This window comes from Numenius arquata, chromosome 5 (assembly GCF_964106895.1).
Source record: "Numenius arquata chromosome 5, bNumArq3.hap1.1, whole genome shotgun sequence".
Taxonomy (NCBI): Eukaryota; Metazoa; Chordata; class Aves; order Charadriiformes; family Scolopacidae; genus Numenius; species Numenius arquata.
The window spans coordinates 4753960-4897449 of NC_133580.1; the positions used below are offsets into that span (position 1 = coordinate 4753960).

General features: G+C 46.5%; 3 protein-coding genes across 3 annotated transcripts; 1 reads left to right on the forward strand and 2 right to left on the reverse strand.

Annotated features, from left to right (window-relative positions):
• The first annotated feature begins 34163 nt into the window (after positions 1 to 34163).
• On the forward strand, positions 34164 to 69828 carry LOC141464275 (rho GTPase-activating protein 20-like). The gene is made up of 15 exons (XM_074147064.1): positions 34164 to 34303; positions 51699 to 51781; positions 55131 to 55301; positions 55906 to 56055; positions 57636 to 57677; positions 58422 to 58506; positions 59575 to 59652; positions 60366 to 60432; positions 60717 to 60905; positions 61372 to 61547; positions 62077 to 62238; positions 63581 to 63690; positions 64625 to 64814; positions 65317 to 65434; positions 66022 to 69828. The coding sequence occupies exons 2-15, from the start codon at positions 51702 to 51704 to the stop codon at positions 67761 to 67763; spliced, it is 3360 nt and encodes a 1119-aa protein (XP_074003165.1). The 5' UTR covers positions 34164 to 34303; positions 51699 to 51701; the 3' UTR covers positions 67764 to 69828.
• Positions 69829 to 72234: 2406 nt separating this feature from the next.
• Positions 72235 to 79439, reverse strand: LOC141464276 (adrenodoxin-like). The gene is made up of 4 exons (XM_074147065.1): positions 79181 to 79439; positions 74054 to 74178; positions 73442 to 73571; positions 72235 to 73166 (listed from the first exon to the last, which is right to left on the reverse strand). Exons 1-4 carry the CDS (start codon positions 79357 to 79359, stop codon positions 73046 to 73048), a joined length of 555 nt encoding a protein of 184 aa, XP_074003166.1. The 5' UTR covers positions 79360 to 79439; the 3' UTR covers positions 72235 to 73045.
• Positions 79440 to 86925: 7486 nt separating this feature from the next.
• On the reverse strand, positions 86926 to 106664 carry MSN (moesin). The gene is given in 14 exon segments (XM_074148191.1): positions 86926 to 90183; positions 91228 to 91461; positions 91834 to 91926; positions 92135 to 92295; positions 92969 to 93058; positions 93061 to 93098; positions 93539 to 93702; positions 94791 to 94844; positions 94847 to 94889; positions 95356 to 95510; positions 95865 to 95940; positions 96404 to 96681; positions 97228 to 97323; positions 106587 to 106664. Coding segments are annotated over 14 exon segments (1710 nt in total). The 5' UTR covers positions 106650 to 106664; the 3' UTR covers positions 86926 to 90018.
• Between the last annotated feature and the right edge of the window lie 36826 nt (positions 106665 to 143490).

A 143490-nucleotide genomic window follows, 5' to 3' on the forward strand; every position in this document is an offset into this window, starting at 1 on the left:
TCTCAGCAAGCTTTGACATTAGTTCATGTTTTCTTATATATTTCTACCAGTCAGTTCTTCCAGGGGGGACTGTTCATGGAAAGCGAGGGCAGAAGAAAATCAAACTCCATTTTATTTTCAAAAAGGGAGACTACAAAGAGATGTCTGCCCTCTGTGGCATCTGTTTCAAGCCTCACATCTGGGGTGGGAAGATCCATGTGAGTAGAAAGGCACTTTTGCCCAGCATAAGTTGGTTCCCTGCAGCACATTCCCGAGCTGCTTACCGAGCCCAAATGAACGTGATTTAAGTGGCAGGGCTTCCATCCCCTCACCTTGGGAAATGCTGCCAAGGTTTTACAGTTCTTGCTGCTAGGATACTTTTCTAACTGGGTTTCAATCTTTAATGTCCTTTTGCACAGTTTCATCCCACTGGTTTCAGATACAGGCTAAAATTAAAAAGAACGACGTGAAATGAAGCCAAGGGAAATGCATTAAGTCATGTTTGCAGAGCACATTGAGAGAACAGGACAAAATGTCCTTGGGAGGACAAAGGAATCGATCGTTAATAATGTATCTCATGGTGCAGACACCACAGAAGTTTTACAACTGCTGTGAAAGCAGTGTGTGCTAGCCTTACAGTGCAGATCTGCAGAGTGAGCCTAGGGATAAAAGCAGCTCAAGGTACGAGATGACAAGGTGTGTGTCTAGATCTTGCGAAGCACCGAGCAGCCCTGAGTCCTGCCACTGCACAGCCAGAAGGTCTTCTCCAGCTCTGGGCACCCACCCGGGAATCTTCTGGACCTGCTGTCTTGCTGGATGCACACAGCGAATCGGTAACTTTTCGGAGCAGAGCTCAAACTTAACCAAAGAGCATTAATCTGACTCTAAGTATCTGACAAACCTTGTTTAATTGTATGAGAGTTAAACAGCATAGAGGGAATTGTAGTGATCACTTCACTGAAAATGGATTAATATTCTAAACCCTGGGTAGAAGACCTGAGTCCAGCAACCTCTGACAGTAGCTGTGATCATCCCACATACACTTGGCAAACAAAAGGGAGTTTTAAACTGATTTAATCTTTCCTGCTTTTTGTAATAATCAAGTTCAGATGAGAGTGATGCCGTGGATGGAAGGAACAGTCCTGGTCAGCAGACCCCAGCATCTGTCAGGAGAAAGAGATAAGAAGAAGGATAAAGAGGAGAGATTTGACCAGGGCGATGAAAGACGACAAAAAAAGTGAATGCCAAAACTCAACAAAGACCAATTAAACAAAGTGGGGATTTCTCAGTGAGCAGAGAAGCAGCAAAGCAAAGTCGAAACATGCTGGGACGTTGGGCCAGTCCCGAACCCCAAACCATCTGAATCACTGCCAGTGGTTTTCCTTTGACAACTTCAGCTGCCAAGAGGGGAAGAATTGGGCAGCAATTGCGGATGAGGAGATCCAGATACCCTCACAGCAGGTACCGCACAGATGGCTACGAGCTCAGTATCTTTTAGGTAACACATTGGAGTCCTAATGGCAGCAACATGTATAACGAATGAGGTCACCAGGACTAATATTATTACAGCAAATTCCACAGCAATTAATCACGTTTGAGCCATAATGATAACAGAGCGTTGGTTAGCGAATTATCTTTCAAGCCTCCCATCCCTCCGGCACTTGCTTGTAGGCCAGTTTCTTGGGATGGGGCATGGACTGTTTTCTTTCAAAAGAAAGACAACTTTCTTTCAAAAAAAAAAAAGCAGATTTAGTCATTTAGAACCTCATTTAGTCTGATTGAGGTTTATTCTCAGGTAGGTCAGGTTTTTGTACTGTAAGCCATTCCAAAACTGCAGCATGATGTATTTTTGTAAGGCTTTGTGTTGGGTTTTTTTTTTCCTTCTTTCTATGCAAAATCCTGTCAGGACCCTGGGAAAGTTCCCCCACCAGCCTTCTGGCTTTGAGATAAATGTAATCTCTTTATAAAAACACACACTTACTTAGCTTACACCAGCCTAGTGCAGGATGTAGTGTTCGCCATAAATCATACCGCTTCACTGCCAGACCAAGTCTAAAACACAATGAAAGAAACATCTTGGTGAATGTCCACCTTAATTTTTGTTCTTCAACAGCAGGATACTGAAGCGAAAGGTTTTTATTAGTCCTCGCACCAAAAAAAGCTTGTGAGATCTCCATATAAATATTTTCCCGAATTAATACACCACATAGAACAACATCTATCAATAAAAGGAGACTCTTATGACCACGAGAGGGAAAATCCATGCAGGCAGAGCTGCTCATGTGCATGTGTGAGATTGGTAGGTCCGGCAACGGCACTGATTTCCAACATGTCCATCCTCCCTGGCAGGAGGTTTCTACCAAAGGAATGAGAGAAATAAAATAAAAAGAAAGAGAACTTTGACCAAACTCCTGGAAATCAGAGCAGTTGTTAGCCGAATCATACATCACAACGAAGGTTAAAGTCAGGTTAGTGGCAGTGGGTTATCCATGGGCTATTTTTCTCAATCTGGTCATCCCAGAATAGCTGCTGTCTTTCAGTTTCCAATACAAAAGCTGTCTCTGTTGCTCACATGGAGTAAGCAGGAAACCAGCAGGAAAGAGTGAAGATTCCACAAAAATTCCGCCTTTTCCTGTATTACTGGCTGTGCTGATGCTTTCTCTGCTCAGCTCTTGTTTGACTCCTGGGCACCCATCCAGATTCACCCTCTGGCAGGAGACAAAAAGTGCCGTTCATATACTAAAAATTGGAGCTTCGGTCTTGAGAGGCCATTTGGCTGACAGATGTTTCTGCTCATCTGTCTCCATCATTATTTTTTTCGCCTACTAATTTCTATCCTAGGAAGTGTGTGGCACTAGTGCAAAGAAGGGAGGGGGGGAAACCCACAAAAAAAAAAAAAAAAAAAACACACAACCAAAAAACAACATTTTAAAAGCCTTGGGACATGACTTCTTAATCAGACATTGTAGGTCCGGTTATGCCTGAAGGGCTGTGTCTGTACCTCTGGGTCTGGGTGGGAGTCTGCCTGTGATGAGTATTTCATGCAAATCAAAGGGCAGATGTTACACAACGTCTCTCCACTTCCATTTCACAGAACAGGGAGCATCCGCAGTCCAACAGTTTGCAGAAATGTCATCTTAAAAAAACTTGCAAAGCTGAGCCCCAGTCCTGCAATGAGTAGGGACACCTCTGTCTGTGCAGAGCTTGTCGTCGGTGTCAAGGCCTACGATTTAAGACCAGCGGTCTTCACGAGGGATGCGTCAGAGCAGAAGGTCAGTAAAGTATTGGGTAAAGCTCAGGAGGAATTCTGCTTTCTTAATTCCTTGAGATGATCAGATCTCATCTTATTTTTACCCCCTTCAGTGAGTCCCCGATGGATTACACTAGCCCAAAAAAAGGGAGCACAAAGCTCAGTACATTTTGTCTTTTGAAACCAGCTTCACACACACCCTCACAAAACCACCTTACACCCTGACAGGTCTTTGTCTGCTTTTCTACACCCAGTGATGGATGCTGGCACCCATCCTCTTGCTGGCTGTGTCCCCTGTCCTCCATTCCTTCTCTTCACCCGTCCTCTAACCAAGTAGACCCTGGAGGAGGACAGGCCATATCACTGCTGTGATAAAGGGAGCTACACGAGGGATGTGAAGTAACTCCCGAAGCTGTGCTTATAAAGAAGCTAAGGAATGAAGGTGGTGTGTCGATAACAAAGGTGTAGCCCTTGCAATCCTGTGCTGGGACAAGCATATCAGTAAGTGATATTTCACTTTCCCCATAAGACTTTTGACTGCCGGTACGGCTTTGATGCAGTCCATCACCTGCTCAACTCAAGCTGAAGTCAACATAATCAGCCAATATCCACTTGACCGATTGTATAAAATAGATGAGTGTTTGTCAAGTCCTCCTCTGCTGCACAGGTATAACCGGGTGTCTGTACTACAGCTAGGCAGAAACCACTGCCTTCCAGTTTGTGGAGACACTCTTTATCGGTACTAAATACATCCACCGAAGCTAGATGTATTCTTCTTCCCTGTCAACATGAAAGAATGACTTCAGCACAGAGCCATACTTCAAAACTTGCTGCTAGAATTTACTGGGATGGGTAGTAAAGCAAGAGAGAGTGGCTTAGGATTCAGAGTCACCTTCATCAAGGGATACTGAAAGCTTGGAAGATAAGCAGGTCCTCTGAGCCTTTGATATTGAGTGAGTTCAGGAGCAGGTTAGGTTAGTGCAATTGCTCATCACAGCAAAGAGTGGAAACTATTTAATTGTTTAGAATAAAAGATAATTCAGGAAGAGCTGTACTATAGCTCTGCCTTCTGTGAGAGATGTCCTGTTTTACTTTTCTGTATATGGCTGGCTTCTCTACGTGAGACATGAGGCTAGAGTTTGACCAGGGCAGGACAAGGTGTTGAATGCATTTGAATGGAGCAGAGCATGAAAATGAAGGATTGTAGTTTGCCAAGTCATGTTACCAGGCCCTGAGGACCTCCTTCAGACCTCATGGTCGCCCCCATAGCTCTGACACACACCAAAGGGCACTGCGATGTGTGGGGCTTCTCAAGAGAAAGTGGATACTTTGACCTGTTATTTTCCTTCTTTCCGCTCCAAACAGCCAGTGGCACAGGAAGGGGGTCCTCCAACTTCTGCAAGAATGATTTTCAATGGCAATTCAAAACAATACCTTTTAAGGAGAAGAAACCCACGCCAGCAAGTGGTGTACATGCATCAGCCACCCAAGAGCCTGAAATGGTTTCCACTGGGCAGATCTACAAAGCCACTGAGGAGTTGTCACAGAAGGTGATGATGGCAAGCCCCGGGCAACGAGAGCCAAAACCCAGCAGAGCTCACCGGCACCTAAGTTTTACCTTCACCTTACACAAATCTGTGTCGTTGGGTGTGTGAGTGGTGTCACCACTCAGCTCCATGAAATGCCCCCACTGCAAAAAACAGACAAGATGTGAGAGGGGAATCTTTTACTCTTTTGCAAAGATTTAATGAGATAAATAAAATGTGAGGAAAGAAGGAAAAGAGATGTCTGTACCTGCAGTGTGATGTCAGTGCTGCGCTATGCTTGTCACCCAGCAAGGTCCCCTCTCCCCTCCGGGTCCCCAGTGAGCCTGGGTGACAGACAAACAGCACATTTTCTTTGAGATGTGCTCACGCAAATGGCCAGAAATGTTGGATTTTGCTACAGTTCCCAAGGTGAGCGTGGCGATTCAAACGAACAGAGAGGGTGACAGAGACAGAGGTCACCTCTTCCTCCTGCCAGGGTGCCGGGTGTCCGGCTTCCCCCAGCTCCCCTCTGCCCTCACAGGAAACCCCAGGAGGGACAGACCAGCAAGGCGATGGGGACCCGGAGCAGGGTATAAGCAAAGCGAGGAGAGTTTTGTCTCTTGGAGGCCCCCTGAGCACATGTTTCTGCCTGGATGAAGAGGGGAAAGGGAAGAGGAAGGAGGGGGAGGCGTGGATGGTGTATGGTCCCCAGCAGCCCCACGAGGTTCCAGACCACTCTGCTACTGGGATGCGCGCAGGCTCCGTGCCGGAATCCTGAGAGGAGGAAGGAGATGAGCAGTGGAAATGGGAAAAAAAAATCACAGCCATGAATTACCCTGCTCTGGGACAGGGAAATCGCTCAATTTAGGACCTGTCATTTATTTTTAACACAGGCTCTTGGACTCACGCGCCGTTGTTACTGATCTTACAAAAGGAGGGTGGAGGGGTTTCCTTGCAGCACGGCGCCTGTGTCGCACTGGGCACAGGATGGGCTTGGGAGGTTTCTCATTCCAGGAATGTGACTTTTTATAGATCATGATCCAGGAAATAAAATGACGTGGCTGACTTCTACGCCGAGATACACAGCGTGCAACCCTTGCACACTAGGCAGAGCACCAGAGGAGCACAGCGACGGCACAGGCACACACCTGGAGACACGACGACTGGGGAGAAACGACATATTTTGGTTGGAAGTCTACAGCTGAGAGGAATGTGAAAATTATGCAAAGGGGACACTAAGCTAACTAGTGACCTAAGAAGGATCTTATAGTGAGATATAAGCTCCCAAGAGAAATAGCAAAAGCCTTTCTATTTTACTAGTGCATTTTTTACACAATTGTAACTCCTAATCAATTTTAAATCCATCTCTCAGGCCTATCAACACTATGCTACATTAGTCCCTGGAGCATATTCTTAAAGGATACTGTACTTATACTAAAACTGATTAAAACACCAACAGAGGCTGAAAAGACAACTGTAGTGTGCAATTTTTTTCAGGATTGGCAATAGTGGCCTTAGAGAGTGATATATGCTTGTGCACAGACATGCCCAGCATGAAGGGAAAACACATAAAAAAACCCCAAAAAATAGTGCGAAAGGCTTTAGATTGGTCTGGGATGGCCACACGGCTCCACTCCACCCTGACTTTATACGCAAATTGTTGAAGCAGCTTATCAACTTTAATATGCTCAGGGAGTTTGACAAAATCAGACTGCTCTAATCATCGCCCTCTTTCCGCCTACTTTAATGATGAGCTAATTGCCCATGATGAGACTTTGATTTTCTTGGAATGCCTTATCCCTTTGTAATTTTCAGGTTCTGGCTTATTCACAGGCATTTTCATGAATAACTGCAGTCCTTCTCAAGTAATAAAGGAAGACAGTCCCACACGGGAAAGTGAGCTACGTATTTTCTATGTGTGCATGAGGTACCTGGCAACTTGCTTCTTTCAGCCTTTAACCAGGTTTCATCTGCCCCGGTGGAAGTCAATCCAACAAGGCCAATACCCATTTTCTCTCCAAACTGTACCTCTACGTGGGATCTCTTACTCAAGCAATGATGCAGCTGAATGGAAAATAATCATGGAGCCAACAGTTTTCAACACTGAGCGAAGCCTATGCTGCTGCTGGAATCTAAATTGGACAGCTCGAGGCTTTGGGACTTTGCAGCAAGGGCTCTTTAAATTAGGAATGTGTAAAGACTTTCCTGCGGTTTGGCACATGGGCAGCATTCCATAAATGCATCACAGAAATTAAATATAGAAAAGACCTGCTGATAGGTCTAATCCTTTTCGCTTGGATAGCACAGAATTGGTTCCTATGGGACAGTTTGCATTGTTTGCTTGAGAAGAGTTTAAAATTTCCTAGGTGATGAAGCTTCCACCAATTCTTTTCAGGAAACAATAAACAGCCTAACACATCTCAGTGTCAAGGAATTTTTCTGAGATTATTCCTACCTTTTTGTTTTGTTGTTTTTTTGAAACATACAGCTCTTAGATAAGTCCTGCTGGACTGTTATAAATAATTTCCTTCCCGCTTGAATGCTTACAGTTTCAAATTTGTCTGGTGTGCTGCACGAACTAGGCAGAGGACAGGATTACACGTATTGTGATCTCCCAGTTCATTCCTTTTTGATTCCTTCACACAAGCTTTTCCCTTAAAATCCCCAGTCAGCAAATTGTTCTTTTCTAGATCCTTCCTGGTTAGATCACTGCTTTTTCAGCAAAATGGTGAAATGGATGGCTGAAAGTCCCACAAGCACAGGACACAGCATACACTATCCAGCATTTTGCCTTCCTTAGAATGAGCGTGCTGTAGTTTTTCATGGGCTGTAATACCCTCTATGTTCCCGAGCTGTCAGTCATTCTGGCATTTGTTTTACCTTCGACCACAAGCACAGTTTTTAGTATTGGAAAGTATGCCGAGGCTTCAGCAACCAGAGCACAAGCTCCTCTTCAGTACTTGTTCTGTTCAAGTTCAATGCATAATGTAGGTCTCATCTTGGTGTTTGTGGAAAGCTTACTCAGGGCATTTAGCCACTCTTTAATTTGGCATGGTGGATAAAAGTTAGCACTGTAACTCTGGAACGAGGCGTGTTGGCAGAAGTGCTGGGTCTGGATCTAGAAATGGAGCAGCAGTTAAATGCCGCAGTTGAAGAGAGCAGGTGAGCCAGGACCCAGGACCGTGTTCATCGGTGGGACTTCCAGCTGAGATAATAATTTAAACACGGCTCTACCTGAGATAACAATACTGATGACCAGGACCACGTTCATCGGTGGGGCTTACAGCTGAGATCATCATTTAAACATGGCTCCGCGAGCAGTCAGGACTGCAGTCAGAGCACAAATGAGTTAAGAATGGTTCTGGTGGAGAAAGGCTTTGGTGGACAGCACTTGGAAAGTTTTACCTTTCAGAGGAAAGCTTTCAGACCTCAAAGACACTCTCATTCATCTTTTTTCTGAAGACAGGGCAGTTGTCCAGCTCCTCACCTGTTCAATGCAAACGGAGATGTCCTCCATTCTTTGTTAAGTGCAAATGAAAAATGCTATTTCATTTGGAAAATCAAACACTATTTGCATGTATGTAAATAAAATGCAAAAATGCTATTTCTGAGAAAATCATTTTAAGATTAAAAACACCACAAAAGGAAGTCTGTTGCCTTTTGTTCCCTCACCAAACACGAGTGGAACAGTGAAGGTGATTATTCAGTTCTGCTCAGATCTGCTGCTGCTGCGTCCAATGATGGGTGCTAGAATACTGTACGGTGAAGTTAGATGAATTTGCCTGATGGTGGCAGTTTTTATGTCTTCTGAGAATAAATTTTGTCCTCTCCCAAGTTCTTCATGTCTGGCACCCCCTTCCATGGATAGTTTGCAGGAAAGAACAAAGGGGAATAAAGCAGGACTCATGGGGCTGCAGTTCAGTGCAGCCCTGACACCCAGATATTCAGATGCCCGAGACGTGATAAACAAGCCCAAGACTGACTGCAGCCAAGGACATATATATGGAGTCTGTTTAACATTTTCTGTGCCCTCTTTACTGATTTGTTTAGCCTAACGTATCTTTATTATGGGTACAGAAGAATCTGATGCTTCTCCGGTAGGATTCATGTCACTTCACTGGAAGTTTATAAACATTTTGACAGTTCTCATACAATTAAGATTGTTTTCATATTCATACACTGAACCACACTTGTATGTACTTTCAAGTGCTGAAGATTTATTCATTCTCCTTTGCACTTCCTAGAAATGCAGTAGCAATTCCTAATCTGGCCAGCTTGCCTTGGGCTCTGGAACAAAGTTTTTCTCTTTCACAGACATATTAAAGCTGGACCAACCCTAAGCTGGAAACCCATATGCTCAACTTCTACCTTGATCTGTTAGCATAAGCCTTTCCGTGAGGAACACAGTCCAAAATCATGGTGGCTATTCCATTCCCTCATTTCTGAGGGTTTTTTATTATCCTTTTCTGTTTATTTATGTTTTTGATTAATGGAATCATAGTGGAAAAAGATTGATTCAACTGGAGAAGAAACTCTGCAGACAGCATCTTTTCCTGTCACTCCTAGAGATGCTCCCACCATGCTCCAAGCTCAGGAAACCTTGATGGAGCTTTCATAGAAAACATCAGCACTGGGCACTTCCCAGTAGCAAAGTGTGCAGGGCAAAAGGTAGGGAATAGATGTGCTGGCTGCCCATAAGCTGATGGCCATAGCTCCTTCTTCCAGAGGAAACAGTGAATAACATCCTATCTAATTTTTTGAGACTGATAGTGATGTGAATCATCCTTCGAGCAGACGGGTGAGTGCCATTTCCTCCAAGTGGCAGATGAGGAAATAGGCAGACGAGTGCATTCCACAAGGTCAAGTGCAAACCACAGGCAGGAGCTGGAGAAGAACCCAGGATGACCAACTTTCTCAGGCAACCAGTGAGGACAAGGCAGTGCAATGAGCACCTCATGCCTTTGCTGCCCGAAGCCTTGCCCTCTCAGTCCGTGTGCTATCGTTAACATCATCAGCAGGCCCAGGCAACCTGGAAATGGATGGTTTCTTCAGGAGTAGAACTGGATCCAGTAAAACACATTTCTCACGCTTATTTTGGAGCATGTGAGAAACTGCTCTCTGTTGCAGAGAGTGGGTACCTTGACCCCAGAGGCACATCAATGTTGGCAGCGTAACTGGAGGACGGGTCAGCAGGGATAGGATCCCACTGCCCACCTTGTGAATAAGCTGCTCTGGGAGCTCTCTGCTGGGAGAGGGTCTGGGTATGGCCCTCACGATCTATCTGGAGGTTGTTGAGACAGCAGAACCGTGAGGCACAAAGCTGGGTCCAGCAGCGGTGTGCGGTTTCTCACATCCGCTCCCCCAACACCGTCCTGCTCACATCCTCCCGCCACAACCCCCCCATCCGTGTCATTCTCCGAGTCCGTATTTCCTTCCATTGTTCCCCAGCAACTCCTTGGGCAATACTGTCTCCCTTCCCAGCCTTGTAGGCAGCCTTGGCTGTCCAGTGTGAACCGATGGATGGGCTTTAAACAACAGAACAGAATAAACATTTGCTTCTCCTCAGAAGCCTCCCCCTCCCCAGTGCCCCCACACCCATGCATACACTGCAGTCAGATGTCTGAATTCTCACACCCATCGACTCAGGGATGGCGGGTGGGAGGGTTTCAGAGAGATTCTCACGTCGTCTCGTCCCTTGAACAAACTGTGCTCCTGTTAGTTCTGCCCTCTCAGTGCTGAGCCCCTGAGCTCTGCTTTTCCCCTCCTCACCATTCCTTTCCAAGCACTAGATGGGAGCTACATTTGCCAAGGTGCTGAGCATCTCCAGCCAAAGTCCTAAAGGCCAAATGGAAGCCAGAGTCCTTGGAGTTTATTTCTTTTTTTTTCTCCTCTCTTTTCCTCCTTTATCAGCAAATATTGGTTTGCCAGGGAAGACGGGCAGAAGGAATCAGCAATCCTGAGCAAACTAGAAACGCTTGTTCTAACCAAATGCCCCAATATTCCCAGCAATTCAAGCCATCTGTATCCAATTTATTTATCCAGAAAACCTGAAAAACTGTGAGGAGTCAAAACTTTTTGAATTTTGAATGGTTTAATTTCAAGCTACCTAATGTTACTTTGAAAAAAATAGAAACATACCATAGGAGGTTTTTTTGTTTGCTTTTAACTGTAAACAAATCAGACTAAAAATAAATTTGGGTTGGTTTCACTTCGTTTCAGTTCTGAAATGATTTGGCCTTGGTGCAAAAAAGTAAGAAAACAGAAACAAATATGTTATCGTTTTTGTTAATTTGTCACGGGAGCCACAAAAATCCATTGCTGAGATTGTTTTATTCCTAACTAATGTCTATTAACTCTACAGTGTCCCGCAATGATCCTATAAAATCCTTGGGAATATGGAAGAGCTGCTCCTTCTATCCAAATGCTGATGTGATGAGGAAGGGTGTCAACACGATGATCTTGCCACAAACTCAGTTACGTTGCTCATTAGCCCTGATGCTGTTACCTGTCTGATAAGCAGATTCTGTGCCTCAGGGTGCCCCGAGATTTGCACAGGGATGGACTTTTATTTCCCAATAGTGCAACGGGCCTCACCGTTGGAGGAGGGATGATGGCAATCATTTATACGTGGGCATTTCTGCATCTTTGCAGAAATCGTCTGGGGATTTCTGGCTTCCCGGAGAGCTCTCAAAGCCACTCCACCTTTGGAAGGCTGCAGGACAATGGTGTTAGAGGGTGAGATTAAATTCTTGGAACTCTTCCATGCTCTTTTACAGGGAGTGAGGTCACAGGCAAATTAGCAGGTTTTTGGAAGGAGATAGGACTGTTTCTAAACATCTATCATTTTGCTATGAGAGGTTTTTCCCACCCCAACAAGTGACTGTCCAAGGCAGGAGCCGGTTGAGGGAAACACTTTGATCACACTTTGGCCAATCCGATCCCCAGCGATGCTTCTAAGCTTTGCAAAACTCCTCCACCCTATTTAAAGCACCGTGACTAACGCTCCTGCATACAGCCCATTTCCTCAAAACAGCAATCACAGGCTGCAGACAACAGACAAAACCTTCCGACAGGAGACTGGTCATGCCTGAGTGATGTCCTCAACACAACCAGTTCAGCGCAGCATGGTGGAAGGAGCGTTAACATGGGCGTGATACCCTGCCGAGGAATTCCAGTGTCGCTAAGTAATTATTTGTAATAACTCAGAGTAACAATTTCCATATGTAGGACCCAAAAACAAGAACTACAAGTTGGGAGATGCCTTCTCCAGCTTGTTAGATGAGTGCAGGATTTCCACCTCCTCTAAAATAAGATCAATCCTCTTTTGTATTCTCGTCTCCATCACCCCACCGAAATAAAATCGGCCGAAGACAGATATGTCAGTGAGCAGAGCTGGAATTTCTGCTGGAGGTTCGGGATGGAGAGGGGTTGGCATAGACTGAACTCTCAGCGCCATGATCATATGTTACTGATTAAGGAGCCTGGACAGACGCACCTTTCACTTCCAGTTTAGATGAAGACCTTGACTGTCTCCTCCAGGATGGCGAGCTTCACTCGGTGAGACTGGGAAGCCCCTGAGACGAGCCTCCCATGTGGTGTTCAGGATTTTTCAGGACTGTCCAGAGTGTGGAAATTCAGAAACGGAGTGAAACTGGGGAGCGGACACAAACTAAGAAAGGGCTTACTAAGACCTTCCATCCAAAGACGTCTGTGTGCTTCCCCGCGTGGAGGAATGGGATTTTCCCTTACCCATCCCTCAGAGAGCTCCTTTGTCCAGCTGGGCAGAAAAAGCCAGGAAGGTAAAGGTCAATGCCAACGAGGCTATTTAACTGAATGGTGTCTTTTTTTTCTCCTCCGCTCCCCATTCCCCCCCTACACACACACACAGAGTCTCGCACACACACACATCCTGAAGCAAGAGGAAAGGAATTCCCTGTGCAGCCGGGTGGCAGGACATGGGCCAGTGACACCACAAGCTGGTACGTCCTTCTCCTGCGATGCCCCCGCACCAGCACCACCTTCAACCCTCCCCAGCCACACCGAGAGCCCGGTCACCGGGACCAGAGACACACGCACAAGTGTTTTTCTGTTCCTTCAGTCCACAGCGTCATCCTGGCTGTAGCCGGCACAAATCCTCTGGCTCCCAGCCAGGCCACAGAGGGGTTTTTTTCCCCTTCCCTCTGCCAAAGCAAATTGACTTCTGACACCTTCCCTTATGTTTTCATCCTTTAAAGGGTGGAAAGCTGAAAGCCTGGCTTCGCTGTATTCATTTCCACGCCTTCCCTGTGCTCTCCCGCCTGGATGTTAAATAAGCTTTTTCAGGGAGGACTGGGCACCTGGGTCACTTGCAGGTAGCTGCTTGCAGGCAGGGCAGCGTACACGTGCACACGTGTGTGCCTGTCTGCTGTGGACCACAAATGAGCCCGTGACGGGGATGCCTCCCTATCTGCCCAAGGAAAGCATCGCTGCCCTGGGAACCTGCCCCTGGCTTTCTTTGTGACCACCCCCAGGCATTTCAGCTCCTTGGGCCTTGGCCATCCTGCTTGATGAAGTGCTGCCTCCTTGCCTCCTTCTTGAAGGTTTGATGGAAAGTGCTGTTTGGGACCTAGGTGCTACAAGTAGCGCCTAAAACCGACAGTAAGCAATATCTTTATAACTACTTCACATTTATTCCTGCAAGAATTTGTCCCCACCTCTCCTGTAGCAAAACAGATCTTGGAAAGCCATTCCAGGAGAATCCATTAATCATATTGAATCGGCACAGGACCAAAATATTTTCCTTCTCTGCCTTCAAACCTTCCTGATGCATTTTTCATGTGGCTTCCTTGTTGTCTCAAAAAAACCTTGGAATTTCTTAGAAATACTCATCTATCTCAAGACTTAAAGCATCCAAAAATGCACAGTGCGGGAGTCCTCAGGCTTCACGGTTTGATCCTGGCAAAGCTTTGCAGTGCCAACTCAAGCAATTCTTTCAGCAGATGGGGAATAAACCTGTTCAAGACTCCTTTTACCCACCAGTAAAAGGGCAAAGCTGGGAGGGACAGATTGGTTAAGTGTGCAGTGACTGCACATCCCCGCTCAGCTCTGGGAGGAAGAGCCGTTCTGTACTGGGGTGAATTGCCAGGCAAGGACCATGGGGCCAAAGTCTCCACCAACAAGCTGTCACCACAGGGGCCGATGTTGCTGCCTTAGGACTTGCAAAGGTATTGTGTGATGGGGATGAACCAAAGGTCTGTGTCACAAATGTCATTCAAATGATTGACTTCAGTCTGACTTGCTGTGCTTATGTTTTTTGCTTCAACAGTGCTATTTTCCACTAGAATATTGTCACATTCCAGCCATTTGACATGCCCATGCAAACATCACTTTAGCCTTCTCAATTCATTAACCCTCTAGAACATAAGCTGGCTGAATTCACAGAGTTAAGGGATCTAAAGGATGTTTTTTATCCCAGCCATCACTTACCTCTCTCTCCTGGAAGAGACTGCTGGACAGCTGTGAAATTACTTTTTCATGGGCTGCCATGCCAGCAGGTTTCCAGCTGGAATCAATGACAACGCTTGGAAATAAATTGCTGACTGCTTAAAGCAAGAGGCTCAGGAAACCCAGCCCATTTCTGAGCTAGAAAAACAGCAGAAATGACCACCACCAGCCACCACGCCACATAGCTCTTGCATCCGTGCACATCCTGCAGCCTCCCTGACTGTTCACAGGGTTGCACATTTTATTCTGCAGGTGCGGAACGGCAATTGTCCATCTCGGTGCCGTCTCAGACATTATCCAAAAGAGGCTGAGTTTGTTGGCTGTTGAGCAAGGAATCATCAGGGCTTTTAGCATGTGGAAGTTTTGGGAGGTAGAGGAGAGTCTTTGTACTAATGAATCACCTGAGTCACTTAGTGACCCAAAGGGACATGTGTGTCTCTTGCTGTCTTGTAGGCTACACTTGATTAGAAAATTTGTTGTAGGCTTGTACATAGCTTGGAAACCAGCAACCCTATTGCCCCATCCCTGGTGTTCCACAACGGTGGTTGTTACTAATTAAAAATCAGGCTTGACAAATTTGTAATGGGTATGCTGGGTAGTGGTGGCTCAGTCAGTAGAGCCACGTGATGAATCTGCACGTGCAAGGGTGAAATACAGCTGTCCAGTTGACACTGGAAAGCATTTGGTGGTGGAGTTGGGCTTCAGAGACCATCCTTAGGTTATGATATACGTGAGGTGTCACAGGCATTGCAGCACATGTTGCGAGTTATTAGGTACTAGCTCTTAAAATGCTTCCTGGAAAAACTCCTGCAGTCCCCCAATCATTGCTAGCAGCATCCTGATGTTGCAAAACATCTGGACCACATGAAAGGCGGAGAGCATCAATGGTGTCACTCCAACAGTACACCAGACCATTGCAGCTGTATTCTGAGAACCATTCGCCAGCAGTGTGACCTTTCCAAATCGGAAAAAAAACCCCACTGGCTATTGGGAGATATGAAGGATGCCCATTAAGCAGTTATTGCTGCTAATCCTAAACACATTCATTTCCAGGACAACTTTTTCAACAGCTTGAATGGCCAATGAGTAGTAAGAGAGGCTTTTGCCAAAACGTTTAGACTTTGAACATTTTTAACAATTAATTTCTAGCAGCAATGTTTTGTTTTATCTTTGTTTCTTTAGCTTCTAAACCAGTAGCATTGAATAACACTGTGCCCTCTCATGGGCGACAGAAGAACTCAAAAGGAAAAAAATTTATCCCAAGATCTTAGTCCTGTGGAAGATACGGGCATGATCATTAATCTTAGACAGATTTGTTCCATAGTCCACATTTCCAGTCTTCAACACATGGGAAGACATGTCCTGACATATCCTTCCACTGTAATCGCTGCATGCGTGCCAGGAAGAGCCTTAGCATCTTCAGAGCTTATGCAGTAATACATTACAAGTAGCAAAATTCCCTTTGTAAAATTGGAATGATAATTCAGATCCTTTCAAATAAACATCGCACTACCTGTTTTATGGGCACCGGCCAAGTAGGACTCTCTAGAAATAGCCGCCTTTATATCTACTTGGTGAACAGAGCTTCATGATCTTTATCTGTCCCTGAATTTCAATATGGAAAAGTGCCATTCACTGTGTAAATAAGCTCACTGGCTGTCTGCCATTGCAAAGTAGTTTCTTATCTATGGTGACATATCCACACCTGGTCCAGGTTTGAGGACCCTATAGCTTTTCCTTAGGTAACGGATCACCTGTGTCAGCACTGGCCTTCCCACCCACCTCCTGTACCACATCAGTTTAGGTAGACCTGTATCTCATGGAAGCAGCGAGAACTAGATGCTAGGAGGAAGGTGACTGAAGTCTGCATGTGCTGTATTTCCACCAGGGTTTGAGTGGTTTCCAGTTCTTGTGCTTGCGTTTTTTTGTGGCAACCCAGCTACGATGGGCATGAATACAGACGCTGACTGGCAAAGCGACATGAGCAATAACCGTAGAACCAATTGCACTTGCCAAGATGCATCCGTTTCGCCACGCCAGCAATAGTCTGTAGTATAGCCTGTAGAGTACCTACTCTTGGAGCACTTAGGCAGTAAAGCAGAACAGGCTTCTTTATGGAAATTAAATGCTCTGAAATTGTTGTACATCAGAAAACATGGCCAAAACCGATAAACTGAATATTCTCTCTCCATGGGTCTTACTCCTCGGGAAACTTCAGTGAGCCTCAGATGAAAGAAACCATCAGAGAACCGTTTCATGCAGGGACACCTAACAGATATCCCACAGAGCTTGTCTTTTTTGAGTGGTAAAGAGGATCTAGTCTATTGTTCCTTAGAGACCACAAGTGTATTCCTAGCTTTGTTTTGTAGTAAAACAAAGCTTTTACTTAAACACAAATATGTTACATTTTTCTTAATCTTTGGAAAAGATTCAGCCAGTCTTTTCTGGACTTTTGTCATTTTAAGGTAATGAAGTTTCTACAGGTTTTAAAAACATGAAGACCTGGGTTGAACAGGGAGATCTTAATGCTGTTTTAATTTCAGAAAAGGGTATAATCTAGTTCATCTCTTATTTGACATAATAACTAACATAGCAGATTGTGACTGAAAGGGAAACAAGAATTCTCTTGCCCTGTGGATCATGGATCTCACTGTCCTCTGGAAAAAAAGAAAAAAGGTATTTATAACAATACTTCACAGTCTCAGACAAGACCTTCTGCTGAAAAGTGGAGACCTTCTCCTACTTCCTTTGTATTGGCAGAAACCTAATCCGCTTCATATATTCCAGCCAAACTCATGTTCTTGATTGTACACAGTTTGCAGCATTTTTTCCAAAAAGAATAAGAAAAGAAACGGATTGTCCATGAACTGAATGAACTCTGTTTCTTCTACTCCTCCTCTTTGTCTTGTGTGAGATTAAGAGGGACCATCTCTTGCTTTGTTCTTATGTAAAATTTGACAGTGTGGTATTACAACAATCCAATTAGTAATAAACTGATTGATAATAAAGGTGATGTCGAAACCAGATGGGATCATATGACAATTTCTTTAGCTAATGGGGGCACAAAAGACCAAGTCCAATGAACATGACCTTAACCAACTAATCCATTAGTTTTGCCATAATTGTAACCGAGATGCATATTACAAGATCTAATGCACAGATGACTAGAAAAACACTCTGTGACAGACCAGCGCAGGAGAAGTGTCTTGCCAGAATCTGTTCTCCCTTTGTTTCTGGTGCCACTCCATAGGTGCACACTGCTATGGTGAGGACATCTCATCCCAGTTTGTAACAAATTCAGGGCCCAGAGGTAAAAGTGTCACAAAACATCAGAACGTGCCATCTGTCCTTGGAAACTGGGAAATGAAGAGCTTACAAATATGCAGGGACCTCCATGTGTTCCTGAGACCACATAGCAAGAAGACAGAGGAACTCAAACATGTATGGGGAGGAATGTCTCCCCTCCTCCCTTTGCATGTGCTCCAGTCAGGATGTTTGTACAAGAAGAAAGTCAGTTGAACAATAAAACCCATATGTCAGATGTTGAAGGGAAGTCTGGAGTCGAACACGCCAAAAGAAAAGATTGGGACCAGTTCATCCTCATGATAAAATTACCCACTCAAATATGCACATCACAACATCCTGGTTAGGGGACCAAACCAATAATAGTAGCAGTGTGATACTTGGTACTGTGAACTTTTCACCCAAGAATTGCAAAGCACTTTAAAATAAAGCCTAAATATATCTTTATGTGAGATGAGAGGGACTGTAAAGAGATAGCTTTGCTTATTTTGAGCATGAAAAACACACAATTCCATTACAGCAAAAACCAGAAACCTCAAATTCACCTGGAAAGGGTGCTTTTAACGAATTTTAATGGAATTATACCCAGTCAGACTCCAAGGCCAGTGGACTTGCATGTCTCCACACTTAAAAAGACAGTTCCTGTGACCTTTTGTAGTTACATTTTTAATACTAAAGGTGATATAAAAAACGGACACCCAGTTTAATAAGCATTTCATTATTTATGCAAAGTGGAGCAGCTCTCAGCAAAGCTGAGATGTCCTCCTAGACAAAAGACAAACCAATAGCCTTGGAGAGGGCTTTTGAAGACTGAGTTGAATCCCAGGAGGGAGCCAGAGGGAGCTTTATCTGAAGATGAAGCTACTCCACGGCCAACTCCAGACCTTCACAAAGATGTGTGAAGAACTGGACAAAAAAGCTCACGAGAGTCGAAAGCTGGGCCATGAGTTTTTGAAGGCTTCCTGCTGTTACTATGGCCGGAAATGCTGCAAGAGCAACTTTTCTTAACACTTTCTTTGTTCAGAGCTACGTTTATTAACCCCTTAAATAATGGAGCAGCAAGGAAAGTCTGGCAAGTTGAAATGAGCTCTAGGCACTGGGAGGTTTTACATCTGAGTACTTGAAACTTTTCATGAGATTCATCATTTTTGGCTGTACAAATGTTGGCCTCTCATCTATCTGTATGGGAAAAGTCCTTGCTAACAGGGTTTCATTTAACATGCAATCCAAAGGTAATTAAGCTCCTAATTAATTAAATTTTGAACGAACTTCTAGCAATGACAGTCCCTGGCAAAGACAGTCAGCAGTTCTAACTGGACTGGGGTTGTCAGGCGTTTTCAGAAAACGACATCAAGCATCTCTCAAAGTTCATGACCACTCCTCCTGCTCCTTCTGCCCTCCCCATCACCCACCAGCCCCTTTTCATCTTTCATTGCCACAGGCAGCTCAAAGAGATGTTAATGTCCCAGAAGTGATTCTGACGCCAAGTTTCTCTATTAAAACCATCTCCAGGCAACAATCAGGTTTGCCACATGCCTATTGTCCTCATCACTCTCAGGCAGTCACAGCACATCAAGAATTGGGGCTGGTTTCATTCCATGCTTTTTGCTCCTGCTGATGCTGTCCCCAAATTCAGGAAGGGCTGTAAACAATGAAAGAAGATGAAGCGGTGGGGGGGGGTGCGTCAGCTTTTTTTCATCTCATCTGGCAGTTAATCTCTTACGAAATGTATCAAACCAAATGAGGAGGGGAAGAGGCTGGTGAGACAGACATGTGTTGTCTTTAGATTCTGCGGCTTCCCTGCTGCACTTATTTTTCTTCTGTATTTCTAAGCGCAGGATTTGCATGGAGCTCCCAGTGGGGGATCTTATCCCAACTCAACTTAATCCAGCAAAAAAGCATTTATATGTTGCTCTGAGATCAGGCCTGTAAGTGGCTGTGCAAGCCAGCTCACAGTGACTGTGCCACCAGGGCATCTCTTGGTCTTGCCACGCTGGAGTCTGAAGTCTTTGGGATGGGGTCTATGTTTCACTACCGGTGTATACAGCCCCCAACATGATGAAGCACATATTTCAGTGGGTCCTTGGACCCTGTACAGCATCACTTATCCTTCAATGGCAAGATGCACCTTGGTTATAAAATACACAAACACTAAAGCAAGGAGCACTAAGTCTTAAGTGCTTTGTGACACATTCACTTGGGCTCTGTATGGAGTTGGCACTGCAATGGTGAGATTTGGGGACCTTGGGGATGAAAAGGAGTAAGGGAAAACATGGATCTGCTGTGAGAGGGTTGAGGAGCTCTGTTATAAAGACTGGTCCCCAATTTGTGTTTGGCTGCTCATGGGTGGACAGTGCTGGAAAGCCAGTAGTGTTCACAGGTGATGACTGGCACAAGAGCTTTTCATGGGTGAGTCCTGAGGAAAGAGCTCAGATACACTGCTGGAAATCTCTTCTAGTCCAGTATGATCCTGTAGGCTGCACCTTATCATGATATAGGAAGGCTCTGTGCCTCCAAATTTGCTTTTCTAAGAAAGAGATGGTTTATATGGGCAGTGTCCTGCTTACGGTCTTATTTCTGTGGTTTTCTTTTGTCATCTAGGCCCCCCAAAGATTTGCTTTTGGAGGTAAGTTCCTTGACTTGTACATGCTGGTGCTATGTTTTGATTGCACTGAAGCTGTTCTGCCTGTGACCTGTGTAACAGAAGCTGGGGTGTCTCAGATGGTCTCCCCCACCACTGGTCCTCTAGCCCTTTTACCATCACCCTCAACGTGGAGATCAAGTGCTTTACCAGCCACGAAGACACTCCCGTGCTGTCCTGTTCCCCTCCACACTCATGTCTTTTTGCAGGTAAGGTAGATGTCACAGGAAAGCGTGTGCTGGAAAACCCACTGTTGAAGCTGCCCGTGCCAGTTTTGTCCTGGCAAAGAAGAGAGGAGCTTTGCGAACATTTTCCCAGTCCTTGGGCAGCAAAGGACATCTCGCAACCGCATCTCCCGAGCCTGAGCACGCCTCTTCCTCTGGGCGCACAGGCAGGAAGCAGTAGTCTACAAGTAGGAGCAATTTTGGGCGAAGCCTTGGCTCTTCTGCCTTGCCTGTGTGGCTGCTCTCAGCAGGACTACTTCCACTCCGAATGTGTTATTGCAGTGAATAAACGGGAGATGGGTGGGGTTGCAGGGGCGGTATAGGACAATGAAAGGAAATGCCTCTGCTCCGCATATGCTCTGGAGAGGGAGGGTGTCTGTGTGTCGGGCAAGAGGGGATGTTGTGCGAGACAGGGTACAGAGGGGAGGCGTCTGCATGAAAACCAGAGGGGAAGAAAGTATTTGAGAGAGAGTGGGTGGGTGGGTGGTGGCCAGGGAGTGGGAGCAGGGTGAAAGAGGCTGGGTATGGCTGTAAAGAGAGAGTCTGCTTGAAAAGGACCACGAGCAGAGGGTGTGTGCGAGAGGATCGCAAAGGGGAGATGTGAGGCAGAATGTCTGTGGGTGGCACAGAGATGGACGCAGCGCCTGCTGCCAAACAGAATACCCCATCCCGGATACTCTGACCGCCTTTTCCAATCCCATGGACTGTGCCGTTATTTTACCCTGTTAACACTCTATATCCAGTGTCCTTTTCTGAAGCAGAAAAATTGTGGTATTAAAGCCTGGGGAGGGTGCCAAGGTTCAGCAAGAGCTGTTCATCCCTTCAAATAAATAAACATTGCATCTTTTCAAAGCTCTCTTGAGCAAACAGAGAGACTTCAGAGTCGCTGTAGTGCTGGTGGTTTGAGGATCATTACAGAACAACCTCTCCAGAAACGTTTCTCCTGATTTTTGAGTCAATGAGCCATTTTCTTCTTACCAAATATATTCACATGTATCAGTGTTTCCACAGGGAAAACAAAAGCTTCCTCCTTCATTGCAGTAACCTTCCAACCACACTCTTCCCTATGACTTCGACACTTTGGAGTTCAAGCCTTTGTTTCTTCTGGTTTCAAAAAAAACCAAGCTTGGTTTGGAGACTGCCCCAGCTCACATGGCTTGGACCAGGATGCAGCTGAGCCCCAGCACCCTGGGGTGCTAACATCTGATGTTTGAGATTGGACCCCTCTCTAAGCCAGGTTCTTGAACAACAGTTGGCATGAGTCAAGTAGATTGATAATTAACTTATTTGAAGCCAAAATAGAGGAAACAAACAATCAAGGTTGTTCATAAATATTCTGCAGAGAGTGAAAACATAGAAACAGCGACCTAGTAGGAGACTGTACTCAAAATTCCAGAGGATCACAGTAATCTGATATTTACACTGACTTCATGGGTTTGGAGTCTTTCTGAAAAATCAGACCACAGCAACACACACTTTGTCTTAGCCCCTATGTGATCTCCACGCCTCACTGTTACGGTTTGCAGAGGGTTTCTCTTTGTTCCCTTGGTGGATTGTAATTGCCCTGGATCAGCTTCAAATTGGAGGGAAAATGTTAAAAAAACACAAAAGGAGTCTTCAAAGGTCCTGAACATTTTGCCTAGGTGGTGATCTCATGGCAGCAATGACCTCAGAGGTGTGTTTGGCTTGGTTCAAATTCACAGGACTGCCTCTTGCCAAAGATATTTTAAGTGGGCCAAAACCACCTGTAAACAAACGTGTCCGAACTCACAAGCTGCATACAGTCGCAAACACACATCACGCGTCTCACGTTAATGCACATATGCTCCTCATAGAAAATACGGGGTCTGCAGTCATAGTCAACCTGTCGTTGCTATTTATCATACAGCTCAGGTGCCCCAACACACAGCTTAAATGCGAACGAGCTCAGAGTGTACATCAGCTTGTAACCTGTGCTGTTCAGTACAGCTCTCTGAACCTCTACAGTTCATGGTCCTGGACCCAGATGGGAGACTATTCTCAGTTTTTATATCTCTTATTTCAGGTTAAAATCAGTTCTGGGTAAGCCATCTGAACGTCGCTGGGCTCCTCAAAATTAATCCACTTCCAACAAGAAGGAAGGTGTTCCTGGGGCCTCAGTTTTCCAGGCTGACCGTAGATCCTGAGGTCCACAGGCCTTGCCCAGCTCATCTGCTCCCACCCATCCGCAGACAGTAGAGGAAAGAGAAACACATGAGGAAAGCTACAGGTCTGTAATTACAGGTGGCATCTGTTACTTGATCCGAAGGCAAATCAAACTTGAAATTACAATCCTAGTCCTCTTCAGGCAAAATGGTACTCTAATGGCCAGCTTTAGTATTTAATATTCATGCTGCAGTACAGATTGCTGACTTCATTCACTCTTTTGTCCCTCTTGTACCAAGCATGGCAGACACAGGGACCAGTAACAGCTATGTTTGCATATTTCCAAGGTCACATTTACATACTCCTAAGCATGCACATGAACCGAAATGCTTGCTTTGTGCATCCCCAAATTGTGAGGACTGCAGACATCCAGATCTGTATTCCCCGTCTGATTTCTGTGTTTGTAGCTCAGCAAGTTTGAAATAGCTGCACACTTAAGAGCAAACAACCCTACAGAAGCCCAAACTTTCAACTAGTATCAATGGGAGAAATAGAACAAACGGTGAGGCTCAGAAAACGCAGTACTCAACGGAAGCTAAATCTCTGAATGAACACTAGGACTTGATCCTGGAGTTGATCCAGTGTGAAATATTGGCACGATATCACAGAACCATAGAGTAATTTAGCTTGTTAGGGACCTCTGGAGGTCATCTAGTCCAGTCTGCCACTCAAAGTAGATAGAGCTAGATCAGGTTGCTGAGGGCCTTGTTCAGTAAAGCTTTGAATATCTCCAAGGATGGACACTCCACAACCTCTTTGGGTCACCTTGTCTGTGTTTTACATACCCTTACAGTGAAAAAAGTATTCTTTATATCTAACCAGAGTTTCATGTTTGGCAATTTGAATCTGTTGCCTGGCATCCTACCACTCTGCATATCTGAGAACAGCCTGGCTGCCTTCTCTATACACTTTCCTAAGATATAATATTGAGGCAGTTCCACCCTACAGGTGACAAAATATGGAACTGAAACTGCAGCAGTGTGAAAACAGCAAAGAGAGGAGCTGGAAGGAAGGTAATCAGAGCCTCAAAGGAATCTGGTCCTAGAAGCTGACAAAGAGTGGAAGGAAAAGAATGGAAATCCTAAGGTTTTTCTGAACATTGTGCTCCTCTCAGCTATGACTGTTTGATGCTATTGGCAACTATTTGGTTGCTCAGAACTGCTTCCAGCAATGACTACAAGGAAAGCACAGGTTGATCCCACAGGGTGCCCTCAGTGCTGTGCCTGCCTGACATTCTTGGTACTCGACACGTGCAATAAATCGTTTTCACAAGCTGCTGTGCATTCCTCTCCAAACACACACAGGATGCACCAATCGCCTCTTTCTTTTCCAAAGGCTTAATCATGTACACAGGGCCAAGGCTGGAAGCTGGCAAGAAGAACAGCCCTGTCTGCGTGGGCAGAGCACTACCATGGCAAAAGCTCATACTCTTAAAAGCACATATTTTCCCATAAATGGCCAGTCACTAGGAACCAGTCACCATGAACTGATACGAGCATAGGGAGGAGCTCTAATGCCCATTAATGATGAGAGAGCAGCTCTGTGACATGTTTAGACCACGGGATAAAATTGTAGGTGGCTTCACAGCCACTGAAAAGCACACAGACAGTGCTTGGGACACTGCAGCCAGCACGCGGGGCTTGAGGCTTCCACCTGCCCCATGTCCCCCAGAGGACACAGAGCAACCAAACCACAGCCATTGCTGCCACTGGGACTGTTCTCTCTGTGTGCCGGTCCTGCTCACTGAGCCGATGTGCGCTGAGGCAGGGCAAGTGAGTTTGGGTCTCACCAGCTTCTGTGGCAACAGGAGGCCACGGGTGCCACCATGTTACTCCCCCCAGGCAGAGACCACAGAGGAGTCAAGACAGCTTGGCCCTGGAGGTTTTAGATCTCTGGAGGTTTCAGGATCACCAAGTACTGGGCCAGGAGCTAAGCGGTGCCGTGCCCGGCAGGGCAAGTCCTGTCCCGCCGCCCCAGCAGGCTGGGAGGGCAGCCAGGCCCAGCTGAGAGGCCCAGCTGAGAGGCCCAGCCATGGTGGGCAGTGAGGAGCTGGGCTCCAGGCCACAGCAGGGGTCAGCCCACAGGTCGGGCCAGACTCACACCCAGGGACGTAGCCAGGGTCAGATGCAGCCCAGGGACCTCCAGGCAGGTCTGAGGCCACAGGTCAGGGTTGGCGTCAGGACTGGCAGAGTCCCTGGCCGAGCTAAGGCCCAGTGCTCCTGTGGCAGGCTGGGGGCTGGGCTGAGGTGGGGGCCCTGGGCCCGTGGTCCTGGGGAGGAAGCAGTGAAGGCCTCAGACAGGGCTGCTGGGGGCAATTATGGCCAGTTAGTGCCTTGTGGGCCCTGGCAGCCTGCTCTTACCCAGGGAGATTGGAGGTGGGTTAACCACCCTCATCAGGGACAGGTGACATCACGATCACCGTGAGGTGAGAACAGTCTGGAAGGTGTCGGGGGTAATTCACAGATGGTCAACTTAGAGACCCTTTTTAGCACGTGTAGGTTTGCAGCAATTCCCTGAAAGTCCAGACCAAGCAGTGCACATCTGTGACCCCAGCCTCTCATGGGCACTGACAGAGTGTGACGATATCGCCTGAATTAAACAAACCACCTTTAAGTAGATGGAACGTACCAGCATACTCTAACAATCATAGCAACTCATTTCTAACCTATTTTAGAAAAAGCATAGCTTTAACCACCTGTTTAAACTATTTTTCAAAAGCTCTGGCGCATAGCAAACATTGAAAAGGCTCCCTTAACCTTCCTAACATTCAGTGTATTTTCTCTCAAAAAGTGACACATATTTCTGTGTGCTATTATGGCAGATACCAGCCACCACCAAGGTAAGGTTGCACAACATGTACTGTCATCCTAAGTTTGCTTAGGATGCTCCCATTGAGTATTTGACCTCACATTTCCCATGCTTGGTCTCTCTTGAGAGAGGTTGTTTTGTTTTGAAACTGGGAACAGAATCTCAGTAGGTATTTTCAAGTTCAAGGAAAGTGAAAAGAAACAAACACGGAGCCCCAGTGTGCAGTCCTCCCCCCTGTAAAAATATTGAGGCTGTACTTTTTTCAACAGGCCTCCAGTGAGGAGAGATGAAAGGCGGTGCTCAGGACCAAGTCTGGAAACAGGACTTAATCCAAGGCCACTAAATCTCTGGCTGTGATGCATGTTACATTACACTGAGACAGGAGGAGGGTGGAACCTGAAGTGAAATTATTACCAGTGCTTGAAAATTCCCCCCGAGTGCGCTTTAGGGCATCTGTTAGAGTTTTGTAATGGACCTTAACAAAGCTTGCTCTGCTCCGTCTTATGGGCCAAGTCGTTGCTGCTTCAGGGTTTCTGCTGGGATACTTTGCATGAAGAAGACTTCAATGTCAGCTTCACAAACTGGAATCCTCAGAAGACCTGTTCTTTATTCAGGAATCAAAGAAAGTCACAGGTCTCCCAGCATCTAGGGAACTCCTGCATTTCAGCTGCACTCAAAAAGAAACAGTGTGTGAGAACAGAGTGCTGGAGAGATGCTCGTTTCAGTCAGGAATCAAGCCCTGAATTTTCATCTTTTATTTTACCTGAGATAAAGCAGTCACAATGTAAAATAGATTTATTCCTGCACTTTCAAACCAGCTTTGTGCCAAGCTAGTTCCAGACAGGCAATAAGAAGAACAGGCATGGGAAGAGAGCTTTCCTCATGCTATCACTTTTAAAGATCTTAAGACCTGTTCTCCAGTTCTTTCCCTTTCCGGTCTCTTCTACATCTCTGCAAAACTGTTCAGAAAATACAGCTTTTCTAATCTTGTGGTTTTCTCCTCTGAGTCTGCAGGACTCTATGAAATAGAACCAAGGCAAAACCTAATTAATCACATTGCTTAAAATCATGGCCCAAATCTCACTGGGTTTACTTGCGTGATTAACATTTCATTGAAACAAAAGAACAGGGAACAACCAATGACCTATCCTACTGATTTCAGCAGGTCATGGATTTTTGCGTGGGTATTTTCACCTACTCTTACAGCTAAATGAATGTTTAACCACACTGGAATTGGCTAGTCTCATGCACATGGAAATGCATTATGAGATTCCAAAACCAATAACATCCTGGCCAAATAGCACGAGTGAGGTGTTTTCTAATCCTGTTTGTTTGATTAATGGCATGGCAAGACATATTGTGTGTTTATATTGCAAACAGGAGCACAAATCCAAGTTAGAGGTGGTTTTAGAAGATCGTTATATTGTCTGGTTGTGTTCACGCGAGGAAGGGGTAGGGGTAGGGGTAGGGTACCTATGGGAGGCCATTATATATGTTGTAGATACATTTTTCTCCTGGCCTAGCAGCAAAACTATGCGACACCCCACTCTAACAAATACTAGCCAAGCCGTGAAGGAACCTGTCACTAATTGGGCAAAAGACCTTTCACAAAGCAGCAAGTCAGTCATGAGAGGTAAGGCTCATCAGGCTGAGGGTAAGAAAGGGCAATGGCTGGAAACTGCATGGGAAATGCATACCTGAAGTGTTGGTTAAGAGGACTGTGACAAGAAGGGCTGTTATAAAACTGACTTTCTGCCCTGAGGAAGGAAAGAAAAAGGAGTATCTGCCATTTGGAAACATATTCCTTTTAGTAGCCTTCATGCTCTTCAGACATGCCAAATCATTGTACAGACATCCTTATGGTATTTTCAGCCCAGAATGAAGCTACAGCAGACAAAAGAACCAGGCAAACAGGATGCCAGCAAGCCCTGCTAAAGGAAACACGATGTAAATCAGGGAGAGGAATACACAATGCCTATAGGATGTATTCTTTCTATAGCAGGGGCCAGCTCAACCTTTGGCTTGAGAACAAGATCCAGCCCGGGCAACCATGTTAAATGACATTGTGTAGGGAGGATGTGATGGGCTAGCCTTCACACATCAAAGGTTATCATCAAAATTCACTGCACAGGAACACAGATTTTTGTACAGATCTGATCCATGCCCTGGCTAACCCAATTTCCTGCTCTCAGCCACAGCTTATGACTTAATGCTTGAAGGGAAGGAGGAACCTCTCTGGGTTTCAGCTCACTAACAGTGCAGTGCCTGACATAGAAAAGTTTCTTAGCTGACCCCTACATTTGTTCAGCAAACATCTAATTAGGACAGGTGGACATTACAAATGTAGGTAGCAATGTCAGCAGCGTGGCAAATTGTGAGTCATGTCGTATTTCTGCAGCACTGCAGTATGGAAAGCAAACCCAGGAGCACAGTGGACTTATTTGTTGATCCTGTGTGTTGGCAGACTATTTCAAATAGTTTCTCTGCGCTATCAAATAACAACTCGAAAAAATTAAAACAAAATATTCCCATCTGTTGAGAAATTTTCTTCTGTTCAGCACTGGCCTGTGTCTGTTTGAGTCGCTCCTGTCAGACAGAGACCTCCTCACTGCTGCTCATGCAACAGAGTCAAGGAGATCTGACAGCAGCAAAGCAAAGCCTTCAGCTGTGTCCCATAAACAAGGGAAGTATTCCAAGCCCTTCCCTGCCTGCACAGGAGGATGAGGGCTGGACTGCACTATGTTTTGAAACAAATTCATAACCAGCAAAGGAAACAACTGCATTGGAGCGGAATCCCTTGGCTGACTCTTTATTTTCTAATGTAGATGGGGCCAGAGGCGTGAATTTGGGTCTGTCTGAGATGCCTCCCATGTGATAATGTGCAGTTTGCATCTTTCCAAAGCACAATGTTTTGGACTAAAAGTTTCCAAGGAATTTATCTTTAATATCCTTTTGAAAACAAATTTCCAGCTGTTGGGGTTTTATTTTTGGGGGGTGTTGGGTTCTTTTTTTTAAGGACTCTTTAAAAACTTACTCTGAGGGCTACAGTTGGAACAAGTTGGTTTTGATCTTTTTTGCAAATGGACTTCCCTACGAGAAAAGGCTGTTTCAGTGGAGCGCTGACATTCAGCGCCCCTTTGATAGACACCAGGGACCGAGAGACCATCGATGCTGTCAGATTTCCAAGACTGAATTCCTCCCTATAATATCCAGGCTTGCAGCCAATTTGGCTGCCTTGGAGCAGTTGTATCATTAAAAAATGCTTGATGCGTATTCACATTTCAAAAAGGGAAAAAAAAAACCCAACCAACATTGCGGAGTGATTCAGAAAGACAGGCAGATGATGGGGTGGAGCAAGAAAGTCACAAGCAAAGACAACCCCAGCAGAGATGACCTTCCAAAATTCCACATCACTGATTCTGCTCCTTGGAGAGAGTGCCTCAGCATTTGTACCTTAGTGTGATACAACTACTTCCTTTCTCCATTTCTGATCCTCTGCATGGCTGCTGTGATACCATAAAACAAACTAGTTTGAGAAAACAGCAGGCTATTTCTGAGCTCTTTCTTATGAAGATTAACTGCTCTTCAGGAAATGATTATTCATGGATGTTTCTTGGGCAAGAGGCAAAGTGAAGGGAAGAGGATCCTCTCTAAGTTTGGTCAAAAATTTAGGAGAAATGTTGTCTTGGTTATTGATGCATTTTGCTGATCTATAAAACACAGATATCCTGAAACCCCATGCCCATGCAATGGTGATAAAGAAACATAGCTGAACTCCAGCAAACTACCAGTGGGAGTGTAGTAAGCTTAGAGGCTCTAAAGCATTTTTAAATTAATATAATGAGTGTTATTAAGCTCAGAATTCACAGGAACTTGCAACTGCAAAGGAAACTTTTCCTGCTTGCTAGATTAGGAAAGAGGTAATAACACTTTGGGAAGAAAAGGTCAAGGAATTTTATCTGGAGAGCTCCTTTGGAAAAGGCTGTGTCGTTTTGCTTATGGTATTGTTGCTATAACAAGACGGTGGGCTGAGCCATATGAGGATTGTGGAACCACTTCACCAGACACTGAAAAATGTGAACGAAAAGCACTAATAAGCACTAATGTTGTTTGCAATCTTAACTTTGTCTGGCCCATTTGTACCTTCTCGAGGTATTTCCCAGGAGAATGAGAGCTGATGGGGAGGGACTGCATGGTTTGTAATACTCCGTGAATGAATGCTGGGGGGAGGCTGACTGCTTTATTTTGTCTTTTTAAAGACAAACCACATATTCGTTTCTTGGGGAACTGGGGGTGTCTATTGATTCATTTTCCAAAAGTATCTCTTGGGTATCTTATGCTCAAAAATATTTGTAAGGGTTGTTTAGAGACAGAGGAGACGTCATTACTGAAAAATCACAATTTTTCAAATCTTGTATACAAAGATCAGACCACAGCGTGCCAGGTGGCAAATAAGGCATTCCTCATATTTCTTTATAATTTTTAAAAAAATCACTTGACTTTCCAAGACAGTCCATGTGACTGAGATGTGGTGCACTATTTTTTTTAAACGCTGCAGTTGATTTAATGCTTTAAGTACTTGTTTGCAGGACCGAACCTATAATGTGAAAGAGTTGAAAATATCTTAGCGTAGATTGGAGTACATTCTCCCCGTGTCATGTATTCTTTTCAGCACATCTCCAGAGAGGATTTTATAGCACAGATATTTCTCAAAGTGACGAAACTGTGAAAGTATCCACCCTCAGTACGTGTTTACCTTGGAACAGTCTCTGAAGTGGCTTCTTTCTCAACACAAATAGACTTCCCCACAGAGACAAAATTTCCCTGCCATGCAGATAGAAAACTTTCTAAAGGAAACTTCCTACACAATGACAACAACAACAAAAAAAGAGGGGGAACAGGGAGGGAATACACTTGGCCCCTATTGCTTTTTACATCATCTCCATGATGGATGCTCCCAGATAGTTCAGCCTGTGAGACAGCCACCCAGGCAGATCCCACTTTAAGCAGCGCCAGTAAAGGAGGACAGCAAGGAGTTTGGGCTAATCCCGGAGGGCATTTACATACCTCTCAACTCTGTTTACGGTGGCAAAACATTCCCATGAGAGGAGCTTTAAAAATCTTGGGAGTGAGAACTAAAACAGAGTGCCTACTGGCTTCAGCTTCCCAGTTACTCTTAACTTTCAGTGGGACTTAAGCCCCTGCTTAGGTGGCTCTTCCAAAAAATTTCAGCCCTGTACATTACAGTAACACTAACAAATGGCTTCATGATAAAATCTATGAGCACAATTGCCATTAACTGGCTTCCTGCCAGCAAGATGAAGGAAGAGGTCAAACAAATACAGTAAGGGTGGTAAGCGAGCTTTTCCCAAAAATGAGATAGTGACTCTCCTCCCGGGTCAAGGATTAAAGGGGGATGATACAGGAGAAGGCCACGTATTCGACCTGCATTGTGGGTGCACCACAAGCTCCCCTTGCAAGGTCATCTGTCTGCTGCCTTCCATGATGCAGGAAGAGTTGCTTAAAATTTAAAAAAAAAGAAAAAAAAAAAAAAAAGAAAAAAAGATTAAGGTAAAAAACTCATAGCAAATAAGTGACAAAATGTTCAAAGCAGGTGTTTAATAAGAGGGATACAAAGGGGAACAATACAGGCTTTGTTGGGGCACACAAAAAGAGCTGAAAGATCTAGCAAAACTGGTGATAAATGATGGCTTCCCACAAATATTCATCTCATACTAATGACAAAGGAAAAATCAATAGGCTAATCTGGAAATCTTTCCAAAACAAGAATCTGCCTTACTAAACGTTTTTTCTCTTTCACTCCCTTTAAGACTCACCGTGTTTCTTTTCCATGAGCTCTACCAGAGTGTTGTGATCACAGCACATGCGTTTTCTTCACACAGCAGGGAGGGCAAATGGGTACCAAGTTCTCCATGAAGGGCACAGAGGAGTGGAAAGTTGGGTGACTGCCACAGCAGGTTATTTGTGATCCCACAAAATGTGCTGCAATCATGGGGTTTGTCAATACAGGGGGAGTCATAAGAATAATTTCAGAGAAGAATGTACCTTGTCAGTGCATGCTTTAATTGCTTTCCATAGTCGTTTCTGTCCAGCAATCATGGTAGAATTGTGGAATTAATGTATGGAATTTCTACCTGGCCAAGAACCCAAGGAGGCCGAACAGCAGCAGCTCCTGGTTAATCTGGCAGTATTTGTGTCCATTTCTGTAAGCCACCAGGACTGCCAGCACAGAGACAAGTCCCTCCTGGAGACATCATCATCACAGACCCTTAGTCTTCCAACCCAGATGCCAGACATCAGATGCCTTCCTTGAAAGTAGGAGTCCCACTTGCATCTGACCAGTCCCCAGATAACTGACCTGGCCTGTACCCATAGGTTCTCAAAAAACAAGGTTTTCAGCTGAGAACCTGAACTGAGCTGCGTTGGCAGCAAACCAGTCCAAGCCAAAGCCTTCCTGCAGTGGGCTTTGGCCTGAGTTCCATCAGAAGATTTGCCAGAACAAACAGGTTTCCCCCAAATATGAACCATTCAGCTCTTTCCACTGGGGAAAAAAAAAAAAAAAAAAGTAGTTCCATTGGAAAATATCTCACCATTATATTCATGTTTGTATCATAACAGATTGTAACCAGAATCACACAGAATCACAGAATGATCTGGGGTTGGAAGGGACCTCTGGAGATCATCTAGTCCAACCCCCCTGCCAAAGCAGGTTCCACCTAGACCAGGTTGCACAAGTACGTGTCCAGCAGGGTTTTGAATGTCTCCAGAGAAGGAGACCCCGCCACCTCTCTGGGCAGCCTGTTCCAGGGCTCTGCCACCCTCAAAGTGAAGAAGTTCCTCCTCATGTTTAGGTGGAACTTCTTATATTCAAGTTTGTGCCCATTTCCTCTTGTCCTATCCCTCAGAATTCTGAGTAGGTTGTGGTCTCTCCCCCAAACAGCTGCAGTTTAGATGGAGAAAAGATGCAGAAAAAGGGGGAATTTTGAAATGAAGGAGGTGAGGAAGCTGGAAGGAGGAAGAGTGAAGATCGGGAAAAGATCACGACATGTAGAGGAAATGGTGACAGTTGATGGTCCCAAATACTCCGACGTGTGCCACTCAGCTGTAGCCAGAGCCTTTTTCCCAAAGGAATGGATGGACTGCTAAACTGGACAAGATTTTTTGGAGCTCTCTATGGCAACAGATGTAAGGAATGACACGGATAAGCACAGGCAAAGTGGGAAGATGATCACTTTTAGGAGAAGCTGGAAAACTGGGTGGGCACGTACATTGCTGATAGCTAGGGCAGGAGATCTGGAGCTGAGGGTGAAGGAAAGAAGTGGTGAGGGAACAGTGTATGACACCTTGTAAAGTTATTTTCATGCCGTCTTGGTCAGGTGCCCTGACTTGCAGGAGCAACTGCTTTCCAGAACAAGAGCGTGACTGTCAGGTACTGTCAGTTCTTGGCTTTTCCACTGAGTTTGCCCAGAAAAGCTATCTTTTAGCATGATTTTCTGGATAGCTCATTCCCCATTCTCAGTCCACGACTCTGCTCTTGGGCAATGCCCACCATGGAAAGTGAGGTTCTGCACCACTAGGGGTGTAGAAAAACCTACCGAGCCCCCTTATAGAGTCATAGAATGGTTAGAGTTGGAAGGGACCTTAAGGATCATCCAGTTCCAACCCCCTGCCCTGGGCAAGGACACCTCCCACGGTCGGGGAGCGGGGTCGGGGTGGAGGGGATCAGGCAGGGCCGGGCTCTCCCCCGGTGCCGCCCCGCTGGTGGGATGGCGGTGTCGGGGCCCTGATGGGGCGGGACAGCGGGGCCCGGCGCTGGAGCTGGTGGGGACATGTGGACACCGGTGGCAAGGTGGCCCGGCCCGGCGGGGGACAGGGCTGGTGGCTGCCCCCTAAGCTCTATCCTTAAAACAAAGACAGCCCCTTAGGGCTTTGTAGCCCCCTCCCAGTTCGGCTTTACAGCGGCAGGCAGAGGCCTGCCATGTAGGGTGCTCATAGCAGCGGTAGAGGCCCAGAACCTGGAAATGGGCTGCAGGTCAGCAGGGAAGCAGCTTCCCAGGACCTGAGGGGGCTACAGGAAAGCTGGGGAGGAACGTTTTACAGGGGCATATGGTGACAGGACGAGGGGTAATGGTTTCAAACTGAAAAGGGGGAGATTGAGATGAGATCTGGGGAAGAACTTCTTTGCTGTGAGGGTGGTGAGACCATGGCCCAGGTTGCCCAGAGAAGCTGTGGCTGCCCCATCCCTGGAGGGGTTCAAGGCCAGGTTGGAGGGGGCTTGGAGCAACCTGATCTGGCGGGAGGTATCCCTGCCCATGGCAGGGGGGTTGGAACTCGATGATCTTTAAGGTCCCTTCCAACCCAAACCATCCTATGATTCTATGATGACCAGGTTGCTCAAAGACCCATCCAACCTGGCCTTGAACACCTCCAGGGATAGGGTCACGCCAGATCCGCTTTGCTTTGTAGTTCCCCAGCCTGCACCAACCGCTGCTCAAACCCTGCGCGGAAACGCCGTTTTTCAACCAGCGGGTCCTGCCCTTTTCCCCCAGCACAAGCCGTTTTGCGTGTCCCCATCCCTCTCTCCCGCCTCCACCGGCTCCGCCCGACCGGGAGCGGTGCCCGCGGCTCTGCCTGGCGCGCCGCCCCGCGCCGTCAGGGGGCGCTGCCGCTCGGCCCCGCCCAGCCCCACGCCCAGCCAATGGCTGGCGCCGCTCGCACTGGGCGTGGCCGCCCCGCCCCGCCCCGCCCGGCCGGGCCGGGGCGCCGGCCCCGCTCCCCGCGCCGAGCCGAGCCCACTCGCCGGTCGCCGCCGACCATGAGCCCCGCCGCGCCCCGGCCGCGGGCATGACAGCGGGGCCGCGCCCCGAGCTCCGCGCGGAGCCAGGCGAGTACTGCGGCCCTTTCTCCCGGGGGGGGTGGGTGCGCTGCGCTGCGGGGAGGGGGTGTCTGCTGCCGGACCCCTCCGGGTGGTGCATTTCGGGGAGGGGGTGTCTGCTGCCGGACCCCTCCGGGTGGTGCATTTCGGGGAGGGGGTGTCTGCTGCCGGCCCCCCCGGGGGGATGCATTTCGGGACAGGGGTGTCTCCTGCCGGACCCTCCCGGGGGGTGCATTTCGGGGAGGGGGTGTCTCCTGCCGGGCTCCCCCGGGTGGTGCGTTTCGGGGAGGGGGTGTCTCCTGCCGGATCCCCCGGGGGGTGTATTTCGGGGAGGGGGTGTCTCCTGCCGGACTCCCCCCCCGCCGAGTGTGTTGCGTTTCGGAGATGGGGCGTCTCCTGCCGGACCCCCCCCCCCGGGTGGTGCATTTCGGGGAGGGGGTGTCTCCTGCTGCCCCCCGAGGGGTGCGTTTCGGGGAGGGGGTGTCTCTTCGTAGCCTTCCCCAGAGCTGCCTGCGTGTCGCGGGGTCTCCTGTGCGCCCCCCCCACACCCTCTCCCGGGAGGTGGCTGCGTGTCGGTGGCCCGTGTCGGCGGAGCCGGGGATGCCGGAGGGTCCGCGGAGCCGGATCCGGAGGCGCTGGGCAAGTGCTGGGGAGAAAGCGGCTGCCAGACGGGCAGGAGGCGAAGGTGTCTCCGCTTTCCTCAGCCCGACTGCCAAAGGGAAGGGTGGCAGGGGGAGGCGGGGTAGTTGGTGGTGGGTGTCCGCAGGTGTGCGTTGTGGAGCTGGGGACCCGCTTTGGGCTGGGTCGGAAGGGGAATAACCTGAAAAATCTCTGCAGCACGGAGTTCTGAGAGCTTCTTTGCTTGAGGCGTATTCCCAGAGTCGCTTTTCCGGAGCGGTGGCAGAATCGCAAGCGCTTTTGCATATTCCCAGTATTATTCCAGGAGACCTGTCAAGTGCGTGTTACTTTGCGTTCGTGTCGGGACACAATGACGGGCAAAGCAGCCCTTCTGCTACTGCCTCGTATTTTTAGGCTCGCCGGGAGAAACCGCAGTCTCCTCCGGAGCGAGAGAAGCATGTGGCACTCGCTCCAGCGGAGCAGGGACGGTGCTTGGTGGGGAAGAGATGTTCAGTCTGTACCAGCTGCCCTTGGTGATTTATTTATTTTTTTTTTAATGCAACAGAACAAACAATAGAATATCGTATTAGCATGGGGTTAGCCTGAAATAGTGGAAAATAAGAAGGAAAACTGTAAACATTATTCAAAATGCCAGCTTGAAATTCTCAAACAAATCATCCAAAACAAACAGTAGCTGAGTGGAACTATTTTCTTTGCAGGGAGTTTCCACTGGAATAAATAGCAAGTTCTGTTAAAAAAAAAAAAAAAAAAAAAAGAAAAAAAAATGAAAAAAAAAATCTGCAACTAGTTGTAATACTTGTCATGCTTGCCAGGGGCTGGAGGGTACCCACAACCAGAGAGATCCTGATGATCCAGAGTGATGTTTTATTGCAGCTTTTGCTGCCAGTTCCTTAGAGACACTTGCAGTTTTTATCTGCGGGCCCTACCTAAGACAGATGTATCTGTTCTTCCCATTACCTTCCCATTTTCTTCTATATTTAGAACATTCCTTAACATTCTTTGTCCTAACCAGACCTCTTCTGATGCCTTTGTGTAACCCAGACAAAGTGTTGCTGTGGTGTGCCAACTCTACATTACCTGCAGAGCTGGAAAACGAGGGCCTTTAACAGTGTGTTCTTTGCCTCAACATCCCAGCTGGTTGCTACCTTGCACAACCAGAGCAGTAGGGCCATGGACACTTGCTTCTGCAGGAGCATGGAGCTCCTCCTTGGATTGTGTTCCCTGGGATGCAGAGAGCACCACCAGGCTGTACCTCAGCCTTCCCAGTGATTTCTTCAAGGACCTGGTTGTCAGTTTGTCCAGCATGACTTTAAGCTGATTAAGCCACTGGTACTTGATGGGATGTGTACAAACGGCAGCGTTCCTGGTCATGGGACAGCTGCCCAACGATTTGCTGAGACCTGGCACGGCTCGTGCCCAGCTGCAGGGAAGTTCCTGGGTGAGTTTCCTGGGCCCCTGGGCTGGTGCTCTCCAGGGCACAGCTAAAGAGGAGTAAAGCATTTAGTTTGTGAGCCAGAGAGAAAGTGGTCAGGAGGCCGTTTTGATATGCATAGACCTTTTAAAGCTTCTCCCCAAGGTTTGAAACTAAACAGTTTCCTCAAAGATCTCCCTGCCTGTACAGGCAGTTAGCTTGATTGGGAAGCCTATTTATTTAACGCCCTCTAGTGATGTTTTAAAAATTAACATAGATTCCTTTCAAGAGGAAAACAAATATTAAAGTTTATTGGTTTAAAAAGATTTACGTTTTCCGAGAGTCAACTGCTTCAGGGAATCCCTATCAAACACAATACCACGCTTCGGATGGGTGCATAACCTAATTTTGGATGGGCGTCTCTAGCCACGGAGACATAATGACAGTCTCTGCCTCCCCTGCAGACTCTCAGTGGTGCTCAGGGAAGGTCTTTCCATCAACAGCACTGGACACAGTTCCTCTCTCGTGACCTGTCTTTAAGCGCTGCTGCGCTTGATGTTTTGGCTGAACCCACGTGTAGGGCACTTGATGTGGCTCTGGTCTAAGTGAGACTGTCATTCGCAGAAGGGACCATTTATGCTTCTTGGTGCTTCACCTTTGTTTGTTATAATTAAGCTAGGCTGGTCCCAGAAATGGCAAGCGTGTGGCCTTGTCGTTGCAGAGGAGGTAGCTCCAGGGGCTAGAACTCTTTTCGATTGTAACCAGGGGATGTGACTTGAATGTCTGTGTCATCAGACTGGTTTTACTTCATAGGTGTGGGAGATGTTGAGGAATGTACCATTGATATGGTTCCTCTTAATTAACCTGAAGATGTAGTGGATGTTTGTTCTTCATGATTAGCCATGAAGGCTCTCTGATCCTCTCCTGCTTGTAATATGGAAGACTCTGATTTGCGTCTCTGATGCAGAGATCCAACTTGTGGATCCTTTCCTAGTCCCTCGTGGACATCATTACAGCAGCACACCGTACTCCACCTTCCTGCCTGCCACAGGCTCACCACCCCTCTGCTGTTTCACCCTCCGTCACGCCAGCACCCTCATGAACATCCCCAGACTCCTGTATTTGCATATATAACCACATATAATCAATTATATGTGGATATATAGGTGGATTCTATGTGGATAATCAATATCATCCACATATTACTCACTCTTCCACCCATGCCAGTGCCACCCTCACAGCAAGTAGCACCCCAGCAGATCCAAATACACACATCTCTGCAAACACCTACAGCAGCACTCAGCCACGGCTGCGTACGGTCACACTGCACCCACCTCAAATTAACTGCCCCCCCCAGCAGCCTCCAGAGCACCAGCACCATCGCCCCTTTGGCAGCGCCGCTCAAGAGACAACCCGTATCCTCTGGCTGGAAGCTGACGTGCGGAAGTCACCCAGAGGTGGCATTAAAGTACAGTACCCATCTGAGCTGCATGGCTGGTTCCTCAGCTGAGGCAGGAAATCTGCCTTGCCAGCTCCCCACCTCTCCGCATGCTTCTGCTTAGGGCCCTGGCATCTCCTCAGGGTATTCTCTTTGACTTGTTTGTGAAAGTCTCATCAATATGAATAATTATGCCTAGTAGAAGGAGTAGCAAGTCTGCTTAACATCACCTTCTCCATTTCAGCCAGAGGTTGAGACTGTGGCAGTCAATGTGATTTTAAAAAACAAACAAACAAAACCAAACCCAACCAAAAAAACCAATAAACCCCACTTCTGTTCATCTTCCACTTCTCCACAGTTTCTCCTCAGGGATCTCGGAAAAAGAACTGCAACAGGGATGGGTACGCAGGGGATCAACCCCTCTTTTTTTGTCTCCGCAGTGCTGCCCTCCTCGTGTTCCCCTGAGAGCAAATGGCAGGACAGATAAGGACATGGAAGTTTCCAAAACCTGGTGCCTGTAGTTAGCCCCTCTGAAAACAGGGAGGGTGGAGCCCGGCTTGTGGCGTGTGAGAGAGAAACTGAAGCAAAACAGGATGTTTTTGTCATTTAAAACTTATTTTTCATAATTCTTATTGAAAGGCTTGGTTGGATTTGGTTTTGAAGTTGCCTCCCGCGTTTATTGGGAAATTCATCAGGCAAAGAGCTTTGTGCGTGTGTGTGTGTAGGTGTGTATGTGCACGTGTGCTTGCATAAGGAGAGCAAACGAAGAGGCTGCTATTCAACCTCAGGACAATTTTCTACCTGAAAATTAATAAAACCAATAGGCACTAAGTAAGCGATGGAAAATATAAATTCCATCTATGTAGCTGCTCTGTGAATCTTGCTGGACAATTGCTTTCTGCTCTGAACACCTCAAAACTGGGAAGATTCCATCAAATTATAAAGTATTTATCAAAGACCCACCAAAAAGTTCATGGCTGGAGGTATTAGTTTATACATAAACGTGTGTTACACCCAAGTAATGGGAAATGAGGCGTAAGGGGCAGATTGGGAAGCCTTTGGGATCGTCTGTACCCCATAATGTGTCCTATATTTGTCCTAGTTTCAGCTGATACAGTTTTCACACTAGTTCCTGTAGAGGTTAAGGCGTAAGTTAAAAAGAAACGCTGGGAGAAATGAAGGCAGGGAATAAGATGTGAATCAGAATAAGTGTCTTTAAATAGAATGTTTCTCGGAGTTTTCCACTGCCTGTCCCTTCAGGCTGTGCCAGAAATAGAGGCACAGAGAGGGACATCTCCCAAAGGCCCTGCAGCCGCCTGCCGTCCCCAGGAGAAGGGGGGACCTCTTTGTCCCAGTGCCTACAGAGCAAAGCCACCTCCCTGACCCAGCCTGTGCCCTTGCAGGGGATATGATGAGTCATTATGCCATCTAGCTTTTGATTCATTGGAGATGCTGTACCCGCTCTTATAAATCCCAGCCTCTGCAAAGCACTGGCATTTTATCACTGACTTTAGCGGAACAAGACATTTTCTGCCTTAATCGTTTCACCTCCTTGGCTCATCTATGAGTTTCTGCAGTAGTTTGCAGCGGTTGCTCCTATGGATTAATTATAACTGCCTTGTGTAAGGAACTTAATGTGAATAGTTTGGTTCCACAGCTTATCTTTTTCCACCTCCTGTGCTATCAAAGAACTGGGACGTGTTCTTTAAGGCCACACGACTTGAGTTGCATTGGTTCATAGCAAGAGCTTTTCGTTGTAAGAATGTGCATATTTGTTAGCCTCACTTGCAAACTACTCCCTGTCCTCCAGGTTATTTGATCTCCGAGCTCTTCATCCTCCACCATTAGCTTCTCTCCTTCCCTTTCTCAGTCCACTGGCAGATCTTCAGGCTGTGTTTTTGGGTACCTCCTTCACACCTTCTTTTTTACGTGGGCTCAACTCACATAAACCTGCTCCCACCTGCCTTTCCATTCTTGACCTTTGCCCAGCGATGTCTCTCTCTTGGCCTCTGTCACTGTTCAACCTTTAATGTCCTCCCACAACTCCAAAACCTGGCAAAAAAATGCCATTGTTTAAAGCCAAAGTCTACTTTTATTTGCCCAGCCCGTGTAACTTTAGACATGCAGCTCCACTGAAATTCATGGTGTTTGGATCCTCATTTGAGGCTGGGATGCCTTTTTCTCATTTCCATTAACTGCAAAATTCTGTGGGATTAAATGCTACAATTGAGCACAAACCTATCATGAGTTTTGAGGAGGAGTTTGACAGTGGATGTTACTAAGTTTGTACCCGTCCTGATGCTGACAGGCAGATGAGCAAGCAACAGAAAGAGGAAAATGCCTTTCATGGTGTGTGTGCTAGCAGAGGTGCTGTTGATTAACCCATTTTTCAGCCAGGCAGCTCTTGAGAATGCCATTTAACAACCCCAAGTCTGTATAATGCCAACAGGATGCTTATAAGACATAAAGGGATTGATGTTCAGCTCTAATGAAATCCAGATGCGCAGGGCTGTCTCTTTTCAAGGGCTTTTCCATGGCAAATGGAAAATGATTTAGTTATGGTAAATAGATGAGAAACGCCAGACTTCAAACATGGACTAGGTACTTAAACTCACGGGCACCAAAGGCTGCTGGCAGTTACCTGGTGGAGAGGATGGAGTCACCCAATGACCCTCTGCCTGCAACAGCATCATTTATAGGGTGGGAACTTGGGACCTCGTTGGGGAGCACAGTTCATCCAGATGTTTGCATTAGGGCTGGGGGAGGCTGGCATGGAAATAAGCCTGATTCTATCCCTAAGAGAAAGCCAAGGCAGGTTTAAGGGTGGCGAGTGCCTGGTCAGTCTCTGTCAGGGGTGTGCTGATGGGGGACTGCTAGCGACTGGCAGCTTGCACTGGATGTGTGACCAGGGAGAGGTGAGGGTTCTGGGCCCTAGCAGGGGCTGGACCAGCATATTCAAGCGCAGAGGCCCTGCTTTGGAAAGGCTGAAGTAATTCTGTAGCTGGGCAGACCCAGCTGTCTATGAGTTTTTAATTTTTAATACGGCAGGAGGAGGAGTTTAAACAAGAGAGGGGAAAGAAGGGGGTTATTTTAAAGACGCGAAGGAATGTGTTACATTTTTCTGTTCCTCGGGTTTGGCTGCTCTGCAACTTTTTCATTTTGCCAAAGCTCGATTCAGTGAACTATTTATTTGCATTTTTAAAGAGCGAGCATGATTCTTCATTTACTTTGGCCTCAGTGATGAATTTTTATACTGTGAAACCCAGCAAGTTCCCTTCCAATGTTATATATACATACAACTTTGCAACAACTTTCTACGCCAAAGTACCAGCTTGAATTAAATGGTTTAAAGGGCTTTATAAAAGTGTGCCCCCCCAATTTCCCATGAGTCTAATCAGTAGTCACCCCGTAATTGTTTGATGCTATAGTCAGAACAGAGTATGCCACAGCTTGATACTCGAGACCATATATGTGTGTAGAGCTATGTAGAGGTTTTCTTTAGAGTTATAGAAGCAAGAATTCCTCGTGGAGAGGTTCCTGGGGTAGCTTTCAGCAGTGGTTCAAAGGAAGAAAAGGGATGAGCAAAGAGTCCAGCTATGAAGTTCTATGAAAACATATACGGGGAATCTGTTGCAGTGGGTTTTTACCACGGGAAAATCCCAATGGGCAGCAGCTGTTTGGTCTAATCCATTGTCAGCAAATATTTCAAATTTACTCAGCCCTGGACATCAGAATTGCAATCAAGCCATCAGGAGCTCCAAGAAAAGCTGAAGAAATTTTACAAAAGAGGTTTTTTCTTTTCCCCCCGCTTTTGGCCTCCTGTGCTAGGACTAGAAGGGGGAAGTTCTTCCTCCAGCGGCTCTTAGTTCCTCGCCAGACCAGAAGCATGAAGTACAGAAGTATTTCTGAATGAACATCAATATTTATTGATCTCTTCAGTTTCCATCAATTAGCAATTTGCTGCTCTGTGCTGTCTACAGAGAAGAGGCTTGCATTTATCTTACTCAAAAGGTGTTCAAATTGATGTCAATGCAAAAAAGACTTTGTCTGAGTATGCCCTTCAGATGTTCAGAGCCTGATCCTGTTGGAGGTGATGGCTCATAATCATCCTCACCAGCAGCAAGCGTTTTTCTTGCAGTGCTTTTTTTTTGTTTTTATTGTCCCAGAATACATAGACGCACCCCCTCCTGCTGAACCTTCAGATTCGCAGAGAAAGGACAACGCATGGATGTTTTCAGCAGCAGTTGCCCATAATTTTCACAGATTCTGTCCACCAACTCTGTATCAATGGACTGAGGCTTGGAAATAGCAGGATTTTTTTTTTTTTTTTTTCTTCTTGTATTCATCTGTTTTCACCTCTCTGTGCAGTACGGGATGCCGCAGTGAGGAAGGCCAGAGCTCCGGGTGGGCACCCAAGTGTTTGCAGAGGCACAGCTGATGAACGGGACTTGTGGCCTTGTCTTCCTACATAAAGCTATTGGACCCCTTTTTAGGTACCTGTCCTGCTGTTTGAGTGAGTTTCATTTTGTTTTAGGACCCTGGGTGGTGCTGTATCACGGGAGCAAACCCTTGCGCTCATCCCCAGGCATGGTTATTCCTGGTGGAGGACAGTGCCATGCGGGCAAGGCTGTGTTCAGTAGCCAGAAACACAGACCCAAGCCTTGACAAATTCCAAGTGTCCTGATTTGGGGTCCAGCCCAGTGTCATTTAAGATCATGGACCATTTTATCAGCGTTTCAGAAAGACCCACTTCAGTCGGGAAGTCGGTGCTCCATGAGACAGCAGTCCCCTCCACGCTTTGCAGGATGTCCTCTCTCATTGCCATCCGTTCTCGCTGATGTCCCAGATTCCCAAGGAAGGCAGGCCCTGAAGGCACAAGTAATCCATGGGAGCAGGGGAAAAAAAGCGCGATGGAACAGATTTTTGTGAGTCAAACTAATCCCCAGCCACCTCCGAGTGGAAAACCCACTCGGCCTTTGGCAGCCGAGAATTGTTTCTCCCAGTCCCCCTTATATGGGACATTTTAAAATAAACCAGCAGGGCTCCATTTCTTGGAAGGAAAAGGAAATGTTTCAAAGTGTGGCCTTGAAAACTGATTTACTGCCGTCAGGCTCGGCATATTTTAAGAAATGTTTGAGTTTGGTTGGAGCCGCGTTGTAGCAGTAAGGGAGAGGGAAGCAATTGGTGAAAAAACAGGGCAAGATGCACTTGTATAATACGGGTCAGATAAATATTTACCCCCAAGTTTCTTAGCTCTGAGTTCGCATTAAACCCTGCCCTATATCTCTGAAGGGACTCACATCCACAAATAAAATACCAGGCTGTGGCCACCCAACATTATTTTACACTTCCTCCTCTGATTAATTAGGCTAATTACGGCTCTTAAGGAATTAAAAGGGCTAAAACGGTGGCAGGAGAGTTAAAGATTCTCCCTAGCATTTGTAAGGAAATGTTAATGCTTTACCATATGCCTGTGCTGGCAAAATTCACCCCAAAGAGCTCATAAAACAGCTGCACATTTTTTCCTCTCTTCTGGGCGCTGAATTTTCACCCTACGCAAAGTGAAGTGGTGCAAACTATTAAAATATAAGTGGACAGACACACGTGTCCTTACCTGACATGAAGGAACATGGAAAAATGCGGCTGGATGGATTGGAAGAGGGTTGCATTAGCCAGAAAACGGAATGGACTGCTGGAGTCTCAGGGTGGGAGGAGGCTTAGGGCACTTAGCGTGGTGTTAATTGGGCTGCGTGAGCAGTTAATAGCGCTCCTTATTAGGTGGGGTGAGTAACCCATGTTGTAGAAGAGCTTCTGGTAACCCCAGTGGTAGCAAAGGGACTTGTTTCTTTGGACAGGTAGATGATGGCAAATGTTTAGGTGTCAGAAATTCCTGATAATATTCCATGAGATTGGGTCTGCTCTGATTCTGTCTGCTCGCAGATGTTATCGGTCTGTGCTTTTGGATAAGCTCCTAGGGCAAGAACTGTGTCTGTCTTGTTTTCACAATGAAAGTGTTGCAGTAGTGACTCTGGGGGAATATACCTTATGATTTGAGAAGAAAGGACACCTAGTTTAGACCTTTCTCAGAACGAAGACCTAACTTCCAAGCCTAGCTCTGCCACTACTTTTCTGCGTCGCTGTGGGCGCGTTACTTAAATCTTCATTCTGAGCCCCAGTTTCTCCATTTTCCAAACAGTCACTTCGAAGCTGGAATAGAGATGTATGGAATAAGAGTGAGGAAGGGCTTGTTTGAATAATGACTGTCATGTGTTTTAGAGCCCATCAGCTGGAAGATGTCATGGTGAAGCACAGTAGTTACATAGAGGGAAAAGCAGAAAGTCACTTTTCTAAGGCCACCACTGTCTTGGAAACAGGCTGTGTCAGTCCTCTGGCGGCTAATCATGCTCCCGACAGAGCTCCTCAGTCGCCCACAGCGGTGGGCATTCCTCTAGACACACAGGAGTTGTTTCTCTTCCTTTATTCACCTGCCCTGGAGTATCTCTAGAGCAGCCACGAAGCCTCCTGTACCGCAGGGATGCTGGTGTGGCAGCTCTCTGGGAGCTGGGAACGGGATGGCGTCACAGCACAATGTGTGGAGCTGCTCCTACAGCTGCTGAAAACATTACTGTCCCTGGGATGAGGAACCTGGCAGCAGAGCTGATGGATGAGCACCACGAGCTGGATGCTGTAGCCTGCTTCAGCTTCTCCTGGCTGTTCCACATAGCGGGAAAAGGCCCATCTGGTGTCTTGGGGTGGAATATCTGACAGAGGTGTGAAGTTTGCCTACAGAGTGGCTCTGCTCAGAGCCAGAGCGCATGGAATAGCTGGGTCTGTGGATAACACTCCTAGAGGTGCAGCAGGCCAGGCTCCAAAACAGGCAAAGTACGCTTTTTGGTCTGGCTTCCTCTCAAAATGAAGCACCTGCTGTCACAGTAAGGACTGGGAGGTGGTTGTACCCTGCCACCACCAGTGACGTCTGAGCCTTTTGGTGGGTTGCATCCAGATGTGGCAGGGAGGGAGGTATCGGAGGCTGGGGATGTACCTGTAGGTTTTGTGAAGGCAGCCAGTTGTGACGCCTCTCAGCCCTACTGCAGGGAAGGACGATCCAGACACCCTCCTCGACAGGAGATAATCCACAGGTAACAGATTCTGCAGCCCAGCCTGGGAAAGGGGTAATTCCGGGGTTAAAACGGTGCAAAACCACCGTGCTGCAGCACTGTCTGAGCTGGCCTCACACCATCCCCACCGGGGAAAAAACAGAGTGAGAAGTAGAGGGACGGGCAAAGCCAGCCCCTGCAGTGCTTAGACTCGTGATCTTCTTACACACTCTGACTTGGGGGAAACTAAGCGCAGGACAGACGTGGGAGATCCCTCAGGAAACCTGCTTCCCCTTCCTCTAATCAGTCCTTTCAAGAATGTTTTCATCTCCTGAGTGTCTCACTCCATCTATGGTCTACATCTGCAGACTCACCCCCTCGGTTGCATGCCTTACAGCACAGGCACTGCCAGCGCGTCTGCTCCCATCACTCCTGTTTTCCAAAGTCAATAGCCACTGCACTTCTAGAGATGAAATTTTTAGGCACGGCATGATTTCTGGATGTCTTCTAAAGACACCAAATCCTTGAACAACTCTGTTAGGTAGCAAACCTTTCAAACTAGCGCTCCACCAGTTTAATTGTTCCTGTTATTCTAGTAGCAGAGACACAAGGCTCTTATGTTAAAATAATTCATTTTATGTGTATTTCATGCTACAATCCCTGCTAGATTCATTATGTTGCCGTAAAAGCAGTATATAAAACTTCCCCTGAGAGTTCAGTGACATTGGCCTGGCTCTTTCCCTACATTACATGAGTGTGAATCTACTGACTTTAGTGGATCAATGTTGGTTCACCTTATCTGAGGATCTGGTTGTCTTTGCTGGACTCTGCTCATTCCTAGCAGTACTCAGCAAGGTTCGTGACAGCCCCCTGTCCTCCCATCTCCCCTCCCCTCCATACATACCCCTGGAACCTTCCTCACTGCGAGTGTCAGAGCAGGGATTTGGAGCCCACCACTCAAGGCCAGGTTCCCCTGGGACTCTTGGTGAGGTTACCTTGGTGCTGGGTAGGCAGGGTAGTGGGAGGTAGGGGACATCTTGGACTGGGGGTCCCGTGGGAAGCAGCTGCTCCTCTCGGAAGCTGGTTCATACAGAACGTGTTTTTTAGAGTGCCCACTCCATTTTGGAGCGTTCTCCCTGTCAGCTCATGCTGGCTTGCCTGCCTGGCAGTGAGCTGGAAGGAAGCTGGTTAACAATGCCTAATCATGATCACCATCACGACAACACATCTCTGCTATATATAGCATCTTTTCCTGGCTGGGAACTGGGCAAAAATGGGGAAACCAGCACAGGAACCATGTCACAGCCCAGGCTTTTGTCTTGGTTGTAGAATTCAAAACACCTTTTAAGGGACGCTTGGAAGAGGACTGGAGAGGTTTTTATCTTATTCTGAGTGGCAAGCTGGGCAGGGAATCAAGACTGAGAAGAAAACAAGTTGTATTCCAAGGAGCTGGTGGTGTGATGTAGGAAGGAGTGTAGCTTTTCAAGCCGGTATCACTTAAGAGAGAGTGGCAGAGAGTGGCACAGCACATCTGGATGAGGTGCAGGGCAAGTGGGCACAGCTGGAGCTGCCTCCCCAAATGCCCTGCAATGGATTTCCCCATTCAGGGACAAGGGGGAATGACTGGTCTAGTGGGAGGTGTCGCTGCCCAGGGCAGGGGGTGATCTTTAAGGTCCCTTCCAACCCAAACCATTCTGTGATTCTATGACTGCAAGACAGCAGCTTTTGGAGCCCCCACTAAAACTGCTCCTGGCGGTGGGGTCACATTCCAGTTTGTACAGTTTCTCAAGTGGCAGATGAAGTCTGGGAACAAGGAGAGGAGGAGACAGCAGCCATGCAAATGCACTTTTTCCTAACCTCATTTTAAGTGCAAACCAGCATAAAGTGGCAAGGCCAATTATTTTCTGTTTGTGTAACCCAATGCCCGATTTACTTCTATGCAGTGAACAATTTCTCCTTCTCTGTCTCTCTCTTATTGGGTTTTCTAACTAGAAATGCAACTGCAGTCTTACACAGGCACTTTGAAAGCACATCCTGCGCTCACATAAACAAGAGACGTAACAGAGCAGGAGGCAGGAGCATCTCACATCATCTCATTAAGATACTTCTGTAGGAATGCCGCTGCTAACGTAAACTCATCATTGGACGGAAGAGCAGCAGCGGTTGTTTTCACATGGATGGATCCAAGCCCAAGCGATCCGTTAATTGTTTCTGTACTCTTAACTGTATTCTTAAGTATTTTTTTGAATGTTGCTTGAGAGCTAAATAACCATGTGCTGCATTTATACAGTAACTTTTGCTCTTTTCCAGTAGAAAAATGTGCCTTTACTGGGTTCAGCTGGTTAATAGCAGTGATCAGCTATCTGCTCTGGCACAACATACCGATACAGTGATGAGAGTATTTGTAGGAAGAGAGTGTTTCACGAGATCCATCCCAAGAATGAGCATAATATTGGTGTTATTGGCTCTGAACGGTCTGTGATGCTCCAAAATAATCAAAGACGTTGTGGCCCATGTTTTACTCCCTCTGACTGTGCCTTTAGCGATATAAGCAAGTGGTCCTACATCCAGGTGGCCCTGGCCTTGCAGGTGGCCAAGCCAACCAGCTCCTTGGCTGTGTTTACCTCCCGCGTTTGGTGTGGAAGCATCATGGTCTCTGGTCCATAACCTACAGTCGTTCATAGCATCAGCAGCTCGTGAGTGACACAGCCGTGTTTCCCTGCCGCGTGGCGCTGGCAGATGGAGATGAGTCTGACCAGGCAGGTTCCCACCAGCAGAGTGCACGAGTCTTGTCAAAGGGCAGCAGATGCTACTAGGCTCAAAGAAAGCCCGTGGTGTTTTTGAAGACACAGTGTGTCAATGTTTCCGAAGCAAATATTTCAATTTATATTTTGCAGAAAAATTGCGCTCTTAAATTTTTTTTTTTTTTTTTTTCATTTCTGAATGTGAACTAAACCAAACAGCAGCATTCCGGTGCCACAGACATTGCCACAAGCTTTGACCACCTATTGACAGAAGGAAAATCCACCCTGTTCTTAAGCAGGTGTCGTTATTTTTCAGCTCCATCCCGCCTTAACTATTTGAAGGATAACATTCAAGCGCAGAGGTCAGTGAGGGGGGGGGGATAAAACCCACCCGCTCCTGCTGGCCGGCTGAGCCCATAGCGTAGGCCATACATGGGTTTGGAATGAGGGGGCATTAGACTCGCAGCCTGCCCCGTGCCAAGACATACACAGCTAAAACTGGCGGCTCGGGGGATGAGTAATGCGCAAACACGGCCCAGAGCGTTGCAGGCGTTCAAGCACTTTCAGAGTACGTTGGGTAAACGAGTATCTGTTTCCATGGCAGCAAAACAGCAGAGAGCTTACGCCGTTGTCCCTTTGGCGGGTTCTCTGATTCCCGCGCCTGGTTAATGTGAGCAGAGCCTGACGTCCAGCAGAAGCCCTCCCTGGCTCTAACGTAGAGGAGCACAGCCGAGTTCTCCCCTTCATCCGAAAGCAATGATGCCGCCGGCACCCGGGTGAGCTGTGGACCACCAGCCGCCCGCTCAAGGGCAGCCGTTGGGCAGGAGGTCGAGGGGGGGCTGTGGCCCCTCCAGAGAGTTCCTGCGTGAGACGGAGCCCTTGTGGCGTTTCTTCTGTGTGGTGAGATGGGAGGGGTTTTTGCAAGAAAGCCGTAAAACTGTAGACCTTAGAAACATGCAGGGTTCAGAGCACATTTTACATGGCACTGGAAGAACACTCAAGGTGTTAGAACACTCTGTCCTTGTTCAGCAGCCTCTTCAGGAAACATTATTTACATGGGCTAGCCCGTGCAATCCAAAATTGTTTTAAATGGGCTTGACAGCTAGGTTCTCCCAAGCAGGGAAGGAGGATGTGAGCCTTTTGGCTCATTACCTTGCATGGCTACAGAAACCAAAGGCAGAACAATTTATTATTCCTCTATTAAATATGCAAATAAAGTATGTTAACTGTGAAATTATGCCAATTAGTTGTGTCCCGTTCCATCAGTAAGATGCTACTTGGGTAATCTTGTGGTCATCATCTTAATGATGGCCTGCCAAGGATACCTGACTGGCTAGGATCAAAGAGAGTTTGGCTGAAGGCTCGGAAGGCAATTTTCTGGTTTGCCTAGAGTCTATTTGGGATCAGGCAATTGGACCACTTGGGCAACTGATGATCTCAGCATTTTATCTGGAGGTAGCAAGTATGGGGAATAGCTTGTGTCCTGTAGTCAAAGCATTTCACTGGAAACCCCAAAGTTCTGTCTTTGTGAGACTTCCACAGGCAGTCCAGTGCCTGCTGGAAGTGGGGCTAGTGAAGGGGTCCTTAGGCTCCTCCGGAGAAGTGCAACGGGTGGGCAAAGACAAGGCTTCATGGAAGGCGTTTCTGTCACCATTCAGATACAATCTGAAACCATTCCTAATGGTCAGGAGAAGAAATCCACCAGTACTGATATCTCCCCTGAAACTTATCCTGAGTAAAATGTCCTCCTACACTAGACCCATGTCTTGTATGTCATTGGTACTCCTCACCACGTTGTACCACAAAGGACGCTAGTTTGGGCTGGGGGGGGGAGCAAAATGATTGCTTTACCTCCAGTAAGGTTATTATGTGCTGTAGGATTCTTCAGCACAGAGGATACTATCGTGTTTTATTACGACACCAGTTCAAGATGTTACTACAATGGCCCCGGCACAGGGATGCACCCGATGGCCCTTCGTGCCTGCTGTATTCATCCAAGTGACCTTTCCAGCTGACATCTTGCCGGCATTTTCCACCAGGCAACCGCACCCAGCCTTTCTTCCTTCCCTAAGACGTTGCATGACTGATGCTTTGCTGTGCTATGTTTTGTAGGAACATTTTATCCTATTAAGGCACCTCTGAAAGCCAGATGTTCCGTTTTAGTAGGGAGTCTCTTTTTAAAAAAAAAAAAAAAAAACACAAACATTTTTGAGCTGATGTTATTTTTATTTAGTTTTCTCTGTGAAACTTCCGAAGACAGATCTTTTCTGGGCGAGGTCATATCGGGGAATGAAGGAGAAATTGCCGTCCTTCTGTCACTGTCTGCGTAAATACACGTACACAAGGAATCTACTTAAGAGAGCACTACTGATGTTGCAAAGCTGAATATTCCTACGTTAGGAAATTGCTGTATTAAACTCCGCTTGCAGTCCCGCTCCAACTGTGTGGGTTACATGATCATACACTCGTTTTTCACAAGGTCGTCTGTGCTTTGGAGGGCTCTGCTGGACCTGATCAGGCAGTGAATCGGGAGCCTGTGTTGTAGAAAGCTCTTCCCTGTAGAATTCCCTGGTCTTTTGTCGCAGAAGTCGAAAGGTGTATTGTAAATGAAACGAGACATGAGGAGGAGCGCACCTTCCCTGGCAGCTGGACTCCATGCCAGCCTCTGCCGCAGATCTCCTCTCTGAAGTGAGGTAAATCACTTCCACCAGCTTTTGAAGTGGCCACTGCTGCCCTGTTCTTGACTTCTGGGATTCCTCACATAAATCCCTGGAGGCAGACTTACAGCCATGCTGAGCCCCTGTAGTTCCCACCAATGTGAGCTTCAAACCAACCCCCTCATCCAACCTTTCCGTCAGCTCAGAAAGATGTGTTGAACACCAGGCACCCAATTTCACTGTAATCGCTTTGTTCTTGGCCTTTCCATCAGTGAAATGAGGGCGATCCCTTCCTCTAACACTCTAAGAATGTCATATTAACATGGTTATAAGGTACTGAGCGTTGTGTACTCAGAGATGGGTCTAATGAGCTCACACGCAATTAATATTTCTGCATTCAGCACAGAATTTGGAAAGTATGTGGTTGGTAAAAGGAACACACTTTCTCTGTAGGACCTCTCCTCAACCAGCAATCCTGGTTCCTTTTATTCTTAGGATATTCCGTATTTTGGTACATTCAGAAGTCAAAAGATCAATAATTCTCAGCATAGTCTAAACTTCCTGGTACTTAAAGCTTTAGTGCAGGCAAATGCCGAAATTAGAAATGAGCCGTGGGACAGATTTTTCCCATGCATACTAATCAAGAACCATTGATGTAAGGATTTCTCTCCCAGGCTAAAATGTGTCATCTTTCTTCAGCACAAAATCAAGTTGGCAAATAAAAGGAGACCTGTGGCCTTCGTGTGTGTATGTTGACTTGGATGGTTATCATGTCTGACTCTCAAGTCTCACCATTAGAGCCACCTCATTTCTGTGTTATACAAAGCTTGGTGGCAATGGCTGTGGCTGTTAAAAAAGGTAAAAGTGTCTTGAGGTGACACTACCTGGAGAGGGGCCTAAGAACAGTCTATTTGCTGAATCTGTAAATCGTGGAAAATGGAGATAGAGAAAAATCTATTGAGTAACCTCATCCATTCCTTCAGCCCATGAAATGTGGCTCCCTTACCATATTATACTCTGTTCATAGCTTTGTCCAGTCTAGTTTTAAATTGGATTTCTATACCTTTCCTTAACAAACTATTCCATGGCATGAGTGTTAGGAAGTTTTTCCTGACCTTTGGCCTGTGGGTTTTTTTTCTTTTTTCTCTACTTAATCTCATGTCATTACTTTGAATTTTGGCTGTGAAAACTGGAAGCGTTTCAAGTTAGGAAAGTTTTAAGTGCCCCACATAAATGTGAGAGCTGACAAGTGTTTTTATAATAGGGAAGGGGAGGGAGGTGTCTGAAAATGCAGATTATGGCTCTCGGAGCTGAGATTTCACGAGTGTTAACTAGATAAAAAGAGAACTTGCAGAGTGCAATGAACAGATCTGCTTCCAAGGTGGCCAGACTAACTGGAATGTCTTTTTGTCTTGCAGAAGATGAAGCCCATAGTCCAAAGAAGACGATCTACCCCTTCTGCCATTACTAAAGCTCTCGGCAAGTCAAAGTACCATTCCAGGTAGAGAAAATACCTTTCTGATTCCTTTTTCCACCTTTCTGCCTACACGGACTGAAATCAAACTGGTTTTCGAATTCATTTAACAGTGTCGAGGGCAGTTTTTTTGTAGAGAGATATGGAAGAGTTTCTTTTTTACTGGCATGGCATCGTGCTCAGCAATAAAAGGTGAGGGAAAGGAGGAGGATGGGGATTAACGTTATGGTGTTTGTCTTCCCAAGTAACTGCTACGTGTGCTGAGGCCCTGCTCCCCAGGCAGAAGCTGGACATCTGCCCGCCGATGGGAAGTAGGGCATGAATTCCTCTTTTTTCCCATTTTATTTTCTCCACCTTTCCTGCTGGGAGGGAGTGAGAGAGCAGCTGGATGGGGGTCTGGCAGCCAGCTCAGGTCAGCTCACCAGGCCAGGTTACCTGGTTATGTTCAGTGCGGGATAATGTTAGGTCTAGATCTTTGATGCCTGTTACAGCCGAGCAATTGACTTAGCAGACTTGAAGGCACGGGCCCGCTCAGAGCTTGCACGGGGCTTCTTGTCACTCTCTGCTGTGCCACACTCGGTCTCTAGGTAAGGAGATGTCATGGTTTGGAGGACCTGCTTTCCCGAGTTGTCAGCCTGGAGTTTTTCCTGTAATCTGCTTTCAGCTGGAAGCCCACACTGCCTCCCTTTTGCCCGGCAGCGTGGCCAGTGCAGGGAGGCCAGTGTGCTCCTGCCAGGGAGGAGCAATGAGTCCCAGCTCCCGGACACAAAGTCCAGGGGACTTTTTTCCTGAGATGCAGTGACCAGATCGCTCATCACCACACACGCTGTCTTGACGCTGGCAGGCCATACCTCCTGAAGCAATAAGAGATTTTCCTTGAAGGTATATATATATTTATGTGTGTCCCCTCCCAGGGAGTCACTGCCGGTGACCTCTGTGGCCTCTGCTCCATCTGCTGGACCACCGGCGGGAGGGCTGGCCCCGAGATTTGTCTCAGATGCAGGGTGTATGAGGGGGCTGGGAGCTGTTTCTGGGGATGGAGGGAGCACTGGGAAGTCTGCCCACACCCTGTGGGGTGGCATCAGCTTGGGATGTGTGGTGGGAGAGCCACCAGATCTGGCCAACCTCCAGGACAGCCACATTCCTGTCAGACAACAGCAGCTTTTCCCTTACTACCAGCCTGCATGGTGAAAAGCTCCCCTTCTTGCCTGCGACTCCAGAGCCATCCAGTGCTCTGCCGGCACTTTGCTCCTGCCAGTGTAAAGCACGGGGAGTGTACAAACATGCCAGACACGCAAATCTCCTCTGAAATATCAAGTGCTAGCCACAAGCCGAGCTCCTTGCTCCTTCAGTGGGAGCTGAGCCCCCATCAGCATCGTCCCCTCTTCCTCCTGCAGCACCGCGTAACTACTAGACACAGATAAGGGGATGCCACGTTCTTTTTTGCCTTGCTCTGATACCAATCTTATTAATAACATTTCCTGAGGGATTTGTTTAGTTTGACTTTTTTTTTTTTTTAATTTGTAAGAAAGAGATGATAAAGCTGAACTGATTTGATCCAGACTAGCCCTCCGGAAGAACACCCCTTATATTACACCATAGGTAATGGATGCACGGTGCATCCTGCTTTTCTGAAACAAATTTGGGGGGTCAGTCTCGTAGGATCATTTAAAATAAAGGGCAGGACTGATTTTCATTTGATTGTCTTCTGACCAAGTTTTGTGGCTTCTTTGTCATTCCCCCCACCCCCTTCTAAATTGCACTAAAAAAAAAAATAAAGAAGAGAAACAAATTCTTGACTTTATTTGGCTGGAGAATATCCTTGTGAGGGAGGAAAGCTTTAAACGTTTCTCATGATGGATTGCTACGGAGGGAGCTGGTACAATGCCATCTTTGCTTAGGCCACCAGAGTATTGGTGAGATTTTTTTTTTGCTGTCCTGCTGTTGTGTTTACGAAGCTGTGTAACTCCTCCAGCTTTAGGAAATCCACTGTTGAGACTGTGGGATGGTGTGGCTCCCACTGCTCAATTGACGCACACGGAAAGCTTTTAGTATCAAATTTAAAGGCGATTTAGGTTCTCACTTGCAGAGGCAACAGATGCATAAGCTAAGAATTCACTTGGTGGTGGCTATGGAGCGGTGAGGAGGGAAGAGGGAATTTCTGCTTGCAGGAGCACGGGTGTTCCTGGGACTGGGGGGATGAATTAAAAAAAGCAGCTACTGGCTAGCTTTAACCTCACTGCCGTGAAATCGAAGGAGCCCGATTATGACACCAGTGGAAACTGAGTTAAGACTGACAATGTCAAAAACACTACCCTTGAACCTCCTGGGCTTGTTTAGAGACTGCTGTCAGACTAGAGTAGTATTGCTGAGGGGTGGAGGGAAGGTAAGTATCTTTTCCACAGGCGTCCTTGCCTGCCAGCAAAATACACATTTTTGTCTATGTGTAGAGACAGGAGGATTTCTGGGTCTTTTCTGTCTACATAAATCTAGGGCCGTGCCTCAGAGGTTAGCCAGTTCAATCAGGGTCAGGCACACGAACACGGTCTCTGAACAAGGCTCAGCAAAGAGCTATTGCTTGTTCATTCAGCACAATCCCACCTGTAGAGCAAGGGGTAGACCCAGGAAACCCCTGTGGGACCCCTTTTACTGCCAGTACTGCCCACCAGAGCCTGGAGCAGCACTGAGGAGGTGCTCTGGGAGGGTGCTGAGAGGCAAGTGGGGAGTTGAGCACTTGGCGGAGCTCTTCCAGCTCGGGATAGCATAGAGAAACGATCTGGTTCAATCCTAACGATAGTTTGTTGACTGCGGTCAACATGCAAAACCATCGGGGTCGTCTGGAAATGGTCAGCACCTGTAGCAATCTCAGTAGAAACAAGGTGCTGGATTGCAGCCAGGCAAGGCAGAACCAGATACCTGGAATTAAATGAGTACATGCAGTTCATTTTCTTTGTGCTCCAGCCCTTGCATTGACGAGCCGTTCAGTACGGATGGAAAACATGCACAGAAATGGCAGTCCCTCCCCGTGCCAGGCTGAGCCGTGCCGTGAGCCGTGGGTTTTCCATATTCTTTTTGAGTCATAGCTCACACGCAGGACAGAAGTGTTTTACCCGAACGAGAAATGACTCAAAAATTAATATTTCAGCTGCTCAACCTCCCCAGATTTGGTGTGGGCATTTAAGCAGTTTTCCATCTGTCTGAGGCTGGTAAAATTAATTGGGCAGAGGCAGGGAAATGCAGTTCAGAATTGAGAGCAATAGGGGCAGAAGCACGGGGCTGTTCGGGCTGTTCCAAAACAGTCGCCCGTGTCCAATCTCCGACCACCTTTGTGAGAAAAGCTTCTGACAGAGTCTTATGATTTTTCTTCCTCCTCCAGGGAAAATACCCTTTCCTCTTCCCATGCAGACAATGGGCTGCCAAGTGGGGTATTCAGCAGCCCAGGCTCCACTTTCGTCCTGGACGAGCGAGTACAGCTGACCGTGGGCCTGCAGACCCAGGAAAGACATTTGATCTTGTTCAGTGATGTGCTGGTCATCGCCAAGTCCAAGTAAGAGGAATTCACACTAACTCTTTCTCCTCGGTATGTACTGTTGAAGCTATGCTCTGAGATACTCGTGGAGCAGGCACCAAAACAACTCTTCTTTACAAATGTGGGTCTGAAATGTGGCATCTCCCCCTTCCCCCTCCAGAAATTCTTCTTGGTATTCATGTTTCACTTCATTTTCTTAAAGGAAAAGTTGGCCTAATTGGTTTTGCGCTTTCCCTTATGTGGCTTCTTGAAGAAATAGCAAGAGGGCAAGAGGCAGTAGGGACAGAAAACTGACTCATGGTCTGCCTACTTCTGCCATACAAAAATTAAGAGCTTAGGTGACTTCAGTTATTAGCATAGACGGTAATTAGCCTGAGTCGCCATCTACCCACATGTGGCTGTAGTGAATCACATTGCCCTAAGCCACAGCTGTCCCACTGCAGCCACCAACCCCAAAATCCACTTGCAAAACTTTTCCTGTAGTGCCTCCACACGCCCAGACGTTTGGTTCTGGGGGACTTGTTGCTGTCACTGCACCTGCATGACTGGAAGGTGGCATGACCAGACTCTGGAGATCTAGATGTTAGGATCTGGCCTAAGAAATATATAATTTGAATTGCAGATCCTCCTCCAGCCTGAAGCTGAAAAAGCAGGTGCATCTGAGTGAAGTGTGGACCGGGACCTGTCTCAGCGAAGTGACAGAGAAGAAGATGTGTCTTGAGAATTCGTTCGTCATCGGCTGGCCTACCACCAACTATGTTGTCACCTTCAGGTATCTCATCAGACACCAGACCTCCCTCTGCAGCCTGACAGCTGCCCAAGTCCCCCATGTGTCAATTGAAACAATGGCTGAGACTACAGGGCCCTGAACTCTACTACAGCCCTTCTCCCCCGTTGAGCAGAGGACTTACACTCACATTAGGCAGTGTGGTAAAAACTTAAATGTTGGGAGAGGGTCGTCTTAGAAAGATATCAGCGGGTTGGTCCCTGAGAGCCTTATAGAGGACCAGCACTTGCAACTGTTGTTATATGAAGGGCTAGCTCTGCTGCAGAGCATCCTGGAACATCACAACACAATCTGCCATAGCAAACCAGTTTGTGCCACCCTATAACCTACAAGCATGTTGTTTCAGCGCCTGCCAGCAGCCATTTCTGTAGGAGATTAGCCCTAGTTTGAGAATTTTTCATTACAAAGGACAGGTTAGTTATGGCAATGAAAAATGCCACGTGGCCTTGTGGCAGGATTAAATCCTTTATCCACCCCTTGTGCGGCGTGGGCAGCTTCTGGGCAAACCTTCCTCCTGCACTTGTCTGCCATGGTGTCCCAAGCCCACAGCAGCAGACTATAAAAATGGAAAGGTTCTTCAAGATGGGTTCTGCACAAGCAGCACGGTCCGGAGCTGACTTAGCCCTTGGTAACCCCCGAAATAGAAACACAGGGGAACACGGAGCAGTCTTGAGAGTAGCCCATTCATGTCCAAATGCCATCTCAAAGGCTGTCCCAATGCTGTATGTGAGCTGATGAGGCTCACCAAAAAGTAGGTGAGGTTTTTATTACCTGGGGCTCAGTCTAGCCTGGCTAAATTGAATCTAGAGCTGGTATATCCTCAGGGAGCTCAGGTCACTGCTGGCTCAGGCATCTCTGCTTCGCACTCTCTTTTGCAGAGAGGTCAGTAGATTTCAAGGGTCACTCTGTCCTCAGGGGTTCTGCTGGCACAGCTAGGAAGGGCTGACGTGGCCTGATGCTTTTCCTTCTCAGGGGGAACTCTCTTGATGGAAAAAGAAATAGGAACCGTACCATGGCTTCATACATGCCGTCTCCTCGTTTCCAAGTGTCGGGGTGGTCTCTCCCGGGTGATGCGTTCCTGATTCATGCTCTGACTTGCAAGCAGCCGATTGTGTCTTAGTCCAAACTCAACAGCAGCTCCATTTCCCTCACGTCACTGAGACCTGGGTAACCCATGTTGGCAGCAGAAGCTTCTAGGAACAGCAGACATTGGGAAGGAAATAATCGGAGAAAGAAAATAGCAATTAAAGGTCACTGCAAAAATAATAAGGGCCCACAAGATGAGCTAACTCCAACATCACAGAAAGATATTCGTCCCTTATCTGAACGCTCGCCAGCCTGGGCAGGAAACATAGTCCAGTTTGTTGCTGGGATTTTTTTGTTTTTATTATTTTTGTTATTTGTTAAAATAGGACAGAAGCAGGAAAGGACTGTGCTTTTGTTCCAGGGCTTTGCAGGAAGGAACTTTGACTTACAGCTATATATAAATGAAACTGGGTAGAGTTTCCAAGGACTGTTACCCACTCAGCACTTGTTTGATGATCTGCTTCCCTTTTTATCTTCAGCTCAGCCGACGTGAAGGACCGATGGCTGTCAGCGTTACTGTGGTAAGTGACCCTTCTTTTATCCTCCTCCTGGGTGGTTCCTCTACAGGCCTCAGAGAAGTTTGTCATCCTGGGTGCCAAATTGCCCTCTGATTTTCGGCACATTAAGTGTCCAGCTACTGTTTGAAAAATCCACCTTTGAAACCCGAATGTAGAAGCCCCTGGGGGAAAGCAAAATTGATGCTAACAGTCCAGAAAAGGCGAAACCCACTAGAAGACAACATTGATGCAGCACCTTTTTTCCTTTGGAGCTGGAGGTTGACTTTGCTAATTGCTATGGAAAGGTCACAAGTGTTACTGATTCTTCTGCTGTTTGTTGATTCCGAGGAAAGTTTGTATTTCTTGGCATCTAGAGGCTACAGTTGTTTCTTTTTCATGTTCCGTTTTTATATGTTGTTCCCACTAACATCCAGGCAGAAGTGTTTATAGAGGTACAGAGAGGGGAAGGAGTCTCTTGGTTTGTGGAGAACAGTAACGATCCCAAGGAAGGTGTTATGCTGGACACCTCTATCTGCATTAAAGTACATGTAGGGGTTTGCTAGTCTGGGGCCTCAAGAGAGATAAAGAAGCCAGTAAGAGAATGTGACCACACTATGAACATTGCACGTTATTGTTACTGTCATAATTGATCTGTATTTATTATAATGTCAAGGAGCAGGTCCCTTGGACCTCTTGGATCCAAATCTTAGGGTCTTTCTCAAGTTTGGTTGGGAAATTATATTCCCTCCCCTTTTCTTTGACTTTCAGGCATATCAATGAGGTAAAACAGAATGAATACGTGAAGAATCTAACCCTTCAGATCTTGGTGCTGGATGCTGACAACTGCTCTTCTGTAAGTAAAGCTCGGAACCTGCTCATCAAACCAACGCTACATGGAGGTTGGTGGGGTGGGGGGGGAAGGCAGGGCTGTGGTGCTGCTGCTGCTATCCCTGTTTAAAATTCAAGTCCCACCTGAAAAGGTTTTAGAGTGTGTGCATCTGAGCAGCTGCATCCTTCCCACTGAAAGCCCACTCAGAAAGTTTTGGTTTGGGAAAACAAGAGGTAGCCAGACCCTTACCAGAAAGCAATTAATTCTTCAGATTATTCTTGGCCTCTGGCTTCTTTTCTCTCTTCCTTCTGCTTCACTTCATAATTGGTGATGGTTTGTAGTTGTGTGCCCAGTCATTCCTGTTTTCAGTGCAGTAAGTTCAGGATATTGATCATAAAAGAGTCACTGGTGTGTTCTCCTGAATTAATTCGCTGGAATGTCCCAGTCTCTTCATATTAATAGCTTACATTTCTAGGCTTCATGTCGAGCTTGATGGGTCACATGTTCCTCCTGGGGACTCTTCCCTCAGAGAACAACCCCAGACACTTGTGGTTTACGCACGTTGTGCCATGCTAACCCTTTGGAGTGACAGTGGCACTACTGATGCGATCAAATACAGCATCTGAACACCACCCAGTTCTTGTGATTTCTGCTGGATGAAATCTTTGGATGGTGTAATAAGCCTGTGATAGAGAAGTAGCACATAATAGTTTTCACAATGTATAGCCATCACCTTGAGCAATGATTCCAGTGTAGCTCAAATTAGTACAATTCTTCTAACCGTGAACATCTAGTAAAGACAGTCAACAGACAGATGAGTGAGGCCATGGACCCAGGGAGGTCATGGAGTCCCCTTCTCTGGAGATATTCAAGACACGCCTTGATGCAGTCCTGAGTAATGTGCTCTGGGCAACCCTGCTTTAGCAGGGGAGTTGGACTAGATGATCTCTAGAGATCCCTTCCAACTCTGACAATTCCATGATTCCGTGATTCCATGAGTGACCTTTTCGCCAGATTTTCAAGCTACAAGAAACCAACCAAACTTCGTGCCTTCTTATTAGCTTCCTATATTTTCTCTGTTTTCCTTTCTAGACTACCACAGTCGATGTGTCTAACGTGGAAACTGCAGAGAGTGTGATGAAGAAGACCCTTCTACAGCTTGGACTTCCTGTAAGTGGCAGTTGCATAGTCTGCCTGCCAGATGTTAGCTAAGGAAGCGGGCAATGTCTGGTTTACAGGACAGCGCAGATGTGGAGAAGTCTAGATTTGCTGTAGTTAACCAGTAAGGCAGTAATACTCTCTGGACCCCAAGATGAAGCAATTTATTTGTGTGGGTGCCAAGTATTAGAAACACAGACATGCTTACATGCCTCCATTAAATTCAAACCTTGTATAATAAAGTCCTTTGGCTTTCAGAGGACTTCAGTACTTCCAGTCCAGTGTTAGGATTGAGCCAAGCTTGTCAAAGGATTATTAATATAGCCATGAAATACTGAACATATCAGTGATGTTATCAGATGACCCTTGCCCATTGCAGTGGTCCAGCCTGTCCCATTCCAGTGTTGAACAAGTAGCTTTGACAGTGTTCCAGTAGTTTAATACCAAGGAAGGCTGTGGAACATATTGCTAAAATAGGCCAGGAAACCATCATGTGGGTTCATAGAGTGCTGGCTCTCAGTCTTTTCTTCTCCTGAACCTTTCCCCTGCCACTCCGTATCAGACAGACTGATCCAGAGCACCGTCTTTCCTGGTCATGTGGCTGTCCTGGAGATAACGGTGCATGTCTGGCTCCTGTTGCCTTCTGAGTGGAGTGCAACCTCATGGACCCTCACCCTGGCCCCCTTCACCTGATATTTTTCCCTTCTCTGTTCCTCAACCACCAGGGCAGGACAAGTGAACACCACCTCTGGGTGATCTCAGGAAAAGATGACCCTGCTTACCCTCTCATTGGTAAGAGCTCTCCCATTTTCCCTCAATTCTAGCACTACAGGAACACGTGTAAGTGATACTGGTGTCTGTGGCAGAGAAACATCTCAAACATCGCACTCTTCACTTAGAAAAGCAATGGTAAGGGGACTGTTGCTGACGTGAGATGTGACATCAAGATGATGTGAGATGTCGCTTGGCTTTTATGGTTTCAGGATCCACGTTTAATCAACGCATAGCGACATCTTTGATAGCTTTGATAGCTCTGCACCTTTGCTTGCTCTTTAACACAACTCTTTGCTCAATAGGGCACGAGCATCCTTTCAGCATCGCATTGAGCTGTCTCCGGGACTCTGCTGACCAGCAACAAGGAATCAACAATAACACCCTCCTGGCTGATGGGACAGAGGCTTCCTTCCTTGATCAGCTCCCAAAGGAAAAGCAGTGTCAGTTTGTCCTGAAACCCAGGCCCCAAGCTCCAATGCAGCTGAGGAGAGGTACGAGCCGCAGGAGTGTGTTACAACCAGGCAGAGACTTTGCTGCTTTCGGTGGCAGTGCCAGACTCTTCCTACCATCGCACACGTCTCCCAGAGTCACTGTCATACCTGAGTGTGGGAAAAGAGGAAGAGAGTGCAGAGGGGCTAAATTTGTCTCTGCAAATGTTCAGAATTAGCTTGCAGCCCTTGATTAGCTTTCAATTGCAAACCGTTCTTACATTGCAGCGACAGCGAGATTCCCTGAAGAACAGTGGTTATTGAATAAGAGTTTTGCTGATGGCTGAGAGATGAACAAGTAGTTCGACTGCTGTACATTATCTGAGTGTCCCCACTAGGAGTGTAGTTATTAAACTCACAATGGTAGAAGACCCTTGCTTTGCTGGGAACTCTGGCTCCACTGCAGATCGCTCACTGGCCAGCAGGAAGGACAGACAAGTGTGTGATGAAGGTCTGTGTTTTCTTCCAGAGTCACTGCAGAAACACACCAAGAGGAAGAAGTCCTTGATAGACTGGGCCCTGCGCCGCAGCACCAGCACCCCCACGGGCAGCCCTCCTTCACAGTCTCCTACCACCCCACGGAAGCTCTTTGGCCTCTCTCTGTCCTCTGTCTGTCCTGACGGGATCCTTCCCAAGCCGATCATGGTAAGGAGCAGCCTGATATTGTTCATCCGAACATAAACTTGATGTGTTTAGCCTGGAATTTAATGGCATTTGTGGTATTTGGATGGGGAAGATGACCATTGTTTGCTTGTGATCCAGATCTAGCTGAGTAATAAAGGTTAGAGCAGAGCATCCTTCTCCTGTGTAATCCATATCACTTTGTGCACAGATGCCCATCCTGTTTCAATGGGTGTCTCCAACCTGGTCATCACAAGCAGAGAAGGGGCAATGCCAGTGGATTATGCCATGCTAGATTATTCCTAGACCTCATTCACTACACGAGTCCGCTGGGCTCACACTTGCCACAGGATAAATGTACCCACATGAACTGTACCTGCAACTTTGCTGACAGGCTCTCGTCCAGGGTTAAATCATGATAAATCTCTTGAATGTCTGTCTCTTCCTGGTGCTACCTAGTTCTTGGCTAATTATATTATAATATGTGAGGTATGAAATACATAACAACAGGGTAAAGTGTTAGGCTCTTAAGTACAACTGGGCTTTCTCTTAGGATATGCTGCTCCTGCTGTACCACGAAGGTCCCTCTACGAGGGGCATTTTCAGACGTTCTGCCAATGCCAAGACTTGCAAGGAGCTGAAAGAGAAGCTGAACTCTGGAGATGATGTCCAGGTGGATGGAGAGTCAGTCTTTGTGGCTGCAGCTGTCATCACGGTACGTTTGGCCAAGTAACTCAGCTGTCTGGGCAAATCATAGAATCATAGAATGGTTAGAGTTGGAAGGGACCTTAAAGATCATCTAGTTCCAACCCCCCTGCCACGGTACCTTCCTTCTTTAAGGAAGCAACATGAGTCTTTCTGGGTAGGGAAGATTTGTTGGGGAAGGAATAGAAAGCATTTCCCAGCAAGGCACATTCTCACCTGATGGCTTGGTCCATCTGTGTGCGCAGAGGTATCTGCCTGACCCAGTGGTGCTTGTTTTCACATGGAAGTATGTGCAGTGTTTCATTTTGCACCTCCCTGTACAAAACAGCCTCCAGCAGGCAATAGAGTAAACTCTACCTCCAGGATAACCGTGGTATCTGTACAGTGCCAGATAACACGCCAGAGGCTGGGCTCAGCAATTCAGATGCTGCACTGTCAGAGGCATGAAGCCCTTTGGTGGCAGCAGCACATATGCTCCTTGTCCTTTCTGGATACACAGAAGACGCTGCAGGGAGATACGGGAGGACTCATGCCATTTAAGTGCAACCGCTCTGCATCCTTCCCAAGCAGAGAGGCCATGCTCAAAGGAGCTGGCCCGCACTATCGAGACCCTAAGCCTTCACTCTCTGATCAGCAAGCAAGAGGGAAAACAGCTAACAAATCCGAGCGAAGGAGTTATGGCGGGTGGGGGGATGAAGCTTGCGATAAGACCCAAGTTTTAGTAAGAGCCTATCTTTTGCACTGGCAATTAAATCTGGTCAGAACAATTCAGGCACCTAAAGTATGAGCAAACACCCCTGCGTCTTGCTTTTGTTTGCCTAGTGCAAAAAGCTGATGACTGGGAGGCTATTAAGGCACTTTCCATACAGAATCATGGAATCATAGAACGGTTTGGGTTGGAAGGGACCTTAAAGATCATCTAGTTCCAAGCCCCTTGCCATGGGCAGGGACACCTCCCACTAGACCAGGTATATATGTTAAGTCCTTAAATAGTGCCCTGAGAAAAAAACAGTGATTCTCATAGCTGAGAAATGTTTCAAACACAGCCTTAGGGGTGAGCCCTTTGCCTGCTGCAGCAGAGATCAGTCTTGTTCTGGAGAAGGGGCAGGGCACAAGGGCTGGCTTGTCACCTTCTGCCACCAGCAGCTCCAGCACCGTTCTGCAGGGCTGCGGTGGAGAAGCCCTGAGGAGCCCAGCTTGGTGGAAGTGGGGAGGGGAGGAGAAATGTATTTGTGTCGTGTCTTGTTTTATCTTGTGCTTAATATGAATAAACAATGACTATATGCATCGTGAAACCAAAACGAGGAATTCAAAACTGACCAGACTGCTCTGCATATATATATTTAATTCAGGATTTTCTCCGAAATATACCTGACAGTGTTCTATCCTCAGACATGCACGGACTGTGGATGGAAGCTGTGGACACGGAAAATCGGGCACATAAGATTGAAGCTATCAAAAGGTTTGTAAAAGCCTTTGTAAAACCTTATTTTGGTGGGAGAAGGGGGGAACATACGGCCCTAAGCATAGACTTCTGGGAGACTCCTGGCCATGCTCCAGGCCACAGTAGAGCTATTGCTGGTTGCCAGTGTCACTGGTCAGAACCTTTTCCTTTCAATGGTCTTCTGTGAACGTTGTTAACATTTCTGACCCCAAAAAATGTCATTAGACAATTCTTTTCTGATGACCAGTTCAAATTACCAGAACCAGCAAACAGAAAAAGCACAGTAATTCAGCCACCAGGAGCACATCAAATGTTAGTGGAATTAGGTCCTTAACAATGGTAACCTTTTTCTTATGTGCACAAAATGAAGCTGATCATCATGTTGGCAGTTAGGAGAAACATCCCTGCCAAAATGGTGACTGGGACCTTGAAAATGGCTTTATTGCCTTGAAACTACTGCCCTGAGCAAGAGTAGTCTATCAGCATCCTGTGGGATATGCAGTATCAAACCTCTTCTTGTCCATGGCCCAGCTCAGTTGTTGAACCTCACCATTTGGCCTGGGCCTCCTTCCTCCATTGTCTTTTATGGCACGGGACACAGGCAATGGCATCTTCTCGTGTGCTGCTGGCCTGGAGCTGTACATGTCTCCTTTGGGCGATCACTGTTTTGTTAAGGCGTGATGGACCTTTGCCCACATGTTCTGGACATAAGTCCCTTGGTCCTTCCAGCTCTGTGAGCAGAGTGGGTAGGCAATATGGATGTAAAGTTGTGGCTCTCGCATAAGTTGGTGGAGGGGAGTGACACGCTCTTACTTGATTGTCAGATGTGAATGTCTCATACTGGTTGCAAAAGGGCAGAAGGGGGCAAAAGTTTTGGGAAGCAACTCGTGATATTTGAAGAGCAGATTTTTGTGAACAGCACCGTTTTCCTTTGTTCCCACTCCCTGAATAGTCTGGTCAACCAGCTTCCAGAGGCCAACCTCATCTTACTCAGACACCTCTTTGGAGTCCTCCATCATATTGAGCAGAATTCTGGAGTGAATCAGATGAATGCCTTCAACCTGGCTCTTTGCATAGCACCCAATATGCTGTGGCTACCGAGTCCCACTGGGCCTGAAGAGGAGAGCAGGTCTACCAAGAAGGTAGTCTTTCATGGGTTTGGGCTCATGCTTGTCTTCCCCTTTTACTGCTGTTTCCGGGCACTGTGTTTTGTAGACTAAAGGAAGGCGTAGGATCAGTGACAGTGCTGGCTGAGTGGCATCCAAGCTTTGTCCTTGCCCCTGTGCAGCTGTGCCCGTGCTGGTGGGGGGGATTTAGCCCCTTGGTTTATCCAGGGTGGAAAGAGGAGCCGTGGTTGCTTTACCACGTGAACTTCCTAGGTGGTCAAGCAAGCACAAGAAAGACGGAGCAGCTGAAGTTAGACATTGCCACTTCAGCTGGGTCTAAAGCCCCCTTGCAGAGACAAAGTAAGCAATGACAGGGCGTCAGAGGGCAGGAATGTTTGCTTGTGGCTTATGAGGGGCTATCAACAGTGAGGAAAATTGTAGAACTTGCTGTACCTGGCTCACGGTACCAGTTTATGTCGCTCAAATTCTTGCCCCAGGTGTAGTTCATGCTGACTCTGTAAATTCTTGTCTTTGCCAGGTGGCCTTGTTAGTGCAGTTCCTGATTGAAAACTCAGGAGAGATTTTTGGAGGTGACATTGCTTCCTTGTTTCAAAGACCAGACAAAAAGAAGTCCAAAAACTCAGAGGAATCGCTGGGTAAGTTGGTGGTACTGTATCTTCCAGAAATGTTTAAAATCTTTTAATAGGTAAACTCCTCATGCAAAAGAGTTTACTTTCCCTTCAGGTCTCTTCCAAGAAAAAGCATTGGAAAACAGTTGGTTTGGGTTTCCCCTTTGCCTGTCAGGCACAGGCAGGAAGTGAGGGCAAAGCAGAGGGCTGAGGAGCATCACTTTGAAGTGTCCCTGAAGATGGTTGTCTTTCTCTGTGGCTGCTGCTCAACCTATTCCAGCCATCACAAGAATTTAGTGTAGCCTTAGCAATGCCACATCCCGGCAGTCTTTTCTTCCAGATTAGTTCTGTAAAGCTAAACCAAATGGTTGAATGGAAAGGGAACGAGTTGTCATTGTTAACTATCCTATGAATACCGGCCAGTGGTGAAAGCTCAGGTCATCAAGCCAGATTTTTTTATGTTGTTCCCAGTCCTGCCCTGCTCCCTGTGAAAATAGCGGATCGTCTTTGCTTTTCCATGGACTTGATAATTATCATTTCCCTGTCTTGGTTGTAAGGTACCATATGGGGTTAGGAGACATAGGCAACAAATTAATTTGTTTTCTCTGCCCCAGACATAGGCTTGGCTCAGCATGATGATTCCTCTGATGAGCTGGAATTTTCTGCTTGTGACCCAGAGGGACCAAAGCACCACCTGGTTTCTGAAGCAGATGCCTTTTTTGAACCATCCGGCAGCTTGTTACTCGATGAGGACCAGGAAGACTGGGACTTGTTCAGTGAGATCACAGCCTGCTACCAAAGCAAAGCCCGGAAAAACGCCAGTGCAGACAGCTATGACCTCCTAGAAGAGGATGGCTCCTTCTGCTCCATCGGCTCGATACGCTCACTCAGCCCGGCCAGGGACCGGTGCTCATCAGAGCCCAGTGTTTGCCTCAGCTCCCAGCTTCCTGCTCAGAGCCACGAGCCGGTGGCCCGCCAGTCCAGCTGCGATGCCACCATCATGCACAGTCATACAGACTACATCCACAGGCTCAAGCAGCTGCAGGTGGAGAGCCAGAAGCTGATTGATGAAGGCCTAAGCCCCGGGGTTAATAAGGCCAGGCAGAACTTGTGGCAGTCGCCTCAGACCGGCTCTAGGGTGAAGAAGCTCAGCCTTCAGAAATCCAGCCTGTCCAACAGGTCCAGCTTCTCAAGCCTGTCCTCCACCACCACCTCCCCGTCCGCCTCCTCGCTCAGCTCCTTAGACAGTGCTTTCTCCTACTGCTCAGAGTCATCAGCCATTAGCCCCACGGACGTCTCATCCCTGCCATTCATGTTCGGCACATCTGCCAGGCTTCATGCTGTGTCCCCCAAGATTGCCAAGAGGTCCCCAAAAGAGTGGCACAAGTCCTTCACGTCTCCCGTGCCTTTACATTCGTGTGACCTGGACAGTTTCCATGAGTATGAACCCAAGGCTGTAGAGAGCAGTCGTTGCTTTGGAGAGAGGAAAACTGTCCCGTCTGTCAGCGGAGCTGCCGTGGGAAGCCCAGTCACTGACGTTGACTGGAAAGAAGAGGAGAGAGAGCTGACTTGTGTAGAGGACTCTGGCCCAGGGCTCAGGAGCCAGGATTATACCAAGGAGTTTGAACAAACCCCTGAGCCCCCAGCTGCCAGCCCAGCCAGGGAGAAATCCCCACCGAGCGGCCACCAGCAGCACAGGGAGAAGACGGTGAAGAACATAGAAATCAAAAGCGTTGATGCCTGCCCTCCAGGCCAGGAAAGCCTGAAGCGCACCAAGATAACTTTTTACGTGTCCCCAGATAAAGAAAGCTCTTGGGGGTCTTCAGTGGAAGCAGAAGAGGAGAAATCCATGACCAAGACCAGCAGCAGCGACTCGCCCAGCAGCAGCAGTGAGCAGAGCCTGTCCAAGAGCTTGCAGACTGTGAGAGTCCACATCCCCCAGACAGTTTTCTATGGGCAGAATACCCCCCTTGTCCTGCAGTCCGTCTCCAGGCGCTACCACCACGAACCAACGACCCCGTCCCCGCAGGCAGAGAACAAAGAGAGCCCCCAAAGCACCTCCGCTCCCGAGGAGCTGGAGAGCAAGCCGGTGGAAATGGCGCAGGCGCCAACCCAGAGCAAGGGCTTCAACACGTTCAGCCACACCATCCGTATCATCCTCCCCGCCTCCATCCGAAACACCGTCAGGGAGTATTTCAAGCACGATGAAACCAAGACCTGTCCCACAGCTGAGGCGGAAGCGGTGGAGAACGAACTCCTTCGGAGCAGGGTGGAGTGGCTTCGGAGCCAGCCAGTGGCAGAGGTGGCCACAGAGGAGCGTGATACGGTGGCATTTGCAGAAGAGACGTTTGTCTAGGGAGAGGGATGTGGAAGAACTGAATATTTCTTTTTTGTGTATGTGCAGCAGAAAATATTCTGTAAGATATGATCAGGGTGTGAAGAATCTAGCAGGGTGCATGGGGCAATCAGTGTAAAGTGACACTAATGTATATGTAATGTTGGGGTTTAACATTCATTTTTGACTGGGGGGGGGGGGGCAGGTGGGTGGGGGGGGGATGTTCTTGGGGGGGTTTTTTGCACCCTTTTTCTACAGAAGAGACTTCACTGGCTGGGTGTCTAGTGGGCTGAATGCCACCAGACTCTCCCTGCCCGTGAATTAGCTGACCTGTACAGGGTCTGACTCCATTTCTTGTTAAAGCAGCAAAGGAGAAACTCTGCTTTATTTTCTCCAGCCACCTGCTGATGTGTGTGGATGACCGGAGAACTGGGACAGCTAACGCTCCATCAGAAGCAGTTAAAAATCTTTACGCTTGCACAAAACCCTCCACTATTCACTGCTCATCACCACCATTCATCCAAAGCGAAACCACTGCTGCTTCTCTCTGCTCATCTTTTGTTTCCCCGCTGGGCTCTGGGCTCGCTCACAGTCTGTGTTCCTTACTGGTTGAGGCTGGGTTGCAGAAACATCAAATGGAGCCCAAAGCCCAGCTTTCACTGACAGATGGCATATGTAACATTTTTAACCCCAAGATTGCTTTTTTTTTTTTTTTTCCCAATTAATTGTGCATTGATTCTCTCTTCTCTTATCTCCCCCAAAGCTAGCGTTTGACAGAGCCACAGTTACTGTAAATGATTTTAGCGCTGTCGCTTTGGCAGGGCTATGAACATTTGTCTTCTTCAGTGTCCTCTGGGAGCGGCTGGTCCTTTTAGTCCTAGTAAAAGGTGACATTATATTTCTGTAAATGACGGTGACATTTCAGAAGGCCCTCTCCAGAGGCAGTGAGAGTGGGGCAACTCGTCAAATTTTCAGTCACTCTGAGAGGGACTTAAGCAGGATTTGGCTTTAGCATGAGGTCAGGGAGTTGTGGAAGTTGTCAAGAATGTTGTAGAGTGGATGCTGAAGCAAAGCCCCGTGTGGCCAGAAAGTTGTCAGGTGGTCCATAAGCTGAGAGACTGTCCAGGCTTCAAGAGCACTGGTGCTGCCACCGAGAAGCAGGGAGCTCCCACTCAGCACAGCACATGGCCCAGCGGGCTCCAGCAGAATGAAATCTGGAGAAGTGCCAGGCAGGGGTGCGCTAAGCAGCGCTAAAGAAATGCTGCCAGCGGACTTTTTGGAGCATCCCCGTGATTCCACTCAAGGCGATGCTGAGAAGCGCCGGAGCCGTAACGGGGCTTGCTTAGAGCGCTGTGATGCTGCCAGCTGAGCTCTAAAAAGAAGCTGGGAGCATCACATTAGTTTGACAGGCGTTAAGAAAACGATGGGAAAAGTCTTTAAGGTTAAAAGGTTCGGGATGTTTCATTTGAAAGCTATGTGAGAGTTTTCTAAGGTGGTTTCTCCCAGAGAGACACTCCTTTTACTCAACTAACAGTGAAGGAGCGAAGGGCAAGAGAAATACATGAATCCTAATGACTGAAAGGTAATTCTTGCGGAGTAAGTGCCCCCTGCAAGTGGGCAAATAGCCATACCTGGAGGTGTTTGACACCCGCCATGGTTCTGTCTTTGCACAGAGAGAGAAGCCACCCCTATACAATGATTTAGTAGGTGTTAGATGCCTCCACTCATCTGCCAGGTGACTGTGACAGCCAGTGCCAGGAAGCTGGCCCAGCACTCCAAATTCACACCATCGAATACCGGAGCAGGGGAGAGAGGGGGAAGCCCAGAGCCCACTTTCCAAGGTGTCTAGAGTTTAATTTGTTCTATGCAGGGTGTTTAACTCTCAGATGTGGCACTCTTGTGTCCCGGATCACCTTAGTGGCCTTTGTATGATGAAAGGTGTATATAATTGTACTGCAACCCCCCCACCCCACCATCATTTCTCTTACACATGAACACTGACGAGGCATTCACAGTCTTTTTTTTGTTGTTTTGTTTCCCAGAGCTACAGTTGTAACTATTTCAATAAAAGACACACGAGTTTGTCATTGTGGTGTGGTGGTCGCCTTTTGTTCCCTTGCTCTTACTTCCCCTCTCTTCTCTTCTGCGCTTGGGTGGTGGCGTTTGCAGGTGAACCACGCGGTGAAACACACGTTCTTCCCACCCCAGATCTGGCCACGCTGCCGGGGAACCCTCTTCCAGCAAAATCAGCTCAGGCATTACTCTTCTTTGTGCCTTTTCAGATAGGTTGAAACAGCGCTAAATATTACGAGAAAAGGCTGTCCGCGCTTGGAAAGAGAGATTATTCTGTATTCTAAGCACGCTCATGGATTGTAAACTGGCTCGGTGGCTGGGCTGGTCTCTGTTCAAACAAAGGGGACAGCCCAGAGTAAGAGCTCACGATTTGCATCACCTAAAAGAATTACGAGTAAGTTAGAAAGAGATGAGCTTATAGAAACACTGGGAGAGGCAACGAAAAACACACATTTTTCCTCTTCTCATCTTCGGCTGCCTAATATGGGCACATTTCCCTGGATAGTTGGCTCTGGACCAGAACTCCTGGAAAGTCCAAGGAAGACAATTACAAAACCTTCATATAAGTTCTCTTTTCCTCAACAAGAGAGTGCCCCATCCTCACCATCATTGCCTCTGACACTGATTTACACCTGCTGAGAATTTGATGGGTGATGCCTTAGGGTTCTGCTTGATGTCATTTTCCTGTCATATATTATATCCATCTGCTACCAAAATTCCTCTCTCAAAGCTCCCGAGTGGGACATGCCCCTCCCTGAGACGCAGAGATGTATTTGGAAGTCACCAAGTAGTCTTGAAAAAGTTCCTTGCTCATAACAAGAAATACCAAATACCCACCTTGCTCATAATGAGAAATACCAAATAGACAGTTGGTTTCCGCCCCAGAAAGGCCACATTTCCCCTTCATGTACAGCCCTCAGACCCAAAGAGGTTTCCCTTCTCCCTCTGCCCTTTTTTAGGTCAAAAAAGGAGAGATTTAGTTCAAGTTGGCCCGACACACACTGAAAGCTCTACTCGGTGCCCCACTGGACACAGTCACTCGGGAAGAAATGTCGTGTGGCTGCCATCTGGGAAGCAAGGAGCCTTCATGACCTGCTCCCAGTACAGATCAACGCCAGGCAAGTCCAGCTCATTTGCCTTGAAGACATAATGATTCATGCACTTCAGCCTCTTCTCATTTCTGCTCGGTATGTATGATTTGTTCCCTTGTCCTCATGGAAGTGCCCGGGGCAGCTGTAGTTTTATTTCAACCATCTCAATCCCATTTCTGACCTCTCAACAGAGTCAGGAAAGCCAGTCTCCTGGGATATATTCTCTCTTCTCCTTTGCAGGTGGCTCCTTTGTGCAGAGCGCTTTCTCCGTCCCATGGCCCCTTCGAGGGACCTTGCCAAAGAGTACTGTGGGCTATTTTGGCTACCTGCACATCAAAGCAAACAGCTCGCCCCAGAAACTTTTTCTTCCGAGGCCACCCACACTCTGGAAAGGAATGTGACAGTCATTCAAACCCTTTCAAGCCAGCAGCTATTCCCTCCCTCGCCATCCCACCAGCACGTGGCATCGCATCTGTGTGTAGAGAACTGACATCTCTCAGCAGCAGCCCATGACGAGCTTCAAACTCACCAAGAAGAGTGGGACTGCAAAGTCCACGTGTAATAGTTTCTTTCTGCCAGTTCTGGCTTCTTATTCCTATACTTCCCGTGCTCCTGGTTTCTTAATTGTTACATCTGCTCAAGTGTCCATCCTTCAGGGCCCGCAAGTCCCCCAGGGGTGTCCCTGCCCTGGTGTGGCTCACCCATGGGCTGCAGCCCCTCAGGGTTGTCCCTGCTCCAGCGTGGGTCATCTATGGGCTACAGTGCCTTCAGAGGTTTGCCTCCTCTGGGACAGAGCACCTCCTTCCATAACCCTTTATTGACCTGGGTCACCAACACTGTCCCCTTCCACCTTCCACCTCCATTCCCACTTCTCCTTTTGTGCATGTTCCTTGTGTCTCCTACCCCTGATGGCTCTCCCTCCTTCTTAAATATGTTTGAGCACAAGTGCCACGCGCTTCTCTGACTGACTGGACTTTTGGTGTCCAAAAGAGGTTTTTACGCTGGTTTCAGAGCCAGATGGAATGGGCTGTGATGGGCAGAGAGCAGTTCCTGCCTTCCCACAAGGGCAGCCTCTCCCTCCACCACACCCCCCCCCAATCAAAACTCTGCAATTTATGCCAAATAAAGCTGTGAATGCTCTAAGATAAGCATTTTTTAAATGTATACATCTTTTATGGGGTTGATACCTCGCCTAGGAACAGTAACTTGTTGGTTTAAATGGGTTGCTAAACGTAGCCTGGGTTTCGACTCAACCCATAGGAAAGGTTTCCGTGTAGAATTCTGTTTGGAAAACTCAGTGATAGATCATGGGTTCTCTACAACGTTTAGATGGCAAATATGGCATATTCACTCAAACACGAGGGGAAAATCCAGTCAAGGAAACTGGGGCAACAGGATATTATACCTAAATTTCCATCAAACTCATTCTATTCCAACCAGGCTCACGTTACCAGAAAAGTGTATATCACAGATCTAAAAGCCAGATTAGAATTTTATTCGACATATGTGGTAGTACAGAAATGGGAAAATTTAATATTTGGAGAAAGTAGCAGATCATGGCATATAACAATTCAGTGACACGTAATGTCTCAAACTCATAGAAAGTGGTTCCCTTTTATAGGAAATGTCAGCATTTAAATGGTTATCGGTACGTTCTTGCTAACCAAACTCAGTTGGCCTATATCACCAAGCCAATAAGCACACTGTCTGTATTTGGAACAGCTATCTCTTCTTAAGCTTCCCAAATCGGGAAAAATCTGCTCTACAGTCAAAGAGCCAAGCCTTGAAAAAATTCCCAGCAGTTACTTAGAATAGCAGAATTCCTTGAATTTCAAAGGAGAGGGGTGAGTCACACACAGCCCAGATGTTTACTGTCACCCGCCCAGGGAAATGGAAGGCCACACGGTTTAAGCCCAGTTCCATTCAGCAGAGCACTTAAGCACTTAACTTAAAACATGAACCGAAGGCCCTAGCATTAAGCTTTGTTTAAGTAAGAGATTCACCAAACGGGCATCTATACTGAATCAGACCTCTACGGTCCACTGCGAGCCAGCCACAAGCAGCAATAGTGTTAACCTCAAGCAAAGTACCCTCCCACACCTAAAATGAGGAGGCGAGTTGGGCAGGAGTCGTTTCCAGTTACTGTTTGCTTTGTTTTCCAACCTCCAGCTGCCTCCTGATGTCCGATACATCCATGGGGACCCGCACCGTCAGACCATCCATCGACTTCTTCACGCACACCTGGCAGCCAAGGCGAGACCTGAGAAAAACACATTAAGTGAGGCTCGTCTGTTCCCACAGCAAAGGAAGAAATTCCACACACACACCCCCACCTCCCCACGCTGGGATGTCTGGTCCAGGCGGGGTTTTTTCCACTAAAGTTCCTGTTAAAGACCTCCTGTGCCCCAAAATGAAGCCACTCTAGAGGCACAACCGTGACACAGAATAAGTCCTGTCCCCTTGGAAACAGGTACCAGGTGCTGGGAATCGGCCTCAGAGGCTCGAGAATCTACTGCGATCCGCAGGGAGGCTTACGTCTCAGTGAGTCCGTACGCCAGGTCCAGCATGTCCAGCTCTTCATCCGAGATGGCATCCAGCTTTTGGAAGGTGTCCTTCTCGAAGATGAGGTGACAAGTAGAGCAGGCTAATGTCCCTTCACAGGCACCTGGTGGAGAAACGAGGGAGTGAGAGCAAATAAGAAAAAAAAAAAAAAAGAGGGGGGCGTTGAGAGAGATCATCTTCAGGAACAGTGTGAGAAAAGGTCCTTTAACACATCCTTTAGGGACCTAAAGGTCCTTTAACATTTAAGGGTCTGGAGCATGTCGAGAGGGATGCCAGAGAACACAGCAGACGGATGCAGATTTCAGCCCGCCTTTTCTCTGGGAGGGTCACAGTCAGTTTTCGAACGTGTACATTAATTCTGACCAGCCAAACGCATTGACGCAGGCTGCTGGAACCCCAGCGGTGATGGTGTGGAAGTCCCACTGCCATCCCAGAGTGGGAAGCCAGGCCAGCAAGCAGCTGTTGGGGAAGAGAAGCACCAGAACACAGCGGACGTGTACAGCCAGCACTATTCCCAGGAACCCACTGGTCACAGCACAGGCACATAAACCCCATGAGCAACATAAACTCTTGCGCAACACCTACCAAATCCATCAATGGCCAAATTTTGATTGACTACCACTTCCAGCAAACTCTCCCCTTCTTTGGCTGTGGCCGTAAGTCTCTCTCCATCCCGATTTATGAAATGCACCGTCACCTGGTCGGCAGAGCTGGAAGGCAAGTTGGCAAAAGTCAGAGGAGCCCACCCTTTCCTGCACACCCCTTGTTGAGGTCTTTTGGCTGAGCACTAGAGACATTGCACTTGGAGGGAAATGCACTTACAAACACTTTCTGGAAGGATTACACCACGCACATCAGAAAAAAATTCAGATTATCAGTTCTCAGAGGCAGGCAAACCTGAGTCGACCCAAAATATTTCCCACTTTATCAAAAATCTCTCAGAATAAATCTTTCTCTGATCATGAACAAGTGCAGATGCTCTGCACCCAATGCCTCTACTTTGGCTGGCAGAGGGAGCGTCTGTAGGCAGGCAAAGTATCTGCAAGCCTGGGATGTTAATCTTGATGGAGAGATGTAATAACAAGAAAAATGCTCCGGATCAGATACCAATCATGCAATAAGGGCTTGTTGTCGTTCATGTTTTGTTTCCCCTTCCTTTCCCAAGGGGATTACTTGATGACTGTTCCTTTTCTGCTGCTTGTTCTTTCAGAAAGTGCCCACTCCTTCCCCTGAACTCAATCACAGGGAGCCGTGTTATGATGAGACATGCTCAGCCCCAGCTGACAGAGCAACCGCCCTGAGTAACCTCCTCTGAGCTGACGTGATCCTTCCTCAGGAGAAATTGCCGGTTATTTTGACAGCCTGCAACACTTAATCTGGCAGAGAGTTAAGAACAAGACCATCAGCGTCTCTTTGCGCTGACTTGTGGGAAACCGCATCTACAAATAAGAGGGAAACAGCATCCGCTTCATCTCCTCCAGACCAGGTTCTCCCCACCAGCGTGGAAGGCTGCCACCAGCAGTGTCAGGGACTTCTCACCAAGACAGTCTATTCTGAGACCATCTATTATATTTGCCAGGGGAAGCACAGGAGCAAACAGTGGTTTTTCTTAGTGTACATACCCAAAAGGCCACTTAGAAGCAGGAGGTCCCAGGAGGTCTCACCTCCTGTGCTGAAACAGAGCAGCACCCTGGAGGCAGTGGGTATTTTGCCCAGTGCCTCTCAGTGCGGCACCACCCAAGTGCCCATCATCATCTCAGAGCCCAGGACATCCTCCAGTGGCAGAAGCTGGGTCCACCCTCTATTCTTCCGTCAGGCCGACAACACGCACCGCTCTCCCAGACCTCTGGAAAGATCCACCTCTGTCTCCCACAGCTCTGATAAACTCCCAGACGCGGGCAGTGTCAGCGCTGCCCCGTGGCCTTGCTGCCGTCATTTCTGGCGTAGGAAGAGAGAACCGCAGCCTTGAAGACAGAGGGAATTTCGCAGCGAGAACTGGCCGAGCTCAGTTTCCTGATGTTTTTCCCCCCACTTACACAAGGCCGAGCGAAGCATCATCCAGCTTCTTCCAATACAAAGCGCTGTTTGGTATGAAGCTCGGTAACACTTCTCCTGGAAGCCCTGGGGCCAGTGAAACGAACAGCGGGTATGGCTCAGAGCTCTGAGAATTTCTAGTATTGTCCCCTGGCTTCTTGCGATGTGTTTGCAATAAACACTGAATACAAACTGTCACAGCCCCAGAGTCACACGTTACAGCAAAGCCACCAGCCGAGGAAGCCCTGAAGCGCCTACACTCCTCTGTGCCAGGCATCCTCGTGGAAAGTCACAGGGATTGGGAGGAGGAATTGGTTAAATGGGAATTGCCTCTGGGATAGCAACACCAGCAGCTGAAAGGACCTGCCCTGTCTGCTCATCCCTCTGCTCTGTGGCAGAGGAAAATGAAGCCTGTGGCAATCTCTGATTTCCTTTTAACATTAAGCACAGAAATACATAAGGATCGAGTTTAAACAATTTCCTTTGTTCTCTCTTAACTCACAAGAGAGAGAGGTGGAGCACGGGGGATGTATCCAGCTGAATAGGAGATAGGAAAGAATTCCTGCAAAAATGTAATGGAAAAGGGGGAAAGAAACGTTCTCCTCTTTCAAGTTTGCAGGACTTGTTCATTCCGCTTCACGTAAGCCACAACCACCATCTAGATCTACTCCCATTTACCTGCTGCCAAATCACTGCAGGGCATCTCTAAGTGATTAAGGATGCTGTTTCTTAAAACGTTGTCACCTGGACAACATCAGCAGCAAGACTTCAGGCACAGAAAATTCCAAACAAGTCCTCTCTTTGGAAAGCCAATCCCCACATTCCATCGAAGTTTGGAAACGGAGAAGGGAGGTGAAACAATATTTTTTTTGCCTTCTCTGCTTTTTTATTTTCAGCCGCGTCTCGATTCAGCGAGCAGGAGCAGAACACAGGGGCCGCTGTACCTTCGTCTGGGGAGGCCGCCTTCCTGTTTTTCAGCAAATTTCGGCAGAAAACAATGCCTGGGCCATTAGTCTGCAACAGGGTCCCCTGGTTATGAAAACAGCTGTGAAGTTCACACCGAGACCGGGCTGCGGAGGGAAGAGTTTCCCATGTGCGGAATGGAAAGATCACGCTGGAGTCACGCAGAGCCAAGCAGGACCACCCTAACTCCCTGAGCAAACAGCCAAGGAACATCTTTAAGACATTTTGGTCTCCTTCATAGAGACACCCCCAGACATTTCGTTGTAAATAAGCAATTTAAGGTCTAGTTCTCAAATGCCAAAAGGAAACAAAACAAACCAACCCTCCCTATATTTCGATGGATTTGACCCATTTATTTCCATTTTTATGGTAAATAGGCACGGTTTCCTTGCCATGTTGGTTTTACAGTTATGGGTGAAATAATTTGTTACACAATAGAAGCATTAAAAGTCATAGGATTTAATGCTACAACTCAATGCATTCCTCAGCAGAATAATACGTGCTGGCTGCCTGCAAGCAGAGAGTGCTGGATCCAGCAATCCCCAAAGCTGCACACATATTTATGGACAGAAAATGTCATTCCTGTTGTCTTTGAGGCACTTAGAGCTTCAGCCGACATCGGTCCCAGGAGGATCCTCACACCAGGCTCCCGCAAACACTAGGGGGATTTGTTCCCTGCAGTTCCTCCCGGAAAAATCCCTGCTTTGACTGTTGCTGCCAGTTAAATGAGCCCCGAGACGGCTGGGCTGCAGCCAGGGACAGCACACAGGGTATCCAGTAAGATATAAGGAAGTACAGATGCCGCTGTCACAGATCCCTGCGCGGCTTTGGACAAGCCTGGGAGCAGCAGTGCACCCTTCTCGGCTTGACTCTGCTCTGGAGGCCCCCTGCTTTGGGTACTCAAGGCTTCAGCAGAGCCTGGGAAGAAAACCTGTAACTTTCATTTTTTATTTACTTTTGAATTTGTTTATCAGCGCTTTTGAAACTGTGGAAAAAAAAAAAATCAATCACATTTTATGAATAAAGTAATTTTGAATCAGGATTTTAAGAACAACTCAAGATTGATTAGACTAAGTTTTGCTTCATTTAGGCTGAACTATTTTACAATGACGCTACTGTCACGGGACACACGGTCAGAGCTTTGGAAAGATCTTATCAGGATGTGACAAACTCATCAGTGCAAGTTCAACACATGCCAACCGATTATTCCCTTTAAAAAAAAAAAAAAAAATATATATCTCAAACTTCCTGTGACACAGGTAACTAGTGAAGGGGGTTTCAAGAAGGTTCTTCTTCTCCCTGGGTTCTTCTCCCTGTCAGTGTTTTTCCCTAAAAGATACTTTCCAAGGCCACACAAAACAGCAAGATTCCTATAAGTACTGCTAGAGATAACTTCATAAGCAATTAGAAAGAAAACCCATTGATAACAAATCTTCATAAATCCCATTAAGCGGGGTTATCGGTATAACTTTTCTCTAAGGTCAGACATAAAAATGGTTTGTTGTATTTTCTGTGATGTCGGTTGGGTCTTTTTCTCAATGTCTCACAGATTACAGTCTCACCCAGATCGTGCTGGTCTACAAAAGAATAAATTCCCTTTATTTTGCTCAGAGAAATGCAGTCTCCTTCTGAATTATCCCTAGGAAAGAGAGGAAATACCGGCAGGGAGCCTGCTGTAGTTCCTGCTGCCGAAATACAGATGAGTGCTCTGTGCCTGGCAGCCTCTAGTCAGCCCCATCCTTTCGCCACGTGGGGACAGGCTGCTCCTGTGCCTTCAGGATTTCCTTCTTGAAGAGTGTCCAGCCTTCCTGGACTCCTTCGCCCTTCAGGACTGACCCCCCCAAGGGACTCTGTCAACCAGGCTCCTAAACAGGCCCAAGTCTGCCCTTCCAGGGCAGGGACAAGGAGTCCTCCACCCTGGCGGGGACCAAATGCATTTAGAGGCATTTCTGAACACAAACTTCTGACCAACCTCCACCGCAGAATTCAGCTCATGAACTCGGCCACCACGACAAGCTGTGCATCCTGTCCTGAGCAGCCAGCCTCAGCAAAGCCCGGCACAAGTCACTGGCCCCAGGAGCCTGGCAGGACATCAGCGCTGTGGGCTTGTACAGCCCCTCGCACCTACAGCCACCAATCATCCGGGTGGCCGAGTGCTTGAGACGGCTCCTCCGGCTCCCTGTCAAGAGGAACAGGCAAGGCACAAGAGCTTGCAGAGTGGCTTCCCATAACCTAAAGAGAGCATTTTGCTCCTTGGAGCTGCAGACATCGGCTCCCTTCTCTGCCTTTCCAGCAGCAGCGACAAGAAACCCAAGAGAATTTGCAGTTCCCAGAGCCCAGTGGTCATCCCAGCTTCCCCACAGCAGGCTCATGGCCCAGCTGCCCAACACACCTTGCCCACTATCCCCATTCCTGAAAGGCTGGTGACTGGGCTCCAACGGTCAACAAACTCTGGTGCCACATTGTCACCTTCATGCCCTGGCTCCAGGCCACTAGCCATGGCCTCCACAGCCCCAGAAGCAGGGAGCAGCACCTCTCACAGACCAGCTCCCTGCACCACCTTCCTCCCATCGGCATCTTCTCAGCCTACGCTTCCTCATCCACCACCTCCTGGTTTGCACTGGCCTCTCTCTTCTCCCTTCTGTGGGGCAAGGTAAGCGTGTGTCCCTCCTGAAAATGCCCTTCCAGCAAGGAAGGGTTCAGCATTTTACTCACCTTGGTTCCCTGGGGGCATCCTGGAGCTTGTGCGTGGAGCTGAAGCGTCTTTCTGACCCCTGCTTAGCTGGTGTGTGATGCTGCTCGGTCACCCCACAGAGAGAAATAAAGCGAATTTTGCTCACATTCAGTCCACTTAGCAAAGGTCGCATGAGCCCCGAGATGCCTTGAGCTATCATGCTCCGTAGGGTCCTGCTCCGTGTGTGTCTCCTGGGCTGTTGACTGTTGCAAGGCCAGCTAGATTAAGAGTTATAAGTACAGCTGAGATGGGGGGGAAAAGAAAGAAAAAACTAGGACAGCCTCCCTGGGGGTGGAGGGAGGGAGGAGGGAGGGGAAGGAGGAGGGAAGGATGGACAGAGGGATTATGCTTGGATCTTGCGGCAGTCCAGCCCATCAGGGGATGGGAATCGGGTGAAACATGGTAACACGGGCATCATCTCCACATACCAGTGCCCAAGCAATGCCCACCTTATTTTGCCTTACAGACTTCCCTTTAGGAACCAGACCTGATATCCAGTTTCAGGAGCGATATCCATTGCAATGTCTCATCATACAAGGGGTTGCCAGCGGAGGGCTGGAGGAACAGAGCAGCAGGAGCACTGAAGGCTGCTGCCTCAGGAGGAGAGGGACACGCCAGTTCTTACAGCGATGGGGTGAGAATAAGACCCACAGATTCTGCTCTTGACATGGATGTCATCCAGCCACACCGTTGTCTTCCTCAGTACTGCGAGGTCCCAGCTCTGAAATGTGAATATTCACTTACTTCACAGGACAGTGGGGTCTTTGCTCATTTGCTAAACTCTCTGCTGGAACGTGCCGTAAAGGCCCAGAAAAATATCATTCATTTCACACTAAATGATACTCCACACTAGTAAGAATTCTGTAGAAGACTAATTTATTCCCAGAAACATGGTCACTAGTTTATTCTGCCCTCCTCTCCAGGGTAAATCAAATCTGAGGACCAAAATGCAACAGCAGAGACAGTTTCAGTTCCTGGGTTTTGTGGAGTTTGAGAACAGCTCTCATCTCAGGAGCCTGAATTGTCCCTAATACCAAATTAACAGTGCACCATTTGGTAGGATGTTTGCTTTAATCAAGTTTTTTTAATGCAGTAACCTATTCGCAGCCAGTTTAAGCAAAAACCTTTGTAACTGGACTCTCTAATTAATCCATACAGGAGAGAGAAACTACAGCATAAGAGCAGCTGGCTGGAAAACGTTCCCCTCAACACACACACAGAGTGGATTCATAGTTGTGAGGATAACTGGAAAGTTTTGGCTTTTCACCCCAAAATGAAAATTTTCCACCCAAAGCTTTCAGCTTGGAAGGGGATGCCTAAGATTTCTGAGAAAAGCATCAAAGACATGAAGGAGTGCAAGTATTTTCCATAAGGGGGGGGAAGGGGAATCCTATTCTTCAGTCCAATAAAGTTTTAAAGGCAAGTGTCCAAGCATCCAAACCACCAAGATAGATCCAGTGGAGAGAAACTCACGGGTAAAGGATTAAAAAAGAAAAAAAAAAAACATTTTTTTTTATTAGAGGGAAGTCTAATTTCTAAACCCACCTCTCTGCTTCCCTCTGTTCACTTTGCACCTGGTAGAGCAGCACAGAGGAATATTTTGTTCCACTTCACTCCTGTTTGCCAAGCGCAGGCTGGGCACGACTGTTCCCGTGACAGGACACTCGCAAGAGGAACGTGAGGTGCTCTGCTGTGGAGGGACACAATCTGAGAGAACCTGGAGTCACATTTGCAGGGTGTCACCGACCTAAGTCTCCTCGGTCCTTTTGCTGAACGTGGGTGACGCTTCCCAGCTCAATCTGCGATGGGCTTGGGAAAAGGCAACCAGAGCCTCGCAGCACCCTCGTGCCAGCCCCTGCTTGTCCCACAAATGTGGTTTTTTTCCCCCCTCTGCTGCAGGATTTGCACCTCGGGTTTTGTTCAGGCCAACAGCTCTGCGAGCACAGGGAGGGTGGGACGAATCACTGAGTATCCCTGGGGTTTTAACCCAGCTCGAGTGCCACCCTCAAGTGCGGAGTTGGTGAGAGGCACCCACGGCACCTCCCTGGGAGCAGCGGGGCAGGAGGAGGATGCCGAAGCAGGAATGCCCCGTGGCAGGCCTGGGTGCACATCAGACTGCCCAGAATCACTGGGACTTCCCTGTAATTCCATTCCTCAACCCCAGTTAATGTAAAAATTTCTCATTTCAAATCATTTGTAGCCTATCCCAGGCTACAAATAGTAGGCGTCCCTCCCCACCCTTGCTTTATATCACAGAGAGCAGTGAGTAGTTTGCTTTAACTGAACGCAGCTCTGGCCAGTGTCCCTGCCCTTTGGTCCCTCACTCTCAGGTCAGCTTTTCCAGGTGGTTTGCCCTGAATACGTCAGCCTCCAAACCCAAATTCTTGGGCTGCAGCTCACCCCTGAATTTAAAATCGCTCTGTGAAGCCTCTGCCCGGTCCTGCCTTCACTTTTCAGGCACTACAGAGATGCAGGAGGCAGCCCAGTTCTGTCTCTCAGTCATTTCCGTAGAAGCAAAGCAAGGCTTGCCATGAGAGACGGGAGGAAAGGGGCCACAGCACATCCAAACAAACCACAAAGGTTCTTATCTCCCCAGCAAACCTTGACTTGAGAGATACACCAGATAGACGCGCAGCAGTTTGCACAGCAAGGCCGTTTGCGTGTTTGCCTGGCACTGACCTCTCTCCTTGCCAGGAACTCGGAGCACAGCAAGTGACAGGTCAATGCCACCCCACGGGAGAGAGGCCAACACAGAGAGGGAAGTCGGGGCTGAGAGCATCGTACCCTGTCCTGGAGGGAGGTGAAGAAGCAGCAAAGGGGTCAACAGTCCTCTGGTGAATGCAGGGAACAACCCCGCTGGGGTAGGAGAGAATCAGGCCTTGTACTGCGTTCAGATAAGGCTGTTTTAAGGGCTTCGAAACAGGAAGAAAAAAAGGCAGAAGTAAGATCTCCTTTTCCCTCCTCTGCCCCACTCCATCCGGCAGCAAACCTAGAAGTAAATGCAGCCTTTACAAGGTAAAGCCTTCTTCATTTAGCCCAGGACACAACTAAAGCTTTGCAAATAATGACCCTTCCCATAAAAACCAAACCAACAAAAAAAAAAACACCCCAACTAAGCAAAAATATCCCCGCTTTGAAAGAAAACCCCCTCAAAATGTTGCTTTGGAGGTCAGCACACCCTTTATAGGCAGGACAGACACAGCTGAAGTGAATCTTTAGCTCTGTTTCACAGAAGTTTGGCAGGAGGCAAGTTTTCATCAGCGTGCACACGTGCATAACCCCCCCCTGCTCCCCACCTTGCTTGCCAGCAGGTCACACGCTGCCGCCAGTGCAGCGGCTGTGCCTACACGTCTAGCGAGGTGTCAGCACATGCTGGGAAGGAAGTGGTTTGCTGGCTTGAAACACATCGCCCAATTTCTTCTGCACTACACAAAGGACAATTTGCACCCCCTCCCAATCTAGGGACTCTCGTGCAAACACCCAAAAGAGTTATGAGGTGCCACCAACTCCACCTCGCCCCTGGTTTCTGCCTGAGGAGTAGACAGATTGAGATTAGCGCTCCACTGACCCAGCAAGAGGTTACACCAGACCGTTGCAGCTCTCCTCAGCCAGAAGAACACTCGGGCTTCTCAGATACCAGACCCAGCTCCTCTGACCACCTTTTGAGTTTCAGTCCTTCCGTGGTCTGGTTCAGCACACACGTAGGCACACTCAGCACCAGGCAGACATGCATGAGTTCCTTCGGGCAGCAGACACTCTGCGCAGACAGCTGTAACCAGAAGACCTCTCCCGTAAACTTTGTGGCTCCCAAGAGACCCTAGATGGAAGGTTTAGAATTACCATATTAGTCTGCTGCCTCTTCTGAAAGCAAATGTAATCCTGTAGTCATCAATATACACATTAATATAGTTTGAGTGATGAAGCAGTTCTGAAGTTGTGACAGTAACTCCACTGCCCTTTGAATCAAGATTTGATACCTCCAATAAATTAAGGGAGGAAGAAATTCCTTTCCTGTTCCAGACCAAGATGCTAATAAAAGCAAAGGTGGCAACTTGTGCTTGTTTGGCTTTCTCCAAGCCCACAGGACCTCATCCAGACCATTGCCCCAAACCAGAGGCACTGAACACACACCTGGAGACAAAGTGCCTGCATCAAGTGTGCTGAAGTCTCAGATACTGCCTCACAGAGGCTGCAGGCTCGGGGGGAAGGCTGTAAACATGCCTCAGTTTCTACATCCATCAAACAAGACTATCATTTGCCCGCTCTGACCTTTCTCTAGATGCTCAGCAGCCTTCCGAGAATGACTACAACTAAAGGAGCAAGGGCCAGATTTTCACCACTGGAAGCAAGAGGACAGCAAGACAATCATCATCAGAGACAGGCTGACGCTGCAACAACAAAACTAAATCAATTCACAACTTGGCTTCTTGACAGCAGCCACCTCTGGCAATGTAGCTGCTGGCTGGGTGAAGGCCACTAAGAAGTTACGGTGCCCCAGCCAAGGCCTTCACGTGCAGATGCTTCTCCTTCAGTCAAGGATGCTTCAGAGATGGATGGGAGGGCAGTACCGCTGCATGTGGGGTATAGACAGCCTTCACCGTAACCTCCCAGCTCCAGAGCAGTGTATTTCACATCCCCTTGACCCTTCAGTAAATACTGATGATTGAAGATCAACCCTGGCTTGTATTTCTTTAAAAGATGATGCACAACCAGAGGCAATAGCAGTCATGGGTGCTTGTAATTTTCCAACTAGCTCTGCTCACCAGAAAGCTGTATCAATGCATTAATTAATACCTGCTCAGAGCAAGTGCATTCTCAACAGAAGTCGGAGGTACAATCCCTTCCAGGAGCTCCCAATATTCCTTTTTGCAGTCTCAGCACTACTCTTTCCTTAATGTCTCCTCCTCATTCTTTCCTTAACTTCTCCCTTACCCATTCCATCCTGCCATCTGTCCTGAGAAAATTAATCTTAAAATTACTAGTAATGTTCAGAGACCCATCGCTTGGCTCTAGATGTTCATTTAGGCACTGTTCAGTCATAACGACCTGCACCCTTGCCCACTAACTGCACTTAAATTAGAGCTGCAGACCCACAAGACCAAAGCTAGCCTCAGCCTAACATTCAATGCTTTGGGGCCCAGATCCTTTTTCTTACAGGTAAGTTAATTTTTCTGCAAGGGAGACATTAATATCACATGTGGAGTCAACTTGCGTAAGGGTATGCAGCAGTTATGGGTTGATATCAGTCACAAATGAATTATGGCTGTTCTCTGCCACTTGTCACATGCTCCAATTAGACACTGGTACAAGATAATTAGCCCACCCAGGATTGAGTTAGGTATAGATGGGAAGCTAGCACTCAACAGAACGGTCACACTGATTGTACAGGGCAAAAAAGCCATACCTCAGTTATTCTCTGTTTTCTCACTGGGACACAGTCTGCCTTTGTAGATCTTCAAGCAGCTGCCATACAACTATCTACAATTATCATACCTTACCCCATATATCACATTATCAAGCTGTGCAAGACATTGGAAAACAGTTATTAGATGCAGCTACTTAATGGAGAGCTGCTGCCGCATGTTCCACCAAGTCTGAAGCCCAGTTACAGACAGAAGTAGCATCTTCTAGGACCAGCTAGCATGAGAAAGGGGGGACCAAATCTTGTTTGATATCTCAGAGATCCACTATCTACTGGTTCCACAACCCAAAACAGATTTCAAGAGGATAGTGCTGTCAAAAGGCAGACTCCTACCCTGATAAGCAGAGAGCAACATCTAATCTAGTTCCCTTACTAAGTTGCCGTAGTTACTAACAGTATCCTGCACAAATTGACCTGAACTGATAAGCGTGGCACCAGGGGGTGTTCAAATTCTATTATTGTTCATCACAGAAAAAAAAAAAAAAAAAGGAAGTGGCTGGAAGGCTATTGAGCCTGCTCTTCTGCTCAATGAGAATTTCACACCAGGCCACTTAAAAAAAAAAAAAAATTAAAAAAGAGCCTGTGCTTTCCTCCATGTGTATCAGCCTGAGCAAGCAACCGATAAGCTTGTCATCTGTCTGAAGAAGTCCCTACAGGACTTGTCTATGCCAAAACCAGAATTTGGAGCCCAACCCCTTACAATTCCCTGCCTTGGAAAGTGACAACAGGAGAACGAAAAAGCAATCGCATCCTTGTTTCTACAGCTGCACTGACACCGAGCAGGAGGAGAAAGTATCCTCAGCACAATGCATTAGTCCACCAGGGAGATTCATCTCAATGAAAACTTGACTCTAGAGTTCTTACTAAGTTAGACTGGTTAATAAAGCCACATTCCAGAACCTGCAAAACCACAATGTTTCTGGTCCCCAGCTCTTCTGATAGCTTTTTATGGTCAAATCTGTCCTTGTTTCAGACAAAAGCATCTGGGCACCCAGCACTTGTCAGTGTAGCTTGAACTAGATCTGAAATGTATCACAGACAGAACAGCAAACCCAGAAGCTGTCTACACAAACTAGAGGTTAAATACCAATTTCTGATTCTAAACTAAAAATGCCTTCCAAGATTAGAAGAATCAGGTGTTTCGGATTTTTAACTACGTGGTCCTGCACAGAAGCAGCCTTCAACTGTTAATGATTTTCACTTCCATTTCTTCAAAGACAAACTGGATATAGATTTACCAAACTGGAGAACTACTAAGCCTCTTAAGCCTCCACAGATACAGGCAAGGGAATGCCATGAAAGTTAGGCCACTCGTGCAGAAGAGCAATCTGGCCGCAGGCAGAGAGTCCTCAGAGACTCCAGAAATTTAAGCACAAGCTGAAAGGTATTGTCCATTGAAAAGAAAGGATCCCATTTACGAGAGCAACCTCCCCTTCACTTGAAGGCTGCAGTAGCGTTGAAGCAGAAATGCAATTCCTCCAGTGGTGTTCATGTTTTTGGAATCCTGGAAGGAAGGAACAAGACAGACCCACCTATAGAAGCTTGATCCTCGCCAAGCCTGCTGGGAACTGCAGAAGTCTCCACTGCTCCAGACTTCACGTTTTATTTATAGACATCAGGTTTCTCCCTTAGCACCAGATCTCTGAGCGCTAACACCTTCTGATGACACCTCTGCCTTATTCTGCAGTGCAGCAACCACAAGGCAGAGGTTCTGCAAAGCCCTTCTTCACAACCACATGGTGAGCAGCTACAAGGAAAGATCACACAGTTCATTAGCAGAAAGGTGACAGCAGCCACGCTCTTCCATCGTAGGACCCAGTCCTGGAACCTCAGGAATCGCAGGCAGAGATACCCATGGGAGGTAGCTGCAAAACAAATCAGGCTGAAATCTCCAGTACTGGGTCAGGGTAGGACAGTCCCAGCAGGACACTAGGGACAAGCAGCAACATCGAGGCCTAGCCACCGTCTGCACGCTTAACCTGGTCATGGATGCACATGGGCTCACCAGTGGCAAGGTCCAACAGCTGCTCCTCCTCCTCCACTTGGAAGTTAAACGCAATATAAATTTATACTCAGTGTCTCCACAAAGAAACGTGGATTCCAGTACTGGCTCCAGTCCGACAGCTGGGAGGGCTGGGGAGTGGGAAAGATGTTATTCAAGCAGTTGCTTTTCGGGATGCGAGTAAGATCTTCTCATTCCCGAGAGCGCTAGCTCTCAGGACCCGCATGGAAGACCCGTTCAGCTTAGAGACACAGCTCTAGGCTCCAAGCAAGCCTTAAGGAACCAGCCAGACACCATCTGCTGAATTTCTCTGAACTTTATTGGCACTTTAGGAAGAACAGAGTATGGATTTTAACAACTCCTCCAAACAGGAAAAAAAAATGCCTTAATATCAAGGTTCTCTCTGCAGATAAGCACATGGACCCATGAATTACTCCACAACCTTAAAGGAATTGATGTTTTATTATAACCCAGTAAAAAGACTGGTCAAAAAAAACCTCAACATAATTTACAGCAACAAAAAAATAAAATAAGAAAAAACAAGCCAGGCCCACGTTTGATAAAGTACTTCCCTCCCCCCACCCCCCAAGAGGAGCAGTTATCCAATTAAACCGGAACACGGAGAGGAAGAAGAACAATTCACTGTACTCTAACAAATAAAAAAAAAAGTGTCTACAAATCTCACCGTAATACTGAAAGCTTCTTACATTAGTTTTCTTGCAAAATATCATTTCTTTACAATACAGTATACATTTCCAAGGGAAGTAGGACGATAAACATATCCTCTGTCCCAGGACTAATATTTTCTAATTGTGCATAGCTAGAAGTATTGAAATCAAATATCATTAGATACCACTGGAATATAATACTGGTTAAGAAGAAGGCAGGGCTGAAACAACTACAAAGAGTTAGGTGGACTCACTGGCACAAGCCGTTCTATTCCTATATTGGACCATTTGGAATTAGAACGATTAAAAAAACCAACCCTATAAACAGAAGTCATGCCAGCATCATAATACATGAGCTCAGCAGTGTTGTGTGACCCATCAAAGCAGAAAAGGTTTACTGGTTTATTATTTGAACACGTATTCCAGGCACCATACATCAGCTTGTTAGGAAATTGTTAAAATATAATAAAGGTTTTTCTCCCCCCAAAATGCATCAATAGTTGCCACAAACAGAGCAGAAGTGCTGAGAACCAGCTTTAAAGCACCAAAAACAGAAGTGTAAAGGTTGTCTGTTCCCCCAGCAATGAGACTCACATGGAGCCCGTGCCAATAACCCTTCAGTGTAGAAATACACAATATCAATTCTGACAAATTTAACTGCAATCTTCCATTTGTGACTTCCAAAGTACTGAGGCACGTGGTTTTGGCCAACCAAAAGCTTACCGTGTCATGTCCCCCAAAAGCAGACGTGTCTAGGGGAGAGAAGGGTCTCCCGTATGACTTATCTGGATGTTTAGAAGCAACACACTGAGCTACGCTCCTAACAGAGGTTGGCTGGTTGGTATTTGTGTGGATCTCCACACAGACTGGTATTGCTCCCAAAAAAGAAAATAATACAGCACTGGTAAGGTTGGTTCCAGCAGCCCAAGGAATTCTTGGGGAAATACTGCAGTTTATTAACACTATCACGAGCATTTCTTTTTGGCACAGTCCCCCTTTACCTTTCCCACAGAGCAGGGAGCTGAAGATGCTCTAGCATTCAGATGTTTTCATTTTATCACCACTAGCAGTGACCCATACAAAGGGGGAATCCACAAAACTGATAAAGTCACATGATCTAGGATCACGGTAGGCAAGAAAATAAATGACAAAGTAGCCTGATGACTTCCTGTAGGGATAGGCTAATCCAAGGAGGGCAAAGCAAAGGAGGACTCCATTGTAGGTGGAATCCATTTTTAAGAGGCCTCTTCTGAAGGTTAAACATTTCCTTCTATGAAGGATCAAGGCAAAATCCAATTCAACCCTGAGCATAAATGGCTGTTTCCTCCCCAGAAAGGGGGGGAAGGATTCCGGGTAGCTACAGCATGGACAGCTTGGAAGACAGGAGGCGATGGGTATTACAACAACTGGTATAAATGGCTCTCAGGACCAGTCTCACAACCACTAGTGTCCCATTTCTAAGAGACAGAGCCTTCTGTTCTCAAAGCTACGAAGGGGCAAAGCATCCTTCTGGGGAAGGAAAAGCACTTGAGCCAGGGATCTGGCAGAAAGCTAGTGAGCATTAAGGCAGCAATTGGAGAAATATCTCAGGATCCTCTCCCCTCAAATGCTGCTTGAGGCCAGGAAGACAGATGCAGTGTCTTGTACGTGACCCAGATACAAGAGTAGTTTTTGGTCCCCAGCTGCTGATCACTTCTTATGATTGCATCTAGTTTAAACTAAAGACATCTGAGCTACAGCAGATCTATACACAGTCATAAGGCACCAATGACTATGTGCTAAAAAGGCCTCTTATGGAAAAACCTGAAATCCTATTCACATGACTAGAAATGTACTGGTTCAGCAAGGGAAAATACAGTTACAGGAATTTTTAGTCTTTTAGATGTCTACCTACCCCTTTAGGTTTCCACTGACAAACCCAAAAAGGAAGGCAGTGTTCTTTAGCTCTTTCTGCCTCACTGGCTACATTCAAGTCAGACAAATGACAGTGAACAAAGCCGTTTACCAGAGACAAAACTTCTGGAAAGCAGGGAAGTCAAGGCTCCAAACCACACTGCATCAGTGGAAATATTCCAAAGGCCTCCTCATGATTAGGAAATCCAAAATCCCATCATTAAACAACAAAAGGTAACACCAGCAGGAACGCCACAGAATCTGTTTGGTCTGCTTATGTTTGAAGGACAAAAGCTTTGGTCTTTGAGAAAGAAAGTCCACATTCTACCTCCAACCCTTCTTCCTAAGCTCCAGCCTCCTCTTCTCAACTACATGATTCAGACCCTGTATTAAGTCAGAAATTCAGACCCTGGCTACTAAGCTTAATACTGAAGCTTGCACAAGTTAGTAGGAAGGCACAGTGTCAAACCGTTAGCACTTTACTGTACGTAAGTCAGTAAAAGTATCTGCTGGCCTCCCCACCCAAGAGGAGAGGACAGCACCACAGCCACTTCATTAAGCAATACAAAACTAAATGCAGCGAGACTTTATCCAAAGCCAAACAATTTCAGATTTGCCCCAATACATGTTTGCTTTCCCAAGCCACCCCACGAAGATGTAAATACTATTCTTTCTTCTGTTGCTTAACTCCAGCGTTTGCCCAAAACTCGATAAATAAGACCATGGTCACTCTTCTGTAGTGGTTCCAGCGTAGCACGATTACGAGTGAATGATGGGAGAGGATGGGAAAGAGGGGAGAAGAGAGTGCAGGGCTGCAGGTGCGGGGGGGAGAGTTTACATGGACTCAAACTCATCAATGCGCTGCTTGGTGTTGCCCTGCCGGATCTGACGGAGGGTCTTGTACTTGTCTCGGCCTAGACGCATGTTCTCAGCGTGGATCATATCGTTGGCTGTCTTCTTGGTCTCATCCCGAGCGTTTGCCAGCTCTGAGGAAAGAGCCTTTGGAGAAGGGGAAGAAGATAGCAATGGGTTAGCACATGCCAGAGACTCAAAGCTGAACAAGGAGGTTCCTTGCTGAGCCTCCTAAAAAATTCAGTATCCACGGAGACAGGAAACAGATAAGCCCTAACATTTACAGTTCTGGGCAACTTGCTCCAGCTGACCCTGCTAGAGCAAGGAAGTGAGACCAGATGATCTTAAGAGGTCCCTTCCAAACAAAACAATTCTGTGATTCTGTGGAGCTTGTCAATGTTTTTCCCTAACATTTGAAGGTAGAAAACATCAGGCAGTCGGTCACCCTACCCATCTTTGTCTAGCACAGCAAGAAAGACTCTCTCCAATGTACTTCAGAAGAAGTGGAGGGTTCCCTAAAGGTAACAGGAACATCTTGCAGAATCTGTACAATTACTAGCCTTCTACCACAAAAGAAACTTGATGCAGAAGACAAAGTGCACCTCTGTCACTCTGCCTGTGCATAATCACCACAGCATGATGCAGAACACACAAAGCCTAGTGCAAGTCAGGCAGGTAGCAGGCACTGTAACAAAATGCTTGGAAAACGTCAACACCAGAACACTGGAGCTCCTTATAAAATGGTGATCCCCCCATGCCGAGCCTTAATGGGCTGCTTCCAGAGTTTTGCAACACAATCCTGTCAGACAAGACGGCTACAGACAGCTGTCTGATAGGAACTGGACCAAGTTCTCTGATTCATTGCAGCCAGGGCTACGAACAGCTGGCAGGTGGTTGGCAAGACTCACACATGCACACTGTGCCTGACAGATGCTGTTTTTTGGCACTGCTTGAAAATACTTCACTACTTCCAGTGAAATGGAAGGCAAATGCCAGGAGACAAGATCTAGCTCTCTGCTCAATGGTTAAGCAGTATCTGGCAAGATCATGATCATCCTTCTTTCCCCACTCCACCCTTTTTTTTTTTTTAAAAAATAAGACACACCAGTAATACCTCCCTGCTTCAATTAATGGCAAGAAGAATAGAAGCAGCACCCAGACACACACCCTTCTCTGCCGCCAACTTCGTACCTTCAAGTGTTTCTGGACCCGTTCGTTCTTCTCTGCTTCAGTGGTGCGCTGCTCCTCACTGCGGTCCTTGATGGTGGCCTCTGATCGGAGCTCAGCACTGGCTTCTGCTGCGTTCTCATCCTGCTCATCATCATGCTCGTTCTCAGCGTGCATGGGCTCAGTGACGTGAGGGGTGCTCATGGCAGTCTTCAGCTCCTCTTTGGTCTTTTCTAGGTCCTCCTGCACCATCTGAGCCTGCAGTGGGGCCATGCCACAGTGAGTTAGTCGGGATTATACTGAGTGCATGAGTCTTCCTGCAGAAGCACTACTCAGAGCTTATTACAGAAAACCTTGCACACTGAAGTGGTATGTTATAAAGTTACTCAGCCACAATCATTTGAAAGACTTTCTGTTGGCAAACACTTCAGAAATTTGAATAGTGGTTTTAAATTAATGGAAAATGGGCTACAGGCCTAATTATTCTAACTCCAGGTAGAAATATTTTGACCAGGGCATTCATTCCACCAAGAAAAGCAAAGCTGGGTATTTACAACAGCCTCAAGCTCAACACAGAATGAAGTGCAACTCCTCAAAAAAGTACTGCCCTTTGCTCAGATTCTGCTTTACCTTCTGCTGCCACTCCTGGGCCTCACTCTCTTTCTTCTGCCTGGCCAGCTCCAGCTGCGTGATCCTGGCTGTGAGTTCTGCCATCTCAGCAGCCTGCAAAAGAAAGGCTTTTAATGGGGACAAAACCAAAGCACTTGCTAAATGAAGCATTTAGTTCGAGTCCTGAATAAAAAGAGTATCTCCAGAAATCAAAGAACCAAACTGTCCTTCCTCACTATATTCATAGCCTAGTTTGTTTCAAGAACTTAGATGCCTACCCTGTCACTAGTTTCCCTATCTGATTTTCAGCTCACCCACTTACCAGCTGTTCCTGGGTCTTCTGTTGATCATGGGATGCTCTCAATAGGGCCTCCTTTGCCTCTTCTGCTTCTCTACGTTCCTTAGCCAGCTTCTCTGCTTCCTCTTGAGCTCGTTTTCTCTCCTGTTCCAGCTCCATAGCTCTGCGGGTCTGTTCTTCCAGTTCTGAAGGAATAGAGGAGCACGTTTGAAGAGAGATCAAGAAAAGAACGGCAGGAGAAGCAAGGTGCTCTTACACCTATGTGCTGGATGAGGGTTTTCTTTCAGAGGGACAGGTAAAGGAGAGATGAAAGCAACTGTCCCCTTCCTCTCCTCCACATTGTAACTGGAGCTGGAAGACTAAGAGCCAGGCCTGTTCCAAGCCAACAGATTACTCGCCCGATTGATTTGTAGGGAAGTACCCATCCCAAAATGGCATCCTTTAGGCAGAGAAGCATAGAGCATTTCACTTGGGCAACACCACGCTCTAACACTGGCCAAGCAATTAGACAGTAATCACAGCAGAGTACTGGCTGGTGTGATCCCTGCTATGCTTCGATTCCTCCTTCTCCAGATGTGCTGGGATAAAGCTTCCAGCCAGCACATGGACAACTGCAAGGTGCTCTCACTGCCAGAGAGGCATCTTGGCCACCACCCATCTCTTTAACGCAAGTCCTATTTCAGCAGCTGCATATGGAGAGCTTACATTCAGCTTCAGAAGGCTAAATCAGGGCCTTCAGCACCAGTTAGCACACACTACTGGAAAGCCAAATAGCTTAGAGATGCTCACAGCTTTACTACTTGAACTCTTCTCACTCAGACTATGTATTTAAGGAAATACTGGAACATTTCATATTACCCTTGCTGAGCTTTCTTGTTTGCTCCTCAATTTGCTTGAGTCTCTCCATTAGCTCCTCCTTCTCACGTTCAATCTTCTCCTTCTCCTTTCTGCCAACTCCCTCTTCTTCTTCTCATTCTCCAGCAGGGCTCTGATGAGGGGGAAGTCATAATGCGATTTCAAATTAACAATTACTCAGATTGGAGAGCTTCCTAGTGAACACAAGAGATAGGCACTGCAGCACTCAGCTGACGAGTTTTACTCCAGACCTGCCCCTTTATAGAAGTGTAAAAAGAAAAAGCTCTGCTGGCATTAATCTTAATGGCACGTTCATAATAGCAATGTTATAAGGGAAGTCTCCTTATATCAAGAGCCATATTAGTCCCATCAAATACATGGGCAAATCTTTAAGAAATTGATGGTGGGTTACATTTGATGAGTGCCATTTCCATCATCCCATTAGATCTACTGAAGCAGAAAGCACCTGTTCATTTTTTGGCTCAAGCAGACTAAGGTGCTGCCAGCGATTTATCCAGCACACAATGCTATTGTGTAGTGCCCGACCAAAGCCCAGGTTACTCAGAACCCTACCTCTCCATCTGTTTCTGATGCTTCTCTTCCCGAGCCTGTGCTTTCATCTGCTGCACCTCAATGGTATCTGGTTTACGTCTGCGCATGTAGAGCTCATGGTTCCCCATGCAAAGTGCCAAGATTCGTTTGTTAATCCGTAACCGAGGGGCATAGAATACGAAATCCTTGGGACAAGAAAAAGGCAGCATTAAATCTGTTCTTTCAGCATAAGAAGCCCCCTGCGCATGCAATACGCTCCAAGACCCTAAGCTTTCTAGAATTGCTAGCCAGCTTTTCTTAACGCTGTCTAATTCATCAGTGGTGGTAGTTAGACATCTATCTTCCAGGAATTAACTTCAACGTGACAAATACACACAGGGCAGAAGTGTCCAACGTGCTGGGTTTCATTGCAAAGCATCCCTAGCACACACAGCAACTCACTTCACTGTGTCCTTGCATAACCATCGGGACTGGTTTATTGAAACTATCACTTCTCCCACCTTCCTTCCCAATTTGTTATTTAATGCAACAGTCCGGCCAGCCACATCAAGCGTAATGTTTTGTCTTATGCCAGAAAGGGCGTTAAGCATTATGACCAATAGATAAATAACTTTGTTCTGCTAAAACAAAATAGCTTGTCTTAAATTAATTTAAATTTTAAATTAAATTTAAGACAAAGCCACAGCAGCAGGGAATTGCTTCCAAGCAGCAATGCAACAAGAATGACCAGAAGAACAGAAGGTATCAGCTGACACAGGAAATTAATAAGCCTTAAAAATGAAACCAATTATGTGCATTAAAAATTTGCAAGAAAAAAAGAACCCTCCCAGCGTACCCTACAAAATGACCTGAAGTTTCAGCTTCAAGTAAGGTGAAAAACTGCAAGAGACCATCCCATACACTACTAAAGCCAACAGGCTGCAAAGGAAGCACTCACAGGTAACAGAGGTGCCTCAGATCCCAATTGTATTATCAAAGAATCTGAACCATCTTAGGAGAATCAGAAACCCCAAGCAAAGAGCTTCTCCCTGACGCTGACTTTGAAGAGCTTCAGGTTCTACTGAAACAAATTTCCACTCTCCGAGCCAGAAACAAATCCCAACTATCACCTTGTTGCCATTAGACCCCTTCTGAACAGATCAGGTAATACAGCACTGCTCATGTCAGCATTGACATTATTGATGAAAAGATTGTGTGCAATAAAAAAAAAAAAAAAAAAAGAGAGATCATTCAGCTAAGAAGCCAAAAGTTTAATTTGAGTGTTGCTTCTTACTGGCGCTTTCTTGTCAATAGGCTTGATAACAAATTTCTTGTCATTGAAATGAGACTATTTCTGATCTCACTCCAAGGGAATCCAATTTTCGGTGTTAGCCTGCAGAAATGGAAAGCAAAAGGAAATAAGAGCCCCAAGTCATTCCAAATTCTTCACTTACAATATAAAACTCAAATTTTAACCAAATCTGCCCTCATATTTCAATACTCTTATGTTAAATGGAATCAGCAAACAAAAGTAGTCATGTGAATGAATTACAAATGTAAGAAGGAGTTTTTCAATCCCACTTTTTCTTAAATGGAAAACAGAACTGGAAAATGCACCTGTGGCAGGAAGATTAGGGATGCAAGTAAAACTAGCTTGATAAGATTTGCCAGTTTCTTCTATTTTTTGGTCCAAAGCAGCACGTTTTATGGATCATTCTGGCAGTCTCAGAAACACAGCTAAGAATTATATAGATATTGTAGGGTTTAGTTAAAGAATGAAATTCCAGAAAAGATTAACTCTGAATGCCTTTACACCAGAAAGGAGCTGAAGGCAATGATGAGGAGAGGGGATTTATTACCTGTCATTCTGCTCATAAATGTTGAGTCCAAGAGCATCTACACCTAGCCAGAGTTCAGAGCCCTTCTTGTTCTTAATGCTGAAGTAGTTCACACCATACATTTCCAGATCCTGTGCAATTTTCAGGTACTCCAAGACAGCATCTTCTTCTGCAGTGTGTAAAAAGAAAGCAGATATTCCTTTTTGAGCCCATAAGCCATTAGAGCAAGAAGATGCTGTCTTCCTACGTGGGCAGAGCAGCAACAAGCCGGCAAAGGTTCCAAGCATCAGCCTAGTAGATAACACAAATACTCTGCAAATTCAGTTTGGTTTTACTAGGAACAGGCAGCTCATGTGGACTAGCAAGGGCAGAAGCATGTGAACCTAGTTATTCTGAGCAGAATAACCCGAAGAACCTCAGCTCATCCTGAAGCAAGCCACACATTTTTGTATGCATTCATACACTATACACTAGCATGTCACACTACTTTAAATACAGCAGTTTCACACTGCATCCGTTACCTAAATCATTCCTCGATGTTCCTCATGCCACACCTGGATCCTCTCCTCCCACTGGTCCTTGTTAAGTTTGTGCTGCTCCAGAACTCTAGAAACAGCACACGGGACATTTGAGACCAGCCACTGCATTTATGCACACAGTCACATCGCTCTTGAACAACATTTCACTAAATACTCCATTGGTATCACAGTTCCCCCACAAAAATATTCCAGGAAATACAGTTTTACTATAAGGCTAGAGACACACTGGTCAGTATTCAGATGTTTGACAAATGACAGGTTATATTCAGTTGTGCTTCTCCTTGTAGCATTTCATTTTTTTGTTTTGGAGCTGTTTTCACTATTTCTGATTAGAGTTTCTTCAGTAGCAGTAAGATATTTAAGATTAAAACTCCTGATTAAGTGAAAACTAATCCAAATCCTCAGAGAGGAGTGAGGCTATATTTTATTCTGAACGTTTCAAACAAGATACACCCCATCCCACCCCAAAATAAAATAAATCCCAAACCCTTAAAGGCAAAGGAGGTCCATGACTACCCAGATTCACTTGCCTCTGTGGGAGCAGTTTGTCACTAGCAAGGTAGCCCGACTTGTGCACCTCTTTGTTGAAGTCTCCGTATTTTGACTGGACGGCATAAGAAGCCAGAAGGACAGCTGTTTCTGGAGGGCAATAAATGTCATCATTCAGAATTGCCTCCTTCACTTGGAGGAAGAAAAGACGCTGCGTGATGTCCTGGATCAGCTCTTCCGCCACATCCTCTGGGTAGAAGAACTTGGCACGGAATTTGAAAAGCAGGGGGGTTTCTTTGCGTACATCCTGTGCTGTTACCTGAAACAGAGTTATCGGATTTTACAGCCTCCAAGTGAAGGGGAGCAGGTTTATGAACAGGAAGATAAGCATGCATTAGGAAAAAAAAAAAAAAAAAATCTCCTTTCCCATGCAAAAGTGAGCAGACAGAAAAGCAAGGATTTTCAATTCCATACTGCTAAATACCTCATGACCTCTCCCCAGAAGGCTTATAACAAGCCACTAGTCAATATCAGTGCTAGGTAAGTTACTTTCCGGGTTTCTCCACACCCAAGATGCTCACACAAGCACCACAGCACTGTATTACTGGAAAGGGTAATGGATCCGCCTGGATAACAAACAGGACTAGAAGCAGGAGGAGCAGGTCAGACACCATGACTCCTTCCTTGTACCTTGGGGAAGGGGTGTGTGGACTGAAGGAAGGTGACCCCAATTCACTAATCCTGCAGTACTTCAGGTGTGTACAGAGGCAAGAACAGACCCCTGACAAAAATACAAAGACTGAATTTGTCCCTGCCCTCCAAGAGAAAGGAACCCAGGACAAGCGAAACCTTGGAGCAAACATACCTTTTTGTTCAGTTTCAGCCATGTGGAGAAGCCCTTGGTGTCCTGATACTGAAGTCCAAAGAACCAGACCTCCCTCAGACCAATCGTCTTGACGACCTGGAAGAAAGAGGATTAGCAAGAGCCGCAGCCAGATGGGCTGATCTCACTTGGTGGAATAGAACATGTTAGAGGTAAGGTCAGGTGGACATGACGATGACCAGTGTCCTAGCCTTCTGCCTCCCTAGCCATGGTGCACATACACAGATGACAGGGCATCTCAGGGGTCTCAAGTGGGAGATGCATTGTATTCTTCCCTCTCCCTCCTCTCCTTAAGGCTTGTTGCTGTTTATAAACAACAGCTGGGACACTATTTTCTTCGGCTACTTATAAGCCAACATGTATAGCCCAAATACGATGCAACAGGTCTGACAGGTATAATAGCTGCCCAGAATCAAAAAGGCAGCTCCATTTTCAGGTACACCCCTCACTTATCATGCAGATGTACTATTCCTGGGCGAGCCATGAATCACCCTGCCAGGTTGTGCTGGTTTAAGATTTGTATTCTGCTCCACTGATAGCTGTGGAGAGGGCTTTCACGCGGCTCTTTAATGAGCGGCGCCATTAAGAGGTACAGCAGTGGGTAAACCCATATGCTGTCCCTTGTGCCAGGACAAAGGGCCACCACTGAATTTAACTACACCAGTATGTCAGCTCTCTCCCGAGTCACCTCCCCGGCACACCATGGGTGCTGGGTAAATAAGAGTTAAGAAGGCTTTACGGACATACTGTAACAAGAGAGGAGAGCCTCACGGGGGGGCAAGACTACTGCAGGATAATGCTACTGCTGGTAAAAAGGAGGGGGAGGTTTCTTGGTGAAGGCCTGTTCGCTAGCACCAGTGTTCAGAGCTTTGTGCCCTGGCAAGTCTGGGACGTGCCACAGGGTGCGGCAAGTTTAGGGACTGAAGTTCCCCTACATCTCTCCTGAACCCCCCAGAAGTTGTTCTCATACCAGCAAACAAGGCGCTTACCCGTCACCTCCATTACTAGACAAGGAAGTGGAAGGGAGAAGACACTTGCCTTTAGATCAACACTGTACCTAAAGTACGACACTGTAAGCTGCATTTACACACCACCCACCCACTCGGGCTCACCGCCCTCAGCTTCCCTCCTTCGGAGGGGCTCAACAACTGGAGAGCAGGGGATGAGCCTGGCCCTGCCGGGAAAACTGCCCGATCATGGTGTGTCCCCTGCCAGGAAAGCTGAGGTAATTTCGTACTGCCCTGTCCCATGTTTTATGATTTCTCCCTAAATGCCTGCTTCCTTTTAAATCACTTCCTTGTTGAATCCTAAGGATGCACTCTGTTCCCTTCTGATGTGGTCTCTAGCTTTGGCAAGACACCAACGGCAAGGACATAGGTTCCCCGCAGACACATTACTCGTTAAGATTCTTTAGGGCTTGGATCAGACATTTCTTCTGGCCTTTCAAAAGCAGTGTTAGGGCCTTAGTTCCTCTCAGGCCCCAAAAACCCATGGCAGCTTTCAGCAGAGGCACCCACAGAGACAAAACCTATGCACGGTCATGTCGTCTATATACATCATGCCACGTAACGATTCAGCCTCTTCTCGCTGGACTATAGACTGGAGAACTGCCCTAAAGCCCCTGTAAACATGGGAACGTTGGGCAGATAAGCCTTCGCTGGTGTGTATCATGTAGTAGGACACACACAAGCTTCAGCAGGAGCAGAATCGGAGTTTGCGGGTTGCATTGAAAGGCCGCGGTGGCAGGAGAGGAAGAAATGCCATCCTAGAGCCTAAGGAAAGCTCTGTTCTTGGCAGCATTAACATCTGAATGGGATAGAAGCTCCCCCCTCCGCTGCATGTGTCTGCTTGCTTCACTTCCATTTGTCAGCAGCTTGCGCCTGGGAATTCAACATGCCGGGTGCCAGCAAGGAACTGAAAGGCCCCGCACAAAAGCACTTTTATTCCACAGCAGAATTCTGCACAGCAATAGCAGGGACAACAAGGGACAGCCCAGCACACAACATCACACCCCCAAGCTGCTGCTGAACCAAGGCTGGGGGGGGGAGACAGTCCTCCTCCCTCCTTCCCAACACAGCTTTAGCAGGTTATTTAATTCCATTTAGCAAAGGGAAAAGCGTGAAGAATCGGCTTTCTACAGCTGCAAGGAGCCTGGCTGGCAATTCACAGCTCAGTGATGTCTGGGGGTGTAGAGCAACTGTGAGATGTTCCAAAAAGCAAAGCGTTACTGGCAGCAGCTGAGGATGGAGAAGGGCTGGCACACAGGACAGGAGAATACATACTACTGCTTAACACACACCACTATACTTAAATACCTGAAGTACACACTCTCGGCTGGAGAGTGACAACTTTTCTTCGTGCCAGGGAGAACACTGTGTCAGTCCCTGGGTCCTGTTTAGCCTACAGTACAAGGCTTAGTCTACAACTGGCCAAAGATTACAGGCAGCCTTAGAATTCAGCTGTCCCAGGGTACTTTGATCAGCCACGACAAAGCTCTTCATCAAGTACCCATTAGCTTAAAATTCCACTTAGTAAGCAATATCACCTCAGGGGAAAGGTGCATTTCTGGTCACCCTCCCTTTACCTTCTGCAGACAGTTTAAGCACATAGTAGTACGATTTTTTTTACTTCTGTTCAGAAAACACAAGGTCTTCCAGGTAACCTTCTCTCTCACTTCTCCATACTCCACATTTACCAGGTCTGCCTGACTCCTCCTGTCACTCCCCAATCTCCCTCCAAACTATGTTCTTGCCATTGAGTGCTGCCCCACAGCAAACGGAGAGCCATAAGCAGCCTCTTAGATGTAGATTTTAGCATCAAGTCGATGCTTGAGGACTGCCCTCATTCTCAGCCCAGCAAATACACCACCACACTGGCAAACAAGCGTGGATCCTGCATGAAAGCACGATCTACACATGGGCAAGACCAAAGGACGTAAGCAGAGAAGACATTCCACTCAAACCAAGCTCCTGAGCCAAAGGCCAAAGCATCCCAGGCTATCCCACAGCATAAATCTGTCTTGAATCTCACCTGCTGCCCTAGTTAAAGACGAAGCGGGCCTCTCTCCCTCTCTACAACAGGCACATCAAGTGTGTCTGAGAGAAATTAACACGTTATTGCGGGAGGAGCTCTGAACTGGAGCCACATCTGTAGTTTCATATGCCAGAGTCCAAAATGAGCTAGAACACAGTCCTCCAGGTACTCTAACTTCACACCCAAGATGGGCTCCATCTGCAGCCGTAAATATTCAACTCTTCCCTTTCTGCTTGGCTGATGGATATATTTCTAATTTTCCCTTCCAAAATGCTAAAAAGCCAAAGTGCTTAATGACAGGATCTTCCTTGTGTTTTTAATCTTATTACAGTTTGCCATTGACCTCCTTAGCAACAAGCAGTTCATTTTTGGTTGGACTACTGCTTTTATAAAAGCCAGCAAGTTTCCACATATTCCTGTGAAATCTGAGACACATTTCCATACCGCTCCACCACAAGCCTTCATTACACAAACAAGAGCCCTGGGCTTTGCTGGAGGAACCAGCAAACTCTCCCAAGACTTGCTACTTTCTACCATGAAACTGCCATAGTAAGTTTTCGGTTCAGCCCTTCCTCCAGACCAGTTTCCTACATATTTAAACACTACAAGGTAGGACCTTACCAAGACTAAAGGCTTCTCTACAGTCTCCCTCCTCACACAGCTTAGTTTAGAGGCCATGAGAGACTAGCCATTTTTGTTCCAGACACAGCTCAACTCAGCTGGAGTTACTCAAGTCCAGAGGGATTTGGTCAGCCTGTGTTGTAAGCTTCAGCAACCATTAAAGAAGAGGCTAAAAAACTGGTGGCCTGAAAAAACCATTAAACTCATTGCAGCAGATAAGCCAGGGCAGGGCACATAAACTCAGAATCTCAGGAGCTTTGGCTCTTAATGAAATATGTAGGATCCTTAAGAATTACCAAGAAAAAAAAAAATAAAATACCCCCCCACACCATTACATATTAGGCTCAATGCTGAACGTAACACACAGTATCAGTGATTAGGTTTAGAGTGAGCAGAGATGCTTATTGTTACAATTTTAACCCATAGCTGAGTGCACTTTTCTATTACAAGATTAGTTTTGACCCCAAAAGCTCAGGAAACTGAGGAAAAGCCTCCCAGAAAGGTTAATCACATGCTTTCAAAATCTGAAGTGACAGATACTACAATTTTTTTAATGTCACATTTCTTCTTAACCTGTGACTTGGCTTCATGGCTCTTAACTGGACAGAAATCACCTTTAATGAGATTGGGTGCACTTGGTTACTCTAAAGGCTTACTCTGGCGTGGCACGCTGAAGCCACCACCTCCTGGACTTCGCAATGTCCAAAAGCCAGCACTGAAAGGATAGAAGGTCAGAGCTACAGGCTCAGAGAGCACTAAGCACATAACCGAGAAGCAATTCTGCTCTGAAACTGGAGAAATAGAGTTCATTTTAGGTTGGGGAAGTACTGACTGAGCAGTTTAGTAACCAAAACTCATTGTTAAAAAGATCCTGATGTAAGGTCTATCAAATGGCCATCGACTGCATTTACCACCCAACAGACAGCTAAGACGACTCTACCAGAGACTAGAAGGAATAAGGGGCTCTGAAGGGGAATGAAAGAAAGAACAGGGTGCCAGCAGGATCCAAGGTCAGAAGCGATCAGAAAAAAGGCATCCGAGAAGCTGCCTCATACAGCGTGTGGGGGAGGTGGAAGAAGGGAGTATGTTTTCATACCGCAGAAGTCAAAGCGGTTGAGGATTTTGCGAGTAGTCTGTGCACGGGCTGCCTGAGGAGCCTGTGAGATGTAGTGTCCACTGCACCAGGGCATTTCCATGGAAGCTTCCCAGCCAGCCAGCTGTGGAGCACTTCAGCAAGCCATTTAGTTACCTCTCTCCCTGTCCAAGGCACAGGTTAGCCCTCCCTCGCCTCCCCCCCCCCCCAACTCAATCTGACGATTTAAGCTAGAAAATTTACCCAGAAAAAGGAAGTTTGAATGGGAAAAAAAGATTGGAGGGACACAACTTCACAGCTATCCACGGCAATAAGAGCTAAGCAGTTTTACCAGACTGTTTCTTTGCACATCATTCGTGTGTGGGAGATACACAAAGCAAAGCAACGTTCTGTGTCCACTCCAGCTGCGCTTCAGTCTGATACAGAAAAGGGTCAAAGGAGGAAAACAAGCAGCTATCGCTGTTGCAGAGCCTGTGCCCTGCACCCCCAGAAAAGCAGCATTTCAAGGTAATCAAGGCTGTGGGATAAGCAGCACCGCTGACAGGCACAGCCCGTCCTCGAGCTCTTCTTTTAATCCATCGCTAGCAGCCGAGGAATGGGAGCAGTTACTGGTTTTGTTAGGGAGGCAGCAAGCGCTGGAGTTCACTGGCTGATGCTAAAAGGCACAAAAGCAAAAAGGTACAAAAGCAAAGCTGCAGAATACAGACAGTACAGTCCTCCTGTCTCCATTAATCCAGGTTTTACCTGTGCACACAAGCTTAAGCTATTTAAGCTGTACAGTTAAAAGCCATGGGGATGGAGTGTTATAGAAAGATCTCTAGGTTAAATCACAGTATCGAGCTGTGAAACAGTGCAGTGACATTTCTACAGCCAGCTACTTTGGGGAGAAGGCATTTTCCAACAGAGCAGTGAAACATCTGCATTGTTCTGTCACTAGAAAAATCACTTTGAAATTGAAGCAAGCAGGAAAGAGGGAGACAGGAACATTTCACCTCAAGCCCATTCACTTATTATTACTATGGAACTTCAGACTCACTGTTCCTCCTCATGAAGTTGCTACCTAGAAACAAGCTTTCCAAAAGTCTTCTGAATCCTGTTCAGAGCAGGTCAGAATTATGTGTGGTATAATGAATGTATTTATCTACCTTTATACACAACAGGTGGAAACAAATACTGCCTAGATGTTACCGAACAGAGCCAGCAGCATACACCGAGGTAGCTGTGCAGCCAGAAACCTTGGTAATGCTCAGCAGCTTACTTGTTGCTTAACTCAGAACCGACAGCTCAAAGTGAAAGGGCACTCTAGGGCAAAAACATGCAGGGTATCTTAAATTTTTTCTGTGAAAGAGGCCAAAGTTAGGTTTCACACGAAGGTCAATGTGCTGCAACAGCAAAGCCCTAAGTTCACTTTGTAGAGGAACCCTCCCTTCCCTCAAAAAAGCACTGATGAAAGCAGCTCCTTTTTCAGAACCAGCATCATGCAGAAAATACTAGATTAGCAATTCCAGGAGCAGAACATGAAGGGAGCTAGAAAGTGAACAGCCTTAACTTTATTCTTACACACCCCATCGTGGGACCCAAGACCACCTCAGGACAGACACTGGGACAGAGCAAACAGTCAGACAGCAGTCACCGCTTAGTCCCCGTCAGCGGGGAGAACGGCCCAGACTGTCCCCTTTACAGGAACTAATCCACACCAACAGCTCAGCCATTGGAAACACGCTGGATACCTGCCAGCTGCCAATATATGCAAAGCCCCATCCCCGTGCTAAAGGGAGTAAGTTTAGTATTTGCTGTCAGCTCACTAGAGGCTCTCATGTTTTAGTTTGGTAATCAATTAGTTCATTATGGAAAGATCAATCATCTGTTTGAGTATGTCCATATACAAGAAGTACTTGCTTTCCTTCATTCTCTAAGCAATCCTGCTTCAGCAGGGGAGTTGGACTAGATGATGTATATGGTCCCTTCCAACTCTAAAAAAATTCAGTGAAATTCAGTGAAATTCATGTGCAAATCTGCTATAAAGTCTCTTTTGCAATAGAAACAAAACCTTCAATTTCCCATTAAAAAAAACAGACAGACAACAGTCTGATGTATATCTGCATGTAGAGACCAAGATGAAATGTTTCTCATTGTGGCAGGAGCTGAATAGCTACCTCCTTTGCAATTAGCTTCCTTAATTGTAAAGGGCCAACGATTAGATTGCAGGGCAGCAAGAGAGGCTGGGATTAGGCTCCTCAACCACTCGCACAGCAGCAGCCTCCAAAACTCCTTATTCATGCTAGAGGTGGAAGACTTTTGACATCCCCACATCTACTGCCAACTCCCTTCCCTTACTGCTCACAACGCCCTGAAGCCCTGGCAGAGGGTTAGTCTTCCTGTGGTAGTACCACACTACCACCACCCTACACTGTTGTGTTAGGTCTTTGATGAATCATTCGGCCAAAGCCTGGACACCTGCCGGTGGTGAGGCTCTAGGACATTCATTTCGGTATCACCCCTACCAGGAACCAACATCACCACCTCCACGAGGAGATCTTGTGTGCTAGACAGTAGAAAGCAGTTTAATTCTTATTCCAGTGACTGTGATAGATGGACAGTATAAAGACATGGTGTCCACTGGATTTTTTAGAAATCGCAAGTGTGTAACAGCTAGCTTCAGACACTTTTTTTCCCCTACCACATTTCCTCCTCGAGCTCCACCTACAACCCAATTTAGCTGAAGTAAACACTGCCTCATTTACATTAGCAACCTAGAAACTCAGTTCTGCAACAGCATTTGTTTTCTCTCTTAGTGATGTGTTTACTATGGAAGAAAAAAACCCAACAAAACTTCTGTTTAGACAGGTGCTGTGTGAAACCCACTGCAGGGAGGAGAACGTGCAGCTGTTTGAGAACATGAGACAAAGGAGTGAAATCAATTACTGAGACATGGAGAGTTCCCATACTGGAAGCATGACCAGATGCTTTTCAAACAGAGAGAAGTCGCTGAAGCCCAAGTCTGCCACCACAATGTCAGTTCTCAGCAAAAGCTGCAGATGGTCTAGAGCTGACTAAAAAAAAAAAAACACACCAACAAAAAAAACCCAACCACAAACAAACCATGTTTATTAAAAATACTACTGACTTCAGTAGTACAACTTCTTAGCACCTTGTGATTTGCTTAGATAATGTCCGAAATCAGATATTGAGAAATAATCATGGGAAGCATCCACATGAATGACACCCCCTGCAAAAAAAAACAGTTCACCTTTTGATGAACTTGGGGATATGTCACCTCAGCTTCATCAGCATCTGCTCCCATGAACTAACTGTGGTGGAGTTCCATGCTGCACACATGGACTCAGTTCTCAGTTCTAACAATCAAGAACTGTCAGATTTGAGACCACACAGGCCTAAAATATGTAGGAGCTACTACGTAGTAACACACAGACAGCTGAGAACTACACTGCAACTCAGAACTTTTCTGAAAGCCTTTCTGCTTTTCTCATTATGAAAGGATGCTCTTTTAGTAAAGCCTAGGATCTCACTCTGTTCCCTCCATTTCAGGGCTGGGCTGCAAAGAGCAATGTAATATCTAGTGTTGAATCATCCAGCTGTGTATGAGAAAGTAGCAGTTTGTGGTTAAACATCTAAAAAAAAGATTTTAAATTACGTTTCCTAGCCCCAAATAAAATAGCTGACTTCTATGGGTGGGTCAGCCCTTCAGTTTCTCTCTTTATTAAGATAGGTACTACGTAGAGCTGGCCCCAGAACGCTTAGCGCTACTGAACCGCACCCACAGCCGACATATCTGGTCTGGCAGCTCCTTCATCTTGTCACTAATCCAAGATTCATTTTGCTTTTCTTTAAGCTATGAACTTACTGTTCAGATTTTCCTCCAAGTAGCAAATCCATGGCCCTCAGGATTACAGCACAGAAACACAGCGGAGCGTGTCAAAGTTTCAACCACTCCGATTGATAATGACTGTCTTGAGCTGCTCAAACTTTGAGCTGCACGTGCCTCCCTGCTTCTGGTTGGGCCGAAGGAAGGGGAAATTTGCCCAGCCAGTGAGTGCAGAGGAAGGTTGAAGCACCCAGAAGACGACAGTACATAACCTCTCTTTAGAGGACTTCCCTCAGGGTCTGATGTGAATACAGAATATCGCTTCACCTGCACTTAAGGGTTGCAGCAATATTTGAAACCCAGCTGAGCTTCTGTTTCAGAGACCAACTACTCTTTGAAATCAATTACACAACGCTTGCAAGTCAGTCAACCAAAGATAACTTATTAGCTCCCACCTAAGACTTTTCTTGTCTTACAAATTATGATTGCAGACATCTACTGCTTTCCAATTATTATTATTATTATGAGTTATACCACCAATTCAGTTCATTAGAGGCAAGAATACCTCCTAACATATCATTGGAGATTAACAAAGGTAGTAATTTTGAAAAAAAAAAAAGTATAATTTGTTACCATGCTGAGTTCTCTTGAAGTTATTACACACGACGTCACTTAATCTTTGAAGTCCTTTAGAAATTGTTTGCTGTTGCCTTAATAGAATCACAACGTCTCTATCAACTTGAGATCTTCTGCAGCTCCATCACTTACCTGATCAAAGAGTTGTTTCCCTGTAGTGTTGGGCTGGATGGCAAACTCCAGCTCAGCATCCATGGTGGTAACACGCACACTGATCTGGAAGACAGAAAATGCATCATTACAACACATTCTCCAAGTGATGCTACCCAATAACAAAGACCAACATCTGCCTACAGCCAGGGACCAGCTCCCCAGCCTCCAGGAACTTCACTGCCATTAGTTACAAAAGTCATCTGCCCTGCCAGCATGGTGTTCCCAGTTTCCCTGTAGAATATAACTTTCCTGTTTCACAGTGTAAGAGTTTATCCTGTCTGTCCTACTCATAAGCTCATCTATATACCAACACACGTGAGAGCCATTTACAGCTTATGAAGTTGAATCTCTAGCGTAGAACATTCTGGTGTCTTTCACCAAAGCAGAGATGTTCCAAACCTCGGTACGCACAACTGGACATCCAACCCTTCCATTTGAAGGATGAATGTCAAGGAAGACCCTGGAAGCATTAACGACTCAGTCTGCTACAGAAGACCAGTCAATACCACCAGTACTGTTGCAGTCTCCATGGGTATTTGCAGAAATTAAAAGGCACAAGCCCTGATATGCCCCAAGGGCTGTGGGTATGAAGGAGACAGGACACAAAGACAGTCTCATGTGCTAATGCAAATAGGACACATGGTCAACTAATATATTCACTAGTACGTGCAGATACTTCTCCTGCTTGTGAAGTATCTCCTCCATACAGCTGCCTACTGCTTTCCAGTTCTTTCAGGGAGGTGAAAGATCTCTAAACACTGCAGCAATGGTTTAGGTGTAATTTAATATTGAAGTCATGTCAACATCAGCCTTAGATGCAAGTAGTAAGATCATTAATGGTCTTCCAGAAGAAACACTATATGACAAACTATCTTGACAGGAGAGTCTCACTGTCATGTTTTCACATGTGAAATTCAAGTGGCAAGGGATTGCAGCAACGGAGTTTGCAGTTTCATCCCACAGAAGCAGGGAGACACCTGCACATCCTTCACCAATAGTTCTCGTGAAGCAGGGAGACACCTGCACATCTTTCACCAATAGTTCTCGTGAAGCAAGTTAAAACAGCAGAAGCATTTCACCTCAAAGATTAGTGTAAACCACAGCCAATTCCATTCACAACTGCTGATCGTTACTGGAAAACATCGTGTAGATCCTTAGGGGTAGACAGGAATACTCCTGCCTGAACGAGGATGCCTTAACTTCTGACCAGGCAAAGTAAGGCCTGCAAGCACACCGAGCTGCCCGAGAACTCACTTCTAGTTGCATACGTATAAACTGAAATAGATATTTCACAATTTGTGAACACAAACTGCAGATATTTCAGACCAAACTGTTTTCATGCTTTTCCATCAAAGCAAACTTAAAGTTCTACAGACGAGACATTCACAGTGCACCAGAGCCCAGCGTACAGGCCTTGCATTCAGAGTTCTCCTCCTTGCCAGCAGCCATTTACCCCACATCAACAAATCTTAATTTATTTGCTCTTTAGTGCAGTCAATCCTCTTAGCACACTCCACCAGCCTTCCAGGGGTGTGGGGGGGAATTCTGCTGTGAACAGTTTTAGTAAGAATAACTCAAACTCGCCTGTAGACTATAAGCTAACCACATGACACTGGAGACCAAAAAAAGCTGGAGTAAGCAGAGAAATATTCAAGGAACCACCCTATACTGATACGATCACAGTCAGTCCTGATCCCTGCATTTCTACCGAGTATACAGACAGATTTCACATCTTGTTTACTAAGAAAGCAGCAGCAGACTACAAGACTACAACCAGGGATTTTTTATTTTTTTTTCCATAAGCAAGAAACATTCTGCCAGTTAAATTTAAGTCAAGGGCCAAAAGAGACCACTATATCCATATGCAAATACATTTTGAAGTTTCCCCAAAAGCCCACTTGAGCCTGGGCACACCACTGTTTTGTACTCGATACCCACTCGTGATGAACCTAAAGGTTTTCTTGTTTTAAGTTTAGCTAAAAATTTAAGTGTATTCTGTAAGAGGTTAAAGGTCAGCTCAGCACAGCAAAGCTGAAGTCAAGAAGAGCTGCAGTTCTAATTGCTGCATGCATAAGGAACGCTGTTTAGACATCATTGGAGCAAAGATATCATGAATAAGCAGATGAGGAATAAGTCGGTTTTGAAGCCTTCTGAACCTCCCGACACGACGAAGTCAAAATGAGGAAAAAAAACATCCCATAGAAGCAGCAAGGAAAGAGCAAACGACTTAAACCCATAAGCAACCAGGCTTTGTTTAATTTAAAATTAGCAGCTTTTAATACCATGCAGTTGCCTTGAGTTCTCCTGCTGTATCTTTCCAAAATTATTCTCCTCAGATCCTAGATGTTGACAACTGGCTAATTTCACAGTGCTTTGGTAACCAGGAATCCAGCTGTTTGCTAGAAGGGCTGAAAGCTCCCCAAACCAGCTTTGCTACTTATACTTGGAAGCAGTCTCTTCTACCAGGAGGAGCGCTGGCTTGTGAGCCTGACCTGCCCAGCACACCTACCAGTGAGAGCAAAGGTGTCCATAAGCCATGTCTAAGTATAAAAGGGGTTACGTTAAATGAGCCATTAAGCAACAGTTTGCTTTTTGTTTGTTTTAAAGTCTTTCCTGTTCACCTATGACACTAATGTACCAGCTACCGTGAAAGAAAAATAGTCTTTTTGCTCCACTGTTTATGGATAAAACACAGCAGCTACTCTTATCTGGTATCATCACATTGAACAGTGATGGGACGCCGAAGCGCCTGAGCACGGAGGAAGCACCAGAAAACAGAACCGAAACATCTGTGGCAGCTCTTTGCAACCTGTGCCCGAAGAGCTTTTAAGCTGTTCGGAGCAAATCAGACCTTAAAATTTAAAATAAAGTAAGTAAACCTCCTAATTCACGCAGAATACTTAATTTGTAAGACTCGCATCTTCATTAGCGGAGTAAAATAAGGTCCCACCATGGAACCAGCACAATCCTTTCATTGTCTCTCACTTAAATGCACTTAAGCTTATCTGACCGGTTATCATCCTTCAATTAGTACGTTCAGTAGGAAGAGATAAACTGGTTTCCCCTCAGCAGAAGCCCCCCCCCCCCGAGCAGCAACCTAAGATTTAGGAGGAGCAAAGTCCTGAATGGGGTCCGCACTGGCAACTTGCTATTTTAGAAGCCGGCGTGAGCTGAGACACCACAGGAAACAGGCTGGAGCTTTGGGGAACCACACCCCGGTAACGCTGGCTTCCCTCTCCCCGGCAGCGCCTTAACACGTTCAACAGCGAACGGCTCTTAACTGTCAGCGGGCTGAGCTGGGGACACGTCCTGGGCTGCACCGGTGACATTTTAAACCACTAGTTTCATAGTAATTTTAATACTTGGCCGAGATGTTAGTTTGCTGTAAAACTGCGCTTTGTTAAGCGCAATTGGTGTGGAAACAACATACAAAGAGGGTTGTGGGGTTTGTTTTTTTTTTTTTCCCCCAAACCGAGCCACGTTTTTTCTTATATGTATATTTTATTTATTTATTTTTATTTTTGAGCCAGTTGTTGTGAACTGGAAAAACAAAGTAAGGTTTCTACCCTCTCAGGGGGTGGGAGGCACAGCTCTCCATCCCCAGGTAGCAGATAAGAGGCCTGACGGTACTTCAGAGCAGATGCAGCTTTATCGAGGGTTTTGTTTCGTTTCAAGAGCCCGCGTACCGGCACAGAAATACCAGTTGGTTCTCCCAGCATGTAAAAAGGCTGAAAAAAAAAAAAAACCAAACCACCAAGCACAAAGGGAGCTGCGTTCCAAAAGACACCCAGGGGCCACCACCTCCCCATCGGCAAGTTGGTCTCACTGATCTTGCCGTGCTCTGCCCGCAGCTCAAACTGCAAGAAGAGATCCACAGACTGCTATAAGCTCCTCCTGACACTGTGCCCGGCACTGCATGGTTACCTTCATCCTCCTCATTCATTTGAAGCCTTACTTTTAGTAAAACCCCTTCTACTGAGGCATTCACAGCCGAGCACTGCCCAACACAGATGTTACACAAGGGTTACACAAGAGTGCTAGACCAGAAGAAAGCCAGCATGATCCAGTCCCATCACAATTTAGGCTCTGGTTTGCCTGGAGAATTACCCTACCACAGCAGTTTTAAACCATTTATCTAGTTTACCATCAATACTGATTCTAAGAAAAGCCTCAAGATTCATTAGCATTAAACTTTTACACTTTATATTTCTAAATCATCTAATGAGGTTTTCCTATGTTTGGGGGCTGGTATAACCATCAGCACATCCACCATTTGGGTTGCAAAGAGAATAAAATGCTCCTCAACGAGGTAACCAGCTTGGACCGCTGAGCATATACAAATCTAGCTCCATCAGTCCAGACAGGCAGATCCTTACATCTCAGCAGTGTGTAACATATATATAAAAAGACTAAATACAGTGGAAAACAAACATTGCCCACCAGCGACCAGATCACAAGGTCCACAGCGGCATCACTTATCCCCAAGGACACTACACCTCTTCTCCAAAATTTATTGTTAGTAAACTTCTGTCTTAAACTTTTAACACTCAGGAGGTCTTTTTAGAGGACTTGGTGGGTTTAATTACCAGATTTACCAAAAATACTATCCTAATGCAGTAATTTATACTCAATTCTATTTAAAGCAAATCTTTTCATCATAGCATTTATGACACGCTCACTTCTGCATCCAAGCGTCTGCAACCCTCTAAATTCAGTTTTACTCTAGTAGGTGGGCTCTAAATCGCCTTCTTTTGTCTTTCCATCATCATTTAATGTAATATTTTGCATACAAACAGTCAGCAACATTATATGAAAAGCTTCTAGAGGAGGCTGTCTTACACATTACAAGAAAATTCAAGTCTCACATTTCAACAGGCAAATTGACACTCACCAAGCTAAAAAACACTCAAGAAAAAAAAAAGAGCACATATTTAACTGATTCATTTCATAACAGCTACAGGAAAGAGCTAGAAACCTAGCAACTCTTCCTCTTCTCTATTTGAGGAATTACCATTGTTCTACCAGGCGAAGCACAGTTAAAGATTGTCACTACCAGAGCATATTAAAGAGCTTCCTGCTGCCAAGGACAGTGTCGTGGTGAGGGCGAGACCTCCTGCACAGACAGAACCTCTTGGGTGGAAGAGATGCTGTTCCAGCCCCCAGAGCAGCTGCAGCCAAAGAAAGCTCCTTTTGATAGGCAAAGGCTTTCACAAGCTGCAGGACACCATCACCCTCCTCCCACGGTGTTCAGCAGATGACAGGAGACAGATTTACTAGACCGTGGTACCAGGCATCCATCTGTAACATCTTCTCAGAAATTCTGACATTGCCCATATATCTTAGAATCATAGAATTGTCTAGGTTGGAAGGGACCTTTAAGATCTTCTAGTCCAACCATCAACCTAACTCTGATAAAAAATGAAACTAAACTATGTCACTAAGCACTATGTCAACCCGTCTTTTAAATACCTCCAGGGATGGTGCCTCAACCACTTCCCTGGGCAGCCCATTCCAATGCTTAATAACCCTTTCAGTGTAAAAATTTTTCCTAATATCCAATCTGAACCTCCCCTGGCGCAACTTGAGGCCATTTCCTCTTGTCCTATCACCTGTGACTTGGGAGAAGAGACCAACCTCCATCTCTCTACAACCTCCTTTCAGGGAGCTGTAGAGAGCAATAAGGTCCCCCCTCAGCCTCCTTTTCTCCAGGCTGAACAACCCCAGCTCCCTCAGCCGCTCCTCACTTGTTCTCCAGACCCCTCACCAGCTTCGTCGCCCTTCTCTGGACCCGCTCCAGCGCCTCAATGTCTTTTTTGTGATAACGGGCCCAAGTCTCACTTTCTACCTGAGATTCCCAGTAAGTTTTACTAACAGTAATGATTATCACTTATCTTCCAGGTCTCTGAGCAAGCCCTGTAACTGCTGTAACTACTTCCTAAGATGAAAATTTGTAGCTGCATATGGCAGGACAAACAGGAAAGACTGATACCATCACATGAAGCAACGGATGTGTTTCTCGTACTAATGCCCCAGTGCATTGAGCAGCGCAGGAGGTAGAAAAGACAGCTCTGAGGAAGGAACAGAGCACTAGGAAATTCATGTCAGAATAATAGGTAGAGTCAGCACAACAGAGTATCAACCTCTAACAAAACCCTGACCCTGAGCTAAAGCTTCTTTCCTCCCTGGATTTCCTGAATGCAAGGAAGCTGTTATGCCCTGTGGGTCTGGAGGCTTCAAGCTTCAGATATTTGTGCTTCCCAGGTTTAAGCCAGTAAGTGGACTATTTCTGGAGAAAATGGTAGAGGCAAAAGGTCATACTTTATTGCTCATTTGACTGTTACAGAACAGAAATAAATTGAGTTAAAAAGAAATTCCAGACCATCCTTTATAGACCCTCTACGCTATAGGGCACCATTTCACCCAGTTACCACAGGTAAAGATACTAAGACTAGCACGGTGCATCAGTTCCAACAGCTCTGACCAGAGAAGCACACCAAATCTAGCTGGAGTTGCGTGAACTCTGAACTCAAGATCTCGTTAGGCACCCTAATGATCTAAAAACCTTCCCAGTTTTGGCTTTCAGCAAGATTAGCAACAGTATAGGAAGCATAACGAGAATTATTTCCTTGTCCCTTCAAACACTAGAGTGTTTTCTGGAGGATACAGGCTCCCCAGGGCTGTCCTTCACCTCCCACCATGCTGGCCAGCCAACACTGGCCCTGCTGGGAGGACAGGAGTCACACACCGCCCCGCAGAGCGTAGCGGGGGCATCAGGCTTTGCCCAGTCCAGGAAGAGAGTCCGAGGCGATGCCCCCCACCTGCAACACCAGCGATACTCACAGACATCTGGCTCCTTCCCCGGTGCCAGCGCTCGGCCCCAACAGCCCGGAGTCCTCTGTGTCAGCGCGAGGCTGGAATCAGGTCATGTGAAAGCGCTTGCAATTTCTAAAGGGATTACGCTTAATTAAACCAAGCCCCCTTCCAGCAGCCTTAAAGGGCCTTTTCATACCCCTAAGCTTATCAGGGAACAGAACAGGAGCAGGCACGCCCCGGGCACCAGCCCTGGTACCAAACGGCAGCCCCCCAAGAGAGCATGGACCCTCCTGATGGCTCCCAGGAGCTTCCCAGCCCTCTCCACCATCCTTCTCCCTGCTCACTGGGGACATGGCACTCCTCGTTCCACAGGAGCCACAGGGAGGGGTAACAAGGCCAAGGAAGGCCTTCCACCCCACTAGGGCAACTTGAATAAAGTCACCATAAAATATAGCAGAGGAGGAAGTTCACCCACCTTTGATCCACTCAGTGCCAGCGAGCCAGAAGTATGAGTTACGTGCTATAGAACGTGTTTTAACATCACCCTTAGAGGCACCCATTATGTCTTGGCTCTGCTTTGGTACCTAACTACAGCCTGTAGCAGGAACTCACCCTTTAATGAATCCCTAACGATTTTAGGGCAGAGCCTGACGACAAAGAGCTGATGCTACAGAAAAAATTGAGCTTCTTTGCACATACATCTTTTGGGCATCTTACGCTAAGACTAAAACTGGAAACAAGCAAAGACCATTATCTTAAAATATTTTACCAGATATATGACAGCCCCTTGATTGTTGTAAGAGGGGAAAAAAAAAAAATATTGCACTTTCCCCTGCCATCCCCTGTTCTCTTTGCACATTTGACAGCGCAGCATCTAAGCCCATTTTGCAGAAGTAGTTGTCAGTTATTCAGTTGGGGTTATTTTTAACGTCATTTCCGACAAAGCCAGACCGATACGGAGTTGACTGTACCTTTCAGCAATACACTAGTTACAAACACATCCCAACTGTCTGCACCCACTGTATGTTAACACCTAATATAGGACAGTCACCTATAGATTGTAGATTGAAGTTCTGAAGGTACCGAGATGCCTAAGGATCTTACTGCCTTTCCTATGCGTTGTTACCTTATGTACTCAACCACCATTTAAAAACTAGCTCCATATTACAAGCCTGAGACTGCTTTACATGAACAACACACACGCGGCTGTCATTAGGGCACAAAAAACACCGACTGTAAGTGTCAGACTCAGCAAGAAATGGCAGGTTTACAGGAAGCTTACAGTAAAATTTCATCCACTGTTATGCTGAATTCCACAGCTCAGTGTCATCCACAAAGGGACATTTCAGTTTGTACCTATAATAAAACCAAATTAAAAGCCACCTGCAGAGGGAGGACAGGCTTCTCTGTAAGCAGCCAGCGACAAAAGGAACAAGGGACTGTTAATTAATTGGGCTAATTAATGGGCTCAACCACTGTTTTGAGTTCAGCTTTGAGAGAGAACTACAGACTAGAAGCACAGAAAGAAGCTCCACTTATGAATTTCAGCAACATATACTTATTTCTGGCCTTACCCCTATCACCACCCCCTTGCAGAGGGATGGAGATCATACATTTAGTGTGCTATCAAACACCCATCACTGGGCTTTAGATCAAAACTGGCAGCATCCTCCAGATTCTACCGGGAAGTGCATATTGCTGCTGACTGACCTAGAGATCCCAAGTGTGATCCAAGTCCTCAAGGAGAGTCCATAACCATTGGATTTACATGTGGAGCCCTTTAGCCACATAGGCTGCTCTACCTTAAGTAAACCACATCTATTAGTAAGTTCACTTAAAAACAAACAGCAACAAACTTCCATCATTTAAAATCAAGTGGCAGATGGGGCTGAGCAGCGCCCCATCAATAAAGTCTCATACCTAGGTCAACATTTGAACTAAAATTGATAAAAGAGCAAATCACTTGAATTGCAGCATGAGTATCATACAGGAGCAAGCTGGCTGAATGATAAACTGAAGAAGACCTGGGAGAAGGCAGCAGCAGCTGATGTCCCAGAAGGACAGACACTTCTGTTGGCCCTGGTGCCCTCGGAAGCCGTGGAGGTGTTGAGCTGTGTCCAGTGGGGGAGATGCAGCCGCTGCAACACAACTTCACTGCACAGCCCCGTTCTCACATGAGCACCAGTAAACCCAGTCTGGGAAGCAACTGGGCTGAATCTAACTAGATTTGTCTTCAGATGGTCTTATTCCTTCCCTGTGAAGAAGCACAGCAGCAAACCAGCTTAGATTAGGAGTACTGGCTTCAAACTGGAAGAGGGGAGATTTAGATTAGATATCAGGAAGAAATTTTTCACTATGAGGGTGGTGAGACACTGGCCCAGGTTGCCCAGGGAAGTTGTGGATGCCCCATCCCTGGAGGGGTTCAAGGCCAGGTTGGATGGGGCTTTGAGCAACCTGGTCTAGTGGGAGGTGTCCCTGCCCAGGGCAGGGGGGTTGGAACTGGATGATCTTTAAGGTCCCTTCCAACCGAAACCATTCTATGATTCAGAAGCCGCTGTGGAGCCACACCTTAATAGAGACACATTAGAGCCATGTCCCCCCCCCCTCCACTGGTTGCTCTCAGTCCCCAGGAAGGCAGGACGGCCTCTGTGGTCAGGGGGCTGGTTTCACACAGCTTCAGGAGACAAGCCGTTGAGGACAGCAAGAGGCAAGAGCCTTCCTGCTCCGCAGGAAGCCGGAGCACCAGCAGGCGAGACTGAGGAAGTTCATAGCTCTGAAGAGTCTCGTTGCAGAAACTGAACCCAGAATGGGTGGAGGGGGGAGAGCCCAAGCTGCAGGAAGCCAGACGCACCCCGAGACACCCACGTGTGCATCTGACACTCATCTCACTGCAGAAGAGACACTGAGGGGGTGCTGCCAGCGCAGAAAGCGCTCTGCCCATGACTTCCAGCAAAACTCAACCTTGATAGCACTGATTTACTACCACGGGGCAGGGAGAAGCCATTAAAAAGCTACGCAGCAGGTCACCCACTCTTCTAGCACTTGGTGACCAACGTGGGAGTTTTTAGGAGTACCTCTGCCCCACATGGAGCTTGGAAGAGCAGAGAATTTCTTTACCTAGCAAAGGGGTTCAAAATAAGCTGATTGTGTCCACTCCAACAGCATTTTCTATACAAGTTTTCTACACAGGGCTTATAGCAGGCACCGTAGCCAGTGGTCGAAAGAGTCAATCCTTATTCTTGACAAGGGCAAGAAGAAATTGACTGAAGTGGCTTTAAAAATCTGGTACAAAATATACCACTACAGCAGTCAGTTTCAAAAAGGAAACCAAGTGATTTATCCTATTATAAACCCTGTCATACTGTAGTGCCAGAGCCCCAAATATGTATTTGTTTGGCTGCTAACACAAGTGACTATTTTGAGACGAATTTGGACTGCTCATCTCCCAGCGATAAGGAAAATAAAATTCTTCCACGCAGCCAGTGGTAAACAGGAATGTTCCCATGAAAATATCAGTTTCCTTGAAGACACTGCCATTGAAAAGGTAATGCCTACAGAGCAGAGCAACACAGCAGTATTTTGCTGCTTTTCTGGTTCCCAAGACCAAAGCATGAGAAGCCACAACTACCTCTGTGTTGAAGTTACCCTTTGCAACTCGTCAATTCCTGATGTTCCTCTGTGCTCAGGCTCCTCTGAACAAGTGGAGCCTGAGGGGACCCTCCTTACAGGACATCTCCATCAGGCCAGAGATTCCTTACTCCTATCTAGTCAGGGAGTCTACTTCAGGCATCCTTATATGAACTAGGGCTTCTTTCCCCCCACCAAGTAGTGGAAAATCAGATTTATTACCCCCAAGGACAGTCTCTCTAAAAAATGAGGTCTCCTTCAAACCACATCCACAGAGCTCACAGAAGGGCTTCAAAAATTTCCTTAGGCATGTATTATTTCCTTTGCATATTCCTTATATAAAGGGGCTGACGTTTGCAGTTGCCTTATTTTAGGGTCCTTCGTTCACCCACCACACTTCAACTTTTCAGTTTTCCCACAATCAACATTTCAAAGGTCCAGAGCCACCTTCTTCCATTAGTACCAGTACTTAGTAAAGCAAGAACAGAGCCACGCAAAGCTGGGGCTGTGCCAGTGCTTCTTAATAGATTGGGGAACTGGGCTTTTTAGAACTCTGGAGGCATAATTTACCCAACTTAATTAGTGACCTGATTTGGGCAAGCAACTTTTTTCACAAATAAAAGTTCTACTTTATAAGAAGATTACTACAAAGTTATTAATTCAAAACAATTTAAGAAAGAGATAGGGAATTCCCCTACCCCCACCCCCCACCCCCCCAGCACGGCTTCTGAAATCATTGATGACATGTTTCCAAGTTAAAGCTACTTGAATATAATTCCTTCCTTCTCAATCAAGCAGATATTGAGTAGTCACATCCTACCAGTGGTGGTTTCAACACAGTGGGTGCTCACAACTCACCGCCCTGTCCAGAGGGCGGATGAGTTTCAGTTTGACAACAGGAGTTGCAAGATGAGAGGTCTAAGGCAGCAAAAGCAGCCATGGGTGGATCCCCAAATTTACAGTCAAGTGCAGATATTCGTATGCCACTTATTACACAACTTACTCACACCCTTGTGCAATAGATCAATTCCTCTATTTTTGCCATTTCTTTTCTCATAAATAGATTCCTCATGCACCTCCCTTTGCTTTCCTGTAGCTGTTCCAAGCCATTAACATTGCCACTTGCCATTTCTTTAGAGCCAGTCTGGAGAGGCCCTTAGAATAACTATTTTTGTACCTGTTGTTTGAGCTACTTGGAGAGAACATCCTTTACTAGTCAAAACCCAGGAGTTTAAAAAAAAAAAAAATCATGGGGGAAAACCCTGACTCTTTTTCCACAATATCTGGATCAGGAGGTAAAACTCAAAGCAAAATCTAGCCATGTGCAGTTGCCATCATTCATAGATTCATAGATAGGTCCTTCCAGCCTGGACCACCAAAGGTCATCTAGTCTGACCTTCCTGCAGTCAGCAGGGACACCTCCAACTAGACCAGGTTGCCCAGGGCCTCGTCGAGCTTCACCTTGAATATCTCAAGGGAAGGGGCCTCAACCACCTCCCTGGGCAACCTGTTCCAGTGTTCCACCACCCTCAGAGTAAAGAACTTTTTCCTAATATCCAATCTAAATCTCCCCTTCTCCAACTTAAAACCATTGCCCCTCGTCCTGTCGCTGCAGGCCTTTGTAAACAGACCCTCCCCAGCCTTCCTGTAGGCCCCCCTCAGGTACTGGAAGGCCGCATTCAACTGCTACGCCTTGGGGGGATTTGTTTTGGGATTTGTTTTGGGATTTGTTTTGGGATTTGTTTTGGGATTTGTTTTGGGATTTGTTTTGGGATTTGTTTTGGGATTTGTTTTGGGATTTGTTTTGGGATTTGTTTTGGGATTTGTTTTGGGCCTGTTAGAAGGTGCTGTTCTCTGAAGAAACAGTATATGCCTATTATGGCCTCTGCACCCTAATAGTAGGGTTGGCAGTTGTACTTCGCATGTCTGAGCTTAACCACATCCCCGGCTAAAGCTCTTCAGCTCGGAGGCAGGCAGCAGGGCAGTGGGCGTGTGAAATGCCAGCAGCGGTACGGGGTGACATTCCTCCCAGTATTCTGTGCCCCTCCTCGGCAATTCCATTCACAGGTTACAAACAACTATTTTGTACCCCTGTCCCATCACTCGTACACCCCACGCACGTGTTACCATCCTGGCTGCTCCTGCAATCACTTCACCAGCAAAACAGTTCCGACACTCCCCACCGCCACTGGAAGCATTTTGGGAGAAGGCTCTCAGAGGGCAGCTTTTCTCCCACCTCTAAACTTGCCTTAGTCTAGTTCTTCCCTTCCAAGCTCCGTTCCAAAAGCAGGGGATTTCCCAATACCCTTTAACAGCTGCAAAGACCCAGTTCAAGGGGTTAAGCAGACAAGCCTGGTAGCCAAGACGTAGTTCCAGACAGCCAATAAGCTTTCCAAACCTAGCATCCAGTGGATGCCCGCCAAAATTACAAGCAGCTATTTTGCTGGAAGGGGCTCAAAACAAGATCAAGACAGGATGCTAACAAGACAAGTGTGAGCTGCATAAAGGCACCACATGTACAGTAAGTACTTGAGGTTCAGAAGCCAACAGACTAAACACTCATTCCTTACGCAAAGGTCTCTAAATTCACCTGCGGTTAAGAATTATCTTAGAGGTAACTTGGAATTGAGGGCAAATAAAATTAAAAAAAAAAAAAAGCTATGCTCAGACACTCTGTTTATCATTCAGCATGAAGATAACTGCTGTGACCGAGCTCTTCCTTCCCAAGGATTCTCATGTGTGGACGAACAAGCCAGACACGTGCTTATCGGTTTCACGTGCTTCTCCGTTCTTCAACCACGAGCCACCTCGCATTTCGGCTCCCTGGTAAAGGAGAGGGGCAGGGGAACACAGGGCTGCCTGTTCCAGACATCCCAAGCACTGCCTGGGTGTGGCACGGCGAGTTCTTGGCCGGCTCACAGCCCTCACTGAATATCTGAACAATAGCCAGACTTCTAGGAGCTAGAACACAGCCTTACTGTGGGATCCGACTGCCCAGACTATGAGCCATCCCTCCAAATTTAACTGCCGGCACAGTCAAGCATGAGGTAAAGCCATTTCATCATCCTGTGATTTTCAGTTTTATCATTTCCAGTGTGGGAGACAAATCCTGAAACTTCCTTTCGGTACAGGGTCTCGTTTAGGCTGGCTGGCTGCCTTTTCGTATCTATTTAGGTCATGGTTCCCCGAAACGCGGGATTTCCCTGAAACGGCTCAATTCTACACTTCTTTTTAATATTCGGTTTCCCCACCCACGTTTGCTTTCCTCGCCACCAACCTATTTTGGGTTTTAAATAGCTCTGTTGGGACTGCACATCGTTTATAAGAGACCAGCTTGTGATTGCTGAAGTACCTTTTGTTATTTTAAGCTCCAGCTAATTCAAGCACTTGAGCTTTCCTAATATAGAGGGGAGTCTCTACGCCACCAGGACACACAGAATCCATGTCCAGCAGGCGCGGAGCTGCTGGGGAGCCGCAGGGAGCGGTGCCAGCTCACCCAGGGTGCGGTCCCACCACCGCCACAAGCCATCCCAAATGGCCCGCACCCTCCCAATGCCTTCTTTGGGCTCCTATCAGCACTCCGCCACAAGCAGGACCAGAGAATGAATCGGGCTGAGAATAACTCATCTGTCATTTTTTCCAGCAGAGAACCATTTCGTTGGTCCCATTCACTACATTTACACAGAGACACTGCTCCCAGCACAGACTTACAGGGAGAGGAAAGGCTTTTTGGGACAAGACGGTCCGAGATATTGAACCACTTCTTATTCCACGCTCCCAGACGCTCCTGCGTCATCCTTAGCAGTAGCTCTGATACACAACCCCTTGGTGAGATTTATCCCTCATCAAGCCACGTGCTCACACGCCATTAAGCCAGTTTTCATCTGAGCTAATTGAACTGATGCTCTACCGAGCCGGACTATCGGAGGCAGTGCAAGGCAGGAACACACAGATAGGAGCAAACCATCAAAGCTCTCAAACGTGCAACCAAGTTGATCTATTCCATTAAATGCTGCATTTAAACGCACACTCTTGAGTTCACATTCATAAACACCTCTTGAAATATGTTGTTAGAAATTACGCTGTTTGAAAAGAATGCCTAATAAATGTCAGTTGCCACTTGAGACCTAGACACATTCATGAAGACGTCGCTAAATGCCCAGGAATCCCAGTGGTCAAGTAACATGCCTATTAACATGTCTTCTTTTTAAATAGAGGTCCATCACACACCACCCTTACGATGCACGGAACTAAGGGTAGATGATAGACATTCTATAGGTCAGACAGACACCATGAGACCAAGAAGTCAAAATCCAGCCATAGCACAGGGTATCACTTAGACCATTTCAGATGCAAAAATAAATAACATTCTGCATCATGCAGCCTTCCCTAGAGGGCCCGATTTATTTATTTTAATATAAGAAAACACTTAATTACACCTTCCAATCCAGAGTATTTATTCTTTAATTTTTCAGGGTGTTTTCACAAAGTCTATTTAAAAAGAAAGTTACAGCTACCTGAACACAATTCACATCTGGAGGTCTTGAGTTAAAGACTGTAGCTGCCTCTACAGTTTTACCAAGACACAGAGACACAATTTAAAGAACAGAATAAAGCCTGAGACTTCCAGTGACTGCTCCAGAGTCAAGCTATTCCCACTTTGCTACAGGGTTGCATGGTCTGAAACAGGCTATAAGCATTGCTAAGAAGCAACATCAATCAAATATACCGATAACATACTGCCTCGGGACTCTCACAGCCTAACATCATCTCCTGGCCAGAACTAGCTTCGTTTGGGAAAGTGTTTTTAAGATCCTGCCTGGACATAACCAGAGACGCCCTGCACAGACCCAACCATATCAGCAAAAACAACAGGTAAGATGCTGTACTCACAAGTAACTGGGCTTACGTTAAGCACTCCTTAAATAAAGGGTTTGCTTTTGATAGTTTTCAATCATTATACTTGACTAGCTCTTTTGCTTTCTCCATGCCTTTGCACTCCAGAAGACGAGGTTAAGAACTTCCAGGCACCTACACAGTACCTCGGAAGTTCCAGTACTTTCCAAGTTATCTTTATCAAGAACTGTTGTCCCAGTGTAACAAAAACAAGACCCTGAACAACCCAATCTAACTTAGAAAATGATCCAACTTTGAAATTGGCCTTGCTCTGAGCGTGGGTTAGACCAGATGACTTCTAGGGTTCCCTCTCAGCTTAACTTTTTCAGTAATTCTATAAGGTCGCTGAGGCTGTTGGGGAGCCACCCTGAATCAGCTGAAACATTTATAATGCTCATGGCAGAGACTGACTTCTTGTATCAAGCGGGCAGGAGCAATTTCCTTACGTGATTTGCAGTTTCAATATTTAGATCCTTTAAACCTCCTCTACAAACGGGGATGTTACGGACTATCTTTATGCAGCCAAACACACAGATACACCAAATTGTTAGTGGTGTTCCTGAAGCTGGAGGTCAAAACCGAGAAACAAAACTGAGTAGTAGGAAGAGAAATAGCCAGATGCTGAGTATATCTCCTGTTCAAGTCAACATATACGCAAATATAACTTACTGTTTGCTTTCGTTAAAACTTCCTCCGCTGACCCAATGCAGGGAGTCTGCAAAGGAACCTTCTGCAAGGAGCATTCATAAGTCAACTTGTGAGCTTAGCTCTTATTCAGACCTGCTGCGTAGAGTTGCTTTTTGTTATGTTTTCAGTTTTTTCCCCATATGCTAAGGAACAGCAGCGTAGGATTTGCAGGCATTAATTCAACTTGAATCAAAGCCTGGGGGTCCTTCATGTTCCTGCATGAACATACCTCACATCTCCAGAACAGGAGGAACAGTAAGAGCATCTAACTACTCCTACTCAGGTTTGTTGTGGAAACAAAGATCCACATTAATGCATCTAAGAACCCATCTTTCTCCAAGGGAATGGCAGATCAATGAAATCACTTGATTTACACAACTGTCTCAATCCCCTCAGACCCAAATGATTTTCAGATCCTTCCAAACACTGCCAAATCAAAGCTGTCGTTAGAATATTGTAAAGGCATTTCACTGGGAAGTCCTCTGTGCCAAACTTTTCTGAGATCAGAGCATTTGCACACAGTCATCTGCAACACGAATGAAAGAGACTTTCAAAGCTCGGCCATGGGCGAAGTGGCCGGTCACCTCCTCTGACAAGAGACCTTGCACAGAGGTGAACCGAGTACAGAGCAAGCAACAAAGCCTAGATATTAAATTTGTCTGAAGTAGCAAAGGAGAAGCAGGACAGCCTTCTGTCAGATTTCTACTTGATTATTTAGCATTTGTCAGAACAAACACTAATATAGTATCATATCTCCTATGTATGATGCTGAAGGAAGTATTGCTCAGGATATTTCATCTTCAGTTGATTGCTCTGATCTTTCAGCAATTCAGAAATTACTTAATCCTTCTATTTCCTCTGTATTTTGATAAAAAGATTCGAGACAGACACTACAGGGGTATGTTCTTACAGCCGAAGATGCTGACATGTATCCTCATTCAAAAAAAAAAAAAAAAAGACCTCTACCCTATTGTGTTGGGTGTGCAAAGGGGTATTCAAACCGAGCAGAATACGCTGCACTGCAGCTCGCAGTCAGCCTTCAGCTCGAGATCTTAGTAACAAACCACAGAGCGAGATAAAGCAAAAAATACCAAACAACTTGGGGTGGGGTGGGGGGGTGGGGGGACAGCGTTTGAGCTTTAGCTCACTCCCACGTGTACGGCTGTCAGCACAGCACCCCGGGTATACACTGTGCCCATCAGCGCAGAAGACACTGTGGAGAGATTTCACGTAGGCTAAAGCACTTGCAGCATTAAAAAAGAAGAATAAGAAAATTCTGAGTCTTCAGGAACTTTCTGCTAGAACTTGCTGCTTCCCAGTTTGCCGTGGCTGGGTCAGGATACCATCAGCTTGAGGTGCAGTTTAGTGTTTTAAGCCAAAAAAAAAAAAAGATTACATCATCAGGCAATAAACACGTTTGAATTTATTTATTTTTTTAACACCAAGTTCAGGTAACAGAGGCTCCTTGCTTGCTTTTTGGAGCAAAGGACTAACATTATAGCAGCAAGGAAAGTGTGTCATCTCAGTATTCCAGGAAAGAATAAGTTACAGCTTATTCTTTCCCGGAATAACAGCTCCTGTAACAAAGGCAGCACAAGGGAGCTGCAGCCTGGAGGACTAAGACACGTTGTTTATTCAAGTATTTTCTTGGTTTAGTGATAAGTGTTTCATGGTGCTGAATAAGAACGCTCTCAAAGCCCACCACCTTCCCAACCACGGACTCAGGGCTTTCAGGTACTGTAAGTAATAATAGCCTTTTCTGACCCCATTATTCAAGCTATTAGTAACCTCACAGTTTTCGAGGCAGCTCATAAAATGAGCAGTCGTGTGACAGTTCATTCATACAGCAGCTTCTGGTTCTCTAGGAGATGGTGGATATTGCCTAGAACATAATTATTTTACTGCTCTCTGCTTCCTGTATTTCACCAATGCAAACAAGTTTACGTGTCGAGTGCTCCTCGGTGAAAAATACAGATACTGGAAGAAAAATTCCAGTTGCTCACACAGCATGTTTTCAGAAACAGAAGAAAGATTTCTCAGCCTGAGGTAAGCTCAGATCCTGATTTTTCCCCAAGGATAATTGTAGCCACCGAATACATCCAGACACTGGATTCAGTACATCTCAGCCAAAGTTCTCATTATCTACCCAACAAAACAAATGAAGTGAACAAGTCCACTCTTTCAAAAGTTTTAAGTTTCCTTAATATATAGATATAGGTAGAAGCAAATGAAATAACCAGATGTTGGCAAAACAGTTATCGATACCTAAGCTTTTGATCTTGTCTCAGAGTTGTCTTAACATTTAGTGTTTTAACAGACAGTAGTTACAAACCTTTCTTACGCACCCTGTGGGGTCTCTCCATTAATGAATGCTGTCAAACAAAACTTAGTGGAACGCATGAATATAATGAGTAATATGATCAAGTATCACCCCTAAAGGACAAGCGTTTTTTTTATAAAACCAAAACACACACACAAACAAACCACACACCCCAAAGCAAACTGCGTCATGATTTTGCACGTTTTTGCTTGGACACCCAGTATTCTGCTCTCTCAGCTGAACTAGGAACTACAATACAAGCAAGTTTCCTTCAACCCATCCAGCTTTTCAGGCAATTTTGCTTTCTTGACATATAGTTACTAGAAGATCTGTCTTAGTGGTCAGATACTAACTAGGTTAACCAAGTAATTGGGCGCTACTAGAAGGCATTTAAAGGACAATGCAATAGGCACAGTCAACACGGGTTCACAAAGGGAAAAGTCCTAATGAATTTGATATCCTTGTATGGATAAGGTCACCCACCTAATGGACGAAGGGAAGGTGGTGGATGTAGCTTTTCTGGATTTTATTAAGGGTTTTGATACTGTCCCTTAGAGCATCCTTCTGGACCAGCTGTGGGATGTTCATGGGGCACTGCATGAGGAACTGTCTGTACAGCTGGGCTCAAAAGGCTGCAGTGAATGGGGTTACATCTGGCTGGCAACCGGTCACCAGCAGTGTTCCTCAGGGCTCGGTCCTACGGCCAGTGCTGCAGATGAAAATTCTTGTTTAAAATAAGGGGAAGGGAAGGATGAGAGAGGAAGTTTTATTGTAGCTTAAGTCCAATTTAGAACATCTTCATACAACTGAAATAAACATTAAGCATAATTATTATTACTCTTTTATGAAAAGTTTTGATTTGCTGACCCTGTCTTGACCAATGGTCAGCATTACTTCGCTAACCCTATAAAAAAAAGTACTGGAGCACCAGTTTTTAGCCAGTTTTCCTGCACAGATACACCATTGGTCAACTTCTGCAAGAACCACTTCTTGCACACAATGAGGAAGCATTTCTAAAGATGTCTATACAAAGACTTCTATGCCATATGCCTCTTGCTAACTTGCACAGGAACAGGTCAAGCATTAATCAAAGCGTCTGCTTAATGGACCAGTAAGTATCCCCTTACTTTTAATACATATGTACATATCCCTCCTTCTCTATCATTTCTAACTGGAACTCCAAGGTCGCCAGTGAGTTGTTATACTAATAAAGGCCAACAGGATCATTTACATACAAGAGGGTGTACTGGACCACAAAGTACTGTGTGGGTTTTGTATCACCACTTTTTTACTGGGCAACTCGATATTGCTTGAATTTGCCAGCAGTGGAGCTGCCTTACTTGCTTACAGAGGGCCTTCAGAACCATTTGCTGCCATTCTGCAAGTCCTATGGATTACAATCATTATATCAAGTTCTGGATTTTAGTAGAGAGAAAAAAAAAAAAAATGCAACCAGAACCCTCTTGTCCCTCCAGCAACCAGCTTGAAAAGACATTTAGTGTATTGAGGAAATAGATACTTTTTTTTTTTTAATTCCCTTTTCCAAAATAGCATATTCAGAAAAAAATTATATCTTATTATTCTTAGAGATATTATGAACAAAAAGCCACACCTCCAGGGGGTGGGGGATGTTGAGAGCCCTGACACTTCACCCTAATAACTTCTCTGGCAGTTCATTTTTTGCACTGTAACCAAGCACAGAATTAATACCAGACAGTCAAGTTTAGTACAGTTTAAAAGCTACGGCAAGGAAAGATTTAGTCCAGAATTCCATGCTTTATTAGCCTGTGTTATATAAAACCAAATACATTTATTAAATGGTGTGACTAAGTGATTGATCGAACTGCGATGGCAGATTTTTCCTGTACTTAGTCACTTCCCCACCATAACTAGATCTCCCAATTCGGAGAGAAAAAAAAAAAAAGGTTGTGAGTCATAAGGGCTTACCAAGGAGAAGAGGACAAATCAGTGATATACAGACAGGCAAGAATGGCTCATGGCTGCAGGAAGTCATGATTTGCTTTAAAAAGAAAATACCTGGAGAACACAGGAAGGCATACAATCGCAGAATAGCAGTTCTCTAACATGCTGCACGCAAGATTCTCTAACATTGATTTAACCTCCCCATCCACAAAAAAAAAAAAAAAAAAAGAAACCAAGGTTTTACAGTATTCACACTCCAGTACACTGAAGTCTGTTCTCCTGAGCATCCTTCCTCTACAAAACAAACAAGCTGGCCAACAGAGCTAGAAACTGGCAAGAGAGTATAGATCAGCCTGGACCACGCATACCATGCCACTCATTCCCTACTTCAGTCACCCTCCTGCTGATCTCTTCTGAGATTTCATTTTTCTCCACACAGAATCACTGCTGGCAGAGAAAGGAGTTCTGTCTCTTCCCCCTGGCTAGTCCGTCATCCCACTCTTGCCTAATTGCATGTTTCTCTACAGATGGCATCGGATTTGGAGCTTTCATTCATTCCTCTTTTAGGGGCATCCCTATAGCTATTCCATCAACCAGCAATGGCCAAAGGGAGAGAAACCTAGTATGACCAGACACTCCTATTTCTTAGCCTGGGAATGGGATGAGAACCAGAATTCCTTCATCCAAAGTTTATATTTTTTGAAAAACTTCCTCAGAACAACTACAGCCTCAGATGTTGGAACAACTAGAAAAAAAAAAAAGCATTTTGCAGGTTTCATACCATTAAAGATCTCTGTTTTTCTCCCCATTTAACACAAGTTCAACAAAAGGCCAGGAACTTCTGGCTGCCCCAGTACTCCACTGGAGGATCACACACTCCTACAAGTGAGGACATCCTTCCATAGCAGCACAGGAAGGAAGCAGCACCAGATCACCTACCTACATGTCCACAGTTGCTGCAGCCATAATTGTCTCCTGTCAATAAAAGGCCCAAACCTTTGTAATTTCAGGTTTTAAACCTTCAAACGGTTGCAGCTGATCCTGTGGTTTTTAACCACCGAACCTGCTAGTGACTGTCTCTTCCTACATCCCTGCCAAGTATTTGCTGCACAATCTTTTAAACATCACAGTAAGAGTCAGCTTTAGCTACTGGAGTCAGAAGGGTGGGTTTTAATGCCCACAACTTCCAAAACACTTGAATGCTCCACCTAGAAACAGCCACAGAAGCGTTACAAAGAGGTTTGCCCAAAAGAGTAGCCTTCCACCCATCTAGAGACTTCAGCCTGCTTTAGAAGTTTCAGATAGGATAAAAACAAACTCCTTTGATGCAGTATTATTGGCTGCACTATGCAAATTCCTGCTGTTCCCAAACACCCCTAGGGAAAAGCAAGCAATTAACTGGCTGCTTACTAGTGCTCTTAATTTACATCAGTTAATTGCCCCGGATTATTCCTGGGCAGGGAGGGATTTCCTCTTTTCCAATGGTGTGTCTGCCCCAGCAGAGAGACTCCTCGCAGGGTGACGGGGATTTCTAGTCTAATCATTTAGCAGCCAGACAAACAAGACACCGGGAGGGAATGGGGCAGGGGGGGGGACCCGAGGAGTTAGTGTTGAGATCTTGGAACACTTTTTCAAGCAGACCCCATTGTAATCCTCAGAACAGCGATTAAGCAGAGATAACAGCTTTATTGTGCAAATTCAGGGAGGCCCTCTCACTGCACAGAAGGGGGGGAAAAAAAAAAAAAAGGAAAAAAAAAAAAAAGAAGTCAGCCAAATAAGGTTGTTTGAGCTGCACCAAGCCAGGAAAGAGTCCAGGAGATGACGTAGCTAGAGGAAGCTTTTAGTCAGCTTCCTTTATACCCTGGAGTGGGGCCAGAGCTACCTCTTCCAGAGGGGTTGCGCTGAGGAAAGTGTCAGTGGAACAGCAAGGACAGGCAAAGCCCAGGAGCTCGGGAAGGGTCCTGCTCCCCCTGAGCCCCAGCTTCTCCAGGGGCAGAGCCAGGGGGTGTTTGAAATCATTCGGTTTCAGTTCATCAGCCATCTTTCGTGTAGCTACCTAGGGACTTCAGCGAGCTCTGCGCAGGAGGATTTCACTTCAGACCAGACATTAGACATAAAACAACTGAAACAAGTTTCCTCTAGAGGCAGTGATGCCATTTCCTGTCAAAAAAAAGGAGTCCATATTAAGACATCTTATGAACTATCCTCACAAGAAAAGCAAGAATTGTAATTAACCTTCAGGGGTGATTAATCAGACGAGGCAGAGTCACCCCAAGGAAAGTCTGCAACCCCTCGCAGGTCCAAAAAAGGTACTGCCAGTAAGTGTTCAGGAGACAGGATATTTGTAAAAAGCAAGTGATGACCAACCCCTGACACTAGGAACTCTTTTTCCCATAGGATTCCAATAGCAGAAGAAGCAGATCTAAAGCTTTCCTCGGGCTCCTTTTATCCTGTGCACCTCAGCAACCCGCTTCTTGCTCATCCGCCTCAAGCAACAAATCAAGAGGTCAAAAAAGAAAAAAAGGACACAACTAACACATTTGATCTTCCAGAGCCTCTGGTATGAAGAGCACTCTTGGGCCTAACACCGTCACAATCAAGTTTTAACAATGGGATCACGACCATCAATTCAGATCAGGCCCTCAGAGTAGTTCCTGCAGTCTGAAGCCACTCTGATGTTTTCTGCACAACGCTGCCAGTTCGGTGCCAGGCTGGCCATAAGAAGGGGGAAGCAAGATTTTTACCAGTATGTAAAAACAAAGTGAACGCTAGTTTATCAGTAGCGTTCTTTCAACTCCATTTAACACAGAAAGCCCAGAAGTACCAAACAGAAGCTTTTGCTCGCTATCAGGCTTAACTGCTTCGTCTCTACCAGAGGTAAGACCTCACTATTCTCACAGAATCTAGGAACCAAGCTGATGAATACAATACAAGGTAGGGTGTAAAGTCCTTTCCTGGTTTGTAAAACCCCATGGTAGATATAAAGCTACTGATAATTCATTGCATACCAGTCCAGTAGTTTACCTGGTCCCACTGTACACTCAGCATGTTCTAGCCATTGTTGCTTCTGAAGTACAAAGTCATCTAAATTCACCAACAGGCACAGGTACAAAGCAAGATCTTTGTGAGCTCTCAAACAAGCCTTTTCACAGCAACTCCATATATCCAATAGTCTTCGAAGAAAGGTATAATAGAGTTTGCCTAACAGGGTGACACCCATGCCACACCAAAGCCTGTCTAACTTCGATCAGTGCTTCCAAGCTTCCCAACTTATACTGAGCGAGGTAGAGATATAACACCAAAGGGTTGGTCCTCAGGTAAGACAGAAGGTGTCCGAAATGCTTCTAGCATTGAGAAGCATCGCAGACTTGAGCAACCTGGTCTAATGGGAGGTGTCCCTGCCCATGGCAGGGGGGCTGGAACTAGATGATCTTTGAGATCCCTTCCAACCTAAACCATTCTATGATTCCTTCATAGCACAACAGGATCCAAACCCAGGGCAACAAAAGAAAAATGTCCATCTGTTAGAAGTCATGGTTTCCATCACTGTCGACCCTTCCCCCTCAGCTCTCAAGAGCAAATTCCACAAGAATAAAAAAAAAAGGGATCACCCAAACAAGTGTAGCACCCTGCTCACAGCTGACATCTTGTTGCAGCATTTGGTACCAAGTAGCTACACATCACAGAACTCATATCCAGATGATTCTCCTGATACCTACTCCAGTCTCTGTTACCTTTCTTTTAACCAGACCTATGCAGTTCCAAACAACAAAGGGAAATACGCTTCAAGGACCTTTGGAGTCCAACTGGGAATCAGGACAATCAATTTAAGCTACATACAGGGTCCCTGAAGGCCCTAATGGATATTGCTACACTGAGTTTTAGAAAGTTTTAAGGGAAAAGGCAACAGCAGAAAAGACTTTAAAAAAAAAAAAAAAAGTCTTAAATAGCATCATAGAGCCGAGACCTACAAATCTTACTGTTCTTTTGTGCTGAAGACTTCATGCTTGTCCAAGTTGATTTTCTGCAGTAACACTTTGCCCCAGAAACCTGGAGACTTATGTGCTGAACATCGAGAGAAACACTTAGTTCTGCTAGTACAATAAGAAGAGTTCAAACTTTATTATACCTTAGTTTGAAGCTAATCACGAGATTAGCTCTGATTAAACCCATTTCTCTTCAACAAGTAAAGACGACGGTACCTAAAATGGAACTGCTCAAGTCCTAGTGACAGGACAGTTGAACACACACCTCATACACAACAGATGCTCACATTTTAAGTTCAGTGGCCTATTCATTCATATAGTCACCAAGTAAGTGCATTCATAGGCAAAACAGCTAATGAATCCCGATACAGAAACATTGCCTTTTATATTAGCTAAAAATACAATAAAGTATCAGCCCATCAAACAGGCGTGACTGGTACAAAAAAAAGGCCGCTTTCCCCTCCCACTCCTCCAACTGAGAAGGTTTTTGTAATACCAAAGTTCAAGTGATTAACTATGGTGCTTGGACTGGCCATCAACATGACAGTTCATTCACTTCTATCGGGATTTGGAACTGAGCCCCTGCCCAGCCTGGGATGAGTCAGTGCGAGACCAGAGCACCAGTCACTCCGCATGAGATCAGAGCCTACTCCTGGCCAACACACGGACTACTCACAACCCGGCGAGAGACTTGTCAGAGCCTGACAGCGGCTCGCGAGAGGCCTTTTAGCGCTCAACTGTTTCCACCCCTCCCCAATACAAAGCGTGGGGGGAAATTATATGCCCTCTTCGGCGTGTGCTTTAACAGTTTACATCTTGCAAACTTTTCAGAGAAGAGAAAAAAAAACAAAAAAAAACAAAAAACCCAACCAATAAATCAGAGTTGGTTGCTTAACTATAAGAACCCTCTAGATAAAACCGTCAGGCTTTCCTGCGGAGAGCATGGCAGGATCAGCAGGCCGATCCATGACGAACTTTCGACGGAGCCTACGAGGCCTCCAGCCACCAAACCCCCCGACATCCCACTTCACCACAGCAAAGTCATGTGCCACCAGTTCAAAGGTTACCAGAGTTAATCTCGGACTCCTATTAATAGTGCACCAAAGCACAGTCCCACTCGGAGCAGGTCTCGTGCAGCGAAATGTCAATCTCCAGCTAGATGTGTTAACATTTAGCCCAGCTTAAGGAGGAGTAGGGACTCGGAACTCAACAGGTTTTGCTGCTCAGGCCATGCAGCAGCATGTTCTGCTAAGCCCGGTGAGATGAATGATAAGAGCTACCAAACACTTTAGACACAAATGTTTTTCCTGCCCAGCCAGAACTGCTCCCTGGAACATTTCCTCCATCTGTCTTCTTCACAATGGATTTATTTTTGTGATGAAGCCCACATATAGCTACATCTAACTGCTCCAGTTTCACCCACATTTGACCTTGATTGAGGAAAGTCACTCGCATTTTACTCTTTTGTTAATTAAGTAGCTATTAACAAATCTCAAGCTAGCGCACTAGTAGTCATGTTTCTTTCACACGAAGAACTGATTACAGAGTTACGCCAGCGTATCCTGTTCCTGCAAACCACAGCTCAAGAAATAATGTTTAAAATATTGTTTCGGTTGGGCCTGCAACTAGGGCAGATGGGGCAGGAAGCCGAGGGCTGGTGGCTGATACAGCGGGTGTCCTGCAGCTCCCTGCCCCAGCAAGCACCCACGCTGGAGCCCCCTTTCTGCAGAATTCGCGGCGTGAAACAAGTGTCACAGCCAGGCGCTTGCATTTCTTTATCTGTTCAAAAAAAAAAAAAAAGCTCCGAAAAAGCAGAACTGCTCTGTCAGAAGCAGAAAGCAGCAAACGGAGAACAGTCAGCCCAGCCGAGGGTGTGCCTGCGGACGGAGAGCCTGAATCTCGTAGCCAGGTCGGGATTCAGCCTGTCGGTGGGAAACCGGCCTCGTGAGCATCTCCGCAACAAGTTCAGGATTTCTTGGGTGATTCACACCAGGAGAAGTCACTCACCGCAACTGTAATCTCTCTGGCTAAAAGGCCTCAACTGCCTTTTACACAGAAGTCCCCTAACCTGAGCTACTTCTGTTAATCTTACTGAATCTTACTTTTTTTTTCAGGAATTAACTCTTCAGTAATCATTGTTGATGTCTGAAGAAAGGCCTTTCTAAAGCTTCAGAAAATACCGTCTTAAGCTTTAAGTGGCTTGAGTTTGATATCCTTTTAAGATGTTGATGTTTAATAAAATAATAATAATAATAATACAGCTATTGTCTCAGAGAGCTGGCGCTCAAGACAGCAGGAAAAGCAGAAGTCAGTCAAACAGGCATTTGATATCTATTTTAAAGTAATAAAATTAAACTCTCTGTTAAAAAAAGAAATAAATCAGGGTGGATTCCATTCCAACTTCCACTTGCAGAGGGGTGGGGTTTTGTTTAGGATTTTTTTCTCCCCTTTATGTAAACCAGAGACTCTTAGCTTAAACATTAGATGTTCTTAAGGCCGTTTCAGATCACTCCCAGGGAGGAAACATCCAGAGCTTTCCAGCCTGCTCCTTCCTGTTTTATCAATGAAGGGCTCGGACCGATTCTTTTACTCCAACCGGGAGAAATTAAATGGAAAAACCCCAACGCTCCTCATTAGTCACCGAGCTCCTGCTGCGGGAGGGAGAGTCAAGTACGGACTTGACCAGGCTTTCTGAAGTACCAAGATCTCTCCAGCCAAGAAATACTTCGAGTCAAGCTGGGACAGGGCTCCCTAGCAACTCAACCCGACTAATTACCAGTTGTGAAAAAAAAAAAAAAAAAAAAAACCAAAAAAACCAAAAAAACCACCCCAGCTTCTCCTCCCTCAGCACGAGAGCACGCGAGAGGCGGCCATAGAATTAATTAACGTCCCCGTCGGGCTCTGGAAGAGCTTCCCCGGACACACGCCTTCCCGCGGGCCGCACACGCGTGGGGCGGGGAGGGCGGCGGGAACCGCTCCGCCACCGCGCATCGGGGCGGCCTCGGCAGGGCGCTGCCCCGAGCGGGGCCCGGGCCCGGCCCCTCAGCCCGGGGGTGCGGCGGCGGCGGCGGGCAGCGCAAGATGGAGGGAACGGGCGGCTCCGCTCCTCTCCCCTCCCGCCCCGCGTTCCCCGGCGGTCCTTCCTTCCTTCCCCTTCTCCCTCCGGAGCGCCCACCGGCTCCGCCAGCGCCTCCCGCGCCCCGCCGCGGCCGCTCCCGGGTGGGGAGAGCCCCCGCCGTCTTCTCCCGCCCTCAGGCCCGGCCGCCGCCATGGCGGGGCTCCCCCCGCCCAGCACCCACCGTTTTCGGCATCTTCCCGGCGGACTAGGGCACGGCAGGTCGCTCCTCCTGCGCCGCTGGGGCTCTCGGCGGGCTCCGCGCTGCTTCTAACGGGACTACCGCGCCGCGCCTTCTCCGCCCGCCTCGCCGTAAGCCCCGCCCGGGACCGCCCCTTTGCCGGCCACCTCCCGTCGGGGCTGGAGCCGCGGCGCGCCCGCCTCGGCCGCCTCAGCGGGGCGCGGCCCGGTCCCGGCCTCTCCGCGCCGCATGGCCCGACAGGGCCTCGCCGACCCGGCCCCGGGAGGCCTCGTCGCCGCGGGGAGGGCGAAGGGTTTGTGTCCTGTTCCCCCGCCGGAGCCGTCCCCGTCCCTGACCCCTGCGAGGGGTCCGCTGTCCCGGGGAGCAGCGGCAAAGTCCCACCTGGGCGGGAGCCCCCAATGGCCCCAAAACGGCCCAAAAAGCGCCTCGAAAGCCCTGAGCGCTGAGGTTTATCTGCGTATCAGGTGTCGTGGGCACTGCTGGTCATTGCTAAAAGCATTATTTTAAAAAATAATGATATTTTTTGGGGGGCGGTTGTGCTGTTCAGAGTAAAAGCAGAGCACTGACATGTGCCGATCATAGAATCACAGCAGGGTTTGGGTTGGAAGAGACCTTAAACATCATCCGGTTCCAACCCCCTGCCATGGGCAGGGACACCTCCCACCAGACCAGGTTGCTCAAAGCCCCATCCAGCCTGGCCTTGAACCCCTCCAGGGATGGGGGTAAAGGGAGCATCTGTGGTTCATTCAGTGCCCAGCCCAGCCCAAACTCCCACGGGCACCCACAGCTTCTCTGGACAATCCTTTTGTCTCTCCTTTTGTCTCTCATTCAGCCTGAGTCATGCTCGCTTGGGGTGCAGCTCAGGGGTAGTGCTCAGCCAACAGTCTCCTCAGCCCTTGGCGCCTTCAGCGAAGGATGCTGTCATCTACAAGGTTTTCAGAGCTGTCTTTAAAAGCACACATCCAGCACCAGGTGCTTCAAAAGCACAAGGGGCTGTGGGTCCCTGAAGCTTGGCAGGCAAACCACCTTTGGTCTTCAAACCTTCTCAGAGGCCGCCACCATAATCCCCATCCACTGCACGGATGAAAATAGCTCGAGGACCGCTCGCCAGAACTTCCCGTGCCATCTGTGTTCTGGAACCACTGACGGAGGGAATCAAGGCAGAGGGAATCAAGGGAATTTTCATGGGGATTTAAAGAAGCCATCTCATCATATTTGTGACTTCGAACATAACTGTCAAACAGTGACCCAAGTTCTATTTTCTCCCAGGAAAAAAAAGAAAAAAAAAGTCATTCTTTTTACAGTTAACAACCTGCGACCAGAAGAAGGAAATGAAATGTTCTCAATAAATTTAACATCCTATTCTTTAAGGAAAGTAGAAACCTCTCTTCCTATTTTTCTTGAATTTGTGTCTTCTTGTCAAATCTGCTAAATATTTAATATTTTTAATATTCTTTAAGCCATCTTGGTTGATGGAAAGAGCATGCAGACTAGCTGTACTTCAGACCTACTTTTTTTTTTCCAGCATGTTGAATAAATGAAGATTGTGTTAATATGAGAACACATAAATTGAGATATAAAAGAGGAAGAGAGCAAGCCAAGCTCTACCAGGCAGTTCAGCACAGACTCCTACTGAGTAAACTGTTTTCTTTAATTTGATTACAGGATTCTGCTGGGATTAATATTAAACTGAGGTATGTTGGGAATTGACATCAGATTCATAATAACACTTTGTACGTCTTTAAAAATTGCAGTTCATTCAAAAGATCTCCAACTGTCTTGTAAATACCCATAATTAAATCCTCAGCGTCTGCAGAAAGGAAGCTTCTCTTTTTTTTCCCCCAAGGAATAATATTGTTGTAAAAGTATATGTAATATAACACAAATAATTTTTAAACTAGAGGCTTATAAAATGTGTTGATTTGCTTTTCAGTGTGATGTTTCCTCGCCATGCAGCGTGATGTGAGAAAGAGAAAACCCAGAATAGTTCTCACCCTATAAAAAAAAAAATAATGAAAAATGGAGTTTATAAGAGAAAAGGCCTTGTCTTACCCCAGAATAAACTGGGAATAATACTATAGAGAGTAATAAAACTATTCCTGTGCCCACCTGGCAGGAGGTGGAAATGGGGTCCATAAGCTTTGTTTGCTTCACCTGAATATGCAGGTTTCACATAAACTAGAATCTCTGTGCTGTGTCTACAGAGGAAAAAACTTCAGTATCATTGGATTGGTGTAAATTGGTGTAACTTTTCAACACAAAAAGTCACAGGGTCCCTAAGAGCCTATTTTACAAAGTTTTCTTCCTTTTCTGACTTGTTTTTACGTTGAGACTTTCTTAGACTAGAGCAAACAAAGCTGCTCCATGAAAGGGTTCTGCTTGTTTCCTACAGAAATGGATATTGGCAGAAGAGATCTGGAAGAACAAAGGCACTCACTCGTGGTTTTAACAAGTGACAGAGGGCACCCACGGTGCCAGGTTTGGATCCAGGAATGTTAGGTGTGGGCTTTCTCACTGGATTCGAGTGGCTCTGTGGAGACTCATCATCCTACATGCTGGGGAGAGCCCGATTCTGCTTCTATTGGGACTTCTGTTCCAACATCCCTTCATAAGACTGAGGTAACTGTTTGGAGGATAAACTGTTTGGATCAAAGTCTAGCTATTTCCTTGCCAAATTTAAGGAGCCGTAGCGTAGCATCCAGGGACCTAACGTTTTCTTCACAGCGCTAAGGACAGGAGCCGTGATGCAAGTGAAGCCCCGTGCCAGTGAGACAATCAGATCCAAAGCATCCGCGTTGCCCCTCACAGTGTGCCAGGCATCGGCCCGCGTGCTCAGAAACTCATAAACTGCCTGTCAAACAGTCTACAAACAGCTTGAGGTCTTCTGTGAGAGAAAGCAAAGGGAATTCTGCAGTGGGATAGACACTTCTTTCTCACCCCAGCCACTTCTCCTGTCCTTCTTCTCTGTTACTCGCAGCAATAACCAAACAAAATACCATTCATGCCACTTGAAAGACAAGGGTTCCCTGTGACAGGCACATGAGTCTCTCCGCTTTACTTCCTCTCCTGCTTCTTCCTTTCCTCTTCCCCTTCCCTGTGGAGGGGGAGGACAAGACATTGGAACTGAGCTGAAACTCATTGAAACTCAGTTCAGACCCATGGAACTGGTGGATCCCGCTGCAGCGTGGTGAGGAATCCCTGCTGCGGGAGTTGATGCACCAAGATCTCATCTCCCTCCCGGACCTCTCCTGGGCCAGGCGCTGAGGAGGGGTGGTGGTATCCAACAGCCCAACCCTCCCTGCCTGGCCGTGTGTGAGAACAGGCACATCCGTGGATTCCTGGAGAGCCGCAGGCAGGGGTTATCTCTCCTCCCCGGCTGCAGGGTGGGATTCCAAGGGGTAAAAGTCTCAGCTGACTAAAGATCCTCCCTGCAGGAGGCTGTAGAGATGAGTAACGTTACCCAGGGCCTCGAAAATGCTGTTATTTCCAGACTGCTCAGAGCCCAAATAATATTAAAGTATTTCAGAATTAGATTAGGCCAGGATGACATTAAGCACTCTCCTGGGAGGAGGTCTGGTATTTCACTGGGGATTTATTGTCTTGGTTTCACTTACATCAAACCTTTTGTAGTACCTTCTTTTAAGCAGAAAAAGCACGTAAATTATTTGGTCTGAAATGCCAGAATTATTTAGCATGAGCACTTAAACAAGGGGCCATTTCATCAGCATATAGTTTTTTTGGACTAATGCTGGGTAACTTGAACCGCTCTTTATGTAGTTTTGACAGAAGTCTTATTCCATCCAGCTTGTTGCAATGTAATTAAAAAAATCAAACAAAACAACCCCAAAGGAAAGGTGTCCCATACCAGAAGGCGTATTTCAGAGGAGGGAAAGAAATTTAGTTTGATTCACACAGGCAAAGGGGGGCACGAAATGAAATTGTTACCATAGTATGAGAACTACACCTTCACCACACGGTAGTCCTGGATTGTCCTCTATTTAAAATTAACCAGTCTGGTTATGAGCTATTCTTTGAAGAGCAGATAAGCTTCTTTCTCCTGCTCTTACAGTTTCCTTCTGCTCAGACATTAATGCCCGCAAGTTCACAGTGAGATGCCTTCGATGATGATCTTGGATCGTTTTAGTGTTTAGAGGTAAAAAGCATCTTCTCTCCCAAACACACACAATCACTCTTTCCAAACACCCTCGCCTCGTTGACACCTTTGTGCTTTGAGCATCAGGGTGATCTTTTGCAGTGATTTTCCAGCTGGGAGGACGAGAGGGGCAAAGGAAAGGGAGAGCATACCACATCTAGGGAGGCAGGATTCAAAAGGGCTGAGAATAATTCTACTCCCACTCAGCTGATGGGATAGGGCAGAAGATGATGGGGCCATTGGAGGTGTGCCCCCACTTATCTGACCCCCTTTCCACCTCAAGGAATGGAGGAAATTACAGTGTACAGTCCCAGCTTCTGGTCGTCCATTCCCCAGGGCTGGAACTGCCTGGAAGTCTCCCAGCGATTTGAGTCTGCCAGATGCTCTGTAAAGCCCTAGTTCCTAGTTCCCTCCAGGCCAAGTCCGCCCATGAGGGCCCTGCAAGGAGCAAGGGAGAAGGCAGGGAAGGGACAATGACTCACTGTATGGCCCGCGCCGCTCACTCCACCCTGTGCATCTGGGGATATGCCATGTTTGCCTGGGATCCCATGTGAAGAGGAGATTAAAGAGGAGACTTTCAAACCAGACGAAGGGTGTGCAATGTATGCAATGACCGTAGGAAAAAAATACGAGCCACCCAGCTGCTGGGATTGTCTCTTCTTCAGTCGTTCTTTCTACGTACCATACGGGAGCAAATGCTCATCTGTTGCTTGCTTTCTACACCTTGCGCTGCTGCAGCAATGAGGAGAGCAAAGGGAAATCTAATGGATATTCCGGGACCTCACTCCAAATATTTACAGCCCAGATAAGAGATAACATAACTAGCAAGGACAAAACAATGAACGGGGGATATATTTTGCCGTTTTGGGTGAAAGGTACTGATGTAGAAATGCTCTGAAATCTGTGCAGGATTGGGACAATGTGAGCTTTGGAGACTGACGCTGGCGCCTTCTCCTCAGAGCAAGGAAGGAGGAGGGGTAAGTTCCCCCCATTCCATCTCAAACTAGTGAAGAGAAATTATTCCCGTGGGTGATGGAAGGAATCAAGCTAGGGCTTTCTGTTTTAGAAAAGATATCTAATCTAAAAAGTAGCTCCAATGGTATTTATTCTGATAGGTTTGATGGTGTGATGTGTATCAGAAAGGAAGTATGCTTACTCAGATATATTTCTCAGAAGCTATTAAGCATTTACAGTAGTCATGGTCAACTAAAAACATACTGGAAGCAGGGAGCTAGAGGGAAAATGCTACATTAGCACTGCATTTTACCCCCTGAGGCAGTCTGCAAAGCCTGTGGGACACACACCAGAGCTGTCTAGACCAGCAAAGCCTCACTGTAAATAAACCATGACAGAAAAAAAACAATTAAATCTCCAAAAATCTAACAAAACCTGTCACTCTGTTCTTCATCCACCTTACCCTCTTAACAGGACAATCCAAAGCTTTGTAGGCATAAAATCTAGCAAATCTTTTATTCAGTAACACTCAGGCCAGCAAGAGCTTACGTACAACACTAATAGACTTTGCCGCGGACAGGGAGGCAACTTGGGGTCTTCAGGAAAGATGGTCACAGTTTCAGTGCCCCAAAGAAACAGGCTGTCTAGGAGTTTTCTCCTCTCTTCTTCCTTCTGCCCTGCTCTGCCTCCTCCTCAGATGGCTGGTGTGGAGCCAAAATGATGGTACTGGTGTGATGACCATGTAGGGCCACTGCCTTTCTGACTCAGAGATTGGGAACTCTGAGGCTGGAATGAAAGCCACCAGGCGTTTCCTTCCATGCCTGCCAGTGAATGTGAGTGCCCAGTCCAGCCTCGTGGACCGAGCACCAGGCTCCGGACGGCTCTCATACAGGTAACCGCTGGACAGGAATCCATCAGGAATGCATTTACTTACACTGGGGGTTTCTGAAGGCTTCAACATGTAATAATCAAGGATAATTGTACACAGAGTCAGTCCAAGATGGTGAAAAAGGGCCATAGAAGGACCAAACTGAGTGTTACTGAACAGGAACTGGGGAGAAGCCAGTTCTGAGAGGGATGTTCAGGTCAATATAGTTTGGCTTTTTAAAATGTGAGTTCATTCATGGGTCTCTGTCGTGGTTTGGGCTGGGCTGGCCATGACCTCAAACCGGGACAATCACCAACACCCGCAATGAGATGTCACAGCAGGAGTCTCTAGCTGCAAACAGAGCTCCATTGTGACAGGAGACAGTGGAAGCAGGGCAGTGGTGTGTGACACATCGGGCGGAGTGTGGCGATTTTTTCACCCTTCAAGGTTTTAGTCCATGCACAGCTGTAGGGACCGGCAGGGCTCTGTGTTTCGTTCCTGGGGTGACACAGGAGAAGCTCTGCAATCAGGGAGGAAGGAGACCCTACAAATTACGTTTATCCTGCGCCTCCAGCGGAATCAACAGAATTGTACCAGGGCTGAATTTGACCCACTGAAAATAATGAAATGACAGCAAATTATTTTGGCAACCGGTTCCAAATTTATTAGAAATAGTAACTTTGCACAAGGGCCAATAGTTTGCCAGCCCTGGTTCAGGGGAAGAAGCTTACTGACTATAACCAGGGACTGATAGTCCTGGTGGAGCTTTCATTAGGTGCACAACAATTTCTGTGACAAAATGCCAATGGCCTTTGTAGCTGTAACCAATTCCTTACCTGTCATCCAGGGAAGCTGTCAAAGGTATTTTCTCATCCTTTATCCTGCCATTCTGCTGATCTATAATTACTTTTATTAAAAAAAAAAAAAAAAAAAAAAAAAAAAAAGGCAAGTCTGTTTAACTTCAAATTTGTCATCATCAGCTGAGGGATCTCAGTATTTACCGAAGTATTTCAGCCAAGGACCTGATACACAGAGATGAGTGAATCACCACAGTCTTCCTCACAAAAGGCTCCTGGAGGAGTTTAAAAGGTTCAAATTGAATACAAGTGCCCAGTCGTCTACACACCACATTGATGCTGGTCCCAGGAAGGAAAGATCTAGGGACTCAGCCTGGTTCAGACCCTCACTGTTTTGGCTACAGAGTGGTCATTAAAAGTTACTGGCAGTTTGAAGACTTTGAAGCAAGGAGACTGTTACTGATAACTAGGTAGCAAAGCTGGGCTGAGATGGCAGCAAAATGGACTCTGCCTAGGGATTGATGTCTATTCCGAAAATATGTTATAAAAGAAGAGCCAATTTAAGTTATACATTCCTATCCCTCTATTTTTTCCAATCAAATAAACTTCTGGATTATGGTGTTCTCCTAAACCTCATTAACCAGCAGCCATGAAAATATTCTCAAAAAAACATTCCAAGGAGAATCTCGGACCAGTAAGTCATTCTGTGTTCCTGTAGAATGCAAAGAAGGAAAGAATGGGTGGAAGAGGAAATGAAGAGCCTGTTTTATGGGGTGGAAGGCAGTGAACAGGAAAATGAGAGCTCTACAGTGACAGCAATAACAAACCTCATTTCTTCAGAAGTCCTGAGACTGCCATCAGTGCAGGACCCGCCTACACTGTTCAAACATCACGGCTTTCTTTTTCCTCTAAAAATGCCTGTTCAATTTGCCTCTTCATGAGCAAAGTAAAAGTAGTTGAGGCACTGAAAATCCACAACACCCCCACCTAAAAAAAATTCGGCTGTTACAGTATTATCCTATAGATTAGAGACAGGGACTAGAAAATAGCTCTTCTTGGTCCTTTGAGCTGTGCCAAAGGGCGAGTGGATGATTCTATATTCTTTTTTGATTAACACAGCTATAACAGCAATATAATGATAATAATCTTAGAGGGGGCTGACAAAGCTGTCGTCTTAAGGTTTTAGGCAACAGTGCAAATTCTTTACTTTATGTTAATTATCTATAAATAAATGTTTCTACATACTATCTAAATTCTTAATTGAAAAGAATTCTTTTTTCCTGGATATTTTTTGCAGCTGTCAGTGCAAAGAGTTTATTTTTAAAGTCTTTTGAGGTTTTCTAACTCAAGTACTTCAGAGCACCGCTAACAGCAAGAACCAGAGAGGCCGATGGCAGGACAAGAACAGCAGCTGTTTTTCTTGTCCAGGCTCTGTGATACAGAAAAAGGAGAAAAAACTGCACAAGAGTCTGATCCAAATCCCACCAACTGCAAATTTGCACAACAGCTGCAGATGGTTATGGAGGCTCACTCTCCACATCTTAGTACTTTGTATCGTCGTGCACGGTAGTGGGTCTAAAATATTACTTGAGGAATGTTCCTGTGCTCACGCCGCATCGGTGTCGAGAACAGCTGGAAAGTCAGGGTCGTGTATATCTGAGCCGTTCACTTTGCACGGGTAGAAATCCACCTCTACCGCTGTACGACAGGATTTGAACAACTCAGTGTTACAGCACACCCACTTCTGCGCCTTGATCCCCCTTAGAAAGCGTGCGGTGCAGCCTCTTGGCCTAAAAGCTTCCTTGCGAGGTTCAAAATTAAATCGGATCCTGGCATTGCTCCTACCTGAGAGTGCCAGCAGCCCCGGGGGGAGCAGGATACGGCCCCCGGGCTGCCTGAGCGGGCATGGGGGGGGTCAGAGAACCAGCCAGACAGCGGTGGAGGAGGAGGAGGAGCCTGCTGCGACCAGAGCAACAGTTTCTACAGACCGTTAAATAAGCCGTTGCCATACCGTCACCAGCTTTCAGCACAAAGCTGCAGGTTGATGAGGTCAGGGTCTATGTTAAACCCGGTAAAAAAAAAAAACCAGCCCTTCAAACTCCTGGAGAGTTCTCCCTGCCCCCTTTTTTTCTTTAGGTGTGGAGCATTTAGTGTCCCGGGGCAGCAGCAAATGTCCCATCCCTTCAACATTCCCAGCCTGAGCCTGTCTCCCCTTTGCATTCATCAATAGCATAGCAGGGCCACTGTGGGAGAGGGAACAGAACTACTATTATTAGAAGTGTGGCCAGCAGGTCACGGGAGGTGATTCTACCCCTCTACTCTGCGCTTGTGAGACCCCACCTGGAATACGGTGTCCAGCTTTGGAGTCCTCAACACAGGAAGGACACGGACCTGTTGGAACGGGTCCAGCAGAGGGCCATAAAGATGATCAGAGGGATGGAGCACCTCTCCTATGAAGACAGGCTGAGAGAGCTGGGGTTGTTCAGCCTGGAGAAGAGAAGGCTCCGGGGAGACCTCATAGCAGCCTTCCAATATCTGAAGG

Coding starts and splice junctions, on each gene's coding strand:
- LOC141464276 (XM_074147065.1), bottom strand. CDS start 79,359: ATGATAGCTCAAGGCATCTCGGGGCTCATGCGACCTTTGCTAAGTGGA. Junction 74,179..79,180: donor GATGCCCCCAGGGAACCAAG/GTGAGTAAAATG, acceptor CTTGCCTTCCAG/CTCTGCCGACCAGGTGACGG. Junction 73,572..74,053: donor TTTGGCCATTGATGGATTTG/GTAGGTGTTGCG, acceptor TTTCTCCACCAG/GTGCCTGTGAAGGGACATTA.
- LOC141464275 (XM_074147064.1), top strand. CDS start 51,702: ATGAAGCCCATAGTCCAAAGAAGACGATCTACCCCTTCTGCCATTACT. Junction 55,302..55,905: donor CTGGTCATCGCCAAGTCCAA/GTAAGAGGAATT, acceptor TTTGAATTGCAG/ATCCTCCTCCAGCCTGAAGC. Junction 59,653..60,365: donor TTCTACAGCTTGGACTTCCT/GTAAGTGGCAGT, acceptor CTCAACCACCAG/GGCAGGACAAGTGAACACCA.